Source organism: Gorilla gorilla, chromosome 9 (genome assembly GCF_029281585.2).
Source record: "Gorilla gorilla gorilla isolate KB3781 chromosome 9, NHGRI_mGorGor1-v2.1_pri, whole genome shotgun sequence".
Classification (NCBI taxonomy): domain Eukaryota; kingdom Metazoa; phylum Chordata; class Mammalia; order Primates; family Hominidae; genus Gorilla; species Gorilla gorilla.
Genome location: NC_073233.2, coordinates 102,106,660 through 102,250,838, shown reverse-complemented (window position 1 = coordinate 102,250,838; position 144,179 = coordinate 102,106,660). Strand labels below are relative to the sequence as shown.

General features: G+C 40.2%; 1 protein-coding gene and 2 long non-coding RNA genes across 3 annotated transcripts; 1 reads left to right on the top strand and 2 right to left on the bottom strand.

Annotated features, from left to right (window-relative positions):
* The first annotated feature begins 29,763 nt into the window (after positions 1–29,763).
* LOC134759295 (uncharacterized) lies at positions 29,764–34,952 on the top strand. Its single transcript, XR_010135402.1, has 2 exons — positions 29,764–29,823; positions 34,629–34,952. It is a non-coding gene; the product is annotated as an uncharacterized lncRNA (long non-coding RNA).
* A 4,170-nt stretch (positions 34,953–39,122) lies between these two features.
* Positions 39,123–42,691, bottom strand: IZUMO1R (IZUMO1 receptor, JUNO). Its single transcript, XM_004051981.5, has 5 exons — positions 42,392–42,691; positions 41,497–41,640; positions 40,549–40,758; positions 39,971–40,106; positions 39,123–39,847 (listed from the first exon to the last, which is right to left on the bottom strand). Exons 1-5 carry the CDS (start codon positions 42,473–42,475, stop codon positions 39,579–39,581), a joined length of 843 nt encoding a protein of 280 aa, XP_004052029.5. The 5' UTR covers positions 42,476–42,691; the 3' UTR covers positions 39,123–39,578.
* Positions 42,692–66,366: 23,675 nt separating this feature from the next.
* LOC129525478 (uncharacterized) lies at positions 66,367–142,832 on the bottom strand. The gene is made up of 5 exons (XR_010129176.1): positions 141,610–142,832; positions 139,040–139,191; positions 127,294–127,463; positions 70,235–70,395; positions 66,367–68,583 (listed from the first exon to the last, which is right to left on the bottom strand). It is a non-coding gene; the product is annotated as an uncharacterized lncRNA (long non-coding RNA).
* Between the last annotated feature and the right edge of the window lie 1,347 nt (positions 142,833–144,179).

Genomic DNA, 144,179 nt, shown 5'->3' with positions numbered 1-144,179 from the left:
TGGCGCCGGAGTTTTGGGTCCATGGATAAAATGTGTCTCCTTTGTCTCTATCAGAAAATGAAAGGAATTGAAATTAAGAGAAGGGAGAGATTGAAGTGTGGTGCCAAGATTGAAAGGAGAAAGACGTTGAGGGATAGTGATGGAGGTTGGAGAAGAGAGTAAAAAGAGGTGACTTACCGGATTTGAAATTGGTGAGATGTTTCTTGGGCTGGTCAGTCTGAGGACCTGAGGTCGTAGGTGGATCTTTCTCATGGAGCAAAGAGCAGGAGGACAGGGGATTGATCTCCCAAGGGAGGTCCCCCGATCCGAGTCATGGCACCAAATTTTACTCGCGTCCGTTTGAAGAGACCACCAAGCAGGCTTTGTGTGAGCAATAAAGCTTTTAATCACGTGGGTGCAGGCAGGTTGAGTCCGAAAAGAGTGTCAGCAAAGGGAGATAGGATGGGACCGTTTTATAGGATTTGGGTAGGTAAAGGAAAAAGGGGGGTTCTCTGGCGGGCAGGAATGGGGGTCACAAGGTGCTCAGTAGGGGAGCTTTTGAGCCAGGATGATCCAGGAGAAGGAATTTCACAAGATAATGCCATCAGTTAAGGCAGAAACAGGCCATTTTCATTTCTTTTGTGGTGGAATATCATCAGTTAAGGCAGGAACTGGCCATCTGGATGTGTACATGCAGGTCACAGGGGATTTGATGGCTTAGCTTGGGCTCAGAGGCCTGACAGTATTCTGTTGTATAAATGTACCACAGTTTGTTTATCCATTTACCTTTATTCAGGGACATAGTGATTGTTTCCAGTTTTTGACATTTATAAATAAATTTTCTATAAATATTCACTTGCTATTTTTTGTGTGAATATAAATTTTCAAATCTGTTTGGTAGATACCTAGGGGCATAAGTGCTGAATCATGTGGTAAGACTATGTTCAGCTTTGTAAGAAACTGTCAAACTGTCTTCCAAAATGGGTGTTACATTTTGCATTCCTACCAGCAATGAATAAGTGTTCCTGTTACTCTACATCCTTACCATCAATTGGCATGGTCAATATTTTGAATTCAGCCATCCTAATAGGTATGTAATATATTCCATTGTTATTTTAATTTACATTTTCCTAATAATGGATGGTGCTGAGCATCTTTTCATATGCTTATTTTCCATCTGCATATTTTTTCTTATGAGATGTTCAGATCTTTTGCCCACTTTTTAGTTGGGTTGTTTGTTTTCTTATTGTTGAGTTGTAAGAGTTCTTTGTATACTTTGGACGAAAGTTCTTTATCAGTTGTGTGTTTTGCAAATACTTTTCCCAATTTGTGACTTGTGTTTTTATTCTCTTAGCAGTGACTTTGGCAAAGCAGAAGTTTTTACTTTTAATAAAGTCCAATTTATTAATTTTTCTTTCATTTATCATGTTTTTCATGTTGTAAGGTCTACGACAATTTTTTTTGCTTACTTTTAAATAAATAGACTTTACATCAAAAACTGTTTCAAATTTTTATTTCAAAAATTAAAATGTCAGATACAAGAGTCAGTCCTTCAATCTTTATCTAAAGTGAAATCTTCCTCCACTTCCCTAACATTTGTGGCAGTTTCCTACTCTCGGAATTAGGGATATGACTGGCATCTACTCTGACATCCCTCATCACAACTTTAACTCTTTAGCTCCTGTTTGGATCTTCAATGAGAAGCGAGTCAAAGAGAGGGAAGAGAGTTAAGAGTTCTTAACTTGCTGGGGTGACTTCATCCTTTCTGGCTTGGGCAGATAGATGAAGCTAACTTTGTTTTATGGGTGTTTTCAGTGGCTCTGCAGAGGCTCTCCAAGGACCTCTTGCCATAATCCTCAAAACAAAGGGGATACATTTGATCAGTGTTCCAGGGAACACTCTGCCCTCGGCCTCTTGTTTACTACTGATCCATTCCACTGTGGTTTGCATGCTAGAGTCTATTCTCTCCCCCAGTAACTCCAGTTCCACTCTTTGTCTCCATGTGACTGACATCTTGTTCACAGAGACCACTCAGGCATTCTTTTTTCCTCAGACACACTGAAGCAATTCAGGCAATTCTAGCATGGCAACCTTCTCTTTGCTATGCCACCAAAGCAGTGGTTCAGTCCTTATCCTACCTCCTATGAGCACCTGGACCAGACACATGTCCACAGTGTCCCTGGACTCCAGGGGACAGAGAATCTCAAGGAAACTCCTTTATTACTTGAAATTAAGAAAATAGAAACTCACATATCTCATCTCTCAGGGAGGTGGGAGATAGATAGGCAACAGCTCTCTACAAATTTTTTTTTCAAAAATTTTTCTCCTCCAAATCTGAGCCCTTTTTATATCCTTGATTTAGCTTAGGAATTCAGGAAAAGAAGACATGGTTTGAAGTCTGTCTCATACTTTGATGTTACTCTGATAGCCATAGAATTGGTCCCTCAGTGAGATTGAAACTAGAGTCCAGTTTTCCTCTTAGGTAAGTAACACTCCCAGATCCTAGGGATCAGAGGCTTTCAGGTAGAGAAACAGGTAGTTAACCCAGAATAGCCACTTCAAAGGAAGAGTACCTAGCTCTTAGTAGAAAACAGGTAATAAACCCAGACATAGTCACTTCAAAAGAAGAGCTATCTAGCTCTGTCTCTCAGAAATGCTGTATGCATTTTTAGATCTTACACATGCAAATCAATTTTATTAGCCAGATGTTTGATTTTCTTTCTAGGGGAAGCTGGAATCTGTTCTCTCCCTTTTTATGCAAAGTTTTGCTGAGTCTCCTTTTCTCACTTTAATTACTGTCTGATTAAAGTTCCTTTCCTCTGTCAGTCCCTAAGGGCATTTGCTAGGTTATTGCTTCTGGTACTTCTCATTACTTCTTGTAAATCCAAGATATAGAAAACTTAAAAAAAAAAATACTGGACTCTTATCCGGCAACCATGCTAAATTCAGTAATTCATTTTAGTAGATTTCTTTTGTAGATTCCTTAGGATTTTCTATGTACATCACTATGTCATCTGCAAATAAAAATGGTTTTACTTCTTTCTAACATATATGACTTTTATATCTTTTCCTTGTTTTAATGCACTAATTATGTTTTTGTGTACAATAGTAAAGAAGTAGTGAACATGGATATGCTTGCCTTGTTTAGGATGTTAAGTAGAAAGCATTCAGACTTTCACTATCATGTATGATATCTGTCATAGGTTTTCTCTAGATACGTATTTTCTTCTATTCTTAGAGTGCTTAGAGTATTAATGAATAGGTGGCTGAATTTTATCAAATGATCTTTTCTTATATATTGAGATGATAATGTGGGTTTCCTTTATTCTTTATTCTACAAGTATGGTAAATTACATTAATTAATTTTAAAATGGTGAAACAACCTTGCATCCTTGAGACAAATCTTGTCATTGTGTGTGTGTACACAAAATTCTTATCCTGCAACCATACTAAATTCAGTAATTCACTTTAGAAGAATGCACATAATTCTTGGTTGACAGTCTTTCAGAATTTTAAAAATGTTATCCTAGGCTGGGCATGGTGGCTCATGCCTATAATCCCAGCACTTTGGGAGGCCAAGGCAGGAGGTTTGCTTGAGCCCAAGAGTTGGAGTCTTGCCTGAGCAACATAGGGAGACCTCATCTCTGCAAAAATAAAAAAATTAGCCAGGCATGGTGGCACATGCTTGTGGTCCCAGCTACCTGGTGGGCTGAGGTGGAATGATCACTTGGGCCCAGGAGGTCAAGGCTGCAGTGAGTCATGATTACGCCATTGTACTCCATCCTGGGTGACAGAATGAGACTCTGTTTAAAAAAAATAATAATAAGTTTTTCTGGGCATGGTGGCTCATACCTGTAATCCCAGCATTTTGGGAGCTGATGTGGGAGGATCACTTGAGGCCAGGAGTTTGAGAACAGCCTGGGCAACGTGACAAAACACCATCTGTACAAAAAATTAAAAAATTAGTTGGGTGTGGTGGCACATGGCTGTAATCCCAGCTACTCGGGAGGCTGAGGTGGGAGGATCACTTGTGCTCAGGAGTTCGAGGCTTTGATGAGTCATGATTACACCACTGCCCCACATCTTGGGTGGCATAACAAGACTCTGTCTCTTAAAAAAAAAAAAAAGGTCTGGGCACGGTGGCTCACACCTGTAATCACAGGACTTTGGGAGGCCAAGGTGGGAGGATCACGAGGTCAAAAGATAGAGAGCATCCTGGCCAACATGGTGAAACCCTGTCTCTACTAAAAATACAAAAATTAGCTGGGCATGGTGGCACATCCCTGTAGTCCCAGCTATTTGGGAGGCTGAGGCAGGAGAATTGCTTGAACCTGGGAGGTGGAGGTTGCAGTGAGCAGAGATTGCGCCACTGCACTCCAGCTTGGGCAACAGATTAAGCAAGGCTCTGTCTCAAAAAAAAAAAAAAAAAAAAAAAAAAAAATAGTTATTCTGCTGTGTTCTGACCACCATGATTTCTAAGAGAAATCTTCATTCATTTGAATTGTTGTTTTTCTCTAGCTACTTCAAGATTTTTTTTCCAAATATTTGGTTTTCAGCAATTTCATTATGATATGCCCAGGCTTTTTTTTTTCTTTGAATATATTCTGTCTGAATTTCAGTGAACTTCTTTAACCTGAATGTTGATGCTTTTTACCAAATTTGAGAAGTTTTCAGGTATATTTTTTCTTCAAATATTTTTTCTGTCATGTTCTCTTTCTTCTGTACTTTTTAGACTCCAATGAGATGTATATTAGACCTTTCGATGTTGTCCTGTAAGTTCCTACATCTCTATTTTTTTGTCAAGGTTTTTCTTTTTGTTCTTCTAATTTTTTAAGAAGTCAATTTTTAAGTTTACTAACTTGTACTCCGTCATAAACATTCTATTTAGCCTACCCAATGAATATCCTATTTCACGTTTTATTTTTCATTTTTGAAATTTTCCTTTCTTTTTTCATAGTTTTTATTTGATGAGCACTTCTACTTTTCCATTTACTTCAGGTGAGACCACCTTTATCTCATGAAGCAAAGTGATAATAGCTTACTGAAAGTCTGATAATTTTAATATCTGGGCCCTCCTTGGGTTGGCGTCTCCTGACTGTCATTTTTCCTTGAAAATTTGTCACATTTTCTTGGTTCTTTGTTCGTCGTATAATTTTGGATTGTATCCTAGCCATTTTGAATATTGTGTTGCTTAGACTTGAACCCCCTTGTAATTCTGTAAAGAATGTTGATTTTTCGTTTTAGCAGGAAGTCGATCCACTTCAGTTTAGCCTACAAGTTCTGTCTCTTCTATTTTGACCAGTGGTTTCAACCTCAGTTCAGTTTTCAAATCTTTGCTCTGCTGTTTCAGGTTTATCTCACACATGCGCCATTCAGACTGGCCACTGAGTGGTTTAATTTTTAAGTTAGTTCTCAATGACTTTGCCGTGTTTCTATGAGTCTGTCCCACGCATGTGAAGCTTGGGGTAAGCCCAGGACCTATGCTGATTCAAGATAGGAATAATACAGGGTGGTGGCAGGAGAATAGAAAATTCCAGGCAGCAGTTTCGGATGACTAACAAAAAGGGAACTGTTGAAATAGCTGCCTAAGGTAGGGGCCAATCAAGATCCTGAAAATCAGGGTGTGGGCCAAGCTGGCTAAGACCAACTGGACCCAATATGGTACTGAATTGACCTAGGTTTCTCCTAGGACCTCATTATATGCTCATTAACAAACTAAATCACACAACCACCAGCATCATGACAGTTCCAGGAACACTCACATTTGGTATAAAAATGGGTGACACCACAGTTCAAGAAATCTTCACCTTTGTACAGGAATCTTCATGAATATTCCACTCCTTAAAGAAATCCATAAAGGTAGAAACCTCAAACCCAATTGTGCATCTCTCTCGAGTACACCCACTCTCCCCTGTACTTTTTACTTTGCAGTAAATCTCCACACTTTCATTATTTTCTGACTCATCCTTGAATTCCTTCTTGCCATGCTGTCAAGAGTCTGGACATCAGCTGGGGTTGAGGTCCTACCGGCATTTGGGAACCTTCCCCAGCCCACCAATATCAGGTTCACACACAGAATTAAGAAGTCCCCTTTCGCCGGGTGCGGTGGCTCACGCCTGTAATCCCAGCACTTTGGGAGGCCGAGGCGGGGGGATCATGAGGTCAGGAGATCGAGACCATCCTGGCTAACACTGTGAAACCCCGTCTCTACTAAAAATACAAAAAAAAAAAATTAGTTGGGCATGATGTCGGGCGCCTGTAGTCCCAGCCACTCGGAGGCTGAGGCAGGAGAATGGCCTGAACTCGGGAGGCAGAGGTTGCAGTGAGCCGAGATCGCGCCACTGCACTCCAGCCTGGGCTACAGAGGGAGACTGCGTCTCAAAAAAAAAGAAGTCCCCTTTCCAGACTCTCTCGTCCTCAGGGCACCCCCCCCCAACCACACACACACACACACAAAATACTCCTCCAGCTCACAGAGGCCGCTTATCAGGTTTCTCTGGCCATAATTATGGAGTTTTGATTGAAATTTTAGCTATCTACACTACTGTTCTATCATGCAGCTTGGCAACTGGGGCAAAACCTGGAGAAAAAAGGAAAAAGCACCCCCAAACCTGGGAGTGCTACCCCTTAGAGTATCACTTCTCCAAGTTTTGACTCACCTCCACAATCGGCTTTTTTTTTTTTTTTTCACTTTTGAGAGTCCTTAAATAGTTGCTTTTAGAATTTTGTTTAGAGTTTTTAGTTGTGATCAGTGGGAGAGTTAGGCTGTTGCGGCTTCAGCAGCCTTGGTGGTCAGACCTCTGTGCTCAGTTCTTTTGGCTCCCAGGTTCTGCTTTGTTAAGCCTGGCTCCCTGGAGGCTCCCTTGTATTTGCATATTTGAGTGGTAAGCCAAGGATTTTGGCAAAATTTATATTCAGATTTTAAATCTCAGTCTTTCTGTAGAGTTCTAATGTCCAGAATTTCCCTCTTAAATTTTCAGCTGTTCTACCTCTCTGAAACCTGTGTGGCCCTCCCCGATGGCAAGGCTGCCATAGTTAGCTCCTCAGCAGAGCTTGGCAAAGTTGGGGAGCTCCAAGAAGAAAGAGCCATAAACTTACATTTCTTACCGGATATATTATTGGTCATTCAGGAGTAAACTCTTCACAAGTGCCTGCCAGTCACTGGAACTTTTTGTAGTACCTTCAAATCGTTGTTTTTAATAATTTTGTCCAGTTTTTATAATTGATATCTTTAAGAGGAATTGTATGACCTTCTTATGTCATCATTACAGAAGTCCCATCTATCCCTTGTGTGATTTTTTAAGTAACATCTATTTCTCTGCAGAGATTTTCCATCTGTTCCTCCATTTTGAATATATTTTCTTTTAAAATATTAAAATATTATAGTAGTTGTGCTTTAAATCTTCTTGTCTGCAAATTTCAACATCTAGGTCATCTCCAGACTGGTTTCCATTGCCTGATTTTCCTGTAGAGGGTCATATTTATCTGTTTTTTTTTGTATGTCTAGTGATTTCTCATTGATTGCCTACTGGACATTATAGTGGCATGTTAGAGAGAGATTTTATATTTCCCTGAAGAGTTTTGTTTTTCTTTTTTTGGTCTTGCGGGACGTTAACCTTGATGCCCCTTGTGGTGGGCAGCAGCTGAAATCTCTACCCACTTTCTTCAGCTTTCTCCTGCCGCTTTTTAGCTGGGCTCTCTGAGGCTTCCAACACATGCACACTTTAGTTGTCTGCACAGGGTTTGGACCCAGTGTATATTCATATTTTAGGATTCATCCCTTCTGCACCTCTCTCTCCCCTGCAGTTTCCCCCCTAACTTTCTTACCACTCTACAAGCCCTGAGCTTTTTTTCTCTTCAATTTTTTTTTTTTTTTTTTTTTTTTTTTTTTTTTTTTTTTGAGACGGAGTCTCGCTCTGTTGCCCAGGCTGGAGTGCAGTGGCGCGATCTCGGCTCACTGCAAGCTCCGCCTCCCGGGTTCACGCCATTCTCCTGCCTCAGCCTCTGGAGTAGCTGGGACTACAGGCACCCGCCACCACACCCGGCTAATTTTTGTATTTTTAGTAGAGGTGGGGTTTCACTGTGTTAGCCAGGAAGGTCTCGATCTCCTGACCTTGTGATCCACCCGCCTCGGCCTCCCAAAGTGCTGGGATTACAGGCGTGAGCCACCACGCCGGCCTCTTCAACTTTTATCTTAAGTTCTGAGGCACATGTGCAGGATGTGCAGGTTTGTTACATAGATAAATGTGTGTCTTGGTGGTTTGTTGCACAGATCATCCCATCACCTAGGTATTAAGCCCAGCATCCATTAGCTATTCTTCCTGATGCTCCCCCTCTCCCAATCCCACTCCTGACAGGCCCCAGTGTGTGTTGTTCCCCACCATGTGTCCATGTGTTCTCATCATTCAGCTCCCACTTATAAGTGAGAATATGTGGTGTTTGGTTTTCTGTTCCTGCATTAGTTTGCTGAGAATAACCGCTTCCAGCTCCATCTATACCCCTGCAAAGGACATCATCTTGTTCCTTTTTATGGAAGCCCTGAAATTTGTCCCTTGAGTTTCATGTATATTGGGGAATGTCTCAAATTCCCAAATCACACCAATTGTAATTGCTGTATTTTGAGGGTGGACCCCTATTCAATTTCTACAGGGCCTTCATATAGTTGTTTTAATATTTTTTTCCATATTTTTAGTTGTTAGTACAGAATCTGACCAAGCTATTTGGCCATTACCACTCTTATGAGTTTTAAAGTTGTTTCTCAGCTTAGACTTTCCATACCCTGTGATTATTGTGAATTTGGCCTTACATCCAAACATGGAGCTGTTCTCGATTTCCAGTTTCTTGTGGGTAACTCTATTTTTCCATCCATGGTGCAGGATGAATGAGAAGCTTCTATATCATTGCTCATGCCAGTAGTCCCCCTTCCACCATTCACTCTGATAGCACATATATAGGCTTCTACCTTTAGGCAGGGAGTTCCAGCTTCCCCTTCCCCATCCATGAATGTAGCCTCCATATTCACAAAGGCAATATAAATTCAGCATCTAAAATGTATATTAAATCCTGATATCACCATGATCAGTTATTGCATCAATTCCTACTCCCCATTTAGATGTTAGTTTACTTCTTGTTGATGATGTCTGGACCTTTCCATTTCTTAGTTTTAAAGAACTTTTCTATCTGTTTATAGTAGTCACAGAGCATCTTGCATCTGCCTTATCATGCATCTTTAACAAAAGTCCCATAATTCACTTTGCATAAGTATTCCTTGAAGAAGTTTTTAAAATCCACCTTCTCTTACGTATTAATTATTTAAGACATGGTGTGCAACTTAGTCAACTTAAAAGCTTACTTAGGTGTCACCATAAACAGAAAATCAAGCAGAAAAGATGCACACATTTCAGACATGATGTGTATTCCAAGAGAATTTGCAATTTAAATAAATGAAAGCATATTCAGGCCGGGCATGGTGGCTCACGCGTGTAATCCCAGCACTTTGGGAGGCCGAGGTGGGAGGAGGTCAGGAGATCAAGACCATCCTGGCCAACATGGTGAAACCCTGTCTCTACTAAAAAAATACAAAAAAGTTAGCCGCTTGTGGCGGTGTATGACTGTAGTCCCAGCTACTTGGGAGACTGAGGCAGGAGAATTGCTTGATCCTGGGAGGCAGAGGCTGCAGTGAGCTGAGACTGCACCACTGCACTCCAGCCTGGTGACAGAGCGAGACTCTGTCTCAAAAAAGAAAAAAAAAAGCATATTCAGAAAAAAAAAAATGATGAGAGACCACTACACACCTACTAGAGTGGCCCAAATCCTGAACAATGACAACACCAAGTGCTGATGAGGATGTGGAGCAACAGGAGCTCCCATTCATCGTTGGTGGGGACGCAAAAAGTTGTACAGCCACTTTGGAAGAGAGTTTGATGGTTTCTTCCAAAATTAAACATACTTTAATCATAATATTCAGCAACTGCACATCTTGGTTTTTACCCAAAAACTTTGAAAATTTATGTCCACACAAAATCCTGCACGTAAATGTTTATTTTGGCAAGCTTTATTTATACTTGCCAAAATCTAGAAGCAAACAAAATGTCCTTTAGTAGGTGAATGGATAGACAAACTGTGGTACATCCAAACGAGGTAATATTATTCAGTGCTAAAATGAATGAGCTATCAAGCCATGAAAACACATGATGGAAAACTTAAGTACATATTACTAAATGAAAGAAGCCAGTCTGAAAAGGCTACATACATACTGCAGGATTCCAACCATATGACAGTCTGAGATAGGCAGAACTATAAAGACTTTAAAAAGATCAGTGGTTTCCAGGGGCTGGGGGAAGGGAATAATGAATTAATTAATGAATTAATGAGCATAGAGAATTTTTAGAGCAGCAAAACTACTATGTATAATACTATAATGGTGGATACATGACTTATCCAATGTTCAATGTTTACACAAATGTACAACACCAAGATTGAACTTCAATGTAAACTGTGGACTTGGGATGACAGTGATGTATCTTTAGGTTCATCAGTTGTAACAAATGTATCACTCTGGTGGGGGATGTTGATCATGAGGGAGGCTGTGCGTGTGCACAGGCAGAGGATATATGGGAAATCTATACCTAAAACTGCTGTTTAAAAAATGAAGCCTTTTAAAAACAACAAGCAAAACCCATGAGTAATTACCTCACTTACAATGCTCCACTTCCTCACTTCTCCCAGACTTTGCTTCCAAACCCTCACCAGTTCCTACTTTTGTTGGTTAAATAATCATTTTTAACTATATCCAGTGGTATTGTATTGGTCTGTTAAAGCTGCCATAGCAAAAAAAAAAAAAAAAAACCACACACAGGCTGGAGGGCTTTATTCAAGCTTGTCCAACCCACGGGCTGCAGGCTGCATGCGGCCCAGGATGGCTTAGAATGCAGCCCAACACAAATTCGTAAACTTTCTTAAAACATTATGAGATTTTTAAAAAGCATATCAGCTGTCACTAGTGTTAGTGTATTTTATGAGTGGTCGAAGACAATTCTTTTCCTTTCAGTATGGCCCAGGGAAGCCAAAAGATTGGACACCCCTGGCAATAGAAATTTACTTTTTCACAATTCTAGAGGCTGGAAGTTCAAGATCAAGGTGACATCAGGCTTGATGTCCAGTGAGGGCTCTCTTTTTGGCTTGTAGATATCTGTCTTCTTGCTGTGTCCTCACATGGGTTTTCTTCTGTGTGTATGCAGAGGGAGAGAAAGAAAGAGTGAGAAATCTGGTATTTTTTCCTCTTTTTGTGAGGACACTGGTTCGATTAGGTTAGGGCCCATCCTTATGATTTCATTTAGTCGTAATTACTTCCCCAAAGACCCTACCTCCAAATACAGTCGCACCACAGGCTAAGTCTTGAACACATGATTTTTTTTTGGGGGGGGGGGGGGGTAAAATTCAGTCTATAACAAGTATTATTATGAATAATTTTCTTAAACTTCCATTTCTGTTTTATCACATTTACACCACTTACTTTGATTACTCGCCATGAAAAATGACCAAAGCAGCTTCCTACATTTACTTCTAAGAAGAAGTCATTGTGGTTGGCCAGAGATTCAAACTTCAAGTCACTTTAAAGTGGGGAATGTTAGAAAGGGCTCAGGTGTCTGATGTGAACAGGACCAATCCATACACTTAAAGAGAGAAAAGAGGACTTTATGGTACTTTGAGTGAGTGCCCAGACAGCTGCAATTTGCTTATTAAGAGGAAGCTAAACCTTCAGTGAAAAATGACTACTTAATTATATTGTAAGGTTGTATATAGGAAACATGTCACTTTTGATAAAAATGTAATTTGGAGGGCAATTAGGTTCCAGTATAAACATTTTCACATACGTCATTCTGAGGGATTTGTCAGTCTTGGGAATGCTTCTTGAAAATGTCAAGGATCTGCTGTCTTGTGTCAATGAGACCCTAGCAGTGAGTCTGCTAGGGTCAGACTAACTGGGCCTTAAATCCAGCTAAGTCATTTACAACGGCTTGCTTTTTCTTCTTTTGAAGGTACAATAATGCAAGTTGGGTGTATGTTGTTTGGTGAATATTTGGCATTCCATGTGGTGCTACAAATAGACATATCTGAGGCAGTGCAGGATGTAAAGCCGCCCTCAAACTTCAGCATGAATAAAAAAGCACAACAATCGGAACAAAGCACAAAGAAGAGGTGTCCAGTCATTAGGAAAGCAAGCTAGTTTCTTTTTCATAAATTCTATTCAAGAAAAAATGATTTTTGAGCCTCAGTCCCTTGGCAATGAATAATTTTATTTTGTTACCCCCAAAATACATTTTATTTTTACCAACTGGGGCATGATCTTGAAAGTCAGAAATGAATCACTGTTGTCCATGAGTCCAAAGGATGGAGCTGTTTGTGATGAAGAATGGTGACATAAGTATTTTGAAATAACATTTTAATTTCGTATTATTTCAAGCTTTTCCAGCTCAACTAAATAAGCTGCAATGAGTTGAAATAAAAGCAAGAAACAACTAGGTTTTGACAGCAAAGAGATATTCTCAGAGTAGTCCCAGTGAGAGGCTTCAAGACATGAAATTGTTTCCTCAGGAAGGCTGAAAAATTTCTCCTTGGAGGTGCTTGTCTGGGAAACAGGGCTCAGTGGGAGGTCCTTTGCCAGGTATTTGTCTCATCCTGTGGCTCTGAAGCCAGGAGAGGCAGTAGGATGCAGTGGTTAATGTCATGGCTCTGCTAGGGTCAGACTAACCGGGCCTTAAATCCATCTAAGCCATTTACTACTACGTGCCCTTGGGCAACTAAACTAACTTCTCTGAGCCTCAATTCATTATCTGTAAAATAGGTTATTGTAAGGATTAAATAATGCAGATAAAGTGCTTACACTTTTGTAATTGTTCAACAAATGATAGCTCTTATTATCACCTATCAGATTCCCTAAATAGCTCAAAATGAAATTATGAAATGAACATCAAGGGAACAAAAACTGTGGGCATTGTGCTAACAGGACTTTCCATTCACTTTCTCACTTAATTTTCACAACAGCCCTTGAGGCTTTATTTTTCCCGTTCTTCACCTCCGTTTGTTCTCATCCTCGAGGCTTTCATTATGGTTGGTGATTTGTATGTTTAGAGGACATCCGAGGAAATATGTTTGAAGACCACTGGTGAAGCACGCGAGTGGATATCAAGAAGCTTCAACTCCATTCTTTTCTAAGGCTGCCTTGCACATGGATGAACACTATCCTCCTTCCCATGATCTTGGCTCTTAAAACTGAGCTACCTCCCACACTGAGGAGCCACCGTCTCTCTTGATAAACTTGTTCCCACATCAGAAGAAAAAGCATCTCTGTTTCCTCCATTGTCATTACACTTTCCCAAGCGTCTTATCCTGAGCAGTCAACCCCATCTTGCTCACCACAGGAATGAGCTCTTTTTGTCATACTCATAGGTGTGTTTATGTATGCTGTTGTATGTTGGGTATAGCAGCATTTTACAGGGTCTCATTTTTAGTAATCACCCCTCCAGCTAGAGGGTTTTCATAAACGCGAATACCTCAGCTGACAGGTAAACGATCAGTTATAAATTCAGCAGTTCATATTCTCAGCGAGCTGGAACCGGGGTGAGGCAAGTTAGGTGGAAGGATGCAAATTTTTATTTTATTTTACTTTATTTATTTTTTATTATACTTTAAGTTCTGGGATACATGTGCAGAACGTGCAGGTTTGGCACATAGGTATACACGTACCATGGTGGTTTGCTGCACCCATCAACTCGTCATCTACATCAGGTATTTCTCCTAATGCTATCCCTCCCCTAGCCCCCCACCCCCTGAAAGGACACAAATTTGAGCAGGCACTTGCACAACCCTGAGAATGAGCATCTCTAAATTTTGTACCCACTATGCCTCCCCTTGGAAAACACGATGGTCTCCAAACTGGCCTCCATGTGCCAGCCTTGCCCCTCCAATTCACTCCTCATGCCATGTATTAAAATGACTCAAAGCCAAACTTGTCATGCCTTGCTTAAAACTCTTTCATGGGCCAGGCACGGTGGCTCACGCCTGTAATTCCAGCACTTTGGGAGGCCGAGGCAGGTGGATCACAAGGTCAGGAGATCGAGACCATCCTGGCGAACACGGTGAAACCCCGTCTCTACTAGAAATATAAAACAATTAGCCAGGCGTGGTGGTGTGCACCTGTAGTCTCAGCTACTCAGGAGGCTGAGGCAGGAGGAAGGTGTGAACCTGGGAGGCGGAGCTTGCAGTGAGCCGAGATAGTGCCACTGCACTCCAGCCTGGGCGACAGAGCAAGACTCTGTCTCAAAAAAAAAAACAAAAAACAAAAAAAACCTCTTTCATGGCTCCTGTTGCCTACCTACCTATGGAGCCTCACCTCTCACCTTCTCTCCCTGCCTTGGCTCCTGCAAAGCCCAGACCTGGTAACCTCATTCACAAAATGGGGATGACAGTAATACTAACCTCCCAAGGGCTATGGAGAGGACCGAGAAAGATAATGCGTGTATTCATATTTACTGAAATGGTGGAGGCTGAAGGTTAATCTTTACAGAAGTCTATTTCCAAACATAATAGCTTTGTGCTGCCCTGAAAACCAAAATTTTTAAGAATATGCTTACCCTCTACTCTGTGCTCTGTGTTTTAACAAGTGATTTTGCAGAGCAAGTGAGTCACATTTTCCCTAAGGCCAAACAGCTCTTAATGTTGTTTATGTAATTACCTGCCTTTGCTACATTCTGTATTTCCTTTTATCTGTAGTGGTTTATGGCTCTCCTGATAGAAAATTATTTCTCGTTGAATTTAAAATATTATGGTAGGTGCCAAGAATTCAGAAATGATTAGAGAAGCAGGGAAGTTATTGGAATGTTAAGGAGTTCTAGAAAACTGTGGAAAGGAGAAAAACACCTCAAACAGCCAAATATCAGAAGTCTCCTTGCTTGCCCATTTGTTTTATTATAGGATGTGAGGTGTATTAGTGGTGGGACTGGGGAGGGGTGGCATTGGTAGAATGTTGCAGAAGATATTATCATAATGAAAAGAGCCTGATCTGTACAGTTTTTGTAAAAGTTTCCTTTTCTGAGATAGACTCGAGGCTTTGTATGTCCTGTTTCTCCCAAGTTCTGTTCGGCCACCTGAGAAAATCTTTTAAGATTCTATTAAACCAACACAATGTTCACTTCTTCACTGTCAGGTTTTACAGAAAAAATACAGAAGACTCAGGAAGTGGCAAAAATGTATGGGTCACTCAGCCCACAGTCTGTAAATAATTTATAAGTTATAGCGCTATAGTTTAAATACTGGTGTCTCCCCAAAATTCATATGTTGGAATTTTAAGAGATGAGGCCTTTTCAGAAGTGATTGAGTCATGACGGCAAAGCCCTCACGGGATTGATGCTCTTATAAATGAGATTGATGGAAGCTGCCTTGCACCTTTCACCATGTGAGAATGCAGCAAGAGGCACAATCTGAAGTGGAGGACAAGCCATCACCAGATGCCCAATCTGCTGGTGTTTTGAACCTGAACTCCTCAGCCTCTAGAACTGTGAGAAATAAATTTATATTATTTATAAATTACCCAGTCTAAGGTATTTTATTACAGCAGCCTCGGTGGACTAAGACAGAAATTGGTACTGAGAAGTAGGGTGCTGTTGTAACAAACACCTAAAAATGTGGAAGCAGTTCTGGAACTGGGTAATGGACAGAGACTGGGAGAGTTTGGAGGAGCAGGCTAGAAAAAGTCTCTATTGCCATGAATAAGCCATAAAGGGTGGTTCTGGTGAGAGTTAGAAAAAGAGGAAATCTGTAGAGAGAGCCTCAATCTTCTTAGAGATTGTCTAAGAGATTGTGATCAGAATGTTGGTAGAAATATGGACGGTACAGTTCATTCTGATGAGATCTCAGATGGAAACAAAGAGTATATTATTGGAAACTGAAGCCGAGACTATTCTTGTTATAAAGTGGCAAAGAACTTGACTGAATTACGTTCTTGTCCTAGTGTTTTATGAAAGGAGGAATTTATGAATGAGAAATGAAATTGGATTTGGCAGAAGAAATCTACAAGTAAAGAGTTCAGAGTGCAGCATGGCTTCTCTTGACTGCTCATAGTAAATAAGAGAAGAGAGAAGCAAATTAAAGATGGAATTTATAACCAAAAGGGAAGCAGAACTTAAATATTTGGAAAATTGTCAGCATGGCCATGTTGTAAGGAATAAAATGGCACAATAGAGGCCAGGCACAGTGGCTCATGCCTGTAATCCCAGCACTTTGGGAGGCCGAGACGGGTGGATCAGGAGGTCAGGAGATCGAGACCATCCTGGCTAATACGGTGAAACTCTATCTCTACTAAAAATACAAAAAATTAGCCGGGTGCGGTGGCAGGCGCCTGTAGTCCCAGCTACTTGGGAGGCTGAGGCAGGAGAATGGCGTGAACCCGGGAAGCGGAGCTTGCAGTGAGCCGAGATCATGCAACTGCACTCCAGCCTGGGTGACAGAGCGAGACTCCATCTAAAAAAAAAAAAAAAAGGCACAATAGAGACAGAACATCAAGGGTGTGACCAAGCAACTGCCAAAGAGATTAATATGGGTGGGCGGAAGCCAAATGCTCTTCATTAAGACAATACAAGAATGACCCTGAACACATTTCAGAGATAGTCAGGGTTGCCTCTCCCAGCACAGGCTCAGTGCAATGCCTGGAAGACAGAAATGTGTCAAAAGAGGGGTTTTGGGCATTTGCAGAACCTTGGCATCAGGCCACCTCCAGCCTCTGCTGCCTGCATTCCAGTGCAGCGCTCCTTAGCCACCTAAGGTGTGGCTCAAGCATGCCCAGGTGCAGCAGTGGCTGTTCTTATAGAAGGCACAAGTGGTAAACCATGGCAGTGTCCATGCAGTACCATCTCCACAGGTATGTAGAGTGCACAAATCGTAGGAGCATGACTACCTCCAGCTAGATTTCAAAAAATGCCCTGAAAAGCCTTGGCGCCTAGGCTGAGAAGTGCCACAGGGATGGGGCCACTGCAGAGAATCCCCACTAGAGCAATGCTCAGTGTAGTCATGAAGGCAGGTCCACTTCCTAAACCCCAGGCGGGTAGAGCCACCAACATGTAGCTCCAACCTGGAAGAGGTGCAAGCATGTGACTCCAATGCATGACAGTTGCTGTATGGGATGCGCTTAGCAAAACCCTGGAGCCTTCAGGGACTAACCCTCACCCCAGTGTGTCTGGAAGGTAGGACATTGAATTAAAGATTATTCTGGAGCCTTAAGATTAAATGTTATTTGCCCTGTAGTGTTTCAGGCTTACTTGGAACCCATTATCCTTTTCTTCCTTACTATTTCTCCTTTTTGAAGTGGGAATGTCTATCCTATGCCTATCCCATCATTGTATTTGGAAGTACATAAGTTATTTGAATTTACAGCTTCACAGTTGGAGAGCAATTTACCTCAGGGTGAATCATACCCTGAATCTCATCCACATTGATTTAGGTGATATTTAGATGAGACTCTAGGTTATAGACTTTTGAGTTGGTACTGAACAGGTTGAGGCTTTTGTGGCTACTGGGATGGAATGAATATATTTTATATGTGAGAAGGACATGTCTCTCACTTTAAATCAAAAGCTAGAAATGAATAGCTTAATAAGGAAGGCATGTTGAAAGCTGAGATAGGCTGAAACCTAGGCTTCTTGCACCAGTTAGCCAAATTGTGAATTCAAAGGAAAAGTCCTTGAGGGAAATTAAAAGTGCTGCTCCAGTGAACGCATGAATGATAAGAAAGCCAAACAGCCTTCTTGCTGGTATGGAGAAAGTGTTAATAACTTGGATAAAAAAATCAAACCAGCCACAACATTCCCTTAAGCCAAAGCCTAATCCAAAGAAAAGTATTCAACATTGAGGCAAAACTCTCCACCAGCAAAAAGATCACAACTTGCTGAAGGTTCAGATGATCGTCAGCATTTTTTAGTTATAAAGTATTTTAAAATTAAGGTATGTACACTTTTTTAGACAGAATGCTATCACTCACTTAGTAGACCTCAACATAGTGTAAACTTTAATGTGTTCTGGTAAGCCAACGAATTTGTGTGACTCACTTTATTGTGATATTCACTTTATTGTGGTGATCTGGAACCAAAGCCACAATATCTCCAGGTTATGCCTCTGTTTGACAGAGTTTTGTGATTAGACAACCTTCAAGACAGCCCCCAATGATCCCCATTCCTGGTATTCATTCCCTTCTATAATCCCCGTCCCACCCCCCCACCGCACCCGGAGTTGATCTTTCTGGGATAGACCTAATACTTTGCTTCTAATGAATAGAATATAAGGCAAAAGCGATTCAATGTATTTTGTGAGACTAGGTTCCAAAAGGCTATCATTTCTGTTTTGATTGCAGAGTCTGTTTTGATTCTCTTGCCCTGGCTCTTCTTGGTTTGCTGACTCTTATGAAATGAGCTGCTATATTATGAGCTATTCTGTGGAGAAACACATGTTAAAAGGAATTGAAAGTGGCCTCTGGCCAACAGCCAGTGAGGAACTGAGGCTCTTGGTCCAATAGCCCACAAAAAACTAAATTCTGCCAACAACCATGTGAACAGCAGAGTTGTGAGTGAGCTTGGAAATGGATCCTTCCCCGGTTGAGCTTTAAGATGATTACACAACCAGATGATACTTTGACTGTGTCCTTGTTAGAGATCCTGAGCCAGAGGATCTGCTAAACCATACCTGAATTTCTGGCCCATAGAAATTGTGTGATAATAAATATTTTAAGACACTAACTTTTGGGGTAATTTATTACACAGTGCTTTGGTTCAGATGTGTCCCCCAAAAAGCAGGTGTTAGAAACTTGATTCCCAATTCAACAGTGTTGGGAGGTGGAACCTGATGAAAAGTGATTAGGCCAAGAAGGTGAAGTGAATGGATTAGTGCCATTATTTTGGGAGTGGGTTTGTTATAAAAGGGAGAGCTTGGCCCCCTTTACACACATTCTTTCTTTCATTCTTCCTCCCTTCCTGCCATCATATGACACAGCAAGAAGACTCTTGCAAGATGTCTGCACATTGATATTGGATTTTCTACCCTCCAAAAGTGTGAGCCAATAAATTTCTGTTTGTTATAAATTACCTAGTCTCATGTATTCTGTAATAATAGCACAAAATGTACTAAGACACGTAGCAATGGATAGCTAATACAAAGTTGATGATGGAGTCCTCTATGGGAGGACACAAAGTCAGCCTCCTATTGATCACCCGTGGGTAGCTGCAGAAAGGGCAGACCAAGCATGATGTTGAAGCACAGAGTATACAAATGGACTGAATATATAAGTGGACAATGGCAGACTGTCTATTACAATAGAACTCTGCGGCAACCTGGCCGGGAAGCCAAACCATAACCTTTGTAGCAACTTTCACAGAATGGGGAGGACTTGGTCAATTGCTGCCAGCTTCCTTATTTTTTGCTCTCACTTCCAACTGAGGCCCAAACATAGAATGCTCCCCAAATTAATCATGTAAGGTGCTCCACTTCTAATTATCCTGCCTACAGCTTCCCACACTGACAAATTACAATCAGAGCATACTTAAAGCTGTTCCACCAACTTTTTTTTTTTTTAACTATAAAGTTTTCCCACTCTCTTTTGCCTGCCTTAAGTCTCTGTCATAGGATAAGTGAGGGTGGCTGACCCCCTTGTTATAACCACCTCTGAATAAATAGCCTCTGCTTGTTCTCATGTTAGTGATCTTCATTGCCACAGCACCCTCTTCCCCAACTCCCATGTGTTATGCTGCCTCCTGCTGGCCACCTGAGGAAGACCAACCTTGCTGGGGGCCACACTGCCCTGATGTTCCTACAGAAAGAGGAGCAGCAACCCAGATGGCTAATGACCAGTCATCCTCTCCCTTCTCCACCTCTTATGCTAGCATTCACTGTGAGTTGTCTTTTGACTAGTTGCTTGTTGATTGGAGCCTTTAATTAATCCAAATGGGGATTACTGTTTTCTAATAAATATGCCAAAAGAAGGAATTTGAACTTTGTAATTGCTTGTATTGAGAATAGGAAAGTCTGAAGAAATAAATGAATTTTCATGGTGGTAAAATATGTTTCATTTCAGATACCTTGGGGGGTAAAAATGCAACTCAGAGTGGAAAACTTATCATTCCCCCACATTCTCTCCTTCCAGCATTCCATGTCCCAAGTCTCCCCTCCCCATGCCCTCACTTCCTAGAAGAATCAGGGGATGGTAAGATCAATTCTACTAAGTTAGATTAAAGCCATGGACAGTCATATGCAAACAACCATGGTACACTAATGTCCAACAAAGATGTAAGGGATAGATTCTTCTGAAAGGAGGGTCAGGCAGGGCATTTGAGGTCTTACAGAGAGGGATTATGAGAAGAAAAGAGAAGAAAAAGAGGAAGAGTTGGGAAGTGGCATGTCTTTGAAGCTTCAGTCAATAAGGCTTTATTCTATTATTCAAAGACTGAAAGGCACATCAAGGATGAGTCTATCACTTTTTTTCAACCCTGTGTGGCTTTTGGCAGTAAAGATCAGCTTAAATTTTTATCCAAATCCAACGAAGGGAAGGTAAGAAAACAGGAATGAGGTGATACAAGAGCTCATCCACCAGGCTGAGGGAACAACCTAATTACAGACCACAAAGTGATGAGGATACATCCTTAGAAGGATGGCCCAGTTGGGGAAGTAGTAAGATGGACTACTTACCTCCCCTCTGCCTGTTTCTCCCTTCCTGGTAGGTGATTAGAAACATAATTTGCGAGAGAGAAAAAGGAGGCACCTGCCACATGGGTTACGTCAATGAGTAAATCTGACCTGAATCTTGTGATAGTTTGTTTGTCCTTTCTTATCTCATCTCTTGGACTCTCCTGGCCTGCAAAAGAAACTTGGGGCTTGGGCAAGGGTGCATTGTACTGAATGGTGTTTCCTATAACAGAGGTGGTTATAAGGATGAGAAGGAATGTTATACCTGGAAATTCCCAGCACAGAACTCAGCACATGGGAGATCCTCGGTAAACTGTAGCACACTCAGGATCTAGGAACCAGAATGTGATATGGGATGAAAAGTTGCTCTTGTCTACAATCTTTTCTTCAGTAGTGTAGTGCTCTGGAAATATTAGTACCACCTCAATGAAACACAGAAAATGTTTCTTGCCACTGAGAAGTAGGGGGCAGCTGGAGGAAGAGTGGCTCTCCCTTACAAGAGTCTTCCTCTCTCTTTCCTTGTGGCAGGGGCCTTTGCCTAGGATCTACTTCTATCTACTTCACCACATTCAACTTTTCTTGTGTTCTTTTAGAGCTGTTTTTCTTAGGCAACAATTCATGTTGTGTGTTATGTGTCAGTAAAAGGGTGCTGATTGAAGTTATTAAATTAAAAATAAATATGTTGGGAGGTATGTATGCCTTCCTCTTCAAATTTCTAGGAGAGTTTTTGTAGACTTGGTATAATTTCTTCCTTAAATGTTTGTTGTAATTCACCAGTGAATCCATTTGGACCTTGTATTTTCTTTGTAGGAATAGTTTTAACTACAACTTTAGTTTCTTTAATAGGTATAGGGCTATTCAAATAATCTATTTCTTTAAAAAACTTTTTTGGAAAGAGGGGTTCCTACTATGCTGCTCAGGCTGGTCTCAAACTCCTGGCCTCAAGTGACCTCCCACCTCAGCTTCCCAAAGTGCTGGGATTGCAGGCATGAGCTACAATGCCCAGTGAAATAATAATTTCTTGAGTGAGCTTTGATAATTCATGTCTTTCAAATCATCCATTTCATCTAAATTATGCAATTTATTGACACAAGGTTGTTTTTTATAATCCCTTATGTTCATTTTTATATCTGTAGAATCTAGAGTGATGCTACCTCTCTCATTCCTAATATCAATAATTTGTGTCTTTTTTTCTGATCAGTCTGGCTAGAGAATGATCAATTTTATAATCATCTGAAAGACTCAGTTTTAAAATATATATGTATATATTTGAAGTGTTACTTTAATAAAGATGATACATTTTGTTAAATGAAATGAATGCAAAGCATAATTATGAGTAAATGCACATATATACACATACAGGTTTACACGTACATATTGATAAAAAAAGGATTTGCATTTGCTTTCATAGTGTCAGGGAAGGCTTAACCTTGAAAAAAAGTCTGCATTATTTGCAATGAAAGAATCATTGATTTTCTCTAGTATTTTTTCTTTTTTCTTTTCTTTTCTTCTTTTTTTTTTTTTTGAGATGGAGTTTCACTCTTGTTGCCCAGGCTGGAGTGCAATGGCGCGATCTTGGCTCACCGCAACCTCCGCCTCCTGGGTTCAAGTGATTCTCCTGCCTTAGCCTCCTGAGTAGCTGGAATTACAGGCATGCACCACCATGCCCAGCTAATTTTGTATTTTTGGTAGAGATGCGGGTTTCTCCTTGTTGGTCAGGCTGGTCTCAAACTCCTGACCTCAGGTGATCTGCCCACCTCAGCCTCCCAAAGTGCTGGGATTACAGGTGTGAGCCACCTGGCCCAGCCCGTTTTTCTGTTTTCTATGTCATTGATCTCCGCTCTAATCCTTAGTATTTTCTTTCTTTTCTTACTTTGAGTTTAATTTGCTCTTTTTTGAAAAATATAATTTCTTACAGTAGAAGCTGAAGTCATTGGTGTCATGCCAGACTCATGTCCAAGAGGCTGAAGAAGAGACCCAAAGACAGCAAATGAGTTTATTGAGAACTTACATACAGGGTGTTCTAAAAGTGGTGGGCTGGACAGGAGAATTGCTACTGTTCATGAGAAGCAAGTAGTCAATATAGCAATTTTCACTTAGCACCCTCCACCTAGCAAACCTCATGAACCTCCATTTAATCCAAAACAATAGGTCTCAGTTCCTTGCACATCCTGTGTTCCAAGAACAGGTCAGGGATTCTGATGTCCTTCACAGATGAGGAGTGAATCTGTGGGTTGGCCGTTCCCAGATTCCTTAGCTGAGAACTTTGAACACACATTCTTAAACCATAGGGTCATCCTCAGGGTATGCTTAAGTTAACTCCTCTCAGGGGCATTGGCCATACAATCAATTTGGCTAGAAACTTTTCTTCTTTTCTTTTCTTTTCTTTTCTTTTTTTTTTTTAGATGGAGTTTCGCTCTTGTCGCTCAGGCTAGAGTGCAATGGCATGATCTCAGTTCACCTCAACCTCCGCCTCCCAGGTTCAAGTGATTCTCCTGCCTCAGCCTCCCAAGTAGCTGGGACTACAGGTGTGCGCCACCACGCCTGGCTAATTTTTGTATTTTTAGTAGAGACAGGGTTTCACCATCTTGGCCAGGCTGGTCTTGAACTCCTGACCTCATGATCCACCCACCTCACTCAGCCTCCCAAAGTGCTGGGATTACAGGCGTGCGCCACTGCACCCGGCCTCTTCTTTTCTAATATAGACATTTGGTGTTATGAATTTCCCAGTAAATACTGCTTTTATAGTATCTCTTGAATTTTTGATATGGTGTGTTTTTATTTTCATTCAGTATAAAGTAATATCTAATTTTTCTATTTCTTTTTTGATCAATTATTTAAAAGTACATTGTTTAGTTTCCAAATACTTGGGAATTTTTCAGAGTTTTTTTATTGATTTCTAATTTAATTCTGTTATGGTCTAAAAATAAATCTGGTATGACTTGAATTTTTGTAAATATATCAAGACCTGTCTTGTGACCCAGAATATGGTCTGTATTGGTAAATATTCTGTATGACTTGAATATGTAGTCTTCCTTTCTTAAGTGGAGTATTATAGAAATGTCAATTAGGTTAAGTTGGTCAACCATGTTGTTCATCTTATATATCCTGATTTTCTGTGTACCAACTGTTATACCAATTATGGAGATAGAAGATAAACATCTCTGACTAAAATTATACACTTTTTATTTCTTTCAGTTCTGTCAGGTTTTGCTTCACATATTTTGAAGCTCTGTTATTTGATATATAAGAGGTAAGGATTGTTATGCCCTTCTGATGAAAACCCTTTTTCATTATGAAATGACCTTGTCTTGTAATACTCTTTGCTCTGAAATGTACTTTGTCTGATGTTAATATAGCTGATATAACTATCTTTTGGTTAGTGTTAACACAGTATATCTATTTCCATTCTTTGACTTTTTGTTTTTAATGTGAGACAGGGTTTTGTTCTGTTGCCCCGGCTGGAGTGCAGTGGCACAATCATGTCTCACTGCAGCCTCAACCTCCTGGGCTCAAGAGATCTTCTTACCTCTGTCTCCTGAGTAGCTGAGGCCATAGGTGCACAACCACCATACCCTATTAATGTTTTTTATTTTTTGTAGAGATGAAGTCTCCCTATGTTGAACAAGTTGGTTTCAAACTCCTGGGCTTAAAATTTAAGTAATTTTTAAAAATCTTGGATATCTACCCACATAGTTCTTCTTTCCAATGTTCCTCATTCCTTTGCATAGATCTACATTTCAATCTATTATTTTTATTCTGCCTATTTAACACTTCTTATTGTCTGGGTCTGCTGGTGATGAATGTTTTAGACTTTGTATGTCTAAAAATGTCTTTACTTTGTCTTCATTTAAAAAAGATATTGTATTAGGTTTCTAGGGCTGCCATAACAAAATACCACAGAGTAGACAGTATACACAACAGAAATTAATTTTTTCATAGTTCTGGAGGCCAGAAGTCAAAGATCAGGGTTTGGCAAGTTTGGTTTCCTCTGAGGCCTCTCTCTGTTGTTTGAAGAAGGCCATCATCTCACCATGTTCTCAGAGGGTTGCCCCTCAGTCTGTGTGGTGTTCTAATCTTCTCTTCATATGAGGACACCAATCATATCGGATTAGGGCCCACCTGTATCACTTTATTTTACCTTAATTACTTCCAGAAAGGACTTATGTCAGGATATAGTCACATTCTGAGGAGTTGCTGGTTAGGACTTCAGCATATGAAGTTTGGGGGGTGAGGGAACACAATGCATCCTGTAAACAGATATGTTTTCTGGGCATAGATTTATAAGTGGACAGTTTTCTTCTTTCAGCACTTTAACAATGTTGCTCCACTGTCTTCTTAATTTTGTTCCTCTGAATGTATCAAATGTTTTTCTCTCTTTGCTTAGAGGTTTTCTCTTTATCACATATTTTGAGCAATTTGATTATGATTTATTTTGATGTCACCTTCATGTTTCTTGTGCTGGAGATTCATTCAGCTTCTTGGATCTATGGATTTATCATTCCAGGCTGAAGTAGAAGTGACATTTCCTTAGGATTTTTCATGGAAGTAGAATTGTGAACTAACAAGATTTGACAATTTTATATTTTAATGCATTTGAACAGTTTTCCTTCTATAATGCATCCATCAATTTACATCCCCAGAAATAGACAGTACTATTTTTTGTATTGTTTGAATTTTTCTTTTTTTTTAATTATTATTATACTTTAAGTTTTAGGATACATGTGCACAATGTGCAGGTTAGTTACATATGTATACATGTGCCATGCTGGTGCGCTGCACCCATTAACTCGTCATCTAGCATTAGGTATATCTCCTAATGCTATCCCTCCCCCGTCCCCCCACCCCACAACAGTTCCCAGAGTGTGATGTTCCCCTTCCTGTGTCCATGTGTTCTCATTGTTCAATTCCGATCTATGAGTGAGAACATGCAGTGTTTGGTTTTTTGTCCTTGCGATAGTTTACTGAGAATGATGATTTCCAATTTATTTATTTATTTATTTATTTTTATTATTATACTTTAAGTTTTAGGGTACATGTGCACAATGTGCAGGTTAGTTACATATGTATACATGTGCCATGCTGGTGCGCTGCACCCATTAACTCATCATCTAGCATTAGGTATATCTCCCAGTGCTATCCCTCCCCCCTCCCCCCACCCCACAACAGTCCCCAGAGTGTGATGTTCCCCTTCCTGTGTCCATGTGTTCTCATTGTTCAATTCCCACCTATGAGTGAGAATATGCGGTGTTTGGTTTTTTGTTCTTGTGATAGTTTACTGAGAATGATGATTTCCAATTTCATCCATGTCCCTACAAAGGACATTAACTCATCATTTTGTATGGCTGAATAGTATTCCATGGTGTATATGTGCCACATTTTCTTAATCCAGTCTATCATTGTTGGACATTTGGGTTGGTTCCAAGTCTTTGCTATTGTGAATAGTGCTGCAGTAAACATACGTGTGCATGTGTCTTTATAGCAGCATGATTTATAATCCTTTGGGTATATACCCAGGGATGGGATGGCTGGGTCAAATGGTATTTCTAGTTCTAGATCCCTGAGGAATCGCCACACTGACTTCCACAATGCTTGAACTAGTTTACAGTCCCACCAACAGTGTAAAAGTGTTCCTATTTCCCCACATCCTCTCCAGCACCTGTTGTTTCCTGACGTTTTAATGATCGCCGTTCTAACTGGTGTGAGATGGTATCTCATTGTGGTTTTGATTTGCATTTCTCTGATGGCCAGTGATGATGAGCATTTTTTCATATGTCTTTTGGCTGCATAAATGTCTTCTTTTGAGAAGTGTCTGTTCATATCCTTTGCCCACTTTTTGATGGGGTTGTTTGTTTTTTTCTTGTAAATTTGTTTGAGTTCATTGTAGATTCTGGATATTAGCCCTTTGTCAGATGAGTAGGTTGTGGAAATTTTCTCCCATTTTGTAGGTTGCCTGTTCACTCTGATGGTAGTTTCTTTTGCTGAGCAGAAGCTCTTTAGTTTAATTAGATCCCATTTGTCAATTTTGGCTTTTGTTGCCATTGCTTTTGGTGTTTTAGACATGAAGTCCTTGCCCATGCCTATGTCCTGAATGGTAATGCCTAGGTTTTCTTCTAGGGTTTTTATGGTTTTAGGTCTAACATTTAAGTCTTTAATCTATCTTGAATTAATTTTTGTATAAGGTGTAAGGAAGGGATCCAGTTTCAGCTTTCTCCATATGGCTAGCCAGTTTTCCAAGCACCATTTATTAAGTAGGGAATCTTTTCCCCATTGCTTGTTTTTCTCAGGTTTGTCAAAGATCGGATAGTTGTAGATATGTGGCGTTATTTCTGAGGGCTCTGTTCTGTTCCATTGATCTATATCTCTGTTTTGGTACCAGTACCATGCTGTTTTGGTTACTGTAGCCTTGTAGTATAGTTTGAAGTCAGGTAGCATGATGCCTCCAGCTTTGTTCTTTTGCCTTAGGATTGACTTGGTGATGCGGGCTCTTTTTTGGTTCCATATGAACTTTAAAGTAGCTTTTTCCAATTCTGTGAAGAAAGTCATTGGTAGCTTGATGGGGATGGCATTGAATCTATAAATTACCTTGGGCAGTATGGCCATTTTCACGATATTGATTCTTCCTACCCATGAGCATGGAATGTTCTTCCATTAGTTTTATCCTCTTTTATTTCATTGAGCAGTGGTTTGTAGTTCTCCTTGAAGAGGTCCTTCACATCCCTTGTAAGTTGGATTCGTAAGTATTTTATTCTCTTTGAAGCAAATCATGTTCACTCATGATTTGGCTCTCTGTTTGTCTGTTATTGGTGTATAAGAATGCTTGTGATTTTTGTACATTGATTTTGTATCCTGAGACTTTGCTGAAGTTGCTTATCAGCTTAAGGAGATTTTGGCCTGAGACAATGGGGTTTTCTAGATATATAATCATGTCATCTGCAAATAGGGACAATTTGACTTCCTCTTTTCCTAATTGAATACCCTTTATTTCCTTCTCCTGTCTGATTGCCCTGGCCAGAACTTCCAACACTATGTTGAATAGGAGTGGTGAGAGAGGGCATCCCTGTCTTGTGCCCGTTTTCAAAGGGAATGCTTCCAGTTTTTGCCCATTCAGTATGATATTGGCTGTGGGTTTGCAATAGATAGCTCTTATTATTTTGAGATACGTCCCATCAATACCTAATTTATTGAGAGTTTTTAGCATGAACTGTTGTTGAATTTTGTTAAAGGCCTTTTCTGCATCTATTGAGATAATCATGTGGTTTTTGTCATTGGTTCTGTTTATATGCTGGATTACATTTATTGATTTGTGTATGTTGAACCAGCCTTGCATCCCAGGGATGAAGCCCACTTGATCATGGTGGATAAGCTTTTTGATGTGCTGCTGGATTCAGTTTGCCAGTATTTTATTGAGGATTTTTGCATCAATGTTCATCAAGGATATTGGTCTAAAATTCTCTTTTTTGGTTGAGTCTCTGCCTGGCTTTGGTATCAGGATGATGCTGGCCTCATAAAATGAGTTAGGGAGGATTCCCTCTTTTTCTATTGATTGGAATAGTTTCAGAAGGAATGGTACCAGTTCCTCCTTGTACCTCTGGTAGAATTCGGCTGTGAATCCATCTGGTCCTGGACTCTGGTTGGTAAGCTATTGATTATTGCCACAATTTCAGATCCTGTTATTGGTCTATTCAGAGATTCAACTTCTTCCTGGTTTAGTCTTGGGAGAGTGTATGTATCGAGGAATTTATCCATTTCTTCTAGATTTTCTTGTTTATTTGCATAGAGGTGTTTGTAGTATTATCTGATGGTAGTTTGTATTTCTCTGGGATTGGTGGTGATATCCCCTTTGTCATTTTTTATTGCGTCTATTTGATTCTTCTCTCTTTTTTTCTTTATTAGTCTTGCTAGTGGTCTATCAATTTTGTTGATCCTTGTACTATTTTTTTAATCATTGCCAAGCTAATTAGTTTTAAAAAGGTTCTCATTATTTTAATTTGCATTTATTTAACTACTCATGAAACAAAATTTTTGTTAATGTTTATTGATTATATTTTCTCATTTTTCTTTATTCATTCATTTAATCATTTAACAAATATTTGTTGAGCCACTACTATGTGTCAGGAAATGTTCCATATACTGGGGATACAGCAGTAAATAAGACAGGTGAGGTTCTCCCCTCATGGAGCCTGCTATCTAAGAGTGAGGTGAGGGAGACAGTGCAGATACACATACACACAATTTTCGATGGTGATATAAGCTATAAAAAATAAGACAAGGTGACATGGAGTATGACTTGGAATGGTGACTTGAGTAATTGCAGAAGGCTTCTCTGAAGATGTGATATTTGAACTAAAACCCAAATTATGAGAAAGAGCTAGGTATGCAATGATATGGGCAAAAGCATCAAAGGAATAGAAAACAAGCAAGTTCAAATGTTCTGTGGTGTAAATGAGCCTAGTTTGTTTGAGAATGAGAAGAAATCCCAGGTCACTGGAGGGTGGTAAGTAGGAGCAAAAGTCTTAGGAGCTAAGGTCAGAGTTCTAGTCAGGAGTTTAAAGTTTATTCTAAATGTGAATTACCTATACAAATCCTTTGCTTATATTTTAAAAACTTTTATTGTACTAAAAATATTAACATCTGTATGTATATGTTGCAAATATTTCTTCCTATTTTTATCTGTCTTTAAATTTTATTTAGAGTGTTTTAAAAAAACCCTTTCCTTTTTCTTTCTTGCGTTTTAAAAATATTAGTAAATATATTAATCTTTTACTTTATAGCTACTGCCTTTAGAAAACTCACCTCATCAAAACTATGAAAATATTCACCAAAATTACTATCCTACTCATTATTTTCACACACCATCAATTTTTAAGGTTTTTTTTTGTGTAGTTATTAAGTCATGTGTAAGACAAATATTTTTATCTTACCTCTGAACTTCCTTGGGCTAGGAAATGGGTTAAGAACTGGGTGGTGTCATACCTCTTACTTAATAATAAAACCATAGCAACAACTATTATTTAATGCCTTGCTGTGGCTATTTTGGAGTCCTAGACTAAGGGAGGGGGAAGGGGAACAACCACATTTGACTTGTATCCATAGAGGATAAACTCAACTTAGCTATTGGTGAGAAATGCAACCCTTCTGCTTGCCTTTCTTTGTTCTTGTCTATGATCTGGCTTACTGGGGCTTGTTGTTAAGGCTCCAAATTCCATTCCAGGGAAAATTGCTCTTTCTTCCCAAAGATCTCCTTTGAATTGAAGTAATCAGAGCCTGATAAGTGCTAAGTTCTTCCTTCATGAAGTAGTCAGCAGGACTAACCCCATCAGCTTTACAATCAGGGTTTGTTCTAGGATCTGGAACCATAGCCCCTCTCTCTATAGACAGATGCAGAGCTCAGAAAAGGTGGAAATGAATTTGTTTTTTGCTTTTTCATTGCTGGTGCCAATTTTTAATCTCTAGTCATAAAATGTCCTGACTCTGAATATAATCCTGTCTCAGTTTTTAAAATCTCACTGATAGCAACAGGAGGCAGCCAAATGCCTAGGCAGATAGGGGCAGGTCCCCGGTGAAACCCCACCTCTGAGCCAAAGTCAGTTTAAAGCCTGAAAGGAAAGCTACAAATCAAATCTACGGACTGGATTGAGAACCTGTCTTCCCATTTGGCATACTTTCCTCTGATTGATCCCCACCCTTTGCCTGTTTTACCTTTATCTACCCTGTCCTAATTTGTTTTCTACACTGTTATGCCCACCTTTGAGTGGCGTCTTCACTTTAACCTTTTTTGTACACTGACAAACGAATCAACATCCACTCCCCATTCTGAGTCCATAAAAAGCCCTGGACCCAGCCACGCAAGGAGAGAGACAAACCACCTGACTGCATCCTCTCTCCACTGAGAGCTGTTCCGACGCTCAATAACATTTTCCACCCTCATCATCCTTCAATAGTCAGCATGACCTCGTTCTTCTTGGACACTGGACGAGAGCTCGGGACCCACTGGGTGTGGGTACACAGAAAGGCTGTCACACTGGCACTTTGCCCTTGCCGGTAGAGGGCAGCCAACCCATGTGACAGGGCCAGGGGCCAACTGAGCTGCTAACATGACACCATCCATAGGCTTGTGGACAGCAGGGCTAAAAGAGCTAATTATCACACTGACACCCTCTCTGGGGCTTTGGGGTCATAGATACCCTTGTCTGGGTGATGCCACATTCACCTTGAGGCCACATTCCTGGTCTGGCTGTGGGCCTCACATGGAGCTTGCTCCCGTGTCGGTGCTCAGAGTGGGCAGCCAGATCCTGCACTTGCTCACTCACATGCTCCCTCCTGCAAACGGCTGAGCTCAGCAGGCTGAGTAGATGGGGTACCCCAGCTGTGAGTCCAGCAAAGGGCTGAGAAAAATCCTGCATTATCAACCTTGGGTGGATTTTGATTCTTTGGACATTTTACATTTACCATATGGCTGGGAATAGATGAGCTGCCCAGGCTGTGAATTTGGGAAGCTGGATGTGAGGAGTAGCTGCCCATGTGACACACTGCAGCCAGAATGTTCCCACTGGCCCACAGATATGGGCTTCTAAACTCACAGCAGGTGGCAAGTCTCAATGTTAATTGAGTCAAAGGTTACATTTGAAACATTTTAATTCTGAAATCACTTTTTAACATTTTCTTTCTTCTCCCATTTCAGTGGAAAAAGTATCCCACCTCCAACAATCTTTGTGTTCAATGCTGGGTCTCCTAACTCCTTTGAAATCATGCCCTCAGCTCTTCTGCCCTGTTTTAAACTTCATTTCACTAGCACTTTCCATTTATCCTACAAACATGAGCCCCAATCTTCAAAATGTTTTCTCAAGCTTCCTATTCCTTTAATATATCCACCTTATCTAAGTTATCCACTTCTTCAACTCTCTCTGGGTCCTAGTATGCTTCTTTCCTAAGAATCATCTTATTTGTAGTTCCTTTAATTTTAACCATCTGCTTATATTTTTTAATATATTTCTTATCATAGTATAAGCTCCTTGTGGCCAGGAATGATGTTTGTCTTCTTTGCTATTCTATCTTGTGGAAATAAATGAAGACCACCCATATGAGAACAAGCAAAGGCTACTCATTCAGAGCTTGCAAGAGAGTCAGCCACCATCACTTACATTTTGCCAGAGACTCAAGGCAAGCAGGGGAGTGGGAAAGTTTTAGAGTAAATAAAAGAGGAGGCTTCAGATCTGCTCAGATCAAAGGCTGTGAGCAGGGGCAAGCTGTAGGCAGTTGTATTAGTCTGTTCTTGCATTGCTATAAAGAAATACCTGAGACTGGCTTATATATAAAATATATATGTAATAGGTTTAACTGGGTCACAGTTCTGCAGGCTGTACAGGAAGCATTGCAGCATCTACTTCTGGGGAGGCCTCAGGAAACTTCCAGTCAAGGCAGAAAACAAAGGGGGAACTAGCACATTATGTGGCAAAAATAGCAGGAAGAGAATTGTGGGTGGAGGGGCAGAGGTGCCACACACTTTCAACTGACCAAATCTCATGAGAATTCATTATCACGAAGACAGCACCAAGTCATGAGGGATCTGTCTCCATGCTCTAAACATCTCCCACCAGGCTCCACCTCCAGCATTGGGGATTACAGTTCAACATGAGACTTGCTTGGCTGGAGACAAATGTCCAGACTATATCAGCAGCTAACTAGAAGCAGGGCATTCCATGTGATTGGTGAGGGGGCATATTTAGCTTTCCCCAGTTGGTCCTAAGTTAAAAGCAGGAGCTGAAATAGGAAAGCTGGAATTTATTAATCAATTCCTGATCATTTTGGGTCAATTGTTATAGGGGTTATTCTTTGGCTTCCTGGAATGGATACTGTGGATAGTAAGTTGGCTTCCTGGGCTGGCTGTTACAGGTTGTGGGTCAGAGTCCTGCTTTATACATTGCCTGGTCATTGCTCATTTGTATATTCAATCTTTCAATTCCCAGGACCAGCATTTTCCAGCATAGAGTAAGAACGCAGTAATTATGAGTTAATTAATATGAAGTGGGCAACTTCGAATTTGACATTGCCCCTCAGAGATGCAGCTCCCTTCCATCCTCTTTCTACCTGGCTTCTGCATCCCTGTGTCTTTACTAGCTCCATTCCCTGTCACTTCCTTGACTGTAGGTGAGTCAGAGAGACTCTCCATAAGCTTTTCCTTTTTCTCTCTGTATTTTCCTTAGAGAACTCATCTACTTCCACACTTCTAGGAAAGCGAGTCCAGGATTCTTATCTGCAGCCCACACCTCTCTCCTGCACTGTGGGTCAATTGTCTGATGGACAACTCCTCGCTGACATCCTGCCAGCAACTCGGAGCCCATCATCAGCTCCTCCTCACTGGGAAATCCTCTCTCCTCCTCCAGATGTTTCTTTTTTTTTTTTTTTGAGATGGAGTTTCACTCTTGTTGCCCAGGCTGGAGTGCAATGGTGCAATCTCGGCTCACCACAACCTCTGCCTCCCAGGTTCAAACAATTCTCCTGCCTCAGCCTCCCTAGTAGCTGGGATTACAGGCATGTGCAACAATGCCCAGCTAATTTTGTATTTTTAGTAGAGATGAGATTTCTCCATGTTGGTCAGGCTGGTCTTGAACTCCCAACCTCAGGTGATCCGCCTGCCTTGGCCTCCCAAAGTGCTAGGATTACAGGCATGAGCCACTGTGCCTGGCCCTCCAGATGTTTCTATTTAGTTTTTTGTGGCAAAAGCACTATGGAACATGGTTTCTGATTCTGTGGGAGAGTAAATCTGAGGATGGATATAAGGAAAACCAAGTAGGAGGGAATACAAAAAATGGGCGACTGGTGTTGTTGGCAGGAAAAGTGTCCCCTGGGGATGCAAGAAGGGAGTGGACACTCAAGCTATCTCAAGGGCTGGAGCTGGGGAAAGTGATCTGACCTTTTCTCCTTACCCCCTAGTCTCCAAAGTCCATTGTATCATTCGTATGCCTTTGCATCCTTGTAGCTTAGCTCCCACTTATAGCTTAGCTTCCAACACCAGCCTGGAACACCAAAATAATCTTCATTTCTGGGTCTTCCAACAGCAAAAGCAACAGGACATTGGGAAGCAACTAAGGAAGCAGTACTTTTTGTGGAGGAGGTCAGTGGGGGTGGGGTGGGAGAGGAATGGCAGGGGTGCTCAGCGCTCCTCCGTCAGGCAGCAGAGGCGGTCTAGGAACAAGATCTCTGTGCATGACTGTCAGGCTGCAGCAACTCCTGCGCTTGGTAAGGGATCTCACTGAGGAAAGTTACTCAGAAAGAATCTTAAAGCAAGGGCAGCATAAAAGAGGGCCATTTTGTTTTGTTTTTCATTTGCCTCCCAGGACTTCCCATTGTCCCTGAGGAAGGACTTGAATAGGGTTTGATGTTCCCTCATCATCAAAAGTGACTGGGTTGCCTCCAGGAGAAGGAACACCCTCCAGCAGCTCCCTGCTACCAAGACCTAGTACAATCCAAAGTGGGGAAAGTTCCTCTTATAAATGGAAGCATCAGAGTACAGTTATCCAAGGCTGTTGGTTTCTTTGTGATAGTTCTCTGTCCCTAACGTCTTATACCTATTTTGTAGCACTTTATGCAAAAATATGCTCTAAGCTTCTATTGATTCTATCTTCTAATAGTTCCCGAATCTGCCCCTCTTGTGTCCACTGCCTCTACTGTGGCTTGGCTTCACGCCTTCTAGAAAGTTGCTCACAATTAGGTTTCTAGCACCTGCCTTCTGATTTTCTTTCTTTCATGCACATTCATTCTACATATTGTCCTTATCCTCCTTGTCTTCCATTTGGCTTTCTTTTAATCTACTGTTTAAACAACCGTTGAGTCTTTAATAAATCTACAGCTTCTGGTTACAGAGAGTGGAATGAATACCTGGGATTCCACTAAAATGATTATTTCCATGTTCCTTTATCAAGAGCATGTGAAGGAAACCATCAGTGAACAAGAGATTTCAACAAACATTTAGAAGACAGGAAGCACATGAGGGCACATCAAAGGAAACAAGGAGGCCAGAGAAATTGGAGGTCGCAGCTGTAGTGGACGAAGGAGCTGATTCATCACGCAGAAACTCTGAGAGGATCTGGGCTCAGAGTTGGCAGGTGTTGGGGGCAGAGCAAGAAAGTCTCTACATGCCCCTGGCCCACATGTCCTCTGCCCAAATCTAGTGCTCAGGCAACCCAACTTTAGCCCCTGGGGTAGAAGAACCTTCTCTAAAATATTAAATTCTGGATAGTGCTGAAGTTGGGTTTTGTTTTTGTTTTTTAAGATAGGGTCTCACTCTGTCACCAGGCTGGAGTGCAGTGGTGCAATCTTGGCTCATTGTAGCCCCAACCTCCCAGATTCAAGCAGTCCTCCTGCCTCAGCCCCTCAAGTAGCTGGGACTACAGGTGCATGGCACACGCCCAGCTAATTGGATAGTGCTGAAATTTCACATATGGTTGTTAGCATCCCAGAGAGAACCATCCCTATTCTGGCGTGCAAAGGCTCCACACCCCAATATAGCTATATAGCTCCTGCTAACTTGGTCTCGAGAGACTAAATATACAGATGGACAATGGTCAGACCACATATAACCATAGAACTCTAATCCATTATCTATAGTAACCAACCCAGAAGCCATCCTACTATCTTGCAAGTCAGACTCGTAGGACATCAGTACTCTCTCTCTAGCAATTAGCCCAGAAAGCCAAACAATCAGGTAGCCCCAAACAGCCAGGAGTTGATTAATAACTGTTACGTTCCCTAATTTTTATCCCTGGGATTGAAAGACTGAATCTACAAATGAACAATGGCTAGCTATATACAAAACAGGATTCTGACCCACAAGTAGCCCAAGAAGCCAACCTACTAACTGCACTTGGTAAGGGATCTTACCTTCAGGAAGATCCAGTCCAGGGAGCCAAAGAATAATCCCTATCAAAATTGACCAAACATGGCCAAGAATTTATTAATAGCCAGCTTTCTTATTTTTGGCTCCATTTCCAACTTAGGACCAATCAGAAAAAGCTAAGTATGTTCCCTGAACCAAACACATAGGATGCCCATTTCTAGTTAGCCTGCCTACAGCTTGCCCCTGCCCACAGCCTCTGAGCCTAGCAGACCTAAAGCCTTCCCTTTTTTTTTTTTTTTTTTTGGAGATGGAGTCTCGCACTGTCACCCAAGCTCGAGTGCAATGGTGCGATCTCAGCTCACTGCAACCTCTGCCTCCCGAGTTCAAGCGATTCTCCTGCCTCAGCCTCCCAAGTAGCTGGGATAATAGGCACCCGCCACCATGCCCAGCTAATTTTTTTGTATTTTTAGTAGAGACAGGGTTTCACTATGTTGGCCAGGATGGACTCAATCTCCTGACCTTGTGATCTGCTCACCTCAGCCTCCCAAAGTGCTGGGATTACAGGCGTGAGCCACCACGCCCAGCCGAAGCCTTCCCTTTTATCCACTCTAAAACTTTCCCACTCTCCTCCCTGCCTTGAGTCTCTGGCAAAATGCAAGTGATGGTGGCTGACTCCCTTGTAAGCTCTGAACAAATAGCCTTTGCTTGTTCTTATTTGAGTGCTCTTCATTAATTTTCACACTCTGAAGCAAGGTCTTTCTCTCAACAAGCTCTTCTCACATACCAGTAAACCTTTACAAATTGTTACAAATAGCAGCGGTACTGCTATTCAGGGGAAATGAAGATCCTTATATAAAACCATGGAGGAAACCTATACTAGCTTGCTATAAAATCAACTCAGCTCCTCATTCTTAAATGTGACAGCCAAAGATAGACAGCCAAAGCCACCAGACTCAGAGAGAACGAGCAGCACGTAGGAGACGATCAAGAAAACAGAACAGATTGACCTTGGAGGAAACAGGTCATTCAGAGACTCAAAACAAGCTTAAAAACATTCTAATTAGATCTTCAGTGACATTTGAGAAGATATTACATCCATGAAACAAAAAACAGCAGGCTGTGGAAAAAAAAAAGTCTCTTGGAAATTAAAAGTGAACTGCCAGAATTAAAAAGATTGGAGGATTAAGTTGAGAAACTCAAACAGAACAGAGAGCAAAAAGATAGTCTGAATGTGTGGCAGAAAATGTAAGTCACATTTTGTCACTTTTTCATAGCTAAACCCAAAAATGGTTAGAAGGGGTGCTCCCAGGGTAGGAACCTGATGGATGAGTGAGCTGGCAGCTGCTCTCTTGCTTTGCATTAGAAATCCCTTGGCCGACGTTTGTGAGCCATGTGCATGGATCACTCTGATTAAAACACACAATCTAACTGCAAATCTGACAGTTCTACTCCTTTGCTTAAAACCCATCACTCCTCCTGTTGATCAAAATTAAGGCTATTTGTAACAATTTGTAAAGGTTTATTGGAAGCAGAAATAATTTGTAAAGGTTTATTGGAAGCCAAATGTGAATAATGACCCAGGAAGACACACTAACAAAGTTGGGAGTCTTCTGAACTCTGTCTCAAAAAAAAAAAAAAAAAAAAAAAAAAAAATCACCCTTTTCAATGTCGGTAGGCTACACATTAATCAGTATGTCAACAATTTGGGAACTCATAATAAGATTCTTTCTCAAGGAAAGGATGTCACCATGAATCACAAGACCTACCCCAGGTGAGTTAACTTCGAAGCCTTTTTACTTTTAAACTGTCATTGTGACCTGTGGGTTATGACTCCTAATCACATGAAGGGGTAGAACTCAGTCTCTTTCCTGACTGTGACTTGCCACCAGCTATCCCTCCCTCTCTCCCACCACTCCCAAATCCACATCAGTTCAACTCAACTACAGATCAGGCTGTTCAGTGTAAGCCTGTGAGCTGGAACCGTGGGTTCAGACTTAGCTGGTTTCTACTTGTATTTATGTCCCAATCTGAAAAATGAGAATAGTAAAAAATGAGGATAATATTATAATACAACAAGGATAATAAGGCTTTTGTGAGGATCAAATGAGCTAACATATATTGTGTACTTCCCAGAGATCCTGGGTGCATGGTAAGTGATCAATAAGTATCAAATTATTAGGGCTTCCAGACTACTCTTGTTTTGTCCACTCCAATTTTAACCTTCTTTTGGCAATTCGTTATATTTAAAAACACTTTAAAAAGGACATTAACCTCTCAGCTTTATTATCAACCACACACCCACAGACACCTCAGTTTTCAAGAGATTTTAAATTTCTTAAGCTCTTTAAGAGATTTTTGATACATTTATATGTACTTTTAAAGCCACAATTTATTAATTTAAGAGCAATTGAAGGTCCTACTTTGTCTGGCTCATACTTTGGGGCCTCCACTGGGTTTTGACTAGCACTTCCCTTCTGTTCTCAGCTGCTCTTTTTTGGGGTTCCAGCCTCACCCCTTTGTGAGGCCTTCTCAGAGACCCCCCACCCAGCCCCTTTCTTTCAGACTTCCTATGAACAGCTTTGTCCCCACTGCAGCTGTCATCTGTCTACTACTATAGACACCGAGGGCCACACTTGGAAGGACGCTCTTTGTAGGTTTTGTGACTCCAGTGCCTCCCCTGAGACAAGATCTTCTCTGTGGATGGGCCTGTGAGGCCAGTGCAGAAGGAATGGAGGCCGAGTTTAAGCAATGAGCAGGGCTGGCTGGTGTCTGGCAAGAATGAACAGTTGTTAGAAAAGCCAGTCAAATCAAGTGCAGCCATGCTAGAACCTTCTCTTTGTCAAAGAAAAGGTTGTGGGGAAAGCATCATCTACTGCTGGGAAGCTGCCCGGCTCCAGGCTCTGGAAAGTGCTGGGTGGGCAGGTCAGCTGCTTGTCTACTTACAGCTGGGGTGCGAGGTCAGGGCCCCACCCCCAGTTCAGTTCTAATACTTCATTCTTGAGGTCGTAGCATACTATCTGAGAAGCACACGCTATCTCCTGGCAAACAAGGTTGCTAGCTTTTTCCTTTTTCTTTTTCATAAGTTAAATCCAACTAACTCATTCCTTTCAGCAGAGAGAGAAATTAAGGCAGTCTTAATGAAGATCACAGGAGTTGCCAAAAGTCATATAGAAAGCAAAAAGGCCAGATTAGAACTTGGGTTTCCAAAATGTTAGACCAGTGTGCTGTGATTCTGGGGGTAAAATGAATGGGTTAAAAGGAAGAGGGAACCCTGAAGGCAGTCGAGGTAGCTGCTTCAATTTTGGCAGCCAAAATAGAGCTGATGTGCTGGGTGGCCCCATCCCTCTCACCCTGGCTTTGGGTCCTTTGTGTGGTGTCACTTATTGAAAAAAAAGTGGCATTGAAAGTACTCCCATCAGAGAGGTATTGTGAGGATGTGTGGCAGATATTAAGAAGTTAATAATTGTTAGGTAAGTAACAACCTAACTTTGAGGCTTCAGTGCAGTGGGCAAACTGGCTCCCTCCGTGTGCATGTTGGGTCCCTGCACATAAAGCTAAGACACAGGAAGTCAAGCAGGGGAGAGGTTGAGTGCCGATTTATTGGAGACACCATCGGAGGATGGGAGGCCAGGTCTGCCACCATCAGCTCTGTCACAGAAAGGGGTAGGCGTGCACTGGATGGGAAAGTCCTTGAGCCCCTTGAAAGCTCCCATCCCTCAAGGCAGGAGGTGGCCAGTCACCTTGGCACTCCCAGCCCCCAGCTGCCTCCTAGGCCAGCTAAGGTAGAGCAGAGCAGTGGAGGGGGCCTCGGACCAAATGTGCAGGTCTCAGGCACCAGCCGCTGAAGCCTCAGGGGCACTTCCTTCCTCAGGCCCTCCCCTAAAAGCAGTGGCATGGGCTAGGGACTGGGTGGGACTGCAGTCCCTAGCTCATGCCACTGCTTTTAGGGGAGGGCCTGAGGAAGGAGGTAGGCCATGGCCTGGCCTGACCCACAGTTGGTGGACATGCAGGAATGTGAGTGGGAGAAGAAGGGCTCTCAGGAAAGGAACGGCAGGAACAGGGAGCAGACCATGACGGTGTAGGACAGTTCCCAGGATGGGGCAGAGCTGGCGAAGAGGCGGGCCACGGCCACATTGGGGTTGCCCTGAGCAGGCTCAAACCACTTCTGGAGACACCGCCCACTGTTCCGTCGCTCAGGGCTGGCTTTGAAGGAATTGCTCCAAGTCTTCTCACACAGGTCAGCTGGGGTGGGGAAGTAATGGGAGAAAGGGAGGCACTGGGCCCCTTTGGGGCAGCGGTTCTTCCCTGCAGGGGATGGAGGAGGGACAGCTTACCTCCTACTCCCTCATTGCTAGCCTTTGCACCTGCACCCTTGTGGGGACCACCAAGGGGCCTCTTCCCGACCAAGGCCTTGTCAGCACCACTCACCCTGACTCCAGTCCCAGCCACCACGCCAGTTGGATTTGCATGTGTAAGACATGCGACAGTCTTCCCACCACTCCTCACAGTCCTCCTGGCACAGCGGCACATTCACAACTCGCTCTCCCTGCCCACTCGGGGCCACCTGGGTGCAGTCATAGCCAGAGATAAGAACATTAATAGCAGAGATGTGAAGACTACTAATAGCTACAGTGGTATTTGTACCAGGTACCATATGTCCATCATCTTCCATAAAGTCTCTAAGTGTTATTTTACAAATAATACCAATGAGGCTAAGAGATTTAATAGTTTGTCCTGGGCTATACAGCTGGTAGGGACAGAACATGAGACTGAAGCTCAGGTCCGTCAACTCCACCAAGCCTCCTGTGGTGACAGCCCCTCATCCCACTGTTGTCAGAACAGTCTCCCCCATGTGGTTCTCCAGCAGGGGCCTCTGGCTCTGCTCTTGTCCATAGGGAGATAACACCTCCTGTTCCTACTAGCATCCTGGCGGCATCAGCATAAGATCGGGTGAAAGCTCTGGCTGTTAATATAGTAACAGGGCATGGCAGAGATCTGCTTCCTACCTCCCACCCCAGGCTTCCCACTGGCTGGATCCAGGGCCCCAGGTTTGGGGAGCACTCATAGAAGCAGATAGCCTGGATGAAGTGCTTCCGACAGCCAGGCATCAGCAGTCCACAGTGAAACAGGCTGAAGTTGTAGAGTGGGGATACGTCCAGATGGGCTTCCCAGCTTGTCGTGAGGGTGCAGCAGGCATTGTCCTTCCAGGGGATGCACTGAAGGCAGAGGAAGAAACAAAAGGCCCAGGCATAAGGGGCAAGGATCGGCAAGTGTCTAGGGAAGAAAGGTGGTGAAATGAAAATGTCCCTTAGGAGGCCTGAGCAAGTGGGATGCCTTTAGCTAGTAAGCCCCTACATAAGAGGAACCCTGATAATCTCTCAATATTTACCCAAAGGGCAGAGGCACCTGCACAATGACCCCCTGCCGCAGGCTGCTACAGTCCTCTAGGAACACAACTTCTGGGCTCTCAGCTCCTGAGAGGCAGCAGAAGCCTTTTAGGGCAAAGCAGGTAGAAGAGACCCAGAGAGACCCAGGGGAATCTGGGGTTGCTTTGGGTGGGAGGGTCTCATAGGCCAAATGCCAGCTGTGTTCTTCCTCCCATATCCCTGGCAATTGCCTTTAGGAGCTTGGGGAGGGGTCACATAAGTCATATGTTTCCCCAGGACCTGTTGGCAGGAAGGCTTGTTTTCATCTATGCCGAGTCAACAATGGATCTCTGGGATCACCATCGGTCCCTGCTTTCCCAGTGGCTAGAGCAGCTCAGAAATGGGAACTTTGAATCGCTTGGCTCTTATGGTCTCAAAAAGGTATAGTCTCTTTCCATCTAGTTGCCTTTGCTTAACTCCTAACCCCAGGAACCAAATGATCAGGGTTGATGAGGTTCAGAGACCATCTTGGCATTTGTGTCCCTTCCCTGATCTTCCCCATCCCATACCCAGGTCTGGCCTCTGTACCTCCTCATAGAGCTTGTCTTCTGGGCTGGGCACTCTCTTGTGGTGTTTGGCATTCATGCAGATGTTGAGCAGCTCGTCCCCAGCCCAGGTGGGCATGACTGTCCACAGCTCTAGCAGGAGTGGCCACCACCATGCCATGGCCTGCTACAGAGAGACCCATGCTGCACACTCGATGGAAAGGACACCCCACTCCACCCCCTTCATCATAGCAGGCACTGAGAAAGGGGGATGGGCTTCAATCTCCCTCAAATAATCGCAACACTCTGGCTGCTCCTAGGACCTTCTGTTGGAGGCAGCATCACAGAATGTCAGGGCAGGTAGAATAAACCTTGGAGGCCTGACACAGTGCTGGAGGCCTTTCCGGCCCTGCAGAGCCAGGGGCATGCTGAGGCATGAGTCAGATAGGAGGAGCCTTCTACATCCAAAGCCTGATCCCCATCACAGGAATGAAGAGGAGGGTCCTTCCTATTTCCAACTCTGTTCTGGGTAGTAGTGGTAATGAGAGGTAGTGGAAAGAGAGACAAAACAAAGCAAAAGGCAGAGGGGCCCCGGGCCTCAAGCACCCAACCTCTTAGGACACAGGGCCCCTCACCTTCATAGCCCAGGAGCCCATGGCTCCCCCAGCCCCCCAGGTCTGGCAGGAGCCTGACCTGGACCCATCATGGTGAAACTGGAAACTTCTAGCCTACCCTGGGCTAAGAGCCTCAAACATCCTGGGGAAGAAGAGCCCAGCCCCCCTCTTCAGAGCCCATCCTCAAGTCCAAATCTAAGGCTGTTCTGTCTCCAGATGACCAGTTTCAAGCTCAGCCATGGCCTTGAATATTTTTAAAGAATCAGATCTGTTAGGTAAAAGGAGGAAAGATGCTCCCCCTTCCAGCACTCTCTTCATACTCACTTTCAAGGCAGGAGCCTCCAGGTGCTCCTGCTCCCTCCTCCCCCCGAGACTATGAGGCTGAGGGGAGTTCCATGTCCCGCCCATTTATTACCCAGTCTGATTTCTACTAGGTCCAGGTGCAGGAGGAGAACTCCACGTGGCTCCCATTAAACAGCATCTGTCTCACCCAGCTCTGCAGGCCTGTGGGTTCCGAGGAAGTTTGCTTCGTCAGAGAAACAGACCCCATTGTAGGCAAGATCCGGGGCTCTACAATAAGTTACCGAGTTCGGCTCTCAGCTCTGCTACTTACTAGCTGGCTGCCCTGGGGAAAATGACTCAAATTCTCTGTCAGTTTCTCTCTCTGTAAAGGAAGTTTTTATTATGGGATTGGAAAAATAAAGAGAAAGTTCATGAACAAAAACCTTGGCATTGTGCCTGGGATAGAGGAAGTCTTAATGGTTTTAAATTTTATTCTTTTATCCTCTCTCCATATGCCCCTCCTATATTCTGTTCCGTAGCTCTACCTGCCCCTTCACTGTTAGCCAAGCATCAGCTCAGTCACCTGGTGGCTTTTCTGACAGTGTCCTCGCACAGCCCACAGGAGCTATGGTCTCTGCTGGAGCACAGACCCAGGACACAGGATGCAGAGATGAAGTGTGGCCTTGGGGACCCAAGAATTTAAACATACAAACAAAGCCAAAGCAAACAAAACAAAGAAAGTCCCTCCATAACCCGCCAAGCAGCCTCCCTTAGCATACAGGAATCGTTGTCCTGTGAAATATTCTACAAGTGTTCTCAGCAGTGATCATATTTGCAAGACTATCCTTTTCAGCTAAGGAGAGACTGGAAACTTGGATAGGATTCTTGGGAGAGTCCCAAAGATGATAAAAATGCTGGAAAAGGAGCATATTTCTTTGTTTTTATAATATGTCCTCTCTCCTGTCTCTGAAAGAGAAGTAGCTGAAATCACTGAAGTTTTATTGATACAAAGGAAATGAAAACAGAACACTAAAAGCGTTTTTTTAATGGAATAAAATACATTCTGTGGTGTTCAGCTACACAATTGATGTGTAAAGCATATACTAATGTTGGAAAATGACATTCTCCACACCTGGGTAATCACAGCCACTGAATGCTGAGCACAAACAAGGACCCAGGCACTGGCCTGGTACTGTCTACAGGATCTGAGGTCTCAAAAAGACCTCCAATATGAACACCCTCCTTGTTTTAGCTGTGGGGAAACTGAGGCTCAGCGGTGAGTAGCAGAGCTGGGATATAATTTCAGGTATTCTCGACTCTCTATCTAATGCTTAAGGACCAGGTGAGGGAGAAACCTCCAGGACTAAAAGAGTAGATACTGCCTGGGTGCCTGGGTCTCAAGTGAGGTCTGCATTTTTTTTTTTTTAAAGTTAAATGCCATAATGAGGTTGTGCATGTATTGGGAGGTGTGTGTTGGCTTTATTCTAGAACAGTGACAGTTATCACCCCAGTCTCCCATGTCCCCACGTTAAGCAGAGCCTGGAGTCTCCTCCTTAGGGTCAGATACCAAATGGTAATAGCATCTCTATAGCCTGACAGAGGGAGAAGCAGGCTTTCATGTTCTGTTCAGTTCCTCATGAATATTCAGGAAGCTCCAAGCATTGGTAAGGTAAGAGATTTGGGGTTTAAGGTTCAGTTTAAAATGGCTGTGGAGGTGCCAGAGCCGAGAATCCAGACATGAATCACAAGAGTAATTATTGAAATGGAAATAGGTCCTCTGACAACCGTCCTTCATAGGGTGGGAAGAAGGACGATGGGCGGCTTGCTAACAGTCTCCAGCACAAAGCTGTAGGAAATGAGCTAAAATTGCAGCCAGCGCATATGCAGGTGGAGGGAGGGAGGGAGGGAGGGAGGGAGGAAGGAATTACCCAGTGAGTGAGGCTGCCTTTCAGAGAACCATCAGGCCGGCCAGCATCTGCTCTCGGGAGAGGCAGCTTGAGACCCTTGAGCAAAGCTCATTTTTGCCTTATTGTGACTGAGCCTTCCATAGCAATCTGTTTTCTGACTGAAAGCAGACAAATCAAAGCTGACTGTAGATGAAGCAATTTGAAGTGGCTGATTCAAAACAACTTTTATTCTAAAACACACACACACACACACACACACACACACACACACACACACACACCCCAAAACAAAACACAACACTTCCGTTTCCAAAAGAAGAGGTACAGCAGCCTTCAGCGGGCTCTGAGGGAGGACAAGGAGGGCAGGGCAGTAGGTGAAGCAACCCAGCCTTGGCTCTGGTTTGGGGCCACTGGAGATGCTGGGCAGTGATGACTTCCTTCCCCTCTCCCATCCTGAGGTCACTCCCCCACTGAGTTTGAGAACAGACTACGAAAGTGAAGAGCTAGAGCCAGGAGTCTCCTGGTGAGAATCTGATGTCAGAGGCCAGCCGAAGGGGACTTCAGTGATTCAGAGTTCTTACTGGGTCTCATGAATTCTTCTCACTCCAAACCTGATTGACCATCCTCATCTAAACTCTTAATTGGTTTCTGTCTAGGGCAGGTAAATAGGGATATTAACTTATTCTTCGCTCTATGTCTATCCAATCGCCGAAGCTGTTGATTTAACTTGCTAAATATCTCTTGAATTCACATCCCTTACTTACTGTCTGGACCATGATCGGCTCTTGCCTCAGTTACTGCAACAACCTCCTAACTAGCTCTCCCACCCTTTTCCAGAGCTTTAATCATGTAGCAGCCATAATGATCTAATTTCTCAGAATTTTTTTTAATTTGTATAAATTTAAGGGTATAAGTGCAGTTTGGTTACATGGATATATTGCATAGTGGTGAAGTCTGTGCTTTGTACATTGTACTCATTATGTAATTTCTTATACCTCACCCCCTCCCGCCCTTCCGAGTCTCCAACATCTATTATTCCATGCTCTATGTCCATGTATACACATTATTTAGCTTCCACTGTTAAGTGAGAAAGTGCAGTATTTGACTTTTTGTTTGAGTTGTTTTACTTAAGATAGTGGCTTCAATTCCATCCATGTTACTGCAAAAGATACGATTTCATTCTTTTATATGGATGAATAGTGTATCATTGTATATATTTTACCACATTTACTTTATCCATTCATCTGTTAATGAACACTTAGGTTGATTCCAAATCTTTACTATCGTGAATAGTGCTGTAATAAACGTAAGAATGCAGGTATATTTTTCATATAATTATTTCATTTCTTTTATCAGTATTTTAATTATGAAAGTTTTCAAACATAAAGTTGAGATAATTTTATAGTGAACTCTCTCTCATATGCCTACCACTTAGATTTCACCATTACCATTTTATCATAATTTCTTTATTATATATTTAGCCAACCATCCTTCTCTCTATTCAGGTATCAGTCTTATTATTTTTTATATATTTCAAAGTAAATTGCAGATATCAGTAAACTGATGTCTTCCTAAGTAATTCAAACATGCATATCATCAACTAGGGTTCAACATTTGTTTGCAGTCTTTGTTTTTCAGAATGATCTTTTAAAAATGTAAAGACAATTATGATACTCCCAAGTTTAAAACCTTTCTAGACCTTAAGGTAAGTCCCAGGTCCTTAACATGGCACACCAGCCCTTTTAAATGTGGTTTTTATTTACTTTTAGATCTTAATCTGTTGTACTTGCTCTCATTGATGCTCTGGGCACTCCTGAGGCCTGACGGCCTGTCATTGTCCTGCCGCTTGCAGGGGCCCCACTTCCAGGGCTGTTCTGTCATAGCCCAGCCTCTGTGTCTAGGGATACATACCCCTCAGCTCTCAGAACTGAAGGCTTCCTGTCAGGGAAGCTTGTATGGCCGTCATGGGCTGGTGAGATGTCTCTTGGAGCTTATGCTGCTGCAGTCATTGCACATACCTCCTGCCCTTGGAAATGAATGCCTGCAGACAGGCTCGACATTGCCTCTTCTGTAAGCAGCTCCAGGAAGACAGTAATGGTCACAGGGTCAAACACAGTCCCTGGTCCAGAGTGCATACTCTGCAATTTGTTGAGTAAATGAGGAGAAATACCTGAGTAGAATAAAACTGCATTTCTTTTCTTTTTTTTCTTTTTTTTTTTTTGAGATAGACTCTCACTCTGTCACCTAGGCTGGAATGCAGTAACACAATCTCAGCTCACTGCAACCTCTGCCTCCCGGGTTCCAACGATTCTCCCACCTCAGCCTCCCTCCTGAGTAGCTGGGATTACAGGTGCACACCACCATGCCCAGCTAACTTTTTGTATTTTTGGTAGAGATGGGGTTTCACCATGTTGGCCAGGCTAGTCTCAAACTCCTGATCTCCAGTGATCCACCTGCCTCGGCTTCCCAAAGTGCTGGGATTACAGGTGTGAGCCACCGTGCCTGGCCCAAACTGCATTTCTTAAAAACATAGTTTTAACTCAGACCCTTCTCTAGTTTAACCGACGTATCCCATCTCTCTTTTCTGCCTCTCTTCTTTCCTGCTGCTGAGTGTAATAGCTCGTAACTGAGGTTTGTATGCAGTTTTACAATATGCAATTGTTCTTGATACATTTTCAATCCACCCAGCATCTCTTCCTGGAATACTAATTCAGACACCTCCCTAGTTTAACCTGACCTATCCCATCTCTCCCTTTCTCCTGCCTTCCTTCCTTTCCTCTCTCTCTTTCTTCTCCTTTATCATGTGCTCACCCATCCTTTTCTCTCCAACTTAAGGTGACCTCTCCTTTCTCCCTCTCCTCATCCTTCTTCCCATCTCTTCCCTTCTCTCTCTCCTCTCCCTCCCTCCCCCTCCTCTCTTCCTTCCTATCCCCTCTTTCTTTTCCTTCCCTCCTCTATTCTTCCTCCTTCTAGTTTATAGTGACCTCTCCTCTCAGCCTTTTCTCCCACCCCTCCCCTCCCTGCCTTTCCTCTCTCAGTTTTCTTCCTCACTCCCAGATTTTCCAACCAGAGCCTCTTCATTTTCTGATAATTTCCGTGATATTTCAGAGCGTTAATGCTGGGGCCTCTCATTGCCACTTGAAGAAGGCCACTTTTTAGGTCTAATCACCACAAGGGAAATGAATGTGAAGCTCATCAACTGTTGAAGAGAGTCCAAGTAAGGGGAGAACAGAGAGCAAAACACCAGTGTTCTATGGACAAGGAATTAACTGAAAATCACAGACAGGGGAGAAAGAACAAATGTGTTTACTCTCCATATTTTCCTTCTCGGGCCAATGGCTCCCTTGCTCACCATCACACTTATGTCACATTGTCACATTCAAACTAGGCTGCTGCTGGGTATATCAGAGAGCATTATTAACTAGTAACAAAGGTTTGCATGCAGTTTTACAATTTGCACTGTTCTCCATACATTTTCTTTTTTCTTTTCTTTTTTTTTTTTGAGATGGAGTCTTGCTTTGTCACCCAGACTAGAGTGCAATGGCGCAATCTCAGCTCACTGCAACCTCCACCTCCCGGGTTCAAGCAATTCTCCTGCCTCAGCCTCCCCAGTAGCCACCAAGCCTGGCTAATTTTTGTATTTTTAGTAGAGATGGGGTTTCACCATGTTGGCCAGGCTGGTTTCGGACTCCCGACCTCAAGTGATCCACCTGCCTTGGCCTCCCAAAGTGCTGGGATTACAGGTGTGAGCCACCACGCCCGGCCTCTTCATATATTTTCAATCCACCCAACGTCCCTTCCTGGAACTGTCCTTTGACCCTAAGTTCCACCTCAGCTACCAAACTGTCTTTTCTTCCTAGCCATGTTTTGTATAAAACCTGTGTATGTTCATGGTGGCTCCTGTGTGTCTCCTTATGTTCATTATCCCTCCCTGCTGCCTGGCTCCACCACCGTTCCCTGGAATCCACTCTGGCCATATTCAGCAGCAACTTCTAAATTATCCAATCCAGTGGGTAAGGTCCATCTGTATCCTACCTGACCCTTCAGCTGCCTTTGACCAAAGTACTCAATCCCCCTGGCCTTCTTGAAACTCACGTCTTCTTGATTCTCAGGACTTTCCTCCTACGTCTCAACTAGTTCCTTGTTGGTCCCTTTGATATGTTCCATTTCCGCCTTCTGCCCTTTAAGTGCTTTCTGGGGCTCTGTTCTTGGTTGGACCTCTTCTCTTCTTACGGTACACACTCTCTCTCTGGGCAATCTCACCCCCAACATGGCTTTAGTGATCATCTATATGTGGGTACTCTTAAATCTCTATACAGTCCCGACCTGTAGAATTACATATCTACATACTTCCAATGGTATTGCACTTGAATTTCTCACAGGCACCTTACACTTACCTGTTTTAGCTCCTCATTCAATCTGCTTTTCTATGCTGGCTAATGGCACCCCTTCCCTCCAATCACCCTGCCTGGAGCTATCCTGGACCCCTCTTCCTCTGCCACCTCATGCAAATACTTCAACATGGTCATTAGAGGCTCTTCGTCATCTGACATGGGTTACAACAGAAACTTCTCACCCCCCATCCCATCCTCACCCTTCAGGCCAGCCACACTGAGCTACTCCCTGCTCTCTGAATGAGCCACCACTGCTCTGTTCCTTTTCATCTGCAGCTCCATCTGCTGGGGATGACCTTTCCCTGCTTCTCCGCCAGGCTGCTCATCATCTCAGGCTCTGCTCAGGCACCTTCATCACAAGACAGCCTGCTTTTGCCCCTTCCTCTGTGGACTCTCATGGCATTCAATGCTTCTTTTCAGCATCGTATTTAATACAGGGTGATGCAATCTTCTGCATATTTGCTTGCCCCTCCCTCCTTAGACTCTTGAGTTCCTTAAGGGTGAGGACTTTGCTTTATCCTTCTGTATTAGTCTGTTCTCACACTGCTATGAAGAAATACCTGAGACTGGGTAACTTATAACGGAAAGAGGTTTAATTGACTCACAATTCCGCATGGCTGGGGAAGCCTCAGGAAACTTACAATCATGGTGGAAAGCAAAGGAGAAGCAGGCATCTTCTTCATAGGGTTTCAGGACCAAGTGAGTGCAAGCAAGGGAAATGCCAGACGCATATAAAACCATCAGGTCTTGTGAGACTCACTACCATGAGAACAGCATGGGTGAAACCACTCCCATGATCTAATTACCTCCACCTGGCCCTGCCTTTGACACATGGGGATTATGGGGATTATAATTCAAGATGAGATTTTGGGTGGGGACACAGCTGAACCATATCACCTTCCGTCACCTGCTCCTGCCAGTTTATGGTACATAGAAGGGCCTCTCAATATTTGAACACATGAATGAGTGAGTGAGTGAATGGGATGTGTCAGGTGTGACAACCCACAGGGCCTGAACCTGGGGTAGAACTCAGTGTTTCTGACTCCACAGGCCATGCTCTTTCCTCACAGTCCAATTTTCAGTGGATGCCCCTCCTGCCAACCTAGTATGCTTAAAAAGATAAGTATTTGAATAGGCGCAAACTTATCAGTAGCTCCTCTCAAAGGACCTTGAAACACCACCCCTACATATGTTCTTTTAGACTGGGACAATTTTACGTGGGTACAATACGTATGGTTCAGTGGCCCCCTGCAGGCAAGGCTGCCCAAAGCATGACTCTCAGTGTGGCTGTGTCCTTCCCCCATCTCTCCCCTTCACTTTCCAAGGATGTAAGCCAGTGTTGGTGGCAGCATTAGAATTGTATCCACAATCCTATCCTTCCTAGTGTGGGAAAGTCCAGCTAAACGGAACTGTCTTCAATACTTTGAACTCTCTATGATCACTGTTGCTCCAGGCTTTTGTACATGCTGTTCCATTTCACATGGGACCTCCCCCGTCATCCTCAAAACATGTAGTGTCTTCCTTTAGCTAACTCGTTATTTTCTAGATCTCAATTTGAAGATATCTATATCCAAGGAAGCCCAAATCTGGGTTAGGTGTCCTTCCAGGTACTCTCTCATAGCTCTTGGGTTACTTCCATCATGTCACTTGCCACACTATTCCAGAGATGCCTGCTGACTCATGTGTTCCCCACTGGGCGGCTGTAAGCTCCTAGACCAGTAGAGACTGTGTCTGTCAGTCTCACACCTATAACCACAGTTCTGGGTACATTATAGGCACTCAGTAGGTATTTGTTAAATGAACAAGGGATTGTTTTTTGGTTAAAAAAAAAGAGATTTCTCCTATGATTCATTTTTGCCAAGAAGCATACCAGGAAAAATTCTTGGAAATCTGAGTTTCTGTGTATAGTCATATTTAGATGGTCATGTACATATGTGATTTGCAGGCATTTCAATTTCTACTTTGTAGAAAATGATTGTTTTTCTTCTCTTTATTCACCTCTCCTATCACTAGATGTCCTGTGTCTTGCTGGGCTCATCTTCCTGACTCCCCACAGCTCTATAAACCATGAGGCTTGGCAAATGCAGTTGGTGAATTGTTTTTTGTTTTTTTCTTAGTCAAGTACACAATTTCAAGTTTGAAGAACGGAATCAGTTGGGTTATACTTCATAGCCTAGAGAAAACAAATATGCATCTTTTTGGATTTGTTTTAGTCTTTGTCTTACATTGAAAATATCTGAGAAATCTCGCAGAAGAGTTGGAAGGTCCGCAATGTATTTTATAGTTTTTATAGACAGAAAATAATGGAAAGTATATAGTTTCAAGGTGGCAAATATTTGGCTCTTTATGCCCTTGTGCTTACAAATGAAAAGACAGAGAGAGGAAAATCAATTTTCCAGGAGGCTGTGGGTAAATTGCCTTGCAATACAATCATTAAGCAGTTGCCATTTCTAGAAAAGTAAATTTTGTGATTCTTCAGAGACCTTTATTATAGACCAGTGAGATGTACCATTATGTGAAGCTCTTGAATTGCTTTAAGTTTATTTAAGGCTTAAATCTCTGAAAAATGTTAATAGTTGGGAATATTCAAAGACTCCAATTTATGAAACTATAATAGATTTTAAGTTGCTAAGTGTCTTTTCATATTTGAGTTGATGCTTCGGTTTTATGATCAAAGTGTGTGGAATGTCTGGTTGCCATGCAAACTGGGGCTTAAGAGGAAACATTTAGGCCTCTTGCTGTATTTTCCTTAAAGACAAAGCATTGCACTCATTCATAGAAATGTGGAAAGCCTTTATCTCCTCCTTTATCTGCCAAATCCCTTGGCATGATGTTTTCTTTGAATCTGGAGGAAGTGTTCTGGGATTACTTCTACTGAAGGATAAATGGTCTCTTTGGGTGAAGTGAAGAAACCTAGGATATGAGGATGGTTGTTCTCAGAGCTGCGCCTTACCCATTCCATGAATAAGGGGAAGGAAACTAAGATTTCTCAAGCATTGGCTCTGTTCCAGGTCCCGTATCAAATTCTTGAGACATCTCATCTCACTGTCTGTCTGCTAATCAAGGGCAAAGATTGTATCACATATGAATGTCTTTGTGTATACAACACAGTTGACATTGATTGGTATGAATGACTGCTGAATGAAGGAATGAGCAAACAATCCTGTGTAGGTGTTTTAAACCCATTTTAAAGATCACCTCAGAGAAGTTAAATAAGTTGTTCAGTCTTACCTCTTTCATAGAACAGAAGATATATTAGTAATAGTTAACTTTATTTATTTATTTTGAGACAGAGTCTCACTTTGTTGCCCAAGCTGGAGTGCAGTGGCATGATCATGGCTCACTGCAGCCTCAAACTCCTGGGCTTAAGTGATCCTCCCACCTCAGCCTTCCAAGTGGCTACGACTACAGGCATGCACCACCACACTTGGCTAATATTTTTTTTTTGCAGAGATGAGTCTCACTATTTTGCCCGGACTGGTTTCAAACTGCCAGGCTTAAGTGATCCTCCCACCTCAGCCTTCCGAAGTGCTGGGATTACAGGTGTGAGCCACCATGCCTGGCCAATAGTTAACTTTATATCACAGTACAGTCATGTGTTGCTTTATAACAGGAATATATTCTGAGAAATGTGTTGTTAGACAACTTTGACATCATGCAAACATCATAGAGTGTACTTACACAAACCTAGAGGGTATAGCCTACCATACACCTAGGCTAAATATAGTAGTATAGCCTATTGTTTTCAGGCTACAAACCTATACAGCATGTTACTGTACTGAATACTGTAGGCAATTGTAACACAATGATAAGCATTTTTGAATCTAAACATATCTAAACATACAAAAGGTATAGTAAAAATACAGTATTATGATCTTATGGGGCCACTGTCATCACTGTCATATGTGGTCTACTCTTTGTATTTAAGCTACAAGATATGAAAGGAAAAGAGTGAATATCACCCAAGAATCTGCATTCTGTTCTGGGGAAAGGATTAGCATGTTTCTGTTTGCACACAGGATAGCTGTGTCATGTTAGGGGGAAGTATCACTTTGTTGTCTTTGTTTGGATATTAAATATGGCTTAAGAAGATGTGTATAGGTGCCAGGTTGTCAAAGGGTGGATTCATGTGGTCGTTATGTATGAAATTATCTAGGCTATTGCCCCCTATTCTCAACAAAATGGTAATCTAGGTGTTGCTAGGAAGGTATTTTGTATCTCTTGCTAAAGTCTGTAATCGGTGGCGAGCAATGAAACAAGAATTTGAGGCCCAATCTATCTGGCTTCAAGTCTGTGTTCCCCCTATTCTATATTAAACAGAAAATAAAAGTCTATTGAGTGTTTCATAGGCAATTAAGTCTAATAAACTCTGCAAAGTTTAAACACCTGCCATGTGGCAGCCACTGGGCCAAGTGTGTCACTCAGGTTATCACACAGCAACCCTAAATGCCACCACCCCAACTATGGTCATGAAGAAACGGGGGTTTAGAATACCTCTATTTTTTTGCTTAACTTTGCTATGCACCATTCTCTAAAGAATGCTCCCTGAAGTTCCAGTCTCAAAAATAACAGATTCTTTCCACGACGAAAATGTTTGGGAAACATTCATGTTATCACTACCTCCTGAGGACTCAAAGTGTACATGCACAATGTGTTACAGATTCCAATAAGTACTGCAGTAAAGACTTTTAAAAAAAATTTTTTTTTAAGACAGAGTCTTGCTCTGTCAGCCAGGCTGGAGTACAGCGGCATGATCTCGGCTCAATGCAATCTCCGCCTCCTGGGTTCAAGTGCTTCTCCTGCCTCAGCCTCCTGAGTGAGTATCTGGGACTACAGGCACATGCCACCATGCCTGGCTAATTTTTGTATTTTTAGTAGAGACAGGGTTTTACTATGTTGGCCAGGCTGGTCTGGAACTCCTGACCTCAGGTGATCCACCCGCCTCGGCCTCCCAAAGTTCTGGTATTACAGACGTGAGTCACCGCATCCAGCCAAGACCTTTCTTAAACTCCATTTAACCCTGCATTTCAAACATATTTGGCTACAGCAGCCCTTTTGTGTGTTATACCCATTAACGTCATGGCATGAGACTTCTGCCAAGCAGACTTAGAAAAATTTTGGCTTGCTATGTAGCACCAGGCCTCAATTTCACAGGAGTAACTGTAGGCAGGTTCTCAGACCATGTTGAACTTCTGGGTCATGCTTATTACCTAGATAATGCTTCATGTTTATTTATATTATATTTTTGCTAAAAATCTTATGTGGGCTGAATTTCTGTTCAGAGGAGTCTCATTTTGCCCACAGGCCATGTGTCATATTCCACTGAAAGCCAATTCTTGCACCTGTTGGCAAAATGAGCCAGAGGACCCCTAGATTATTTTCTTGTTTTTTTCTTGTGTGCTGCCATTTTGATTCCCACCTCATTTCCTTTTCTGTATGTTTCTTAGTTATTTTCTTAGTGGTTACCCTGGAGATTATAATTAACATCCTAAATTTCTTTGAATTGATAGCAACTAACTTCAACAGCATAGAAATCTCTGCTCCTGTACAGCTGCCCTCCCTCTTTACATTGCTGTTGTTAACAGTTTCGTCTTTATACATTGTGTGCCAATTAGCAGAAATTTATAATGAGTGCTTTTTGCACTTATATTTTAAATAATATAGGAAAAGAAAGATGAGTTACAAACCAAAAATACAATAACCCTGGTTTTTATATTAATATTCACTTATGTTGTTACCTTTACTGGTGTTATTTCTTCATATCATTTTGAATTACTGTGTAATGTCTGTTCATTTCATCCTGAAAGACTGCTTTTAGCATTTCTTGTAGGGCAGGACTGCTAGCAATAAACTTTCTCAGTTTTTATCTGAGAATGTCTTAATTTCATTTCATTTTAGTTTTTTTTGTTGTTGTTTTGTTTTTTTTTTGAGATGGAGTCTTGCTCTGTTGCCCAGGCTGGAGTGCAATGGCACAATCTCGGGTCACTGCAACCTCCACCTCCTGGGTTCAAGCTATTCTCATGTCTCAGCCTCTTGTGTAGCTGGGATTACAGGTGCCCACCACCGCACCCGGCTAATTTTTGTATTTTTAGTAGAGACGGGTTTTTGCCATGTTGGTCAGGTTGGTCTTGAACTCCTGACCTCAGGTGATCCACCCGCCTCAGCCTCCCAAAGTGCTGGGATTACAGGCATGAGCCACCACACCTGGTCTTTTTTTTTTTTTCTTTTTGGATTTCATTTTGATTTTTAAAGAATATTTTTATAAACATATAATTCTTAATTTACAGGCTTTAAACTATGTCACCCCATTGCCTTTTGGCTTTCATGGTTTCTGATGAGAAATGAGCTGTTAAACTTACTGATGATTGCTTGTATATGACGAGATGTTTCTCTCCTGCCACTTTCAAAATTGTCTTAGTCTTTTTTTTCTTGACAGTTTAATTATCATTGTGCCTCAGTGTAGATGTCTTTGAGTTTATTCTACTTAGAGTTTGTTGAATTTCTTGGATATATAGATACATGTATTTCATCAAATTCAAGCCATTTTAGCCATGATTTCTTCAAATAGCTTTTTTGCCTCTTTTTCTCTCTTCTCTCCTCCTGGGATGCTTCTTGGTATGCTCGACGGTGTCCCACAGTTCCCTTAGACTCTGTTCCTTTTTGTTTAAAAAAATATAGTTTATTTTTTAATTTTATTTCAGTAGTTTTTGGGTAACAAGTGGTTTTTGATTGCATGGATAAGTTCTTTAGTGATGATTTCTGAGATTTTGGTGTACCCATCACCCAAGCAGTGTACACTGTACCCAATGTATAGTCTTTTATCCCTCACCGCCCTCCCATCCTCCCCCGCTGAGTCCCCAAAGTGCTTTATATCATTCTTATGCCTTTGCATCCTCACAGCTTAGCTCCCATTTATAAGTGAGAATATACAATATTTGCTTTTCCATTCCTGAGTTGCTTCACTTAGAATAATGGTCTCCAATTCCATCCAGGTTGCTGTGAATGCCATTATTTCATTTCTTTTTTATGACTGAGTAGTATTCCATGGTATCTATATGATATATATGACATTTTATTTATCCACTCATCACTCATTGGTTGATGGGCATTTAGGCTGGTTCCATATATTTGCAATTGTGAATTGTGCTATTATAAACATGCATGTGCAAGTGTCTTTTTCATGTAATGACTTCTTTTCCTCTGGGTAGATACCCAGTAGTGGGATTGCGGATCAAATGGTAGCTCTATTTTTTGTTCTTTAAGGAATCTCCATACTGTTTTCCATAGTGGTTGTACTAGTTTACATTCTCACCAGCAGTGTAAAAGTGTTCTCTTTTCACCACATCCATGCCAACATATGTTATTTTTTGATATTTTAATTATGGCCATTCTTGCAGGAGTAACGTCATTGTGGTTTTGACTTGCATTTCCCTGATAATTAGTGATGCTGAACATTTTTTCATATTTTTATTGGCCATTCATATGTCTTCTTTTGAGAATTGTTTATTCATGTCTTTGCCCACTTTTTGATGGGATTTTTTTTTCTTGCTGATTTGAGTTCCTTGTAGATTCTAGATATTAGTCCTTTGTTTGATGCATAGTTTGTGGAGATTTTTCTCCCACTCCATGGGTTGCCTGTTTACTCTGCTGATTATTTCTTTTGCTGTGCAAAAGCTTTTTAGCTTAATTAGGTCCCATTTATTTATCTGTGTTTTTGTTGCATTTGCTTTTGAGTTCTTGGCCATGAACTCTTTGCCTAAGCTAATGTCTAGAAGAGTTTTTCTGATGTTGTGTTCTAGAATTTATATGGTTTTATGTCTTAGATTTAAGTCTTTGATCCATCTTGAGTTGATTTTTGTGTAAGGTGAGAGATGAGGATCCAGTTTCATTCTTCTACATGTGGCTTGTCAATTATCTCAGCACCATTTATTGAATAAAGTGTCTTTCCCCCACTTTATGTTTTTGTTTGCTTTGTCAAAGATCAGTTGGCTGTAAGTATTTGGCTTTATTTCTGGGTTCTCTATTCTGTCCCACCAGTCTATGTCCTGATTTTTATACCAGTATTATGCTGTTTGGGTAACTATAACCTTGTAGTATAATTTGAAGCTGGGTAATGTGATGTCTCCAGATTTTTTCTTTTTCTTAGTCTTGCTTTGGCTATGCAGGCTGTTTTTTGGTTCCATATGAACTTTAGGATTGTTTTTTCTAGTTCTGCAAAGAATGATAATGATACTTTGATGGGAATTGCATTGAATTTGCAGATTGCTTTTGGCAGTATGGCCATTTTCACAATATTGATTCTACTCACTCATGAGCATGGGATGTGTTTCCATTTGTTTGTGTCATCGATAATTTCTTTAAGCAGTGTTTTGGAGTTTTCCTTGTAGAGATCTTTTTCTTCCTTGGTTACGTATATTCCTAGGTGTTTTTCCTTTCTTTCTTTTCTTATTTATTTATTTATTTTTGGTAGCTGTTTTAAAAGGGATCGAGTTCTTGATTTAATTCTCAGCTTGGTCATTGTTGGTGTACAGCAGTGCTACTCTTTTGTGTACATTGATTTTGTAACCTCACACGTTACTGAATTCATTTATCAGAACTAGGAGCTTTACGGATGAGTCTTTAGGGTTTTCTAGGTATACAATCATGTCATTGGTGAACAGCGACAGTTTGACTTCTTCTTACTGATTTGGATGCCCTTTATTGTCTGATTGCTTTGGCTAGGACTACTTTTCTTTATTATTTTTTCTTTTCTCTACTCAGACTGGATAATTTTTTTGTCTTCGAATTATTTTATTTTTCACCCTTCCCTAATTTGTAGGCTTATTACGGTGTTATCATCTATCTCTACTTAGCATTCTTTTCCCACTTACTTTCTGATGCAATGGAAAACGTGGCCATCTTCCCGTATAAAGCCAATTGACCCATCCAGCTAAACTTAATCATGATTCTCTCTCCTCTTTGAACTTTCCTTCTTGCTCAGACTGGATAATTTTAATGAACCATTCCTCAAGTTACTGAGTGTTTGTTCTGCATGCTTAAATTTTCTGTTGAACTCCTCTAGTGAATTTGACAAAAGTAGCTATTATACTTTTCACCTCCAGAATTTCTATTTGGTTTCTTCTTATACTTTCTGTCTATTGATATTCTCTGTTGAGACATCATTTTCCTGGTTTTCTTTAGTTCTTTTTCATAGTTTCCCCCAGTTATTTGAGCATCTTTAAGACAGTTGACTTAAAGTGTTTACCTGCTAAGTTCAATGTCTGAGCTTCCTCAGGGAAAGCTTCTGTCAATGTCTCTTTCTTGTTCTTCCCGTGAATGGGTCATACTTTTCTGTTTCTTTGCATGTTCATGATTTTTTGCATGTTTGTAACTCTGGAAGTCAGATTATCTCCCTTTCCAATAATTGACTACTGTTGTTTGTTTTGGGCTGCAGCTATCCATTTGTTTAGTAACTTTTCCAAAGAATTTGGCAAAGATTGTATTTCTTCTTATGTATGGTCACTGTTATGTCTCAGCAGTTAGCCAGTCACCTGAGAGATACTTACTTAAATGCTTGGAACCAAAAATAAAATGAAAAATACTTAGTGGCATCTGCAGTCTTTGCAGATTATTTTTGAGCTGGAGCATTCAATGCTTAGCCAAACCACCTACAACTCTGTCTTAACCCTTATCCTCCTGCTTCTGTAGGGCCCAAAGATCAGCCAGAGATGCAAGCACCGAATCATCCCAGATCTTTCTGAACATTTATTCGGAGCATGCACATGGCTGTCTGGATTCCCTGATATATTCAGGAGTCCTTCAAAGTCCTTATTTCCCCATTTATCTTGATCCTCAGGCTCCTCATTCCCAGGATTTTTGGTCTGTCTGCTGCTTGTTCCATTCTCCACCTCTTTCTCCAGGTGGCTGTCCATTGTATAATGTCCTTATGTGCTTTTGACAAATGCTGTCCAGGAGGCCTCCAGTCATGAGAGAATTCAAAGTGGGGCAAAACAAAGGCAGTTCTCTAAGCCAGCCTCTCGAGGAACTGCCAAAAAGGTTAAAATGCATGTACAACCACAATTTATTGATAACAAGGTCTGTACTGATCTTTCTGGCACTAGCAACTAAACCACCAGGAACATGGCCACCATTCCTATGGCCACCACCAAGCTAGGGTATAGGGGGTGATAGATGGATAAGCAAAAATGCCACACAATTTCTTACTGAAATTTAGAAGTCTCCTCTTTATTAAGCACTCTCCTGGTTGTTGTAAGTTTTTTCTTATTAGATTCTCACATTCCAAAATAGTTTAACAGCTTTCACTAGCTTAACATTTGCTTCAGTGGAGGAACAGGTCCTTAGGGTTCCCTATTCCACCATTTTTGGTGACATCTATCCTCCAGTGTTTTTGAACCTGGATTCTATAATTTCATGAATCACCTTGGGGGTCCATGGAAAGGTCCTTAGAGTCCATAAGAAGAGTTAATGAATCATCTTGGGGGTCATTGTCCTTACTCCACCATTTTTAGTGATGTCTCTTCACTAAATTCTTTTTGAACCTAGATTCTATGGTTTCCTGAATTACCTTGGGGTATATTGTAAGAAGCTCTTAATTTTAGGCCATGTTCATATTTTCATCCTGTTTTGATTGTGTGTATTTTTAATGTTATTTTTAATGTTACATATAAATATACCATAATGTATTCAATCATTTACCTAGAGTTGACCATTTAGTTCTTTCCAGTTTTTTATTGTAAGTAAAACCATGATAACCATTCTTGTATGCAAATATTTGCTTACAAGATAGATTTGTCTGGATTTTGAGGATTTCTAGAAGTGATATTGTCAAGTCAACTTTTTAAAAATTCTTTACGTGTTAGGAAATAATTTATATTCCTATCAGCATTGTTTAAGAATGACAATATCAAAACTCCCCAGGCAGTGAGCACTGGTATTTTAAAATCTTTGCTGATACAATATTGAAAACGTAGAGAATTTAAATAATTTTTTATGCTTGAATTAGTAGTTCCTTCTTGGACCTACCTCATAATATGGCTTTGAGATGAAAAGTCAGCTCATAAACAGTGCCCAGAATAGCACCTGACATATCATAAGCATTATATTAGCTCTTGTTGTTTTGTTTTTGTTTTGTCATTTTGAGATGGGGCCTGGGTGACAGAGTGAGATCTTGTTATTTTTGTTGTTGTTACTTTGTAAATTGTTCACTTCTGTGACTTATTTTTAAAAATTAGACTTTCATAGGTTTTATTTTACCTATTTATTTATTTATCTGTATGTCTTATCTATCATCTAGTGTTCTTTCTATCTTTTGATTCTTTATTTTGTTTAAATGCACCTTGGTCACAAAGATATCAATGTATCAAGTTCTGGCACTGAATAGAGAAACCCAGCCAACTCTCAGGAGAGGAGAGATTTCTTTCTGGAGTAGTTTCTCTAGAGTTTATTTAAAGAACTCCTGCAGCAGAATCACCTGAGACATTTGTTAAAATAAAGATTTATGTGCTCTATCTCTCAGATTCTGATTCAATAGACCTGGGGCAGACCCCAGTAATATTCTTTCTTTCAGCACTTTAAATGTGTCATCCCATTGCCTCCTGGCCTCCATGGTTTCTGATGAGAAATCGGCCCAAGAATCTTCATCTTTTAACATGCTCCCCCAGGTGATTCTCAGGTTCATGAACATTTAGAGGACCACTTTTTTGAAGGAACTTCACTTCATCTTGCCATTCAGATAACAGAAGATAAGAAAGCGCTTACTTTTTCCCCTATCCTCTCTTAATGCATGCTATTATTATTGGTTTGTGTTTGAATGAAATTCTTAATACTCTGGTATGATTCATTTATATATATCCTCCCTTGGTGCAAATCCGGAAGTCCCCTCTTTTAATAATCTGTCTTCACGGGCATTGGTTTCTCAGTCTGTGAAGCAGGAGCATGGACTAGCAGTGGGCCTTCTTTTTTTTCACTCTCAGTCTCTATCCTCACCCTGTGATTAATGCCTGTTGCTTTACCTGTCCACATGTTCCCCTGCTTTGGGAGTTGGTAATCCCCTTATTCAGGGGTCTGATTCTCTCTCAACTTCCTTTATATGGAGGGGCTGCTGTATCCTTTCAAGACCCTCCTACTGGCATAATTTTTTGGTTTATAGGGATAATGCCTGACCCAGGCTGGGCCAGTGAGATCTTTCCCTGGATTTTTCAACATGAGATTAAATATATCAGGTTAGTCTCTGCTATGGAATGAACCTTCGTGTTCCCCCAAATTCATATGTTGAAGCCTAAATCCCCAGTGTGATGGTATTTGGATGTGGTGCCTTTAGAAAGTATTTAGGTCATGAGGGTGGAGCCCTCATGAATAGGAGTAGTGCCCTTATTAAAAAAAAAAAAAAAAAAGACATGGCAGAGGCAGGAGAATCACTTGAACCTGGGAGGCAGAGGTTGCAGTGAGCCAAGATTGTGCCACTGCACTCCAGCCTGGGTGATGGAGTGAGACTCCATCAAAAAAAAAAAAAAAAAAAAAAAAAAAAAAGAAAAAAAGACATGAGAGCTTGCTCTCTCTGTTCTGTTCTTCTTTGAAATGTCATCACAAGAGGAGATGGCCATCTGCAAATCAGGCTCTCATCAGGACCTGATCATGCTGGCACCCTGATGTTAGCCTTCTCAGCCTCTAGAACTGTGAGGAATAAATTTCTGCTGTTGGATCCCCCTCTTCTATAGTATTCTTTTATAGCAGCCCAAACTGACTGAGACAGTCTGTCTGCCATAGCTAAAACTATGCTCATATTTTCTGTCATGTAGATAAATTCAATTTCTAATGAGAGAGAATGAAATGAGAAAGAGTAGAGCTGATGTGCAGAAAAAAAGGCACTGATATGAGACGGGAAGGAGAGGTTCTGACCGAATTTTATTTTATTCCCTGGTTTTAGTCTTCCAAAACTAGAAGTACGTTGATTTTCCCCACTCTTTCATGGGATACTCAATACGGTCAAATACATTGTCTTTTCTACCCACTCTATTTCGAGTTGGATTTCTGCCATTTGCATGCAAGGATCCTTAATATACAAACTTTCTCTGCTTTAAAAAAAAATTTCTAGTAGTATCATCGCCTCCTTTCATGAAATTTGGAGTACAAGCTATCATTGGCAAAAATGAAATAAGAAATTGCTTTAAGTTGTATCATAAGCGGCCCAGCTGGAAGGTCACTTGGATCTCTAAGTAGCAAGACTGCCGTTGGCCAAAACATTTTGTCTCTAGAACTAAGACATCAAGAAACTTCAAATGAAGAGAAAGAGATGGAGATCATCTGTGCTCAAAATATAATAATTTCCAGCTAGAATAAGATTTCATTTAACAACAGTGTATTAAGAATACTATCATGGGGCCGGGCGCGGTGGCTCAAGCCTGTAATCCCAGCACTTTGGGAGGCCGAGGCGGACGGATCACCAGGTCAGGAGATCGAGACCACGGTGAAACCCCGTTTCTACTAAAAATACAAAAAATTAGCCGGGTGCGGTGGCGGGCGCCTGTAGTCCCAGGTACTCAGGAGGCTGAGGCAGGAGAATGGTGTGAAGCCGGGAGGCAGAGCTTGCAGTGAGCCGAGATTGCGCCACTGCACTCCAGCCTGGGCAACAGAGCAAGACTCCGTCTCAAAAAAAAAAAAAAAAAAGAATAGTATCAAGAACTCTGTCCTGGAGAAAATCCCAGGCAATCCTTCTTACTCTGCAGCATTTTTTTTTTTTTTTTTTTTTTTTTTTTTTTGGTATCTCAACTGCTTCCTTTTGACTTGGGGTCACACTTAAGGAAACAGGAGTCTGTAATCCCAAAATGAATTAAAATAGTTTAAACTTTATGCAATGTCTTGATGAAACAAATGTTTAGAAAACAAGTTATAAACTTGCCTTTTCTCTCTAACCTGTATGGCATCTTCTCTTTTACTTTCTCTCCTTCCTCATTCTGAAGTCTCCCAAACTCATAAACACAACCTGTACAGGGTTTTTATTTATTTATTTATTTATTTATTTTATATTATTTTTTTTGGTTGTTGTTGTTTCTTTATCCCTTTTCCTATAACTCTCTGCAAGCTTAGAGGTAAATACATTATGTCCATCCAGTTTCTCTTGTCATTCTCACTATTCATCATCCTAATCTGAATAATAATGTCCCAGGGTCAACCAGCAAAACAGAACTTTACCCAGTGGGTGGAGGTGTGGGAGAGGTGGCAAATATTCCATCACTGAAGCTCTTTCTGCATCACTTGCCACATAAGCTAGCCCAGGCAAGCTGATAAGCTGAATTCAGGTCTACTGGGAATGGGCCTCCCTGCTATATAGATAAGGGCATGACTCTTTTTTTAAACAAACCTCGTTCATCAGCTTTATAAACTGGACTCCCTATGCTGAATCAGGCAAAATTGCTTGAAAAGGGCAGCTTGTCAGAACCCCACAGACCTTGGGGCCTCTTCTCCTGCCCAGCCAGGTCTTTTTGGAATAAAAGAATGATGTAGGGTTGATTCTCTCTGACCTAAAGAATTGCCTGCTAAATTTTTTAGGCAAAATCGCTTGAAAAGGGTAGCTTTTCAGAGCCCCACAGACCTTGGGGCCTCCTCTCCTGCCCAGCCAGGTCTTTTTGGAATAAGAATGATGTAGGGTTGTTTCTCTCTGACCTAAAGAATTGCCTGCTAAATAACAAGCATGTTGTTTTCTTCTTATTACTGAAGAGCTATTACAGAAAAGTCAAGTGCTGCAGGGCCACTGTGCTGTGTCTTTCTTTGAGTAGCTGCCAAAACTAACAGAGATTTTTGAGGCAAACACCCAGCATTTGCCAAGTTTTTCTTCTCTCCCTCTGTCTAACTAGCCTCTCATGAATCCTCACCTAACATTCCCTCTCTATCCAGAAGGGGGTAAAAGTTGGGGAAATGCCAATTTCAATTTTATTATGCATTTATTCATTCATTTTAAAATTGTATAAATTTTATCCATGAGCCAGGTATTGTTGTAGGCACTGAGAGTAAAAGAGGGGATTAACAGGCAAAGTACCTGCTCCCATTGCATGTATATTCTAGTGGGAAGAGCCAGAAAATAAACAAGCAAATAAGTAAAAAGAAAAAAGATTATGATATGCTATGAGCATATAAAAGTATTGATGCCATAATTTTGGGGGTCGCAGTTACTTCCATTTGGGTGGTCAAGAAAGGACTCTCTGGGGAGGTGATATTTGAGCTTAATCATGAGAAGAACCCTGTTCTGTGATGATCTGAGAGAAGACTGTTCCAGAATCTATTATGTACAAAACCCTGTGCTGGGAACATTAAGAGGCAGAGTTAGATAAGAAGAAACTCGACGCCCACAGATAACAACGTAAGAATTGCTTGAGTTAGTAGAAGCTGTGAGATATCATTGTAAGCCAGTAGATTATGAGAAACCCTAAACTAAAAACCTTAAACCATAACTAAAACAGAAAGGCATAAATACAGCACCTGGGTTAGGGGAGGGAATGTGGCATGTACGCTACTTATCTTCCTTAAGGAATGACGTGTCCCATTCTCGGAAGTAGCATAGAACCACAAAAGCCTATGGAATCAGATATGTGAGTTTTGAAAAATCATTGTTCCATTTGCTTAAGATGGTCTAAAAATTGCAAATGTATTGTCTTTCTAGAAAATAGCAGCAGAGAAAAGTGAATAGCACTTTGATAGGCTTCATTTGATGACATTGCTGTCATGCCATCTCTGCCTGGTGGTGTTTATGGGGGAGAGCTTTCTCTCCCTTGGCTTCTTGTAAGAGGCATCCATCACACTTCCCCACCCTCACATTCAAACTCCTTAGGGGGAGGAGGAGTGATCTAAATTGTGATTATGGGATGAGGGGCTGTCAAAGTGTGGTCAGTACTGGCCTCTTCTTTTGGGGGGTCTACTCATCATTCCGGTTTGCTCCTTCATACTGTAAGTTTTTCAGGGGCAGGCTGCAATCAGGAGGCCTGAAGTTGCTTAGCACTGCCTGTGGCTGGGCAGGTAAGCTCTGTTTGAGGTTTAGGATTAGGAAGCCATATTTTTCATTATTAACTTTATCAGTAATAAAGCCAGTATTTGAATGCCCATCTGCTTTTTCTTCTCTATTTCTCAGTGGTTCCAAACTCAGATGGGAAAAAAGTAATGCTATTTATTTGGCCTGTCTCAAATTCCTACACAATTTTCCTCATTTGCCAGCAGATCTTGCTTGTCCATATTGGACTGAAGTCTTCCTGGTTTTCTATTAATTAATATCCCATTTATTAACAACTTTATTTTAATATTTTAGCCACGGATGATTATGAATTATTTATTAGAAATGGCAATTATTTGAAAATGATTTTAAAAGAGAAGTTTTCCTCCTCATTAGCAATATCTCACTGTCTAAGATTATGAGAAACAGTTATACCTTAGGGCAGTGTTTCCCAAACCATAAGTCAAAACTCATTCAGCCATAATAACAGTTTAATGGGTCATGACAGCACTTTAAAACAATAAAATAGAATAGAAACTATGAGACTATATCACACACGGAGGATTACTTAATGAATTTTTTGCTCTAGTTGTATTTGTGTTGAGTGTGTGTGTGTGTGTCTCGGTGGGGCGGTATTGGGTAACAACATAAAAAATATTTTGAGGCAAAAACAAGCTAGTGATTTTCTAATGAACTCACAAATAAGCAACATCCCACGGCCTCTTTTATTCTTAGGAATGGTTGTATGCTCGAGTTTTAATTAACAGCATACCAGTGACAGTGATGAATGTCCCTTCTAGATCTGGTTCATAAAAATCTGCCACACAGTTCTCTACTCTCCTTCTCTCCTCTGATATACCACCTGGAGTCTAAATACTGAGCCCAGAACAACTCTGGAAACTATATGTTGAAGATGGCCGTCTTCATCAATATGAATCTCTGAATGGTTGTGTGGAACAAACCCCTTTACCACCTCCCCTCCTCACCCCCAGCACCAATGGAACCCTATGAGAACAGGAAAAGACTTCTAATATGGTAAGCTACTCAGATTTGGGGGTAGAGAGGGTTACCTACTACAGCAGATAGTGTTACCTTAACAAATAAATAATTCTTAGTATTCTTGTAAAAGCCACTGTGCGCTCTTTAATTATTCAGGACCCCGGACAGTGACACAATAGTACCCCATCACCCACTCCCATGGACTAGGACTGTCAGGGTAAGCCTGCAAATTCTTGTAATGTATGGCAAGCCAGACTGATATCTCTCTTCACATGTCGCCTTACTGACACCAAGGCCATCATATTTATTGAGTGGGAGGAATATAAGTACCTTTGGTTGGAGTTTTCACAGTCAGATGAAAAGTGAGAAGACCACATTAAGTTGGGAGCCAGCATAAACAAAAACGTGAGATCAAGGGAACTAAGTGCACTTGGCTACAGTGAGCCCATTCATATTACTGGAGCACAAAGTTTCCATGCTGTATAAGGTAGCTATCACATTTCACAGATGAGGAAGCTAAAGCATGGAGAGGTCGAATCATTTACCTGAGATTTCACCGGGTCATGGCAGAGCCACAGTTGAACCTAGACAGCTTGAAGTTGTAGTCCCGGCTGCTAGCCATAATGCCCTAGATGGCTCATCTATTGTTAATGGCCTCAGCAGCATGCAGGATATTAGAAACAGTTGGCTTTCGATTACCAAGATATGGGGGCTGCTACTGGAATTCAGACGCTGGTATAAATTCCAACTTTACATTAATATATGTCTTTATTAAACTTAACTAGTTCATAATGCATACTTAGGAGGGAACACGGCATGGGGCAGGAGTAATAAACACTTTCTAGAAGAAGGCCCTCTTCTTCAAATGAAACCTCAGGCAAAAGCCCAATGTTTAACACAAACAGAAGCAGAGATGCCCTGGTTGGAGTAGAGATAGAGAGCCTGGGGCCCCATGCTGCTAGACAGCCACTCATACTAACCCTCCTCATGTTACCCAAGGCCTTTGTGGCACACAATTTAAAAACCACCAGTACAGAGGATAGAACATGAACACTTGGGTTAGACAAGCCTACCTGCTTGCTTGCTTGCTTCATCTTATTTACTCATTCATGTATTCATTGCTCAATAAATATTTATTGAAGACCATGTGCTGGGTGCACTGGTTTGAATCCTGGACCCACAGCTAATTAGCTGTATGATTTTAGCATCTTTCTTAGTCACATTGGGTTTTATTTGCTTTCTTTGAAAATATACCATACATAGTGATAACTGCCTCACAAACCTTCAGGATCACAAGAGAGAGCGGTGGCATATGTGGTATTCAGGGAGCTCCTGGCCCTTAGTGAATGCTCGCAGTGAATATTTGTTCCTTCTTCACTTCCTATGCTGATCTTCAAAGTATGATGTAATTCCGAGAAAAGTCATTTAAAAAATATATCTAGTACACGCACTCACACAAACACAGAAACATTTTTAAAACAGCTCTACATGTTCCCATTCCTTGTGGTATACTTTGTTTCAAACCTGTATGCAACTTTCAAAGTCTTCTTTGTTCCCCTCTCACCTTCAGCTTAATACCATTTCTCAATTCCTGTTCTTGGACACAGCAAGAAACCGCCCTTCCTACCAATCTTCTTCTCATTTTCTCAGTGTGAGCTTCCCCAGCTCATTCTCTCAGAATCTTCTCCAGATTAGCTGATCCCAGCTTCTCTGTTAGCATCTACTGAGCCACCCTTACTTAAAACAAAAAAAGCAATTTCCAGAGATTGAAAAAAAAATTACTTTTCTTTCCAGAACATCCAGCATCTTCCAGTTATCAGAGGATTTTGCCCTCATTTCTTCTGGGTAAAATGTGTTTCTTCAGTGCTGGTAGGAGACTAAACTTGGCCTGGCTTTGCAAATGGCCATTAATGTGGGGGGTTAGTACTAAACAGACTTTCAGCAGTTTCCCAAGGAATAGGAATTTTCAACTAGCAACCACTATTGGATTTTTAAACTTATATCATTCAAGTCAGCAAAGAAAACTATGCATTTCAAGTTTTCTCTAAGGCCAAACATTTCATTCATTAGACAGACCATATAATGGCCATGAATGGAGGCTCTGCAGCTAGACTGCCTGTATCCAAATCCCAGCTCTCTCTCATATTAGCTGTGTGAAAAACTAGCATTTTAATAGTGCCTGTTTCATCATACTCTTATAAAGTATAGTTACAATCATTTTAAATGGTTATTACATTGCTTCACATACAAAAAACACTGAATATATGTTATCTATTATTGTCGTTGTCATTATTTTAAAATAGTGCTCTGAAGAGTGTTTTCAGAGCTCTGGTAGTGGATGAGTAAACCTCAGGCAAATTATAAGAAATAAAACATTTGCCAGGGTCTATGTAGGAGAGAGAAAAATGAAAAAGACAAAGTCTTTACAGATTCCTTTAGCTCTCATCATGAAGCAGGAAGATTGTATTCACATCCTTGGATCTTTTCCTGCCCTCTCTCTAGCGATATGGTAGGCATACAATCATGATTGTAGAATAAGTGAAAGAGAATGGATGGAGGAATGAATGAATAAATGAATGGATGGGTAAGCAAATGAACAAACAAGCAGATCACTGGTAATGGAATAAACTAAGCAGTCATGTTCCTTTCCATAATCTTTGATGTTCATAATCTTTGAAGTATGATGATGTTTATCATACTTCACCTAAATACACAGGTCTGATGTACTCCATTCTCTTTCAAATGAAGAATCCTGTTGGTCACTATATATTGTCCCTCACCTTCCACCCACACAAACCAAAAATAGGGTTCTTGGCTTCCAGCTGTGCTTTCTGGGCTTCTTTGTGACTTTTCCTGGCATCCTCTTGGTCTGCTCCATCCTTGGCCTCTGCTTTCCAGGAAGACACAGCAGGAGCCCACGTGTCTGATATAGAAAAAAGCAGTCCTAGCACTGTCCTGGGAAGAAACAAAGACAGTGCTGTGAGAAACACATATTCACCCATCCAAACCCAAAGAATGGACTCGGAGACATGAAGAGTAGCCGAAGTGAGACTTTTGATGGGGGTCTTGCAAGATCGGGTGTCTGGTAGACAGGTACACCCTGGGCAGTTACAGCAGGTAATTTACCTCCTAGCATGCAAATCCCTCCCCCAGTTCCTCATTGGTCAAGTACTATGGGGTTACAATCTTCCTGGACGTCACCTAAGTTTAATCATCCCCCTTATAAGGTTATACCCTGGTCCCCTTCCTGCTTAAGCTTTGATTTCCCAATAACGAAACTTTCTTCCCTTTTATGGGCTGACCCCTCCTCTACATTCTGTTTACATATCGTGACCTTCTAGATGCATGCATGCTGTTTGTTACATCTGCAGGCTGGCTGCCAGTACTTAGATTTATCATGCCTTGAAAATGGACCATTTAAAATGTTTTCTCACAGGGCCTTGTGGCTCTGCTTTTCAGAAAGACTGGAGGACACTCATAGTCACAGGAAGACTAGGATATTCATGGGTAGCAGGCCTGAATTTTCTGGCAAGAACCCTTGGACTAAGGTTTCAAAAGGGAGAGAATTTCCATGCGAGGCTGTAGAGTGTTAGCATATCTGCTGGATATTTCTCTTGTGTATTGACTCAGGTAAGCCCCATTTTTCTAACATGGCAGTGACATGATGCACAATTTTCTAGTGGGATGAGACAGTGTACAGGATATAATTTCAGAATCTATCAGAGTGACCTGATACAGGGGTTTCCTTTAAGTTTTCCTAATGCACTGGAAGTGGAAAGGGGCAATGCTTGCAATTTGGTCAGATCCAGGTAGACAGTAACAATGCAGTTGAGCATAGAACACAGTGAATTCAAATTGTAGCAATTGTAACAACCTATGGCTATACTTAAGTATCTTATTTCTTTCAGTTGCCAAAGAGGAAGTGATAACTTAGCACAAGGTGTGAAAAAAGAGGAGTTGTCAATAACTGTATATCAAAGTGCTGTGTCAACTGTTGAGTGCTTCACTGTTGTGTTAATTTAATGGCATTTATTTTTATTTATACAATTTTTCAATGATGAAAATCTAGTATGTAGAGTTACCTACGTGACTGACAAGCCCAGTCAAAGTTACTTTGACACACTGACTCCCAGCATAAGAGGGATCAATGTAAAGTCCTATTCTTAGATCCAAAGATCAATTGCACAAATGAGGCAATAAATTACAGCTATTTGGAGAGCTGTCTTAGGCTGAATCTGGATTTGAATCTCACTTCTACCACTTATAGTATTGAGCAAACTATTAGACCTCTATGAGCCTCAGTTTCTTCATCTGTAATATTTGGTCAATTATACTAGCCTTGAAGAATTACTTAAGGATTCTGTAAATTAACTCTTATTAAGTGCCTGGAACTTTAGTAAATGGTCAATTATTTATCATCCCTCCCTCTACCCTACACTGGGCAGAGGATCCTCTAGGACATCCCAAGCAGAGGGCCTCCGGAGCTCCGAGAGAGGTCACACTCTTGTTTTTCAATCTCTATATCAAAGACAAGGTGAAGGGAAGCAGGAGCCTGTCTCATCTCCATTTCAGGATGTGTTTTGTTTCACTTCCCCCTAATAATTACCTGACTTAGGATTTTGATGCTTGGCCATTGTTCGGCCTATTTTCTGTTTCCATCCTGATTCTTTACCTCTCTCTCCACAATATTCTTCCTGATGTGACTTGGTATTTAGGTATTTACTGGGGACAATATTCTTCCTGATATCTCCTTGGTATTTGTCTCTCCTTGGGGAGAAAGTTGAGATAAGGTAATCAGCCCTTAGGACTAATGCTAATATTGCTTTAGTGATTCCTTGCAATAAGGTCGTTAAGCTTGTTTTAATGTTACCTTTAATAACTTCCTCTCCTGTAGCAAAAAGAAGCAAAAAATGATGATGGTGGCAGTGGAGAGGGTGTGAGTTGTCAGGAAGAAAGAAAAAAAAGAAAATAGAATTGTAGCATAGGTATAGTAGATATGGAATTTTGTAACTTCTATAAGTGCAATGATAGAAAATATAGGCAATTTAAATCCACAAACAACTATAGCTTGAATTACATTTTTCTCTATAAAACTTTTACTCAGACCACATAAAAGGGTTCATCATAGATACGTATTCCAAAGAATGCATGTAGTGAGGCATTGTATGGCACAGGGGGAAGTATGGGGGATTGAAAATTGAAGGCTTGGGTTCCAGCTGTGGCTTTGCCATTGACTATCTGTGTGACCTCAGGTAATTTACTCTCTCTGGGCCTCAGACTTCTCATCTGTAAATTAGCAATAGTATTACCTAACTGTCAGTGTGTGAAGATTAAATGAGAGAATGTGTACAAATTTCCTGGCACTGTGAACAGACCCCTTTACGGGTCCTAGCACCTTTATTAATAAATTCAGGAAAATGCAACCTGCCTTGAGGACCACAGTGCTTCTAAAAATGAGGACAGGCTTTGAAATAGCCCTACAAATGTAAAGTGTTCTTGGGTTCAACACAGGAAGGTCAGCTGACTCATAGCCCGTAATCAGCAAATGTCTAATGAGAGTAATGATGAGATGGCAGAATCTGGAGAGCTTTTGAATTGGTATCCCTGAGAAGTGTGAGCTTTGTAAAGAGTTCCCTAGTACCTTTGCTGATGTCTGCTTCATTTGAATTTACATTCAGGTGATCGCAAAACCTCAAAGTGAAGTTGTGAGCTTGACAATAGTTTATCGTGCTATGCTTAACCAAGTTAAAAACCATCCTTTTGGTTTCTGATTTTGTGGAAAAACAGGAAGCACCATGGATCTGCAGGGGCTTGGGCCTGAGGCTCCAGCATGAGAAACATGGGCATAAATGGCATAGAAATTAAATTTTGAGGCCTGGGGATCCCATAGTGTCAGGGAGAAGGCTAGACTTGTACCTGTGCTTATACCTGGCACAAAGTTGGTACTGAATGAATATTTGTGCCACGAAAGAAAAAAAGAAAGCAAAATCTGAGCTAACGAGGATGCAGTGCACTCTCTGAGAAATCAGTAGAGCTGAGTTTCATGAATTTTATAATTTTATAAATACTGTATTTAAAAATAACTAGATCTAGAGCATGGCCAACCAATTTGGCAATTTTATTTATAATAATGGCCACAGTTTATTAAACACTATGTAAAAGTCCAGCACTATACTAAGAACTTTACAAATATTATTAAATTTAATACTACAACCCTGTGTCAAACCAAACCCCTATTGGTTACCCACAATTTAGCCATAACCTACCTCTTACTTGGTAACAAAAGCCTGATTTTTTTTTTTCTGAGCTGCAACGTTCCCAACCCAGGATATGAATTCTGGTTGGTCTAAACCAATAATGATAACAATTCCCCAATCTCCCAGCTCTTTTCTAAAGAGTTGTCATATGCCCTGTTTCTGGCTAACAGGAAGTCTAGTACAGAGACCACAGAGAATCCTTCTATTTTCTTGATAAAAGGAAAGATATGGTTTCTTTGAATATAAATATGATATCTGGAGCTACATCAGCCATTCTGCAAACATGAGGCAATAAGAATGAGGCAAAGGTCAAAAGAACTGGGAGATAGCATTGAGGTACTAATTCAACACAGCTAGCCACCATTTGCAGAGCTCTCGTTAAGTAAGAGAAACCATGCTTCTTTCTGTTTAAGCCACTGAAGTCATATTGCTTTACTTGGAACCAAATGATGCAAACTCTGTGTTATAGAATACTATCATTCTCATTTTTTAGATAGAAAAATAGATTTAAGTAAGTAGCCAACATTACACAAGTGGTAAATTGTAGTATTAAATTCAAGTCTAGCTTTATTCAAATTTAAAGCCTATCTTCTCAACCACTATGCTGTGTTTAAACTATCAGTATTGTTAATCTAATGTATGTTTTTGATCTCCTGTGAATTCTAAAAGATAGAAAAATGTAGGGCAGCAGAAAAAGAGGAAAAAGCAAGTTCCCACAGACTTTGCTGTGGAGTTTGGGCCTTTTCGAATCTGGAATGCTGATCTCCAGGAAGAGGCTGGAATGGTCCTGCAGACTTCCTTGGTATCACATCTGGAAGTTTCTCCAGCAGCAGAAGGAGACAGGGGGTGCCCACATGGTATCATATTTGGAAGTTCCTCCAGCAGCAGAAGGAGAGAGGGGGTGCTCACATGGGGTGAGGTCAGAGAGTCAGCAACTAGGATTGAGGTTTTGGGGTGCAGGCTTTGCTGGCTTGGTGAGGAAATATTAAGCAATGCTGGAGAGCTAGCCACGGAGCTAGATAGAGACTCAGCCTTAATACTGACTTAATGGGCATTGGCCGTGTGCCTATGTCTCCTGCACATAGTTAGGAAGCATGGCAACTCAGAAAAGATGCAACAGGAGCCAGGGAATGCCACTCGCTTGTAGCATGCTTATCACGTAAGCAGAAAGAAGGGAGGATCTGCCTGAAAAACATACTCAAAGATGCATATCTAGGGGCAAGACACTTTGGGTCTGCCTAACGGTTATGGAAAACAACTGAATCTTGCACTCCCAGGATTTTCCAAAGAAGGGTAATGATACATTCACTCAACCCTAAGTCTACTGCACTGGAAAACAAAAATGAATAGGTTTCTGTACAATGTGCCAAATGTTGAATTGGACACTTTATGTATCTTATTTAATTTTTACTACAACCCAGGAAGGTAATTGTGTTAATATTCTTAAGTTGTCAATTTTTAAAAAATTGAACCACAGGGACATTAAGTAACTTTTGCAGGATGCACAGCTAGAAAATGATGCAGTTGGAATTCCAGCCTAAGTCTGTTTTGAAAGCCCAGGCTGCACCACACCAACTCCAAGGAAGCTCAGGGTAGAAGGAAACAGATGACATATGTTTCTTCTATACTACAGAGAGAAGGCAATTAATATGTAATCCCAACAGTTTGGGAGGCTGAGGCAGGAGGATCACTTAAGGCCAGGAGTTCGAGACCAGCCTAAGCAACATAGCAAGATCCCATCTCTACAAAAAATAAAAAAAATTAACTGGGCATGGTTATGTGAGCCTGTAGTCCCAGCTCCTAGGAAAGCTGAGATGAGATGATTGCTTGAGCCCAGGAGTTTGAGGCTGCAGTGAGCCATGATCGTGCCATTGCCCTCCAGCTTGGGTGATAGAATGAGACCCTTTTCAAAAAAAAGAAAAAAGAAAAGAATTCAGGAGCTCAGTTTGCAAATGTTGAGTGAGTGGTATCAGCAAGATATTCAGATAAAGGTATCCAAGAAACTCCTCTTTTTATAAGAATTTGGGTATTGGCCAGGAACCACAGGCTGAAATCCTAACATGGTTGTCATCAGTATAGAGAATTATTGATTCTAATAGCGTAACAGAGGTTTAAGGGTGAGAATATCTATTGAGAGGAGAAGTGGGCTGTATTAATGAGTTTACTAATGTGGATGCTATTATATCTCAGTGAACCACACTTCCCAGTATTCATGCTCTTGTGAAGTTTTTCCCTTTGCACCTGGCCTGGCCCTGTGACCTGCTTTAAGCAATAAAATGCTGAGACTGTGATACTCTGAAAGTCTAGGACTAACCCTTAACAAAGGCCAGCAGCTCTACTTCGGTGCTCAGGCTCTGAGGGAAGCCAGATGTTATTCAGGAAATCTGAACATCCTGTGAAAAGTACAACCCAGTCATGTGAAAAGGCCATACAGACAACTAAGGCTGTCCTTAGAGAGCCTAACATTAAGATAGACTAACATTCTATCTTTCAGTTCCTATCATTCTTAGCTCTGCTGGTCAACAGACGCAGCTGTGTTCCTCGTCAACAAACAGCAACAACTGCCTGCCATGTGAGTGAGAACATCTTGGGATTTGATCTTCCAGCCCCCATTGAGCCATGCCAGTCGATGCAATCAATGTAGGGCAGAGATGAGTTCACTCCACTAAGCTCTGCTCAAATTTCAGAATCACGAGCAGATAACTAGAATGGTGGTATTTTTTAAGCCATTAAGTTTCGGAGTTCAAGATACAGAATAAATACCCAAAACAAGTATGTACCTTGACTGATATGTATATGAGCCTGTTTATCTCCATAGATACATGCTTGCCTGAGGCTATTATTTTTTCCTTTTGAAGACTCTTAGAAACAGAACCAGAAGATAATTGGAGATTCAGGAAGATGAAACCTCTCAAAAGCTGTGATCAGTTTGTTTTATATTTTAAAATATAGCCTGTTATTTATAGGTCATGGTTTAGCATCCTGATGTTCCCTTTCAAAGTGCTAACATCTAAAAATATGTATTTTGTAGGAAATGAAATTATATATATCAGTTTCATTAATGTTCACATCCTTTAGTTTCCAGGGGAATTATGAAGAATTTTTAAAAGAAGCAAAGAAATGAAAACAAAACAAGACTTTCAAAGGAGCAAAGGGCTTAACCTGCCTCCATTTACAAGATGTTTCACTGAACTTCTATGTGTGTGACTCACATTTTGTTGTATTTGACTAACATTCTATCTTTCAGTTCCTATAATTCTTTCAGTTCACCTGGCAACCTGAAATATTTATTATGTCTCATCGTATCAGTCATGTTTAATTATATAGCAGTATGGCCTCAGTGAAAAAAGACACACATGATACAGCCTGACTTCCAATTCTGGTTTGACCTAATCTCCTTACCATGAAACTAAGAAAATGTTCTCTGAACCGCATTGCTGTTAGATGGGGGAAAAAATATTGTCAGGCTGCACGTGGTTGCCCGTGCCTGTAAGCTATGATTGCACTACTGCACTTCAGCCTGAAAGACACAGCAAGACCCAGTTTCTTAAAAAACAAGAAAGTATTGCCTAGAGATACATTTTCAAAACCATAGCCACTATCTGTAGGCAGCTACTAAGAATGTGAAATGTGACTCCTCTGAATTGAGATGCTCTGTAAGTGTAAAATACACACTTGATTTCAAAGATTTAGTATGAAAAAGATATAAAATACTTAATTAATAATTTTATATTAATTATATGTTGATATAATTTGGATATATTAGATTAAATGAAATATATTAGAATTAATTTCAGTGGGGCATGGTGGCTCCTGCCTGTAATCTCAGTGAGTGGGGAGGCTGAGACAGGAGGATCACTTGAGCCCAGGAGTTTGAGGCTGCAGTGAACTATGATCACACCACTGCACTCCAGCTTGGGCAAAAGAGCAAGGCCCTATCTCTAAAACAAATAAATAAATAAAATTAATTTTATCTGTTTCTTCTTTTACTTTTTTAATGTGGCTATTAGAAAATTTAAAATTACATATGTGGTTCACCTTTGTGGCTCACATTATATTTGTACTGGGTAATACTAGTCTAGAGCACTAGGCTAAAGGTACAAATAGAGATGCAGAATTATACATTCAGGCTGATACTACTACAAAAATATCAGGAGATTTCACATTAACTGACCCCCTTATCGTGGCCTGACAATCTTCGTGGCTTCAGTGGCTATACCACACAGTTCCATTCTGATTAAACTATTAACCCCACCAGTGGCTCCATCACCTTCCCAAAAGCACTTCTATTCCTACTATGAGGAAATCGAAAGCCATCAGAGAGGGACTTTATCAACTTCCACAAAAAACCTACAAATGTATTTTTAAAACATTGTTAAAAGATCATTAACTGTCTATGCAAAAATAATGCACTGGGGAGTTTGTAACATATGATGAAGTAAAATATGACAATAATAACACAGGGCTGGGAAGGGGAAAATGGAAGTATTCTCTTGGAAGGTTCTTATACCATAATAATATCACTTGAAGACAGACATTGATGAGTTAAAGATGTATACTACAATGGAGAAAGGATAGTCTTATCAACAAATGGTGTTGAAACGACTGGATATACATATTGAAAAAAAACCTTTGAACTTTATCTCACAACATACACAAAAATGACCTTGAAATGAATCAAACCAGACTATAAAAGCTCATGTTATAAAACTGTCAGGAAAATATAGGAGAAAATCTTTGCAACCTTGTGGTATGCAAAAATATCCTAGGTAGGCAGATCATAAAAGAAAAGGTTGATAAATTAACCTTTATCAAAATAAAAATTTTGACTCTTTGAAAGGTACCATTTAGAAAATATATAAAGTAAGCCTATAGGCTAAGAAAAAGTATTTACAATACATATATCTCTGACAATGAACTTGTATACTAATTAAGTAATTTTTTATTTTTTTATTTCAATAGTTTTGGGGGGAACAGGTGGTGTCTGGTTGCATGGAAAAATTCTTTAGTGGTGATTTCCGAGATTTTGATGCATCTGTCACCTAAGCAGTGTACACAGTATCCAATGTGTAGTGTTTTATCCCTCACCCCCTCCCATCCTTCCCTCCAAGTCCTCAAAGTCTCCATTATATCATTCTTATGCCTTTGCATCCTCATAACTTAGCACCTACTTATAAACAAAAACAGACGATATTTGCTTTTCCATTCCTGAGTTACTTCACTTAGAATGGTCTCCAACTCCATCCAGGTTGCTGTGAATTCCATTATTTCATTACTTTTTACGACTGAGTAGTATTCCATGGTATGTATGTGTGGGTATATACATACCACATTTTCATTATCCACTTGTTAATTGATGGGCATTTAGGTTGGTTCCATATTTTTGCAGTTGTGAATTGCAGTTATGAATTTTGCAGTTGTGAAACATGCATGGGCAAGGGTCTTCTTCATATAATGACTTCTTTTCCTCGGGGTAGATACCCAGTAGTGGGACTGCTGGATCAAATGGTAGTTCTACTTTTAGTCCTTTAAAGAATCTCCATACTGTTTTCCATAGTGGTTGTACTAGTTTACACTCCCACCAGCAGTGTAAGTATTCCCTTTTTCACCACATCCATGCCAACATCTGTTTTTTTTTTGTTGTTTGTTTGTTTTTGTTTTTTTAATGATACATGTGCAGAACGTGCAGGTTTGTTACACAGTTATACACATGCCATGGTGGTTTGCTGCACCCATCAACCCATCACCTACATTAGGTATTTCTCCTAATGCTATCCCTCCCCAGCCCCTCACCCCCTGACAGACCATGGTGTGTGATGTTCCACTCACACATGTCCATGTGTTCTTATTGTTCAACTCCTACTATGAATGAGAACGTGTGGTGTTTGGTTTTCTGTTCCTGTGTTAGTTTGCTGAGAATGATGGTTTCCAGCTTCTTCCATGTCCCTGCAAAGGACATGAACTCATCCTTTTTTATGGCTACATAATATTCTATGGTATATATGTGCCACGTTTTCTTTATCTAGTCTATCATTGATGGGCATTTGGGTTGGTTCCAAGTCTTTGCTATTGTGAATAGTACTGCAATAAACATATGTGTGCATGTGTCTTTATAGTAGAATGATTTATAATCCTTAGAGTATCTACCCAGGAATGGGGTTGCTGGGTCAAATGGTATTTCTGGTTCTAGATCCTTCAGAAATTGCCACACTGTCTTCCACAATGGTTGAACTAATTTACACTCCCACCAACAGTGTAAAGCATTCCTATTTCTCCACATCCTCTCCAGCATCTGTTGTTTCCTGACTTTTGAATGATCGCCATTCTAACTGGCGTGAGATGGTATCTCATCGTGGTTTTGATTTGCATGTCTCTAATGACCAGTAATGATGAGCTTTTTTTCATATGTTTGCTGGCTGCATAAATGTCTTCTTCTGAGAAGTGTCTGTTCATATCCTTCATGTACTTTTTGATGGGGTTGTTTGTTTTTTTCTCATACATTTGTTTAAGTTCCTTGTAGATTCTGGATATTAGCCCTTTGTAAGATGGATAGATTGCAAAATTTTTCTCCCATTCTGTAGGCTGCCTGTTCACTCTGATGATAGTTTCTTTTGCTGTGCAGAAGCTCTTTAGTTTAATTAGATCTCATTTGTCAATTTTGGCTTTTGTTGCCATTGCTTTTGGTGTTTTAGTCATGAAGCCTTTAACCATGCCTATGTCCTGAATGGTATTGGCTAGGTTTTCTTCTAGGATTTTTATGGTTTTGGGTCTTATGTTTAAGTCTTTAATCCATCTTGAGTTAATTTTTGCATAAAGTGTAAGGAAGGGGTCCAGTTTCAGATTTCTGCATATGGCTAGCCAGTTTTCCCAACACCATTTATTAAATGGGGAATTCTTTCCCTGTTGCTTGTTTTTGTCAGGTTTGTGAAAGATCAGATGGTTGTAGATGTGTGGCATTATTTCTGAGGGCTCTGTTCTGTTCCATTGGTCTATATATCTGTTTTGGTACCAGTACCATGCTGTTTTGGTTACTGTGGCCTTGTAGCATAGTTTGAAGTCAGGTAGCATGATGCCTCCAGATTTGTTCTTTTTGCTTAGGATTGTCTTGGCTATGTGGGCTGTTTTTTGGTTCCATATGAAATTTAAAATAGTTTTTTCTAATTCTGTGAAGAAAGTCGGTGGTAGCTTGATGGGGATAGCACTGAATTTATAAATTACTTTGGGCAGTATGGCCATTTTCACAATATTGATTCTTCCTATCCATGAACATGGAATGTTTTTCAATTTGTTTGTGTCCTCTCTTGTTTCCTTGAGCAGTGGTTTGTAGTTCTTGAAGTGGTCCTTCACATCCCTTGTAAGTTGTATTCCTAGGTATTTTATTATTTTTGTAGCAGTTGTGAATAGGAGTTCACTCATGATTTGGCTGTTTGTCTATTATTGGTGTATAGGAATGCTTGTGATTTTGCACATTGATTTTGTATCCTGAGAGTTTATTTTTTATTTTTAAATTATGGCCATTCTTGCAGGAGTAAGTTGGTATCTCATTGTGGTTTTGATTTGCATTTGCCTGATAATTAGTGATGTTGAGCAGTTTTTCATATGTTTATTGGCCATTTGTATATCTCCTTTTGAGAACTGTCTATTTACGTCTTTTGCCCATTTTTTGATAGGATTATGTTTATGTTTTTTTCTTGCTGATTTGTTTGTGTTCTTTGTAGAGTCTGGGTATTAGTCCTTTGTTGGATGCATAGTTTGTGAAAATTTTCTCCTGCTCTATGGATTGTCTGTTTACTCTGCTGATTGTTTCCTTTACTGTGCAGAAAAGCCTTTTAGTTTAATTATGTCCCATCTATTTATTTATTTATTATTATTATTTTTTGCATTTGCTTTTGGGTTCTTTTCTTTGCCTAAGCCAGTGTCTAGAAGAGTTTTTCCAATTCTGTCTTCTAGAATGTTTTTAGTTTTAGGTCTTAGATTTAAGTCTTTGATCCATCTTGAGTTGATTTTTGTATAGGGTGAGAGATAAATATCTTGCTTCATTCTCCAACATGTGGCTTGCCAATTATCCCAGTACCATTTGTTGAAGAGGGTTTTCTTTCCCCAATTGATGTTTTTGTTTGCTTTGTTGAAGATCAATTGGTTGTAAGCATTTGCCTTCATTTTTGGATTCTCTATTCTGTTCCACTGGGCTACATGTCTATTTTTATACCAGTACCATGCTGTTTTATACCACTACCATGCCTTGTGGCATAGTTTGAGGTCAGGTAATGTGATGCCTCCAGATTTGTTCTTTTTGCTTAGTCTTGTTTCTGTTATGTGGGCTCTTTTTTGGTTCCATATACATTTTAGGATTGTTTTTTCTAGTTCTGTGAAGAATGATGATGGTACTTTGATGGGAATTGCATTGAATTTGTAGATTGCTTTTGGCAGTATGCCCATTTTCACAATATTGATTGTACCCATCCATCAGCATGGGACGTGTTTCCATTTGTTTGTGTCATCTATGTTTTCTTTAAGCAGTGTTTAGCAGTTTTCCTTGTAGAGATCTTTCACCTCCTTGGTTAGGTATATTCCTAAAGTGGTGTGTGTGTGTGTGTGTGTATGGAGCTGTTGTAAAATGGGTTGAGATTTTGATTTGATTCTCAGCTTGGTCATTGTTGGTGTATAGCACTGCTACTGATTTGTGTACATTGGTTTTGTATCTTGAAACTTTACCAAAATTCACTTATCAGATGTGAGCTTTTTGGATGAATCTTTAGTGTTTTCTAGGTATATGATCATGTCATTGGTAAACAGTGAGAGTTTGACTTCTTCTTTACTGATCTGGGTGTGCTTTATTTCTTTCTCTTGTCTCATTGTTATGGCTAGGACTTCCAGTATAATGCGGAATAGCAGTGGTGAAAGTGAGCATCCTTGTCTTGTTCCAGTTCTCAGAAGGAATGCTTTCAACGTTTTTTCCATTCAGTGAAATGTTGGCTGTGGGTTTGTCATAGATGGGTTTTATTACCTTGAGGTATGTCCCTTCTATGCCAATTTTGCGGAAGGTTTTGATCATAAAAGGATGCTGGATTTTGTCAAATGCTTTTTCTGCATCTATTGAGATCATATGATTTTTGTTTTTAATTCTGTTTACGTGCTGTGTCATATTTATTCACTTGGGTATGTTAAACCATCCCTTCATCCCTGGTATGAAATTACTCGATCATGGTGTGTTCTTTTTTTGATATGCTGTTGGATTTCATTAGCTAGAGTTTTGTTGAGGATTTTGTTCTCAAAAAATATTGAGCATCTGTGTTCCTCACTGATATTGGTCTGTAATTTTCTATTTTTATTATGTCTTTTTCTGGTTTTCAAATTAGGACGATACTGGCTTCATAGAATGATTTAAGGAGGATTTCCTCTTTTTCTGTCTTTTGAAATAGTTTCAGTAAGATTGGTACCAGTTCTTCTTTCAATGCCTGATAGAATTCAGTTATGAATCCATCTGGTCCTGGACTTTTTTTATTGGCAATTATTTTATTACTGTTTCAATATCTCTACTTGCTATTGGTCTGTCCAGAGTTTCTATTTCTTCTTGATTTAATCTAGGAGGGTTGTATATTTCCAGGAATTTATCCATTTCCTCTAGATTTTCTAGTTTGTGTGTGTGTAATGGTGTTCATAGTAGCCTTGAATGATCTTTTGTATTTCCGACATATCAGCTGTAATATTTCCCATTTCATTTCTAATTGAGCTTATTTAGGTGTTCTTCTCTCTTCTTTTCTTGGTTAATCTCACTAATAGTTTATCAATTTTGTTTATATTTTCAAAGAACTAGCTTTCTGTTTCATTTGTCTTTTGTATTTTTTTAAATTTCAATTTCATATAATTCTGTTCTGATCTTTGTAATTTCTTTTATTCTGGTGGGTTAGGGTTTGGTTTGTTCTTGTTTCTCTGCTTCCTTGATGTGTGACATTAGATTGTCTATTTGTGCTCTTTCAGACTTTCTGATATAGGCATTGAATGCTATGAGCTTTCTTCTTAGCACTGCTTTTGCTTTATTCCAGAGGTTTTGATAGGTTGTGTCACTATTATCATTTAGTTCAAAGAAATTTTAAATTTCCATTTGATTTCATTGTTGACCCAAAGACTATTGAGGAGCAGATTATTTAATTTCCATATATTTGTATAGTTTGGGGGGTTTCTTTTGGAGTTAATTTCCAGTTTCATTCCACTGTGGTCTGAGAGGGTACTTGATATAATTTAGATTTTCTTCAATTTATTGAGACTTGTTTTGTGGCCTATCATATGGTTTATCTTGGAGAATGTTCCATGTGCTGATGAAAAGAACGTATATTCTGCAGTTATTGGGTAGAATGCACTGTAAATATCTGTTAAGTCCATTTGTTCTAGGGTATGATTTAAGTCCATGGTTTCCTTGTTTACTTTCTGTCTTGATGACCTAGCTGGTGCTGTCAGTGGAGTATTGAAGTCCCCACTATTATTATGTTGCTGTCTATCTCATCTCTTCGGTCTAGCAGTAATTGTTTTATAAATTTGGGACCTCCAGTGTTAGGTGCATATATATTTAGAATTATGATATTTTCCCGTTGGACTGATTTTTTCATCATTATATAATGTCCCTCTTTGTCTTTTAAAATTGTTGTTGCTTTAAAGTCTGTTTTGTCTGATATAAGAATAGCTACTCCTGCTCACTTTTGGTTTCCATTTGCATGAAATATCTTTTCTCATCCATTCACCTTAAGTTTACTTGAGTTCTTATGTGTTAGGTGAGTTTCTTGATTATTTAATAAGTAACACCATTTAGCTAAAGATAATATCAATCTCTATCTCATACCCACAAAATAAACACTAGATAGACAAAAAACCTAAATATGAAAATCAAAACGTTAAAGATTTTAAAAGAGCACATAATAGCCAAAACCAGACAAAGACACAGCAAGAAAAAAGAAAAACCCTACAGGCCAGTATTCCTGATGAATATTAAAGCAATAATACTAAACCTAACATTAGCAAACTGAATTCAACAGCTCATTGAAAGGATCATACACCATGACTAAGTGGATTTATACCTGGAATGCAAGGACTGTTTAGTATACAAAAATCAATACATGTACTATACCTCATTAACAAAATAAAAGACAAAAACTACATGGTCATCTCAATCAATACAGAGAAAGCATTTAACAAAACTCAAACCCCTTTCATGATAAAAAACAACAACAACAACAACACTCAACCAACAAGGAATAGAAAAAAATCTACCTCTGGACCAGTCATGGAGTCTCATGCATGTAATTCTAGCACTTTGGGAGGCTAAGGTGGGGAGAACACTTGAGGCCAAGAGTTCAAGACCATTCTAAGCAAGACAGTGAGATACTGTCTCTCCAAAAAAATTTTTTAAGTAGCCAGACACAGGGTGCATGCCTGTAGTCCCAGCTACTAAGGAGGCTAAGGCAAGAGGACAACTTGAGCCCAGGAGTTCAAGGCTGCAGTGAGCTATTATTATGTCACTGCACTCCAGCCTGGATAACAAAGTGGGACCCTATCTCTTTAGGAAAAAAGAAGACCTTAACATAATAAAAGTCATATATAAAAATTCCACAGCAAACATGATACTCAACAGAGAAAGCTTTCCTCCTAGTCAAGGAACAAGACAAATAAGTCCACTCTTGCCACTACTATTCAATATGGTACTGGATGTTCTGGTAGAGTAACTCAACAAGAAAAAAAAAAAAGGAATACAAATTGTAAAAGAAGACATAATCTTATATATAAAAAACCCTAAAGAGTACACACACACACACACACACACACACACACACACACACAGTAGAACTAATAAATTTAATAAAGTTGCAGAATACAAAATCAGCACTCAAAAATTAGTTGCATTTTTATGCACAAATAATGATCAATCTGAAAAGGAAATCAAGAAAACAATCCTATTTACTATAAATCAAAAATAAAGAAATACTTAGGAATAAACTTAACTGAGGGGATGGAGAAAGACTTGTTCACTGAAAACTACAAAATGCTGCTGAAGGAAATTAAAGAAGACATAAGTAAATGGGAAAGCATCCTATGTTCATGAACTGGAAGACTTAATATTGTTAAAATAGCCATACTACCCAAAACAATCTATAGAGTCAATGCAATCCCTTTCAAAATCCCAGTGGCATTTTCAGAAATAGAAAAAAAATATCCTACTGTTCATACATAATTTCAAGGAATACTGAATAGCCAAAACAAACTTGAAAAAAGTAGGACAAAGTTGAAAATTTCAAACTTCCTTATTTCAAAACATATCTCAAAGCCAATAGTAATTAAGACAATGTGGTATTGGGATAAAGATAGATATATAAATAAATGGAGCAGAATAGGTAGCTCATAAATAAACCACTGCTATATGACGAAATGATTTTTGACCAGTGTGCCAAGACTACATAATAGATAAATAACAGTCTCTTCAACAAATATTGTTGGAAAAACTGAATATTCACAAGCAAAAGAATGAAGTCAAATCCTTACCTTACATCATATACAAAATGTAACTAAGAATGGATTAAGTATTTAAATTTAATACTTAAAATTATTAAACTCCTAGGAGAAAAAAGGTAAAAACTTTCAGGACGTTGGATATGGCAATAATTTATTGGATGTAACATCAAAAGCATAGACAACAAATTTTTAAAAAGAGATTATGCAAAACTTTAAACTTCTCAATGGGAAAGGAAACAATCAGCAGAGTGAAATGCCAGTGGGAAAAGGAGAGAATGGAAGAAAATAATTGCAAATCACATAGCCGACTAGGTGTTAATATTCAAAATATTTAAGGAACATCTACAACTTAATAATGATAACAAAATGCCAAATAACCCAATTAAAATATGGCAAAGGACTTGGATAGACATTTCTCTAAAGAAGATATACAAATGACCAATAAGCACATAAAAATGCTCAGTATCACTAATAATTAGGAAAATGCAAATAAAAGACACAGTGAGATATCACTTCAAACCCATCAAGATGGCTGCTATCAAAAGAATGGAAAATAACAACTTTTGGTGAAGACGTGGAGAGATTGGAAACCATGTGAACTGTTGGTGGAAATGCAAAATGGTGCAGCTATTATGAAAAACAGGAAGGGGGTTCCTTAAAAATTGAAAATAGAATTATCACATGATCCAGCAATCCCATTTTTTTAGTATATATCCATAATAATTCAAAGCAGGATCTCAAAGAGATACCTGCACACCCATGTTCATTGTAGCATTATTTGCAATAGCCAAGAGGTGCAAGGAACCCAAATATCCACTACTGAATGCATAGATGAAGAAAATGTGGTATATATATACAATGGAATATTATCCAGCCTAAAAAATGAAGGAAATTCTATCACATACTACAACATGAGTGAATATCTAGGGCATGCTAGGAGAAAGAAGCCAGTCACAAAATAACAAACACTATATGATTTCACTTATATGAAATATAGTAGACAAAATCAGACGAGAGAGTGGCACCAGCAAGATGGCAGAGTAGAAGTTCCTTCAGCATCATTCTCCTACCAAAGTACAACTAAAAACTACTCAAAGAGAAGAATACTACCCTAAATTCACCATATATTGGGGAGGGGAGTGGAAAAGCCACCTGGACCCACAGAATCAAGAAATGCTTCAACTACTAAGGGGAACACTCATTTTAGACTGGACTAACCCCTACCTCAAGCTGGCACAACGCCACTCACGAAAAATTTTCCTAAACCCAAGGTTTCTGAGGTGGTAGGAGAAAATTGGAGGTGGACGTTAATATCCCCACCAGTCTGGGAATCTTCTTGGGAAGCCAACTCCAGTTCCATCTCACAGAAAACACTGAGAGTACCAAGAAGGCTGAACCACCTGGGGTGAATTGGGGACAAAAAGTAGGGGCACTGATCACAGCAACTGGCATGCAAATCTTGGTGGCTTCTCTGAGCTTAAATCAAAGGGGACACCATGCTGAGGAGACTGACTGCTGCCAGAGCACTATAAGGGAAACAATCCACAGGAAGATCGAAATCCCTGGCCAGATTCTCCACAAAGCCCAGGTGCTTTCATGAAGCCTTCTTCTGACCTGGAAACAATTAAGTTCTGGTGCTTATTTAAGTCTTCTTAAGACTAGAAAACAATGGTAGGGCAGTGATATAGTTCTGGTGCTTAAGTTCTGGTGCTCACTGGTAGTCTTCCCGAGACCAGGCAAGCAATGAGTTAGTTCCAATGCAGTGTTTTAGTTCCAGTGCTTATTGTAAGTCCTTCCTAAAATGAGGAGCAATAGCAGGTCAGCAATTAAGTTCCAATATTAAGTAGTAAAGGTCTAACACCACCAGAGAACACCTGCAAAAGCTGGAAGTGGTGGCTGTCTCCTCAAGTGCATGGGCATCAGTGTAAAGATGCAAGAATTGTGAAAACTCAAATAAATCTGACACCACCAAAAGAAACCAACAAAGCTCTTGTAATAGACAAAAAAGAACTGAAGAGCTATGAAGTGTCTAACAAAGAATTCAGAACATTGCTCTTAAAGAAGTTCAAGGACTCACAAGATAATATGAATAAAAAGCTAAATGAAATATGGAAAACAATCCAGGAAGAAAATTGACAAAAATTTTGTTTTTTATAAACAGAAATCCTATAAATAAATAATTCAATAACTGAATTTTAAAACACATTAAAAAGTTTTAACAGCAAACTGGTTCATACTGAGGAAAGAATCAGTGAGCCTGAAGACAGAACATGAAATTGCCAATCAGAGAGGCGAAGAGAAAATGAACAAAAAAGAGTGAAGAAGGCCCATAAGAATTATGGGACACCACCAAGTGAACCAACTTTTGCTTTGTTCCTGAAAGAGACAATAGAGAAAAAGGCCTAGACAGCATATTTATAGAAATAATGGCTGAAAATTTCCCAAATTTGAAGAAAGACATTATCCAAGTACAGGAATCTCAGAGGTCACCAATCAAATTCAATCCAAAAAGAAATTCTTTAAGGCACATCATAATCAAATTATCAAAAATCTGGGACAAAAAAGAAAATTGAAAGCAGCAGGAGAAAAGAAACATATCATATTAAATGAAGCCCCAATATGGCTTGCAGCTGAAAGGAAATAATGCTAATGTGCAAAAAGAAAACATTTGAAGGTATAAAAAACTCAGTGGTAAAAGTAAGAATATAGAAAAATTCAGAATAATACTTTAACTGTGATATGTAACCTACTTATATCTTAAGTATAAAGACTACAAGACAAAACTATTAAAGAAAATAATAATAATCATGACAATTGGTAAAGAGATAGGCAATACAAAAAGATGTAAATCAAAATATCAAAAAGTCAAAATTTGTGCGTGGGGGGAATGGTGTTAAAGCATAGTTTATTTTTGTTAATTTTTTGTGTTCAAAGCTAGGTTATCAGTTTAAAATAATCTGTTATAACTATAAGATGTTTTAAAATAAGCCTCATGGTACTCATAAATCAAAACCCTGTAATAGATAGAGTAAAAATAAATAGCATGAAATCAAAACATAATACTAAAGAAAAATCACTTAACCACAAAAGAAGATAATAAGAGAGGAGAAAAGAAAAAAAGGATCTACAAAACAACCAGAAAACAAGTAACAAAATGGCAGTAGTAAACCCTTACCTTTCAGTAATAACCTTGAATGTAAATGGATTAAATTCTCCAATTAAACATACACAACATACCAAAACCTAAGGGACACAGCAAAAGCAATGCTAAGAGGGAGGTTTATAGCAATAAACACCTAAATCAAAAAAACAGAAATGTCTCAAATAATCTAATGTTACACTTCAAGGAATTAGAAAAACATGAATAAATGAAATCAACAATCAGTAGAAAGAAAGAAATAACAAAGATCAGAGCAGAAATAAAATAAGAGATTTAAAGAACAATACAAAAGGTTAACAAGACAAAGAGTGGGTTTTTGAAAAGATTAAAAAATCAACAAACCTTTAGGAAGACTAAGAAAAAAAGAGAGAAGACTCAAAATCAGAGGTGAAAGAGTAGGCATTACAACAGAAACTACAGAAATGCAAAGGATCATAAGACTATGATGAACAACTATACACAAACAAATTGAAAAAATCTAGAAGATATGGATATATTCCTGGACACATACAACCTCTAAGTTTGAACCATGAAGAAATACAAAACCTGAGTGGACCAATAATGAGTAACAAGATTAGAGCAGTAATAAAGACTCCTTCATCAAAGAAAAGCCCAAGACCTGATGACTTCATGGCTGAATTCTACCAAACTTTTAAAAGAAGAACTGGCTGGGTGCGGTGGCTCACACCTGTAATCCCAGCACTTTGGGAGGCTGAGGCGGGTGGATCACAAGGTCAGGAAATCGAGACCATCCTGGCTAACATGGTGAAACCCCATCTCTACTAAAAATACAAAACCAAAATTAGCCAGGCGTAGTGGTAGGCGCCTGTAGTCCCAGCTACTTGGGAGGCTGAGGCAGGAGAATGGCGTGAACCTGGGAGGCGGAGCTTGCAGCAAGCCGAGATCGCGCCACTGCATCTAGCCTGGGTGACAGAGCGAGACTCCGTCTCAAAAAAAAAAAAAAAAAAAAAAAAAAAGAAGAACTAATACCTATTCTTCTCAAACTCTTCTAAAAAATTGAAGAGGAAGAAATACTTTCAAACTCATTATACAGCGCCAGCACTGTCCTGAAATCAAAACCAGACAAGGACACCACAAAAAGGAAAACAACAGGCCAATATTCCTGATGAACATAGATGTAAATATTCTCAACAAAATACTAGCAAACAAAATCCAACAACACATTAAAAAGATCATCATAATCAAGTGGGATTCATTCCAGGAATGCAAGAATAGTTCAACATATGCAAATCTATAAACATGGTACATCATATCAACAGAATGAAGGACACAAATTATATTGCCATTTCAATAGATGCAGAGTTCAACATTGCTTCATGATAAAAACTCTAACAAATTAGGTATAGAAATAACATATCTCAACACAATAAAGGTCATATATGACAAACCCACAGCTAACATCATACTGAATGGTGAAAAATTGAAAGCTTTTTCTCTAAGATCTGGAATAAGAATGTCCTGTTTTACCACTGTTATTCAACATAGTACCAGAAGTCTTTGCAAGAGCAATTAGAAAAGAGAAAGAAATAAAGGGCATCCAAATTGGGAAGGAGGAAATCAAATTGTTTCTTTTTGCAGAGAAAATGATCATATATACAGAAAATCCCAAAGACTTCACCAAAGACTATTAGAACTAATAAATGAATTCAGTAAAGCTACAGGATACAAAATCAACATATAATAATTAGTCTATCGGCCAATAACAAACTTGAGGAAAAATAAATCAAGAAAGCAATCCTATTTACAATAGCTACAAAAAATAAAATACCTAGAAATAAGTTTAACGAAAGAGGTGAAATACATCTTCAATGGAAACTACAAAATACTGATGAAAGAAATTGAAGGAGACACACAAAAATGGAAATACATCCCATGTTCATGAATTGGAATAATTAATATCACTAAAATGTCCATACTATCCAAAGCAATCTACAGACTCAATGCAATCCCTATCAAAATTCCAATGACATTCTTCACAGAAGTAGAAAAAAAAATTCTAAAATTTATATGGAACCACAAAAGACCCAGAATAGCTAAAGCTATCCTGAGCAAAAGAACAAAGTTGACAGAAGCAGATTATATTACAAAGCTATAGTAACTAAAATGGCAGGGTATGGGCATAACACAGACACATAGACCAATGGAATATAAGAGAAAATCCAGAAATAAATCCACACATCTACAGGGAACTCATTTTTGACAAAGGTGCCAGGAACATACACTGGGGGAAAGGACAGTATCTTCAATAAACGGTGATGGGAAAACTGGATATCCATATGCAGAAGAATGAAACTAGAACCCCATCTCATATACAAAAATAAAAATGAATAAAAGATTTAAATCTTAGACCCCAAATTATGAAACTACCATAAGAAAACATTTGGGAAACTCTCTAGGACATTGGTCTGAGCAAAGGTTTCTTGAATAATACCCTAAAAGCACAGGCAACCAAGGCTAAAATGGATGGATGGGATCACATAACTTCTGCACAGCAAAGGAAACAATCAACAGAGTGAAGAGACACCTAGAAAATGGGAGAAAATATTTGCAAACTATGCACCAGACAATAAATTAATATCCACAATATATAAGGAACTCAACTCAATAGCAAAAACAAAAACAAAAAACAAAAACACATAATCTAATTTTTTAAATGGGCAAAAGACCTGAATAAACATTTATCAAAAAAATACATGCAGGTATATAATAAGATGCTCAATATCACTAATTATCAGAGAAATGCAAACTAAAACCACAATGAGATCTGACCTCTTACCCCAGTTAGAATGGCTATAATCAAAAAGACAAAAATTAACAAATGCTGGTAAGGATGCAAAGAAAGGGAACTCATACACTGTTGGTGGTAGTGTAGATTAGTTCAGCCATTATGAAAAACAGTATGTTCTTGCCTGGTGGTACTAGTTTATCTACTAAAAAGGAAAAGAAAAAAACAGTATGAAGATTCCTCAAAAAACTAGAAATAGAACTACCAAAAGATCCACCAATTCAACTACTGGGTATATAGCCAAAGGAACTAAGTAAGTATATTAAAAAGATATCTGCATTCCTATGTTTATTTAAACACTATTCATAGTAGCCAAGATATGAAGTCAACCTGTGTGTACATCAACAGATAAACAAATAAAGAAAATGTAGTATAAGTACACAATGGAATACTATTCAGCTATAAAAAGGAATGCAATCCCGTCATTTGTAGCAAAATCAATGAACCTGGAGGACACAATGTTAAGTAAAATAAGCCAGGTGCAGAAAGACAAATACTGCATTCTCTCACTTATATGTGGAATCTAGGAAAGTTGAGCTCATAGAAGTATTGAGCAGAATGGTAGTTATCAGAGACTGAGGAGGTGAGGGATAAGGGGAAGAGAGGAAACTCAGCCAATGAGTACAAAATTATAGTCAGATGGGAAGAATAATTTTGGTGTTCCATTACATAGTAGGATGACTATAGTTAAGAACAATGTATTGTATATTTTAAGATAGCTAGGAAAAAGGATCTTGAAAGTTATCACCACAAAGAAATGATAATGGTATGAGGTGAAGGACATGCTAACTATCCTAATTTGACCATTATATAATGTATACATATATTGAAACATCACACTGTACACCATAAACCTGTACAATTATTGTATGTCAATTATAAACAAAATTTTTAAAAAATAGAGTAGTCGAAATCATAGAACCAGAAAGTAGAAAGGTGGTTACCAAGGGATGGAGAGAGGAGGAATCAGAGTTTAGTGGGTATGCAGTTTTAGTGTTGCAAGATGAAGAGCTTCCATAGATTTGTTGCCCAACAATAGAACTATACTTAACACTAGTGAGTTGTGCATTTAAAAATGGTTAATAATAAGTTTAATGTTACCTGGTTTTTTAACCATATTTTAAAAAGTGAGGTACAGGAAGGCAATGTTAAATGTTCGATTAGATAGAAGAAATGGTGTTTTAGAAGAACAGTGGATGGAGGAAGAGACTATGGTATAATTGTAAGACAATATTATGGAACCGTGTAGTCTGTGTTCAGGTTTAAGAGGTTACCAGTCATCATGACTGGGTTTTTCTTCAGCATTGGTCAACTCTGCATGTGAAGATACCATGGAAGCAAAAATTTTTATTTAACCAGATTTTGATTTAGCTAAGGGAGTAAGAGACAGTGAGAAGTAAGAGGTTTAAGGATTTGTGCAAGGGACAGTGAATAGCAGTAGAATTGACAACATTTTCCACCTTATAGCTAGGCAAATAATGTTTTGCTATACTTAATAAAAATGGAATTTCAGAAGCAGTAATAAAAAAACATATAGGAGAACATCTTTATCACACCGGAGTATGGATAGAGTTTTGATAAGCCACAGAAGGTATACACCATAAAATAAAGAATTGCTAAATCTGATGACATTAAAATTGAAACACCTGGGCTGGGCACGGTGGCTCACACCTGTAATCCCAGCACTTTGGGAGGCTGAGGCGGGTGGATCACGAGGTCAGGAGATCGAGACCACCCCGGCTAACATGGTGAAACCCGTCTCTACTAAAAGTACAAAAAATTAGCTGGGCATGGTGGAGCATGCCTGTGGTCCTAGCTACTTGGGAGGCTGAGGCAGGAGAATCGCTTGAACCCAGGAGGTGGAGGTTGCAGTGAATCGAGATCATGCCACTGCACTCCAGCCTGGGCTACAGAGCAAGACTCTGTCTCAGAAAAAAAAAAAAAAAAATTGAAACACCTCTGTGGCAAAGAGCACTATAAAGAAAAGGAAATTGAAAAACCGACCTAGTAATTGTTTTCAGTACATTTACTAACAAACTCTTTCAAATAAATAATAATTTTAAAAAATTCAATAGAATAGAAAATTGGGGAATTCACAAAGGAAAACCAAATGGCCATGTAAACATGAAAAGATGTTGACCTTCACTAGTTTATAATCAGAGAAATATACTTTAAAATAACCACATGATATTTTCACCACTCCAATTGGTAAAAAATTTTCAGTTTGATGATTGCAGGGGACTGATCCTCACTCTTGAGGTCTCAAGTCAGGGAATTTTAATGCTACAAACATTTCCCAAACTCCTTTGTCTCCCTGTACTTCCCAGAGCAGAATTATTTCTTTGCTTTGTCCTTACTGTTAATACGTATTTTTTCACCATTATTTTGGTGTATCTATCTCTTTAAGTCATAGGCACATAGAAAGCACATGGGACAAAGCACATGGGAGGTGTTTTGAATTAATTAAGACAAGGTCCTATGTGGCAGAGGAAATTAAAATCATAACTTTGCTAATCTGTCTTTTTTCTGCCCCTGCCCCTGGTACTGTTCATGGCTTACAGTGGGCTCACAATGAAAGCTAGCTGCATTAAATGTAAGCCACCTTTTTTCTTCCAGAAAAGTACACAGGCCAGTCACCAACAAACTATTCTGAGTTTACGTAGTTTGGGCTTATGACTTATAAAATATGGATGAGCCCAATCCAGAAATTTTTATGTCAAGGAATGCTGGGGAAGAAGCTGATGGTTAGGCATGGATGAGTGGAATGTTTCTGTCACTTATCTGGATTCTTCAACATTTATTCTCAAAAGTATTTTCTCCTGGTGGGAGAGGCTAACAAGAAAAGTGATATGAGAGGCTGCTTAGGCATCAGGGGACCTTTCTATCAGGCATTAATAATTTGAATCTCATTTGGAAATTCTTTTATCATTTTAGCCGATGGGACCTGAGGCACTGACAATCAATTTTTAAAAATACAAGATGCCAATAAGGACTGGATTGTTTTGAATTAACTAAGAAAAGGTTCTATGTGGCAGAGGAAATTAAAATCATGGCTTTGTTAATCTGTCTTCCTTGTGAAATTGTTCTGTATATCTGATTTCATTTTTAATGCAGAAGTTTTAGTGGGCCTTTGAGGAGATGGAGAGACAGGAGAGTGGGGAGCTGGACATAATGTTTCTGATCAATTGTACCCTTCAGTGGAGAAGGTAGTAGGGGAGGGACTTCTGGACTTTGTGTGTTGGGGGGAGTGGGGGGAATATAGATAGGGCAGTAGGGTACTGCTAGGGTAATTCACGGTAATTAAATTACAGTAATTTAATTATATATTTAGCTCTGCCACTTATTAACAATGTGGTCTTGGGCAAACATCTTGAATTCTCTCTGCCTCAGTTTCCTCATCCATAAAATATGTATATTAACAATGAGAATTTAGAAATGTAACATATGTAAACATTTTATGTCCCTGACACACTATAAGTACAGTATGCATTAGTTTTTGTTGTTATATAAGGGTTAGCTATTCCTGTTGTAGTACAGTCATGATGTCACACAGGATGTTTAGGTCAATAATGGACTGCATATATGACAGTAGTCCCATAAGATTATAATGAGGCTGAAAAATTCCTGATGCCTAGTGACATCATAGTCATCTTAATGTTGTAGTGTAACCCATTACTTGCATGTTTGTGGTGATGCTGGTGTAAACAAATCTGTGCTGTCACTCATATAAAAGTATAGCACATACAATTATGTACAGCACATAATACTTGATAATGATAAATGACTATGTTTCTGCTTTATGTATTTACTATATGTTACTGGTTTCTTTTTTTTAAATTATACTTTAAGTTCTAGGGTACATGTGCACAATGTGCAGGTTTGTTACATATGTATACATGTGCCATGTTGGTGTGCTGCACCTGTTAACTCGTCATTTACATTAGGTGTGTCTCCTAATGCTATCCCTCCCCCCTTCCCCCACCCTATGACAGGCCCTGGTGTGTGATGATCCCCACCCTGTGTCCAAGTGTTTTCACTGTTCAATTCCCACCTATGAGTGAGAACATGCAGTGTTTGGTTTTCTGTCCTTGCTATAGTTTGCTCAGAATGATGGTTTTCAGCTTCATCCATGTCCCTACAAAGGACATGAACTCATCCTTTTTTTATGGCCACAGTATTCCATGGTGTATATGTGCCACATTTTCTTAATCCAGTCTATCATTAATGGACATTTCGGTTGGTTTCAAGTCTTTGCTATTGTGAATAGTGCCACAATAAACATACGTGTGCATGTCTTTATAGCAGCATGATTTTAATCCTTTGGGTATATGCCCACTAATGGGATTGCTGGGTCAAATGGTATTTCTAGTTCTAGATTCCCTGAGGAATCGCCACACTGACTTCCACAATGGTTGAACTAGTTTACAGTCCCACCAACAGTGTAAAAGCGTTCCTCTTTCTCCACATCCTCTCCAGCACCTGTTGTTTCCTGACTTTTTAATAATCATCATTCTAACTGGCATGAGACAGTATCTCATTGTGGTTTTGATTTGCATTTCTCTGATGACCACTGATCATGAGCATTTTCTCATGTGTCTGTTGGCTGCATAAATGTCTTCTTTTGAGAAGTGTCTGTTCATATCCTTTGCCCACTTGTTGATGGGGCTGTTTGATTTTTTCTTGCAAATTTGTTTAAGTTCTTTGTAGACTCTGGATATTAGCCCTTTGTCAGATGGGTAGATTGTAAAAATTTTCTCCCATTCTGTAGATTGCCTGTTCACTCCGATGGTAGTTTCTTTTGCTGTGCAGAAGCTCTTGAGTTTAATTAGATCCCATTTGTCAATTTTGGCTTTTGTTGCCATTGCTTTTGGTGTTTTAGTCATGAAGTCCCTGCCCATGCCTATGGCCTGAATGGTATTGCCTAGGTTTTCTTCTAGGGTTTTTATGGTTTTAGGTCTAACATTTAAGTCTTTAATCCATCTCAAATTAATTTTTGTATAAGGTGTAAGGAAGGGATCCAGTTTCAGCTTTCTCCATATGGCTAGCCAGTTTTCCCAGCACCATTTATTAAATAGAGAATCCTTTCCCCATTTCTTGTTTTTGTCAGGTTTGTCAAAGATCAGATGGTTGTAGATGTGTGGTATTATTTCCTAGGGCTCTATTCTGTTCCATTGGTTTATGGAACAGTACCATGCTGTTTTGGTTACTGTACCAAAACAGCTGTTTTGGTACTGTTTTGGTTACCAGTACCATGCTGTTTTGGTTACTGTAGCCTTGTAGTGTAGTTTGAAGTCAGGTAGTGTGATGCCTCCAGCTTTGTTCTTTTCGCTTAGGATTGTCTTGGCAATATGCGCTCTTTTTTGGTTCCATATGAACTTTAAAGTAGTTTTTTCCAATTCTGTGAAGAAAGTCATTGGTAGGTTGATGGGGATGGCATTGAATCGATAAATTACCTTGGGCAGTATGGCCATTTTCATGATATTGATTCTTCCTATCCATAAGCATGGAATATTCTTCCATTTGTTTGTGTCCTCTTTTATTTCATTGAAGAGGTCCTTCACATCCCTTGTAAGCTGGATTCCTAGGTATTTTATTCTCTTTGAAGCAATTGTGAATGGGGGTTCACTCATGATTTGGCTCTCTGTTTGTCTGTTATTGGTGTATAGGAATGCTTATGATGTTTGCACATTGATTTTGTATTGTGAGACTTTCCTGAAGTTGCTTATCAGCTTAAGGAGATTTGGGGCTGAGACGATGGGGTGTTCTAGATATACAATCATGTGATCTGCAAACAGGGACCATTTGACTTCCTCTTTTCCTAATTGGATACCCTTTATTTCCTCCTGCCTGAGTGCCCTGGCCAGAACTTCCAACACTATGTTGAGTAGAAGTGGAGAGAGAGGGCATCCCTGTCTTGTGCCAGTTTTCAAAGGGAATGCTTCCAGTTTTTGCCCATTCAGTATGATATTGGCTGTGGGTTTGTCATAGATAGCTCTTATTATTTTGAGATACGTCTTATCAATACATAGTTTATTGAGAGTTTTAGCATGAAGGGATGTTGAATTTTGTCAAAGGCCTTTTCTGCATCTATTGAGATAATCATGTGGTTTTTGTCTTTGGTTCTGTTTATATGATGGATTACGTTTATTGATTTGCGTATGTTGAACCAGCCTTGCATCCCAGGGATGAAGCCAACTTAATTGTGGTGGATAAGCATTTTGATGTGCTGCTGGATTCGGTTTGCTAGTATTTTATTGAGGATTTTTGCATTGATGTTCATCAGGGATATGGGTCTAAAATTCTCTTTTTTTGTTGTGTCTCTGCCAGGCTTTGGTGTCAGGATAATGTTGGCCTCATAAAATGAATTAGGGAGGATTCCCTCTTTTTCCATTGATTGGAATAGTTTCAGAAGGAATGGTAACAGCTCCTCTTTGTACCTCCGGTAGAATTTGGCGGTGAATCCATCTCGTCCTGGACTTTTTTTGGTTGGTAGGCTATTAATTCCTGCCTCAATTTCAGAACCTGTTATTGGTCTATTCAGGGATTCAATTTCTTCCTGGTTTAGTCTGGGGAGGGTGTATGTGTTGAGGAATTTATCCATTTCTTCTAGATTTTCTAGTTTATTTGTGTAGAGGTGTTTATAGTATTTGATGGTAGTTTGTATTTCTGTGGGACTGGTGGTGATATACCCTTTATCATTTTTTATTGTGTCTATTTGATTCTTCTCTCTTTTCTTCTTTATTAGTCTTGCTAACGGTCTGTCAATTTTGTTGATCTTTTCAAAAAACCAGCTCCTGGATTCATTGCTTTTTTGAAGGGTTTTTATGTCTCTATCTCCATCAGTTCTGCTCTGATCTTAGTTATTTCTTGCCTTCTGCTAGCTTTTGAATGTGTTTGCTCTTGCTTCTCTAGTTCTTTAAATTGTGATGTTAGGGTGTCAATTTTAGATCTTTCTTGCTTTCCCTTGTGGGCATTTAGTGCTATAAATTTCCCTCTACACACTGCTTTAAATGTGTCCCAGAGATTCTGGTATGTTGTGTCTTCATTCTCATTGGTTTCAAAGAACATCTTTATTTCTGCCTTCATTTCGTCATGTACCCAGTAGTCATTCAGGAGCAGGTTGTTCAGTTTCCATGTAGTTGAGTGGTTTTGAGTGAGTTTCCTAATCCTGAGTTCTAGTTTGATTGCACTGTGGTCTGAGAGACAGTTTGTTATAATTTCTATTCTTTTACATTTTCTGAGGAGTGCTTTACTTCCAACTATGTGGTCAGTTTTGGAATAAGTGTGATGTGGTGCTGAGAAGAATGTATATTCTGTTGATTTGGGGTGGAGAGTTCTGTAGATGTCTATTAGGTCTGCTTGGTGCAGAGCTGAGTTCAATTCCTGGATATCCTTGTTAACTTTCTGTCTTGTTGATCTGTCTAATGTTGACAGTGTGGTGTTAAAGTCTCCCATTATTATTGTGTGGGAGTCTAAGTCTCTTTGTAGGTCTCTAAGGACTTAATGAATCTGGGTGCTCCTGTATTGGGTGCATATATATTTAGGACAGTTAGCTCTTCTTGTTGAATTGATGCCTTTACCATTATGTAATGGCCTTCTTTGTCTCTTTTGATCTTTGTTGGTTTAAAGTCTGTTTTATCAGAGACTAGGATTGTAACTCTTGCCTTTTTTTGTTTTCCATTTGCTTGGTAGATCTTCCTCCATCCCTTTATTTTGAGCCTATGTGTGTCTCTGCATGTGAGATGGGTCTCCTGAATACAGCACACTGATGGGTCTTGACTCTTTATCCAATTTGCCAGTCTGTGTCTTTTAATTGGAGCATTTAGTCCATTTACATTTAAGGTTAATATTGTTATGTGTGAATTTGATGCAGTCATTATTATGTTAGCCAGTTATTTTGCTCATTAGTTGATGTAGTTTCTTCCTAGCCTCGATGGTCTTTACAATTTGGCATGTTTTTGCATTGGCTGGTACTGGTTGTTCCTTTCCATGTTTAGTGCTTCCTTCAGGAGCTCTTGTAGGGCAGGCCTGGTGGTGACAAAATCTCTCAGCATTTGCTTGTCTGTAAAGGATTTTATTTCTCTTTCACTTATGAAGCTTAGTTTGGCTGGATATTAATTTCTGGGTTGAAAATTCTTTCCTTTAAGAATGTTGAATATTGGCCCCCACTCTCTTCTGACTTGTAGAGTTTCTGCCGAGAAATCAGCTGTTAGTCTGATGTGCTTCCCTTTGTGGGTAATCCGACCTTTCTCTCTGGCTGCCCTTAACATTTTTTCCTTCATTTCAACTTTGGTGAATCTGACAATGATGTGTCTTGGAGTTGCTCTTCTCGAGGAGTGTCTTTGTGGCGTTCTCTGTGTTTCCTGAATTTGAATGTTGGCCTGCCTCGCTAGGTTGGGGAAGTTCTCCTGGATAATATCCTGAAGAGTGTTTTCTAGCTTGGTTCCATTCTCCCTGTCACTTTCAGGTACACCAATCAGACGTAGGTTTGGTCTTTTCACATAGTCCCATATTTCTTGGAGGCTTTATTTGCTTCTTTTTTCTCTAAACTTCTCTTCTCCCTTCACTTCATTCATTTGATCTTCAATCACTGATACCCTTCCTTCCAGTTGATCAAATTGGCTACTGAAGCTTGTGCATGCATCACATAGTTCTCCTGCCATGGTTTTCAGCTCCATCAGGTCATTTAAGGACTTCTCTACACTGTTTATTCTAGTTAGCCATTCGTCTAATCTTTTTTCAAGGTTTTTAGCTTCTTTGCGATGGGTTTGAACATCCTCCTTTAGCTCAGAGAAGTTTGTTATTATTGATTGTCTCAAGGCTTGTTCTCTCAACTCGTCAAAGTCATTCTCCGTCCAGCTTTGTTCCATTGCTGGCGAGGAGTTGCGTTCCTTTGGAGGAGGAGAGGCGCTCTGATTTTTAGAATTTTCAGCTTTTCTGCTCCGGTTTCTCCCCATCTTTGTGGTTTTATCTATCTTTGGTCTTTGATGATGGTGATGTACAGATGGGGTTTTGGTGTGGATGTCCTTTCTGTTTGTTAGTTTTCTTTCTAACAAACAGTCAGGACCCTCAGCTGCAGGTCTCCTGGAGTTTGCTGGAGGTCCACTCCAGACCCTGTTTGCCTGCATATCACTAGCAGAGGCCGCAGAACAGCAAATATTGCAGAACGGCAAATGTTGCTGCCTGAGCCTTCCTCTGAAAGCTTCGTCTCAGAGGGGCACCCGGCTGTATGAGGTGTCAGTCAGCCCCTACTGGGAGGTGTCTCCCAGTTAGGCTACTCGGGGGTCAGGCACCCACTTGAGGAGGCAGTCTGTCCATTCTCAGATCTCAAACTCTGTGCTGGGAGAACCACTACTCTCTTCAGAGCTGTAGACAGGGATGTTTAAGTCTGCAGAAGTTTCTGCTGCCTTTTGTTCAGCTATGCCCTGCCCCCAGAGGTGGAGTCTACAGAGGCAGGCAGGCCTCCTCTGCTGCAGTGGGCTCCACCCAGTTCAAGCTTCCTGGCCACTTTGTTTGCCTACTCAAGCCTCAGCAATGGTGGATGCCCCTCCCCCAGCCTTGCTGCTGCCTTGCAGTTTGATTTCAGACTGCTGTGCTAGCAGTGAGCAAGGCTCCGTGGGTGTGGGACACTCCGAGCCAAGCGTGGGATATAATCTCCTGGTGTGCCGTTTGCTAAGACCACTGGAAAAGCACAGTATTAGGGTGGGAGTGTCCCAGTTTTCCAGGTACTGTCTGTCACGGCTTCTCTTTGCTAGGAAAGGGAATTCCCTGACCCCTTGTGCTTCCCGGGTGAGGTGATGCCCCACCCTGCTACGTGGGCTGCACCCACTCTCTGACAAGCCCCAGTGAGATGAATCCAGTACCTCAGTTGGAAATGCAGAAATCACCCGTCTTCTGCGTCAGTCATGCTGGGAGCTGCAGACTGGAGCTATTCCTATTTGGCCATCTTGGAACCTCCTCTTGGTGGTTTCTGTATTAACTTTTAATTGTGATTTTAGAGTATACTCCTTCTACTTATATATATTTAAAAAGTTAACTGTAAAACAACCTCAGGCAGGTCCTTCAGGGAACATTCCAGAAGAAGGCATTGTTATCATAAGAGATGACAGCCCCATGCATGTTACTGCCTCTGAAGAACTTCCAGTGGGACAAGATGTGGAGGTGGATGACAGTGACGTGTAGGCCTAAGCTAATGTGTGTGTTTGTGGGCTAGTTTTTTTTTTTTTTTGATGGAGTCTTGCTCTTTTGCCCAGGCTGGAGTGCAGTGGCATGATCTCAGCTCACTGCAACCTCTGCCTCCCGGGTTCATGCCATTCTCCTGCCTCAGCCTCCTGAGTAGCTGAGATTGCAGGCACCCACCACCACGCCTGGCTAATGTTTTGTATTTTTAGTACAGATGGGGTTTCGCCGTGTTAGCCAGGATGGTCTCGATCTCTTGACCTCGTGATCCACCCGCCTCGGCCTCCCACAGTGTTGAGATTACAGGCGTGAGCCACTGTGCCCAGCCTGTGGGCTAGTTTTTAACAAAGAAGTTTAAAAAATAAAAACAAACAAGCAAAAAACTTGAAATAGAAAACAGCTTATAGAATAAGGAAATAAAGAAAGAAAAAAAATTTTTTGAGACAGTCTTGCTCTGTTGCCCAGGCTGGAGTGCAGTGGCTCAATCTTGGTTCGCTGCAACCTCCACCTCCCAGGATCAAGCAATTCTTGAACCTCAGCCTCTCAAGTAGCTGGGATTACACATGTGTGCCACCACACGTGGCTAGTTTTCTGTATTTTTAATAGAGATGGGGTTTTACCATGTTAGCCAGGCTGGTCTTGAACTCCTGCCTCAAATTGATCCACACACCTCAGCCTCCCAAATTGTTGGGATTACAGGCATGAGCCACTGTGCTCGACCAGAAAGAAAATATTTTTGTACAGCTATACTATGTGTTTTATTTTAAGCTAAGTGTTATTATAAAAAAGCCAAAATGTTTAAAACTTAAATTTAGAAGTTTGTAATGAAGTTACAGTAAGTTAATATGTTATTAAAGAAAGAAATTTTTAAAAATAAATTTAGTGTAGCCTAAGTGTACCATGTTTATAAAGTCTACAGTAGTGTACAGTAATGTCTTGGCCTTCACATTCACTCACCACTCACTCACTGACCCACTCAGAGCAACACCTAGTCATGCAAGCTTCATTCATGGTAAGCGTTTTATAGACACAGCTATGCCATTTTTAATCTTTTATACTGTATTTTTTATGTTTAGATGCGTTTAGATACACAAATATTTACCATTGTGTTATGCTTGCCTACAGTATTCAGTACAGTGACATGCTGTACAGATTTGTAGCCTAGGAGCAATAGGCTATCCCATATATCCTAGGAATACGTTACTTTTAATGGCAAAAACCGAAATTACTTTTGCACCAACCTAATAGTAGGCTATACAATCTAGGTTTGGTAAGTGCACACTATGATGTTCACATAATGACAAAGCCACCCAACAATGCATTTCTCAGAACACGTTCCCATCATTAAGTATGACTGTAGTTGGTATAGAGGCTGAGCCCTGAGCTAGGTTCAGTTAATACAATAATGAATTCTGTACACCCTATTCTTAATAAGGAATCTGGTGGTGGAGACAAGTAAGCAGGCTGTTACTATAAAGTGGTCTGTGTTACCATGGAGACAAGTGCAGGGCACCCTTACGACTGCAAAGGAGGGGTGCCATCCCAATTACGGGTGTCAGAAACTACTTCCTGACACCCGTAATTGGATGCACATTCTTCCCTGCCATTTTTTCTTTTCTCCTACTGTGCTTTCACTGTATACTACTCATACAAGCCTCCGTGGGTTTCCTTAGCAGTCCTCAGGCCTAAAGAAGTTGGGACATCTAGGCTACTCACCCATGCCCAGGCTGAGATGCCTTTGCCAGTGCTGGATGACACAAGGCTTTGTCCAAGCTTTGAAAACTCCTAAGCCTTTCATCAGACCAACCTTAGAATTTAGCCTTACCCAGTCCTTCCTTGCCCTGGTTTCATTTTCTTTTGTCCAAACTGCCTTTGTGGTTTCCATAGAAATGAAAGCTTCTGGCTGGGCCCATCCCCATGGAAATTTTAAGGTGATTAATAGGCACCATTGCCATATTCTATTTATTTCTCATTTGCTTGCTTGATTAAAAACTCACAATTCCACCTCCTTACCTCCCTGGTGCAAGGGAGAGGGGAATACATAACTTTGTTTTGTTACAAATATACATACAAACTTTATTAGGTTACATATGACATTCACATTTGATTCCCAGGCCACTGCTCTGCAGTTGTGCAAACATCATATTTGCTGGCTTGGAGTAAAAAAATACGTATTTTCATAGATGCTGATGGCTGATGAAAATGACTGACTCTTAAGGTTCCCTTGTTAACTGATGGGATCTTGAAGAATAGACAGAACATTACTTTTGTTTCAATAGGTATGGATGGTCATGGTGGCTCTGAGCTGCCTGGATGCTATACTTGGTCATACCTAGCCTGGCCCCCGGGGCTGAGTCTGTTTACCCTAAAGCAACAAGTCCCCCCAGGCAGGGAGGAGTTGGCAGACAGTCTTAGAGGCTGAGGAGGGAGGGTTATGGGAAAGACAATCTTGGCTTATAAGGCCCTCACTAACTCAGGGAGCTCAGAGTGTGACTAAGACCTTGACTACCTCAGCAAGCTCAGAGCTGTGACTAAGCCTGTACAGCTGTCTTGGTGAGCCAGACTGAGAGAGTTCTTGAGTCTGCACCTTTTACATCCTTCCATTAATTTTAAAAGCAGGTTTACTGAGGTATAATTTACATACTGCAAAATTCAACCTTTTTAGTGTATAGTTCTGTGATTTTTGGACAAATACATACATTTCTGTAGCCATCACTGTAATCAGATACAGAACAGTTCCATTGCCCTAAAAATTATTTTGTGGCCATTGTAGTCCACCCCTCTTCCCACCTCTCACCTCCACTGATCTGTTTTCTCTTAACTATAGTTTCGCCTTTTCCGGAATGTCATCTAATGTAGCCTTTTGAATCTGCCTTCTTTCCCTTAGTATAATGCATATTAGATTCATCCATGTTGGTGCATGTCTCTAATTCTTACTATAACTCCTCAAGGTGAGAGTTCTCTTAATTTCATAGATGAGGTCCCCAAGAGCCTCAGAGAGGATTCATGATCCACTAAAGGTCACCCAGCTCATAAAAGTGAACCTGAGATTTGAACTCAGGTCCATGTGGTTCCACAGTTCACACTCTGTGCATTGTCCTTCCAGCAAAGGTGATGCTGGCCAGGGAGGCTGCATCTCTCTCTACCTTCACCAGCCGAGGGAGGTGGAGACATGAGGGAGGACTTGTGGGCAAAGACCAACCATCTGAGTGAGACCATCCATCCGTCCAACAGAGCTTCCTCCCACCTCTCTCCATGCCAGGTGTCAGGATGTTTGAATTCCATTAGCAGCTCAGAGCTAGGAGTGCTCCCATAAGAGAATGTGGAGAATCTCTCTTCCCATGCCTTGGACAAGGTCTATGAGTATATCCTAGTCATTGTAATACTGTAAAACTGCTATTCTGTAAGAAGGCTTTCCAGGGAAAGAATTGGGTGGGGCAACTGAGTTCCACTCATGTTGTTGCAAATGGTCAGAGAAGATCCTCTGGGCAAGGAAAAGAACAGAAGCATATGCTACTAGGCACTGTGCTTCACTTCCTTTTTAATGAGCATTGCAAATTTTAAATACAGACCAGATTTCATTGGTGCATTAGTTATGTATTGCCTTAGAATAAATTACTCTAAAATGCAGTGGCTTAAAGCAACAGCTATTTATTATCTCATAGTCTCTGTGGGTTGAGAATCCAGGCATAGCCTAACTGGATGTCTCTGGCTCAGGGTCTCATTCAAGGCTACAATCAAAATACCAGGAGGGACTGTGGTTTCCTCTCAAGGCTCAGCTGGGGGAAGAGCTGCTTTCAAACTCACTCATGTAGCTGCTGTCAGGTCTCAAGTTCTTGCTGGCTGTTGGTCAGAGTCATCAGTTCCTTGCCATGCGGGCCTCTACATACAGCAGTTCACAATAGGGAGCAAGCAAGGCAAGAAGGGCAAGAGAGCACCTGAAAGCCACAGCCTTTTTGTAACCTCATCTCGGAAGTGACAATGCCTCACTTTTGCTGTATCTATTTGTTGAAAGGGAGTTGCTAGGTTCAGCACACAATCCAGGAAAGGGAATTCCACAAGAGTGTAAGTACCAGGAATCAGGGATCATCGTAGAGGCTGCCTGCCACAAGGTGTAATTTACGTATCATAAAATGCACAGATCTTAAGTATTCAGATCAATGAGTTTTGACAACTGTATGTGTCATGTACCCATCACTAAATAAGATCTAGAACATTTCTGACCTTCTGGAAAGCTTCCTGATGATCTTTTCCAGTCAATTCAACACATTGCTTTCTCACTCCCGACCACCCCTCCCCTCCATCACAGAGCCAACTACTTTCTTATTTCCACCAGCATAGACCTGTTGTGCCTGTTTGTGGACTTTATATAAATGGAATCCTCCAATCTGATTTTTTTTGTGTGTGGGTACATACATTTTGTGTGGGTATATATATTTATAGAATACATGGCATATTTTGATACAGGCATACAATGGGTAATAATTATATCAGGGTAAATGGGATATCCATCACCTCAAGCATTTATCCTTTCTTTTATGTGACAAACAAACAATCAGGCTCCTACTGGGCCTGAAAATCCCACCAGCAGTAGCAGTCTTATTACCAGCTTGGATTTCCATGGTCCACAGCTTGCACAGCCATTCTGATCATTGAGGATAAGTCCCCAAGGATGACTTGAGAAGGGAAAATAGGAGACTGGGCCTCCCATTTGTTTTCAGGAAAGTCAAAGAAATGAAGACCTGGAGAGAACAGGCTGCCCTGAAGGGATCCCAAAGTGAAGGTGGCAGTTCAACAGAAGGAATGTCAAATGTGCCTTTTCAAGATTCTAAGGCAGGTGTGGTATGGTGAGGAGAAGGACCTCTGGTTCTACTTCTCATTCTGCTGAGTGTAAATGCCACAGAAACTTGAAAAATTCTGACAATGTACAAGAGGACATTCTGCCTCTGTGCTATCATCCTCGGGCAGCACAGAAGGAATGAACTTCCATCTTTCTAGGCTGATTCATCTAAATCTTTGTTTTCTCAGTCTGCCAGAACTTTGCTCAGGCCTGCCTTTAGGGTTGTTTTGTTTTGTTTTTCTTTTTCTCTCCCAAAATCTGCTTGGAATTTCAATTATATTTTCAATCTCTTTCATTGGTCCTCCCAAAAAGAATTTGTCTCATAAACTCACCACTTAAAATATAGAGATGCTACTATTTTCTCAAGCAATAGATTGCTTTAGAAGCCTAATTTTTTTTCCTGAAGCAGTTTCTTTTTTTTTACACAAGCAGATTTTGGGAGAGAAAAAGAAAAACAAAATGTTTTATCATGCCTCCTCCCTTAAAGGGAAGCAGGATTTCATCTGGCAGACAGGATGTGGGGGCTCCAGCTCTTTGGCTCTACTGCTTTACAGTCCTCCTGTCCTAAGAGAAACTTTAGTCCTTCAAAGGCTCCCTGAAGTCTCACCTTTTCCAGAGAGCCTGCCCTTCTAAACTCCAGGGTTCTTTGACAGTTTCCTTCTCAGAAACACACCTATAAGAGTTACCAACAACTAGTGAGTGGAGAAGCACATTTGAGATGACTCAGGAATGATAGGTAAGTGTCTGGTGGTGCCTTTAAGGCAGTGGTGCTCAGTCTTGAATTCATTTTGGAATCTTCTGGGCAGCTCTGAAAAATCCCAATGCCAAGACCCAACCCCATTAAATCAGGCACACTAAATCAGAATCTTGGGGAATGAGGCTCAGGCATTCATATTTTTTTAAAAAAGCAGGAAAGATCTAAAATTGACACCCTAACATCACAATTAAAAGAACTAGAGAAGCAAGAGCAAACACATTCAAAAGCTAGCAGAAGGCAAGAAATAACTAAGATCAGAGCAGAACTGAAGGAAATAGAGACACAAAAAACCCTTCAAAAAATCAATGAATCCAGGAGCTGGTTTTTTGAAAAGATCAACAAAACTGATTGATAGACTGCTAGCAAGACTAACAAAGAAGAAAAGAGAGAAGAATCAAATAGATGCAATAAAAAATGATAAAGGGGATATCACTACTGATCCCACAGAAATACAAACTACCATCAGAGAATACTATAAACACCTCTATGCAAATAAACTAGAAAGTTTAGAAGAAATGGATAAATTCCTGGACACATACACCCTCCCAAGACTAAACCAGGAAGAAGTTGAATCTCTGAATAGACCAATAATAGGCTCTGAAATTGAGGCAATAATTAATAGCTTACCAACCAAAAACAGTCCAGGACCAGATGGATTCACAGCCGAATTCTACCAGAGGTACAAGGAGGAGCTGGTACCATTCCTTCTGAAACTATTCCAATCAATAGAAAAAGAGGGAATCCTCCCTAACTCGTTTTATGAGGCCAGCATCATCCTGATACCAAAGCCTGGCAGAGACACAACAAAAAAAGAGAATTTTAGACCAATATCCCTGATGAACATCAATGCAAAAATCCTCAATAAAATACTGGCAAACTGAACGCAGCAGCACATCAAAAAGCTTATCCACCATGATCAAGTGGGCTTCATCCCTGGGATGCAAGGCTGGTTCAACATACACAAATCAATAAACATAATCCAGCATATAAACAGAACCAACGACAAAAACCACATGATTATCTTAATAGATGTAGAAAAGGCCTTTGACAAAATTCAACAACCCTTCATGCTAAAAACTCTCAATAAATTAGGTATTGATGGCACGTATCTCAAAACAATAAGAGCTATCTATGACAAACCCACAGCCAATATCATACTGAATGGGCAAAAACTGGAAGCATTCCCTTTGAAAACGGGCACAAGACAGGGATGCCCTCTCTCACCACTCCTATTCAACATAGTGTTGGAAGTTCTGGCCAGGGCAATCAGGCAGGAGAAGGAAATAAAGGTATTCAATTAGGAAAAGAGAAAGTCAAATTGTCCCTGTTCGCAGATGACATGATTGTATATCTAGAAAACCCCATTGTCTCAGCCCAAAATCTCCTTAAGCTGATAAGCAACTTCAGGAAAGTCTCACAATACAAAATCAATGTGCAAAAATCACAAGCATTCTTATACACCAATAACAGACAGAGAGCCAAATCATGAGTGAACTCCCATTCACAATTGCTTCAAAGACAATAAAATACCTAGGAATCCAACTTACAAGGGATGTGAAAGACCTCTTCAAGGAGAACTACAAACCACTGCTCAATGAAATTAAAGAGGACACAAACAAATGGAAGAACATTCCATGCTCATGGGTAGGAAGAATCAATATCGTGAAAATGGCCATACTGCCCAAGGTAATTTATCGATTCAATGCCATCCCCATCAGGCTATCAATGACTTTCTTCACAGAATTGGAAAAAACTACTTTAAAGTTCATATGGGACCAAAAAAGAGCCTGCATTACCAAGTCAATCCTAAGCCAAAAGAACAAAGCTGGAGGCATCACACTACCTGACTTCAAACTACACTACAAGGCTACAGTAACCAAAACAGCATGGTACTGGTACCGAAACAGAGATATAGATCAATGGAACAGAACAGAGCCCTCAGAAATAATACCACATATCTACAACTATCTGATCTTTGACAAACCTGACAAAAACAAGAAATGGGGAAAGGATTCCCTATTTAATAAATGGTGCTGGGAAAACTGGATAGCCATATGTAGAAAGCTGAAACTGGATCCCTTCCTTACACCTTATACAAAAATTAATTCAAGATGGATTAAAGACTTAAATGTTAGACGTAAAACCATAAAAACCCTAGAAGAAAACCTAGGCAATACCATTCAGGACATAGGCATGGGCAAGGACTTCATGACAAAAACACCAAAAGCAATGGCAACAAAAGCCAAAATTGACAAATGGGATCTAATTAAACTCAAGAGCTTCTGCACAGCAAAAGAAACTACCATCAGAGTGAACAGCCAACCTACAGAATGGGAGAAAATTTTTGCAATCTACTGATCTGACAAAGGGCTAATATCCAGAATCTACAATGAACTCAAACAAATTTACAAGAAAAAGACAAACAACCCCATCAACAAGTGGGCAAAGGATATGAACAGACACTTCTCAAAAGAAGACATTTATGCAGCCAAAAAACACATGAAAAAATGCTAATCATCACTGGCCATCAGAGAAATGCAAATCAAAATCACAATGAGATACCATCTTACATCAGTTAGAATGGCAATCATTAAAAAGTCAGGAAACAACAGGTGCTAGAGAGGATGTGGAGAAACAGGAACACTTTTACACTGTTGGTGGGACTGTAAACTAGTTCAACCATTGTGGAAGTCAGTGTGGTGATTCCTCAGGGATCTAGAACTAGAAATACCATTTGACCCAGCAATCCCATTACTGGGTATATACCCAAAGGATTATAAATCATGCTGCTATAAAGACGCATGCACACGTATGTTTATTGTGGCACTATTCACAATAGCAAAGACTCGGAACCAACCCAAATGTCCAACAACGGTAGACTGGATTAAGAAAATGTGGCACATATACACCATGGAATACTATGTAGCCATAAAAAATGATGAGTTCATATCCTTTGTAGGGACATGGATGAAGCTGGAAACCATCATTCTGAGCAAACTATTGCAAGGACAAAAAAACCAAACACTGCATGTTCTCACTCATAGGTGGGAATTGAACAATGAGAACACATGGACACAGAAAGGGGAACATCACACACTGGGGCCTGTTGTGGTGTGGGGGGTTAGGGGAGGGATAGCATTAGGAGATATACCTAAAGTTAAATGATGAGTTAATGGGTGCAGTATACCAACATGGCACATGTATACATATGTAACAAACCTGCACGTTGTGCCCATGTACCGTAAAACTTAAAGTATAATTAAAAAACTTAAAGTATAATTAAAAAAAAAAATCCTTAGCATCTTTTATGTCTTGCCAAGGTTAAGAATTACTGCTCTAAGGACAGTCCTGGTCCAGCTGCCAAACAGAATAAAAACAGGCCATCCTGAGCTTACTCCAAATACCCTGTCTCCCGTCTCCCAGACTGGTTTCAACTATGCCTCCCCATATACACCTCAAGGCTGGCTGTACTCCCACTTAGCTCCTGGTGTCTGTCCATCCCGACCCCTGGTACCTGGCAATCCAGGCCTCTCAGGCTGGGTGTGACTCTCACTCCCACTCTCTCCAGCCGGGACACTCCATCTCCATCTAACTTTGTATGCTATTGGGTGTGATTCCCAGATTGCTTCAGGAAAGTCTCACTTCCTTAAGGAGATTTTAAACTCATCCAAGTCAGAGTCCTAATCTATTTCCGGGAGGGACTAGCATACTATTGAGCATATAGCAGACAGAGCCTCAATGTCTTTATCTGTAAAATGGAGATATCTGTAAAATTGCCTGTAAAATAGAGATATATATAAAATTTATAGGCACAGAAATTTATATCTTATTCCAAAAGAGATACTTCACATGATGTATAAAAAGTGCCCAGGAAGATCTAAAACACAGCAAGGACCCCATAAGTGGTAGCTATTATTGGATCCATTGAAACCCAGGCATTATGACTTCTGGACCAGTGTTTCTTCTAGATCTCAAGTCAACATGACCTACCAGAAAATAACAGTATCTGAGTCATTCAGAGTACTAATGATGTGCCATCAGGAGCCCATCAGCCATGTCAGCCTGCCTGTGTACCTTATGCCAGGCCAATGCTTAACTTATTCTATGAAAGATGCAACTGGCTGGCATTGGCCTTCCTTTTTCTCTTCATTCGGCCTGGATTTTCTGAGAAGACTGTGAGGACCTGCTGTTCTGGACAGTGTGTAGGATGGGCAGCTTGTTTTGCCACTCAGCAGGAGGAAGGACACATGCTTTCTGTTTTGTCGTCAAAGGAAATAACAACTCTCAGATGTTGCAGTGTTGCCAATAGAGAGAGAATGCAGAACTGCCCCAATCCTGCCTCAGTTTGTCTCTTCTCTTAAGAATCAATAGTTGTCAGACTAGAAAAAGCAGGGTCATACTAGCTAGACCCTATAGAGATCCAAGAGCAAAAAAGACCATAAGAGAGTTCAGAATTCATCTAAGTGACCTTGAGGCTCCCCTGATAGAATAATTCTCACTGTGCTGGGAGAAGTTGCAGGTGAAATTGCGGATCTTTTGTTAGTACTTTGGGGGAAGTAGTGGAAGAGAAGATCAAGACAAGGGAGACCACTGTTACCCTGTTTTAGTTAAAGTGACTCTAGCTGCTGTATGCTAAACCTTGCAGTCTCTGTGACTTAGCACAATATGGGTACGTCTCCCTAGGACACAGTCCGGTGTGGTGGCATGGCCCAGCAGCCTTCAACATCAACATTCAGGTGCCCAGTCTCTTTCCAACTGTGGCTCGGCCTTCCTTATGGTGGTCCCATTCAACTGGTAAATGAGGAGAGAGACAAAGAAAAAGGTACACCCACCTGCTTCTGTCCAGAAATGATACCTACTACTTCTGGCCATGTTTCATTGGCCAGAGCTCAGTCATATGGCCACAGCTGATTGCAAGAGACATGGAAAATGTGGCCTAGTTGTGTGCCCAGGAGGAAAGGGAAATGGGCTGGATATGACAAAGCAGCAAGCCAAAACATAAAGCTAACTGAAATACAAATGCATTAGTATAAATTAAGTATTCAGAATTTTAATGTTGATGTCCCAATTTATTTCAAGCTGGTAAAGACAACCCTTGAGTATTTTGTTCCATTCAAGATGCTACACGAACAGAGACATTGAAATACTGGAGTGCATCAAAAAATGAGTGCAATAATCTGAACACTTGTGTCCCCCCAAAATTCAAATATTGAAATCTAAATCCCAATGGCATGATATTGGAGGTGAAGCCCTTGGGAGGTAATTAGATCATGAGAGTAGAGCTTTTATCAATGGGATTAGTGTCCTTATTAAAGAGACCCCAGAAAACTAGCTAACCCCTTCCACCATGTGAAGACACAGAAATAAGGCACCATCTATGAACCAGTTAACAGTTCCTCACCAGTCCCTAAATCTGCCAGTGCCTTGATGTTGGACTTCCCAATCTCCAGAACTGTAAGAAATAAATTTCTATGGTTTATAAATTAGCCAGTATATTAGTCTGTTCTCACACTGCCAATAAAGACATACCCAAGACTGGGTAATTTATAAAGGAAAGAGGTTTGACTGACAGTTCAGCATAACTGGGGAGGTCTCAGGAAACTTACAATCATGGTGGAAGGGGAAGCAAACACATCCTTCTTCACATGGCAGCAGCAAGAGGTGCAGAGGGAATTGGGGGGAAAGTCCCTGATAAAACCATCAGATCTCTTGCGAACTCACTCACTATCACAGTAACAGCATGGAGGTAACCACCCCCATGATTCAATTACCTCCCACTGGGTCCCTCCCATGACATGTGAGGATTATGGGAACTACAGATGAACTACATTTAGAACTACAGATTGCAAATGTCCCCTCCTTTGTGAGCCTTCTCTGTGGCCCCCAGGTAGTCAGAAAATCCCATTCTCTGTATTGTTGTGTCACCTTGTTTGTACATATAAGGATCCAACTCCATTGCTCTTCTCTTGACTTGAGCCATGATGGCTCGTGACCTGGGACCATACTTTATTCTCCTGGAATCTCCAGCAGCTAGAACAGAGTAGGCTCTTAATCACTGATTATTGAATAAAAGATTTCTGGCAGGGAATCATCTGAATTAATGACACAGCCCTGGCTTCCCTGCTATGGAGATGTACCACAGTTTCTACATTCCAACCTGGTGAGAAGCTGATCAAATATACATTTTAAGCATAATTAATATAGAAAAAGAAAGAAAATGCCAAGTGTTGATGAGTATGTGAAGGAACTGCAACTTTCATCGACTGCTGGTGGCTGTATAAATTGGTACAATCTCTTTGGAAAACAGCTCAGCCATATCTCCTAAAGCTGAACATGTGTATACCCTATGACCCAGCATTTCACTCCTAGGTGCGTAGCCAATAAAAATGCGTAAATCTACTCACCAAATGACATGTTCTGGAATGTTGAAAGCAGTACTATTTATAATAGTCACAGACTAGTCACTGCCCAAAAGCCCATCAAGAGTAGAACGAACAAATAAATTATAGTATAGGCTACAACAATAAAAATGAACTATGACTACACACAACAATGTGGATGGACCTCACAACTATACTGTTGAGTGAAGTTAGACAGGAAAGTGTCTATATTGTTTTGTTCTATCTATATAAACTACAAAACAGTCAAGTTGGAGTCAGAATAGTGACTTCCCTTGGAGGTGAATAATGACAAAATAGGACAAAAGAGTTTTCCTGAGTGCAGATAATGTTTCTTCATCTGACAGTTGGCTACAAGAATGCATTTGTTTGTGAAAATATATTGTCGGAATTTTGACTTATGTTCCTTTTGCTGTGTGTATATTTTGATAAGAAATTGTTTTTAATATTAGTATCCTCAAACCACAAAAGTCTCAAAGACCTTGAGACTTCACTGTGCCTAGATAGGCCTTGCATATGGTAAGTTCCAGAAAAAAATAATTTGGAAAATGTTTATTTAGCCATTGTTATGTTTAAGACCCAAGCAATCCAAAGATGAATAGGACAAAATCCCTGACCTCAAGCAACTGATAATATTGTTTAGAATAAAGCAAGATCTCCGATTATAACATGGCTAGAATGCTGCCAGTGGGATATGGGAAAGGATGATAACAGCTAGCACAAAGTACACAGGTACTATGTGCTTTATGCATATTAATATTTCATTTTCATAGCCCTAAGTATAGATATTATTATTCCCATTATATAGATGAAGATATTGGGGCATGGAGAGATTGAGTGCTTTGCATCATCTTCTCTGTTCCTCTCCAACTTACTATCCTTTAATATTCAAGCTCCTCTTTGCTCTGTTTTCATCACAGTAGTCTCAGTTTCTCTAGGTGGGTCCCCTACCTCCTGCCCAGGACTTTGCAGACAATGTTTCCTCTGCTGGAACCATTCTCCCTCCTCTAAGCCCTATTATCGTCCACTCATTTATTAGCTCTCTACAAAAACATCACTTCCCCAGGGACTTCCAGATAGGTACAATCTGACTGTTATAGGTTCTCAAACACCATATGCTTACTACCTTCACAGCATGTCTCAGCTGAAAATTTACATATTTTTAGTGAGATGATTTTATTAAGACTTTCTTTGTCCCTAGACTATAAGCCTCATGAGAGCAGGAACCATGCATGCTTACCACTGTTATCTCAGTAGCTAGCGTAGTAGATACATAATAAATATGTACTGAGTAAACGAGTTAAGTATCCACCATGGCCAATCACTATATTTTTAAGTGATATAAAATTTAGAGCAAAAATTAAATATAAGTGACATGATATCATCTGATACAATTTTCATTAATTAAGTGTAATCACTGCTTATTCTTCAAAGCCAAGCAGAACATGTTCTTCTAACTTACTCTGAGCCTTTTTATTAGAATAATACATTTTTAGAAATATTTAGAAACACATTCAGAGGTCTGTCTACAGCCTGTTTTCCACTTTCCTGTGGTTTTCTTTCTTGCTCTAGTAGGAAAGAGAGTCTTTGAGTTGCCTGCTTAAATGTTCTCAAGGGAAAGGCCTTAGTTGTCCTGCCAACCCCTTTGATCTTTCCTCAAGGCAGAAGCAGAGAGATAAGACTGTGGGGAAAAAGATTGAAAGCATAGCATATGCCTATATATCAGCAGTGTGCATCCCAATAATTGTGTTTTTCCAGTTATTGGTTTTCCCAACAGTAGACCAGACTACCATTCTAGAAACTTTTTCTCCCATAAGATGGCTTAAAATTCCCAGAGAAATAGTATCTTCAGTAAACTCTTGGGTTTCCAGAGGTTATAACTGAGTCTCTGACTCTGCTTCTTGATTTTAAATGTAAGTTTTTTGCTGCAATCAAACAGAATATAATAACATTCTCAAAGAGAGACAAAAAAGCAGTTGTCCACTGTAACTATGCTATGTTAGGAATTTTATCTAAGAGTCAAAGGCTATTCCTGGTGTCAACCAAAGTGCCTTCTGCTACATCATCAAAGCTTTTTATGATGGGTTTCAAGTTTGTAGGGTACTGATGCTACAAGTTCATCACCTTTTCCACATGTGAATACACCTTCCTGTAATCACCCAATCTTCCAGGGAAGCAAAAAATAAAAATAAATAAATAAATAAAAAATTCCATTAGAACCTTCCTTCCCCCTGTGCAGTACCTGAAATGTGAATTTCCAACTAGAAGCAAAAAGTTAAGATCTATAGTTTTATCCCAGCATCCTTCCAAAGGGCTCAATATTTGGAAACCAACACCAAAAACAGTGCAAAGGTGCCACCAGTCCAAGTGAGCATAAATGCTTCCCTAAGGGATTCTTGGAAGATCCTTCCAGTCATCAAGGCTGTGCAGATAAGATGCCCACCTCAGCCCCAGTGATCACTCAAATATCTGCCTGGTAGGGGCTTAATACAAAATCTGTCCTCCAATTCCAAGTGCCTGCTTCATAGGCAGGGGCCTAGGAGATTCAGCAGCTTTTGTAGGGGGGAACTTGAGGCCAGATAATAATCGATATCCAGTCACCTTATAGGGAGCCAATACATTTTTGAGAGAGAAAAATGTAATAGTATCTTACTAGGGAACTTCCTAAGGCCCTCCTTCTTAGCAATCATACTAGAACAGTAAAACAAGAACAAACAAAAATTCATAAGATTAAAACAAATCTCCCCAACTACTCCCAGAGAACAAACACTGACATTTATCCCAAGTAGGCCTTTTTTTGCCCTATTCTTTGAGAACATAATGGGATCTTTGAGTTGTGGTTTCTTTCTTTGAGGAGAGTCCTCACTCACATAAATTGCTGTTAAGTTAAGCGCTCTGCCAATCTCTGAATCTGTGGCTCAGCATTAGGACAGATGAAGAGAATCTAACTCTTTAAGAATACTTGCTATCTGTCCAGTGTTCACATCTGCAGTTTTACTTGTACCTCACAACTACCTGAATTAGAATGGAAGCCATGAGGCACATATTTCTGTCTAGTTTTTCCACTGCCATATCCCTGGCACCTACAATAGTATCTGGCATGTAGAAGATGCTCAATAGAAACATGAATAAATGCAAGCATATTATTATGGATACTATTATTCCTGATTTTCAGTTAAAAAACTGAATCTCAAAGAAATTATGAAACATATTCAAAGTCACAGATTTTGTGAGTAGCAGAGGCCTTTCTGATGCCAACTTTTATGCTCTTTCAACTCTGCCTTTCAAGGCTCATTCTTCAATTTCCCTATCCAAGAAAGCTTCTTTTCTCGATGTTTGTCTTCCTTATCTTTCTCCTCTTTTTTCCCCTTCTTACAAGCTACACCACACTTATAGCCAGTTTATTCATTTCTTTCTCCTGTGCTTGTTCATCTGCGCAAAGAGGGGAATAACCTCCACTCTTATGGAGAAAGAAACCTCCTTATGACAATAAGGAAGAGAGAGGTCTGAGCTGTAAAGGTGCTGTACCTCCTGCTGAAAACATGGACTGCTCCTAAATGTGTGATTTTTTGTGTGTGTAGTCACCCATCCAGAGAAACGCTTGTTAGACCTCAATGCCAGACCAAGGTTTCTCCTCTTGAACTACTGGTTTGGTTTCCTTTTGAAGATAGTCTGATTCTTCTTGCTGATTCTTTTTCTGTCGTCATTTGCTCACTACAAACCTCAACGGTGGGAACTTTACAATGTGTGCTTCTCCTCACCAAAATTGATAGCCTTTCCTCCAAAATTCACATCCACTTGGATTCTCAGAATGCGACCTTACTAAGAAATAGGGTCTTTGCAAAATGTAATTAAACTAAGAAGAGGTCATACATGATTAGAGTGGGCTCTAAATCAAGGGCTGGTGTCCTTACAAGAAGAAAAACAGAAACAGACAGAAATACAGGAAAGAAGGCTGTATGACGATAGAGGCGGAGACTGGGATGATGCAGCTGCAAGCCAAGGAATGCCTGGGATTGCCAGTGACCACCAGAAGTTAGGAAGAAGCATAGCAGGATTCTTCCCTAGAGCCCTCAGAGGAAGCATGGCCTGCCTGGTACCTTGATTTTGGACTTCTAGCCTCCAGAACTGTGAAAGAATAAATTTAAGCCACTCCATTTGTGGTACTTTGATATGGCAGTGCTATAAAATTAATACAGGGAGTCTGAAACATCTTGTTATGCCAGAAAGCAAGGAATCTATCAAAAACCAGTAGGACCTTTTCAAAAAAACTCAGGAACTAAGTTGAGGAGCCTCCCACTGGCCAAAGATGAAACAGCTTGAACAACAATAAGGATAAAAACTAAAATGAATTTAAACATGTTAAGTATGTTTAAATTCATGATTTATAATAATACAGAATTGGTCATTGATCATCTTTGGAGGGTGCTCTAAACCCTGCATATTATTTGAAAACTGGCAAATAAAAGGAAATAAGCATATTTCCTTTTTTCTTCTGGGTAACAAATAGTTAATGAAATGAAGCTTCTCTATATAAAAACAAAGAAGGAATGATAGAATAAGAGCATCAACGTTTGTAACCCCTAAGGAATTAACAGATCTAAGTCATGATCAGCAACAGCTGCTGGCATCACAGAAAGAGAAACGGTCGGAACTTATGTGCTTCCTGACGGAAATACTCACCACCACTTATGAAATGGTCTGCACACACACACACACACACACACACACACACGCAAATGTGAATCTGATTAAGTCTCTAGATTTACCTACCTATTTGCAAAAAACATAGAGAACAGTGAAACATGTTCACCATGACAAATGAAAAATGGCATCATGAAGATGAGTCAGCAACATCAAGGCTGTGGGAAATCCTATAGGAATAACAACTTGTTTTCTTCAACAAATAATTGCAAGGAGAGGAAAACAGATGAAGGGTGTATTACTAGATAAAAAAGACATATTATTCATAGAAATGAAAAACAATGAATGGCTCTTAATTGAACCTGATTCAAACTAGCTCTGTCTATCTATCTATCTATCTATCTATCTATCTATCTATCTATCTATCTATCTATCTATCATCTATCTATCTATCTTCTATCTATCATTTATCTATCATCTATCTATCTAAAGAAAAAATTCATGGACAGAATATTTTAAATTTAAAAATTATGATTAACATTTAGGTAAAATAAATTCATTATAGCTTTTTTATATTTCTTTTAGAAAGACATACTGAAATACCTATGGATGAAATTACGTCTGAAATTTTCTTCACAATAATCCATGGGGTGGGAGGCAGTATAAATGAAACAAGACTGGCCATGAGATGCGAATTGTTGAATCTGGGGTGTGGTTACATAGGGGTTCATCATACCATTCTATTTCTCTACATGTTTTAAATTTTTGTCATAAACAGTTAAAACTTATATTTGTACCACAGTCAGGATTGGCTTAGGGAAATAGGGTACACCAGAGGCTGCAGGAGGGTAGGCATTGGTGAGGTCAACTATGAGAAGTCGTGAGCCTGGAGAAAGAGCCAGGCTGACATGGGAGTTGGGACTCAAGTATAGAACTTGCATCCTGGGGTCACTTGCCTAATCTTTTCCTCCTATGCTCACACATTTTTTTCCTGCACATCCACTTGCCAAACCACCCTTACTCCCAAGCTTTATCTTCCCAAGCTATGTACCCAATAACCTTCTAGTGGCACTCACCAATCCCCAATTCACTAACTCTGTTTCCTTCTCTTTCTCAATGTTTGAGTACAGAGACATGAGGCAGTGGGTAGGCCTATATCTGCTCAAGAATGAACAAGTGGTCTTTGTTGTGTTTAAATACTGTTGAGTTTCTAGAAGTCAGTAAACCTCTTACTGGCAAGTAGAGACTTCTAAATTCCCTCACATTTCCTATCCCAGCTATAAACATTCAGTTAATATTTCATCTATAATATTTTCAAATCTGACTTTCATAGTATGAAATAAATGTCTGGTACATTTGGAGAACTGATGTTTTCCAACTTGACGGCAAAACATTTCTGGTTGCTTCACTTTTTCCATCGAGTAAGGAGTAGCCCTTGTTCTTCTCTGCTTCATATGGACTATTTCCATAAATCCTCAAACAGAAGGTACTATGGAATTCCAAGGCAATCTAATGTTGGTTTAATGCAAACCTGGAGACAAGAGTGAGTGAACTAAACTAATTGTGTTGTAATCCCATAGCTTGGCTCCTTTAAGTCACATACACAGTCTAAACCATTATTTACAATAAATTTGCCTTAAGATAGCTTATTCAGAAATATTATAGAGGCAAAGGAAAGGAAAAGTCAGAATTAGCTCTTACTAAGCACCTTCAATGTGCCAGGCATGATGGTGTTTATCATTACTCACATGCATTATGTCATTTAGTACTACAAGGGTTTAAAGAAGAGTAAATGAGTTGTAAAGCAATAAGCACAGAAGCTGGTTCATAGAAAATATCAAAAAAGTAGTGCTCTAAAACAAAATAAGAATAGTTTTTATTATTAACTCTGGAATGGGTATTCTTACCCTAATTTTATAGATAAGAAAGCAGGGGCTCAGAGCCACTCACTAGCTTTCCTAAGATCACACAGCTAATAAGTAGTAGAGCCAGGGCTTGAACCAAGTATAAAGCATATACTTGAATCAAAGTATAAAGCTTGTGTGAGTCAGAGCTCAACCAAAGGGAGATATATAGAGAGATGTTAATGAAAGCAATTGGGTTATGCAATTATGGGGACTGGTAAGACAAGCTGGAAATCTGTAGGTCAGGAATGAACTCTTGGGCACAGGCCGATGCTGCTATCCACAGGCAGAATGTCCTCTTCTTCAAGGAATCCTCAGCTCTGCTCTTAAGAATATTTAGCTGAATCAGGCTCACCCAGGTTATCTAGGATAATCAATTGATTATGGATCTTAATCACATCTATACAATACGTTCACAGCAACACCTAGATTAGTGTTTGATGGAATAACTGGGGCTGTAGACTAGCCAAGTTAACATATCAGAAAACCATCACAAAGCTCTTCCCACTTTGCTTTCTAAATATAAATTTAGAGCAGGAAGTTACCCTTAGGCCTTATCAACTCTAACTTCCAGTTTAGAGGAGAGAGAAATGAGGCTCAGAGTGGTGGAATGGCTTGGCCAAGCTGGTACCAATGACAGAGCTGGTACCAATGCCCAGGCCTCCTGGCCCTCAGCACAGTGCTCTTCCCATAATAGCAAATGCATGAGCTCACTCAACAAGGATTTGCAGTGTCCATGCTGCACCTTGTGGGGCACAAGAGATATGATGTAGTGTATGATCAATGCTGTAATAGGTGTGTGTAGTGCACAGTAGAGGCACAAAGCAGGTCAATTCTACCTTGCAGAGGAGTAGGGTCAGAAAGGGCCTCAGGATAGAAGAAAAGCTGAGATTTGGAAAATGTGCTGATATTGGCCAAGCAGTCAGCGAGCAGACAGCCATCACTGAAAGAGGAAACAATGGAAGCAGAGGCCTTAAACAGGATTTGTTTGAGGTAAGAAGAGAAAGGTCTGGCCACAAGGAAAGCACAGACCTTTTCACATTACAGTATAAGCAATAAACTAGCTGAGGCTCACCCAGGCATGCTCTTCTGGGCCCTGCTGGGCCCTGACTTTATCTTGACAACCATTGCTGCGCACTAACGTATAAAAAAAGAGGTAAACAGGTATCTCAGTTGTTAAATAGAGAGGACAATTGGGAACTCTGGCAACTCAGCTAGACTCATCCAGCTCTGAAGCAAAATCTCACCATTCTCCAGTGTTCATGATTAGGAAGAGCCAAACCTTCACCATAACAGGACGTGTCAGCACTGTGTCTCTGGGGATTTTTCTCTGCCTCAGGCATTGTCTGGGCCTCTAGCTGGAGTGGTCTAAGGATTGAAGGATCACTGTTCTGTTCGATGGAATCCTTTTATCTGGTGGATAAGACTTCCTCTGTGATGTGTTGGAGTGACATTTACTACCCTCTGACAAAGGAGGACAGTGAGGGCAGTCCTGCTGCAGCCAAAATGTGCAGGGAACAGTTCTCTGAAGCAACTAAACATCTTGAATAAATTTAAGCTGGCTCTAATACTGCTTCTACATAAAAGCCTGGAGGGCAACAGGACCTTTGAGAGTTTGGAGAGGTATACTCCCAGGAGTAGGACAAAGGGCATATGGGGCTCCTGCATGGGAAAGAACTCAGCATTTAAGTCCATCATATACTAGCAGTGGGACCTCTCTGAGCCTGCAAGGAAAATGAAACAATATAAAACCCTGACTCCAGGGTTGCTGCAAGGGCATTGGGAGGTAATGCAAGGACAAATGTCCAAATGGTATGTGGAAAATGTTTGTGGAATTTCAAAATCATGAAAAATCTATACTACATGTCAGACCCTAACTGTTGCAGGAAGTCAGGGACCTTGAACAGAAGGACTGGCTGAAGCCATGGCAGAAGAACATAAATTGTGAAGATTTCATGGACATTTATTAGTTCCCCAAATTAATATTTTTATAATTTCTTATGCCTGTCTTTACTGCAATCTCTGAACATAAATTGTGAAGATTTCATGGACATTTATCACTTCTCCAATCAATACTCTTATAATTTCCTATTCCTGTCTTTACTTTAATCTCTTAATCCCGTCATCTTTGTAAGCTGAGGATGTATGTCGCCTCAGGATCCTGTGATGATTGCGTTATCTGCACAAATTGTTTGTAAAGCATGTGTGTTTGAACAATAAGAAATCTGGGCACCTTGAAAAGAACAGGATAACAGTGATTTTCAGGGAACAAGGGAGATAACCATAAGGTCTGACTGCCTGTGGGGCCGGGCAGAACAGAGTCACATTTCTCTTCTTACAGAGAGCGAATAGGAGAAATATCGCTGAATTCTTTTTATCAGCAAGCAATAGCCTTGGGAAAAGAATGCATTCCCACGGGGAGGTCTCTAAATGGCCACTCTGGGAGTGTCTGTCTTATGCAGTTGAAGATAAGGGATGAAATATGCTCTGGTCTCCTGCAGCACCCTCAGGCTTGCTAGGATTAGGAAATTCCAGCCTGGCGAATTCTAGTCAGACTGGTTGTATGCTCTCCAACCCCGTTTCCTGTTAAGATGTTTATCAATGACAATGTGTGCCCAGAGAGACATGGACCTTCATCAGTAATTCTAGTTTCACCCTGGCCTTGTGATCTCACTCTGCCTCTCTGCCCTTGTGACCTTTTATTGCCCTCTGAAGCATATGATCTCTGTGACCCACTCCCTATTCGTACCCCCCTCCCCTTTTAAAATCCCTAATAAAAACTTGCTGGTTTTGCAGTTTAGGGGGCATCATGGAACCTGCTGACATGTGATGTCACCCCCGGAGACCCAGCTGTAAAATTTCTCTCTTTTGTACTCTTTCTCTTTATTTCTCAGACCAGCCAACACTTAGGGAAAATAGAAAAGAACCTATGTTGAAATATTGGGGGCTGGTTCCCCGATACCTAACTCCCCACAGTTAAACTTAGTTAGACATACAGTAAGAGAATGTTCAAAAGGGGAATAAAGCTACCAAAAGTCTTCTCTGAACTCATCCCCCATTTCCCATACCAAATAAATTAGTTTCTCCAGCTAGGTAATCCCATAGCATCCCAGTACATCATCAACATAACACTGACCAGACTTTTTAATACTTGCTGGCTAATTGTTGGGCTTCCTTGATGGACTGTCAGTTCCATGAGTGCAGGGTCCATATTTGTCTTGTTCCCTACTGCATTCCCAGGGGCTAGGATAGGTTTAGCCCATGGTAAGTGCTCAATATTTGTCAAATGACAGATGGTAGGAGGGAGTGGGCACCCCCAGGTGCTTTGCCTTCATCTTCTGCACCCTTGGCCTGGCTTCCAGCATAAGACTTGGGAAGAGCATCCAAGGGAGCCAAAATCAAGTTATGTAAGACCTAGACCCAGCTTTGCCTCCAAGTCACCCAATAAGACGTATGATCTGACTTCTATATGATCTGGTCATTTATGGTCTGACTGGGGCAGAGGGTAAGGAAGAGATGACTGGAACACAGCTTCTCATGAGCAAGTTATAAATGTGTGGTATATTGATTACCTAAGCCCATCAGGCAGAGCCTAGGATAGCTGGAGCTCACAGGTTTGTCACCTCCAGCCAGAAGTGGCTTCAAGTATTTATCCCAGGAGGCCAGGTAAATATTCTCATGCATAACATAATATAGAGAGAAATAAGTTGGGAAGCACTGTACTCGATGAATACAGATATGGTCCCTGGCCTACAGCACTACTAGTCCTCACTTAGGAGTAACTGGGCATTTGGAGGCTGAAAAGGACTCTTTAACAGCAAAGCTAACCTGAGAAAATTGAGCTGCCCAGAAAAAAAACATTAGAGGAGAGGGCCCATGGGATCTGTCTGTGGTGCTGAATCAGCTCCCAGCAAATTGAGCCCATCTCCTCTCTTACTTGGCCCTGACTTCTGCTATTTTGATCTTTTCTATTTTTACTGGTCTTGGAACAATGATGTTGATGTCATCTCATTAGGCCACTACAAGCAATCACGGCAAATTCATTTGTGACCCAGCCCAAATATCCACTGTGCCGATAACATTCATCACATCTGAGGTTCTCTCTACCCTCAGCCAGTCAGGAATCTGCCCCTTCCCAGCTCTCCTCCTCTGGACTGTATGTCCTGCAGATTAACAGTTTAAAATTTGGTTACTAAAGATTCAAGGGAAAAACAGCCAAGGAGATTGCTGAATTGTGTGAGGGAAGATAAGTTGTGCATGACAAAATATGCCTCTCTGAACACTAGCCTGAGCTCTAAGGGAGAGAGACCCAGTCATGTATGGAGTCTGCCAGTATTATTTAGGGTAGGCTAGGTTATGCTGTGGCAACAAACAATCCCAAAATCTTCTTGGCTGACCACAATGAAAGTTAAGTTCTTGCTCAAGCAAAGTCTTCTGCAGGACCAGATAGTTTCCTAGAGAAAATTTCCTCCATATGTTGACTCATCATTCTAGGCTATTTTTGTCTTACTGCATCTCCATATCAAAAAGTGCTTCTGGAAGTTCTAGCCAGAGCAATCTGGCAAGAGAAAGAAATAAAAGGCATTCAAATAGCAAAAGAAGATGTGAAACTATCTCTCTTCACTGATGATATGATTATATGCCTAGAAAACCCTAAAGACTCTGCTAAAAGGCTTTTGGAACTCATAAAGGACTTCAGTAAAGTTTCAGGATACAAAACCAATGTTCAAAACTCAGGAACATTTCTATACACCAATAACATTTACGCTGAGAGCCAAATCAAGAACACAATCCCATTTACAATAGCCACACAAAAAATAAAATACCCAGGAATACCTCTAACCAAGGAAGTGAAAGATCTCTACAAGAAAAAACTATAAAACAATGCTAAAAGAAATCACAGATGACACAAACAAATGGAAAAACATTCCATGCTCATAGATTGGAAGAATTAATGTGGCCATACCACTCAAAGCAATCTACAGATTTAATGTTATTCCTATCAAACTACAAATGTCATTTTCTCACAAAACTAGAAAAAACTATTCTAAAATTCATAAGGACCCAAAATAGTGCCCAAATAACCAAAGCAATCCTAAGCAAAGAGAACAAAGCCCTAGGCATCACATTATCCAACTTCAAACTAACTATAAAGCTACTGGTACAAAAACAGACACATAAACAACTGGAACAAAATAGAGAACCCAGAAATAAAGCTGTGTACTTACAGCCATCTTATCTTCGACAAAGTTGACAAAAATAGGCAGTGGGGAAATGACTCCCTATTTAATAAATGGTTCTGTGATAGCTGTCTAGCCATATGCAGAAGAATGAAATTGGATCCCTACCTTTCACTTATACAAAAATTAACTCAGGATGAATTAAAGATTTAAGTGTTAGACTGTAAACTGTAAGAATCCTAAAAGAAAACCCACGAAACACCAATCTAGACTTTGGCCTTGAGAAATAATTTATGACTAAGTCCTCAAAAGCAATTGCAACAACAAAACATTGACAGGTGAGACCCAATTAAACAAAAGAGCTTCTGCACAGCAAAAGAAACTATTAACAGAGTAATCTGTGACCTATGGAATGGGAGAAAACATTTGCAAAATATGCATCCAACAAAGGTCTAATATCCAGAATGTATAAGGAACTTAAACAATTGAACAAGCAAAAAAACAAATTACCCCATTAAAAAATGGGCAAAACACATGACCAGACACTTCTCAAACAAGATATACAAGTGGCCAACAAACCTATGCAAAAAAGTTCATCATCACTAATCATCAGAGAAATGCAAATCAAGACCGCAATGAGATACCATCTCACACCATTCAGAATGATTATCATTTTAAAAATAAAAAATAGCAGATTCTGTCAAGGCTGCAGAGAAAAGGGAATGCCTATACATTGTTGGTGGGAATGTAAATTAGTTCAGCCACTGTGGATAGCAGGTTGGAGATTTCTCAAAGAACTTAAAACAGAACTACCATTTGACCCTGCAATCCCATACTGGGTATATACTCAAAGGAAAACAAAACATTCTACCAAAAAGATACATGCAAATGTATACGCATTGCAGCACTATTCCCAATAGCAAAGACATGGAATAAATCCTGGTGCCCATCAGTGGTGGATTGGATACAAAAAACATGCTACATATACACCAAGGAATACTACACAGCCATAAAAGAGAATGAAATAATGTATTTTGCAACATGGATGCAGATGGAGGCCATTATCCTAAGTGAATTAACGCAGGAACAGAAAACCAAATACCACATGTTCTCACTTATAAGTGGGAGCTAAATATTAGGTACTCATAGACAAAAAGATGAAAACAACAGACACTGGGGACAATTAGAGGGGGGAAGGAAAGGGGAGGGAACTATTGAAAAACTAACTATTGGGTACTATGCTCAGTACTTGGGTGATGGGATTAATTGTACTCTAAACCTCAGCATCACACAATGCAAACTTGCACAGGTACCACCAAATCTAAAATAAAAGTTGAATTTTTTTAAAGTGCTTCCATGTGTTAAAAGCTGTAGCAAGGGAAGAGGGAAAACTGGTGAGTTGACCACTAAGACTTAAGCACTTGGTCCAAAAGCAACACACATCCCTTTTGTTCTCATTTTATTGGCTATATCTGGTAACACAAACATAGCCAACTTTAAGAGGGCAAGGAAGCACAGTCTTACTTATCTGGACATAGAGAAGAACCACACATTGGCACCCATTGGCAGGGTCTACCACATTGGCATTGGGCCGTGGCGTGATGTATTTAAGTCAGATATACCCTGTTCGAGTCCCCGCTCTGCCACTTGCAGGGACAAATAACTCAATCTTGCTGAGTTATTTTTTCTTTTTGTGTAAAATGGAGACGACACCTGTTCCTGTTGAGACTCAAATGAGCTAATGTAATTGCAAGTGTTTTGAGAACTGTAAGCACTAGCTATTAATTGTTAAGATTATGAGAAGCCCTTGCAAAATTTAATAGAAGAGGGAGCTGAGGTTTCTAAATAGAGAAATGACAAAGTACAAAAATACCCTCAGGGGAAACATTTCTAGCAGTTAGGACTAGAGAAGGAATTCATTTTTCATCTGTTCTTAGTCCTCACTGTCTTATATAGCTATTTTTTGTTCTTCTTTTATTTATGAATTGTTGATTGACTCATCATGTACATGTTTAAGGTTTCAGGGACAATGAATTGCATCTCTCTTTTCTATCTAAGTTTGGAATCAATTGAAAAATAGAAGTCAAGCAGAGGGAAAATAAAATGTAAATTTTGTTAGTAATAAAGCTGATATTGGAAAACATAGCATTAGTGTATGCACGGTGGGTTTCTTAATACTAAGTACTAGAATTAAACAGATCCTCTCAAATCATTTCAATATAATGCAAGTGTGTTTAAAGAAATGTGTGCAAAGAGCTATGGAAACAGGGCAAATTACTCCTCAGCTCTGTGGTGCCAACCACAAAATAAGGATGGATTAGAATGTCAGCCCACCATCCATGGCTGTGCAATTGTGTACTGCACAACTCTAGAGGACATTATAGCCTATGTGCTATTCCCCCTTCCCTCCAACAACAAGTTGAGTAAAACACAGCTTGAATGACTGCACATAGAATAACTGCATGAGAAGAATAGACAACCTTTAGGGCGTGTAAACCACTTTGAAGATCTAATGAAATACAGGGATAACACTATCTGTAGAAAGATTCACATACTCAGTGTAGAATTTCACAAATAATTTCAGGGGTGACACAAACTGTCAAAAGCTCATCTTTGAAGAGCCAATTAAGAATTGCTTCAGAAAATGATCTCCAAAACCCTTTATAGCTCTGATAGTCCATAATTCTGGATTGCATGGTTTACCTGGCAACAATCTGGGGAAAACGTAGGAATGATAAGGTTAAAAAAAAAGATAAACTTCAAAACACAATGCACGCATCAGCACAGAGCACAAATGGCCCAAGCCTAAAAAGCTCAGGCAAAAATCTACAGTAGTTACTAGGATAGGCTTTTGAAATTATGGATAGCTTCATTTCTCTCTCTTTTGACATTTAGAAATTGCTGTGTTATTTTTATAACGTTTAAAAAGAAAAAAGAAAGAGATAAACAACCCCTGTGGTTTCTGTGCCATTGGCATTTCTTTGAGAGTAGATGTTGTTACTGCAGGGGAGGTAAGATTTCCATGACTTCCTGGCTTACCATTTCAGTTGACTCTCCAGAGGTCACGGTCAGTGAGACTCACCTGAGTCCCAGCCCCTGGCCTGGTTTTACTTCTGAAATCACATTCAGAAGAAAGTTAGACCAGCAGGGCTATGTGAGGGGCTGACTTTAAATGAGCTTTGAAGTTTCCTTCCAAGATGCGGCAGACCCTGCAAAGACACAGTTCGGTGTATATTAAGCTTTTCAATTACTTTACTCTGAACGAAGGTGCCTCTTCCCTCTCCATTCCCTTCAGTTAACATATTATGGGATGATAACACAATATCTCAAATGAGGCTTTTAAAAGACTTCACTTTTACTTTGAAGAACATTCTCATCTTTTCGTGGGAAGCAACTACTTTTTATTTCCCAGGGATGTAGGAACACCGAGGAGGTAGAACAGAGGGCACACAATCAGAGGCATGGGAAAATGGGAGGGATGAGAACATGGACAAGGAGACCGATATTCTCTCCTCTGAAGGACCTCCCTGTTCTGAGAGCTTCCAAAAAGTGAGAAGGCAGGATAAAAGCCACAGTAACCTGCTGGGAGACCTCCCAAGGAAATTAAAGTCTTCCAATCCTTGTTAGTTTAGACTAGGCTAAGCAGACATTTTATATGTGTTTAATTGGTGCCTTCCATCATGTGAAATGGTTTAAATTTGTTGTTCTTGGTGCAGTGTGGTGGCTCATGCCTATAATTCCAGCACTTTGGGAAGCTAAGGCAGGAGGATTGCTTGAGTCCAGGAGTTCGAGACCAGACTGGGCAAAATAGTGAGACTCTGCCTTCACAAGAAAAGTTAGCAAGGCATGGTGGTGCATGCCTGTAGGTCTAGCTACTTGGGAGGATCGCTTAAGCCCAGGAGTTGAGGCTGCAGTGAGTTGTGATCACACCAGTGGATGCCAGCCTGGGAGACAGAGCAAGCCCCTTCCCCCATCACACATAAAAATTAATTGTTCTCAAGCTTCAGGATCATCTGGATGATTAAAATAGTTGGTTAAGATAGTGGCCTCACCCCCAGAGTTTCTAATTCAGTAGATGTGGGATAAAGACCAAGGGTTTGCACTTCTCACAAGCACCCAGGGAATGCTGTGGCTACTGGTCCACAGACTACACTTTGAGAACTACTGGTTTGACTGCATTTCCTATTTTCTATTTTCAGAATGAGAAAAACAGAATATGAACAGTGTGTTCAGGGCAATAGAGGATGCCGGAGAGATAAGGAGAATCCAGTTTTCCTGGAATGTCAAGCAAAAAAGTCTATATTTATTCTAAAGTAATAAGAAGTTACTGAATGATCTTAAAAGAGTGAGTCAGACGGCCTAAATTAAAATTTAAGAGATTATTCAGGAGGCATTCATCTCCCCTCTTCCCTTAGAAAGACACCAGAAAGATGTTAAGGGTTAGGCTTACGCCAGGAACTCCAGGTGAAAAATGGATTGAAGATAATATACAGTCAAGAAAGGTGATGCCCATTAAGACATGGGTAGAGGGCTGACGTGGAGGAGGTAGTCAAAGGAGCAGCATGTTTCTAATACCGGTTTAAAGGGTGTAAGGAGGATCCATTGTCTGGGCTCTGGGAACAGGCTATTGATTATATTCTGCAGGCAGCATCACCAAACTTTCAAATTTAAATCTCTGGCTTTTTCTCCATATAATATTCATTATACTTACATCACGTAGAAGAAAATATAGATGTAAAAGAAAACACATAGTGCATCACACAGATCATGGACATTGTTAAATTATACCACAATGCTTATCATGAGAAAATTTTCTGGGCAAAAGGAGAAGGAATTACAAGGAGTGAAAGAGGAAGCTGTCCCATATGGGATGGGAGCTGGGGTTATGACATTTCAAGATGGAAGGCATGTAGTGGCAATATATATTTGCTGAGATGTGAATGGATACATGAATGCATAATTTAACAGTGTCAAATTAAAATCTATTGAAAAGATTTAGAATGGAGCAAACCTAGTGGCTTTAAATGCTATGCACTCAATGGTTTTCAGATCATGAGAATTAACCCCACTGGATCTCTGCCCTTTCATACTACAAATGGGGACTGTGCTCAATTCGTAACAGGACAATTTTGAGAGGGCAGTCACATGTTTTTGTGAACTGAGAGAAAAGATAATGGCTCTAGGAAAATGGCTCTATGTGAGAAGTTGCCTGTGTCATCTTGTGTGGATGCTTGATTCTGATTGCCCTTGGAGAGCTTGGGTCCTCCTCATTATCTTATACATGTCTCATGCAGATTCTCAGCTTTCCTTCAACTTTCAAATGATAGTCACTTCTGGGTTGAGGTTGGCACTAGAGTACACAGAGTTCCCCTCTACCATCAGTCTCCACCTGCCCCGCTCCTGCCGTGATGAAGCCTGGGACCTGCCCTAGGGCAACACAGTGATTTTGAGAACCAGGAGATTTCAAATGTCTTTGCTTGTTCAAACAATGCCCAGTTATTTTCCTTTGCCAATAATTCACAACTTCTGGCAAGATTGTTTCTGGATGTTATGTTCATTTTATGGCTACATATGTCTTCAAAGCTGAGACACAGCTTCCGACACAAGTCTCCTCTGGCTCTGGTTCAGAACTGCCTGAATTTTCTCTTCATCACATCCTTTTGATGGATCACATTTGGGTCACAAAAAGTGATTCCTATGGTCAGTTTGGGCTTTAGAGTCCTATAAAATTCTGGATGAAGCACAGAGGACCTTTGTACTAGATTTTAATGTTTCACTGTTTGAGTGGGCTCTGTTAACTGTGCACATGGGGTGCCTGACTGCAATACATGTCTCTTTCTGAAGCCAAGCAGTTCATCCAAATTAAACTGCTAGAATCTGCAATGAGCTTCGAGGCAAATACTCTGTCTTCCTAGTGGTTTCAACTGTGTAGATAGAAAAAATTGTACATAGAGCTAACCACACACACAAAAATCTGGTTTTGGCCACTGGTTTGGGCACACTCAAATCCAAAGTTGGTTTCTTGCTTTCCTCAGCTTTACTGAGGTGTAGCTAACAAAAAAGTATACATTTATTATGTAACAACGTATTTTGAAATATGTACATTGTGAAATGGCTACATTGAGCTAATTAACATATGCATTACCTCACCTACTTATAATTTTTGTGGTGAGAAAGAACATTAAAAATCTACTCTTAGTGATTTTCTGGTTTTCTTCCTTCAACTTTTATTTTAAGGTCTGGGGTACATGTGCAGGATGTGCAGTTTTGTTACATAGGTAAACACGTGCCATGGTGGTTTACTGCACAGATCATCATATCACATAGGTAGTAAGCCCAGCATCCCTTAGCTATTCTTCCTGACGCTCTCCCTCCCCCCGACCCCTACCCCCCACAGGCCCCAATGTGTGTTGTTCCCCTGCCATGTGTCCATGTGTTCTCACCATTCAGCTCCCACTTATAAGTAAGAACATGCAGTGTTTGGTTTTCTGTTCCTGCATTAGTTTGCTGAGGATAATGGCTTCCAGCTCCACCCATGTTCCTGCAAAGGACATGATCTCATTCCTTTTTATGGCTGCATAGTATTCCATGGTGTATATGTACCACATTTTCTTTATCCAGTCTATCATTGATGGACATTTGGGTTGATTCCATGTTTTTGCTATTGTGAATAGTGCTGCAATGAACATACACGTGCATGTATTTTTATAACAGAATGATTTATATTCCTTTGGGTATATACCCAGTAATGAGATTGCTGGGTCAAATAGTATTTCTGCCTCTACATCTCTAAGGAATTGCCACACTGTCTTCCACAATGGTTGAACTAATTTACACTCCCACCAACAGTGTAAAAACATTCCTTTTCCTCTGCAGCCTCACCAGCATCTGTTGTTTCTGGACTTTTTAATTATCACCATTCTGACTGGCATGAGATGGTATCTCATTATGGTTTTGATTTGCATTTCTCTAATGATCAGTGATGTTGAGCTCCTTTTCATATGTTTGTTGGCTGCATGAATGTCTTCTTTTGAGAAGTGTCTGTTTATGTCTTTGCCCACTTTTTAATGGGGTTTTTTTTTCTTATAAATTTATTTAAGTTCCTTATAGACTCTGGATAGTAGATCTTCAACAGATGGGTAGATCACAAAAATGTTCTCCCATTCTGTAGGTTGTCTGTTCACTCCGATGATAGTTTCTTTTGCTGTGCAGAACCTCTTCAGTTTAAAATGATCCCATTTGTCAATTTTAGCTTTTGTTCTAGTTGCCTTTGGCATTTCATCATATAATCTTTACCCATGCCTATGTCCTGAATGGTATTGCCTACATTTTCTTCTAGGGCTTTTATTGTTTGGGATTTTACATTTAAGTCTTTAATCCATCTTGAGTTAATTTTTGTATAAGATATAAGGAAGGGGTCCAGTTTCAATTTTCTGCATATGGCTAGCCAGTTCTCCCAGCACCATTTATTAAATAGAGAATCTTTTCCCCATTGCTTGTTTTTGTCAGCTTTGTCAAAGATCAGATGGTTGTAGGTGTGCAGTCTTATTTCTGAGTTCTCTATTCTATTCCACTGGTCTATGTGTCTGTTTTTGTACCATTACATAATGTTTTGGTTACTGTAGCCTGTAGTATAATTTGAAGTTGGGCACCATGATGCCTCCTGTTTTGTTCTTTTTGCTTAGGATTTTCTTGGCTATATGGACTCTTTCTTGATTCCGTATGAATTTTAAAATAGTTTATTCTAGTTCTGTGAAGAATGTCAATGGCAGTTTAATGGGAATAGCATTGAATCTATAAATTACTTTTGATAGTATGGCCATTTTCACGATATTGATTCTTCCTATCCATGAGCATGGAACATTTTTCCATTTGTTTGTGTCCTCTCTGATTTCCTTGAGCAATTTTCAAGAATATAATACACTGTTATTAATTGTAGTCACCATATTTTACAATAGATTTCTGGAACTTATTCCTCCTATCTAACTGAAATTTTTCATCCTTTGATCAACATCTCCCCAACTCTCACCTGCTCTTAGCCCCACCATTCTACTTTCTGCCTAAGTATGTCTTTTAAAAATTACACATATAAGTGGGATCATATGGTATTTATATTTCTGTACCTAGCTTATTTCACTTAGCGTAATGTCTTCCAGATTCATCCATATTGTAACCAATGTTAGGATTTCCTTATTTTTGTAAGGCTCAGTAGTATTCCGTTGTGTGTGTGTGTATGTGTGTGTATGTGTGTGTGTGTGTGTATATATATATATATATATATAATTTTCTTTATTGATCCATTAAGGGACAATGAATTCCATATTTGTTAATTCCATACCTTGGCTATTGTGAATAATGTTGCAATTAACATGGAGTACAAATATCTCTTGGACAAACTGATTTTTTTAATATATACCCAGTAGTAGGATTGCTGGATCATAGAGTAGTTCTATTTTTATTTTTTTCAGAAACTTCCAGACTGTTTTCCATAATGGCAGTATTAATTTACATTACCACCAACAGTGTGCAAGTGTTCCCTTTTCTTCACATCCTCACCAACACTTATCTTTTGTCCTTTTGATAAAAAGTAGCCGTTCTAAGTGGTGTGAGGTAATATCTCATTGTGGTTTTAATTTGCATTTCCCTGATGATTAGTGATGCCCATTTTTCATATACCTGTCAGCCGTTTGCATGTCTTCTTTCATGAATGTCCATTCAGGTTGTTGGCTCATTTTAAAAATCAGGTTATTGGTTTTCTTGCTCTTGAGTTGAGTTCCTTATATATTTTGGATATTAGCCCCTTGTCAGATATATGGTTTGCAAATATTTTTTCCCATTCTGTATGTTGTCTCTTCACTCTGTTGATTTTTTTCCTTTGCTGTTCAGAAGCTTTTTAGTTTGATACCATCCTATTTTCACTTTTGTGCCTATGCTTTCGGAGTTATATCCGAAAAATAAGACAAATGTCATGCAAGTTTCCTTTATGTTTTTCTCTAGCAGTTTTATAGTTACAAGTCTTATGTTTAAGTCTTTAATCCATTCTTACTGACTTTTTATGTGGTGTGAGATGAGGGTCTACTTTTCTTCTGCAGCATATGGATATCCAGTTTTACCAACACCATTTATTTGAAGAGACTGTCTTTTCCCCATTGTGTGTTCTTGCACTTTTAGCAAAAATTAGCTGACCATAAATGCATAGGTTTATTTCTGGGCTTTCTACTCTGTTCCACTGGTCTGTGTGTCTGTCTTCACACCAGTACCATGCTGTGCTAATCACCATAACTTTGTGATATATTTTGAAGTCAGATAGTGTAATGCCTCCAGCTTTGTTCTTTTTACCTTGGCTATGCAGGGTCTTTTGTATTTCCATATGAATTTTAGGGTTATATTTTCTACTTCTGTGAAAAATGCCATTGGAATTTTTGATAAGGATTATATTGAATCTATAAATTACTTTGGGTAGTAAGGACACTTGACAATATTCTTCTAATTCATGAACATAGGGTATCTTTCCATTTATTTGAGTCATCTTCAATTTCTTTAATCAATGTTTTATAGTTTATAGGTCTTTCACTTCCTTGGTTAAATATATTCCTAAGTATTTCATTCTTTTTGATGCTTTTTAAAATAGGATTGTTTTCTTAATTTCTTTTTTGAGTAGTTTTAGTATATAGAAACATAATTTTTGTATATTGATCTTATAACCTGCAACTATACTGAATATGCTTATTAATTCTAACTGAGATTTTATGGAATCTTTAATGTTTCTATTTATGATCATGTCATCTGCAGAGACAATTTTACTTCTTACTTTAGGATTTGGATGCCTTTTATTTCTTTGTCTTGCCTAATTGCTCCGGCTAGGACTTTCAGTGCTAGGTTAAATAGAAATGGCAAGATTGGGCATGCTTGTTTTGTTACAGATCTTGGATGAAAAGCTTTCAGCTTTTCACCATTGAGTATGATGTTAACTGTGGAACTGTCATCTATGGCCTTTATTGTGTTGAAGTGCATTTCTTCCGTATCTAATTTGTTGAGGTTTTTTTTTTTTTTTTTTTAAATCATAAAAGGACATTAAGGGCCAGGTGCAGTGGCTCATGCCTATAATCCCAGCACTTTGGGAGGCTGAGGCGGGTGGATCACCTGACATCAGGAGTTCGAGACCAGCCTGGCCAACATGGCAAAACCCCATCTCTACTAAAAATACAAAAATAAGCTGGGCATCATGGTGGGTGTCTGTAATCCCAGCTACTCTGGAAGCTGAGGCAGGAAAATCGCTTGAACCTGGGAGGCAGAGGTTGGAATGAGCGAAGTTTATGCCATTGCACTCCAGCCTGGGTGACAAGAGGGAAACTCCGCCTCAAAAAAATAAAAATAAAAGGACATTAAAAAAGGAAATTGAATTTTGCCAAAGGCCTTTTCTGCATCTATTGAGATGATTATATGGTTTAAATCCCTTATTCTGTTAATGTGATATATCACATTTATTGATTTGCATATGTTAAATCATCCTTGCACCCTTGGGATGAATTCCACTTAATCATGGTGTGCAGTCCTTTTAATGTGTGGTTGAATTTGGTTTGCTAGTATTTGGTTGAGAACTTTTGAATCTATGTTCATCGGAGATTTTGGCCTATAATTCAGTTTTCTTGTCTGGTTTTGGTATTAGGGTAATGTTGCCCTTGCAAAATGAGTTTCAAAGTGTTCCCTCCTATTGAATTTTTTGGAAGAGTTTGAGAATGATTTGTATTAGTTCCTTAAATATTTGGTAGAATTCTGTAGTGAAGTCATCAGGTGCTGAACTTTTCTTTGATGGGAGGCTTTTTATTACTTGTTCAATATCCGTACTCATTATTGGTCTGTTCAGATTTTCTCTTTCTTTGTGATTCAGTCTGGTAGACTATATGTTTCAGGAACTTACTTATTTCTTCTAGGTTATCTAATTTGTTGGTACATAATTGTTAATAATAGTCTCTTATGCTCCTTTGTATTTCTGTGGTATCAGTTGTAATGTCTCCTTTTTTCTGATTTTGAGTCCTCTCTCTTTTCTTCTTAGTCCAGCTAAAAGGTTATCAATTTTGTTTATCATTTCAAAAATCCAAGTCTTAGTTTCATTCATCTTTTGTTTCTCTCATCTCTTTTTTATTTATTTCTGCTCTGATTTTCATTATTTTCTTTTTTCTATTAACTTTAGGATGTTAGTTTTTATTTTTCTAGTTCCTTGATGTGTAAAGTTAGGTTGTTTATGTGAGACTTATTTTAACTTCCTGTTGACATTTTACCACTATAAACTTCTCCCATAGAACTGCTTTTGTTGCATCCTATACAAATTATTATAGCTATTGCTATTTTTAATACTTTCATCTTTTAACCTTTATACTATACTTATAAGTGATTTACAAAGAACCACTACAGTATTATTCTATTTGACTTAGCTTTACCAGTGAGTTTCAGACTTTCAAATGTTTTCATGTTACTGATTATCATCTTTTCATTTCAGCTTAAAGAACACCCTTTATCATTTCTTGTAAGATAGGTCTAGTGGGAATGGACTCCATCAGCTTTTCTTTGTCTAGGAAAGCTTTTCTTTCTTCTTCATTGCTGAAGGACAGCTTTGATGGGTGAAGTATTGTTGGTTGAAAATTTTTTTCTTTCAGCATTTTGAATGTATCATCCCACTCTCTCCTGGCCTGTAAGGTTTCTGCCAAAAGCCTGCGGATAATGTTACAGAGATTACTTTGTATGTGACAAGACTCTTTTCTGTTGCTGCTATCAAAATTCTCTTTAATTTTTGATAGTTCAGTTATAATGTGTCTGTGAAGTCTTCCTTGAGTTGAACCTATTTGGGATCCTTTGAGTCTCGTGTACTGGATATTCACATGTCTCCCTAGGTTGAGAAAATTTTCAGCCACTATTTCTTCATATAAGTTTTCTGCAACCTTTTCTCTCTCTTTTCCTTCTGATACTTTCATAACATGAATGTTAGCTCTTTCTTGATGGTATCCCATAAATCTTCTAGGCTTTTGTCTTCTTTTTTTAATTCTTTTTTCCCTTTTCCTCCTCTGACTCAACATTTTCAAGTAACCTGTCTTTGATTTCATAGTTTCTTTCTTCTGTTTGACCAAGTCTGCTGTTAACTCTCTCTATTGCATTTTTAAATTTTATTCCTTATATTCTATATCTCTGGAATTTTGTCTGGTTCTTTTTAAGTGACTCCTATCTCTTTATTGAACTTTTATTTAGTTCATGTATTGTTTTCTTGATATCATTTAGTTTTTTATTTGTGTTCTCTTGTAGCTTTCTGAGCTACAATGGTTAAAACAATTACTTTGAATTCTTTGTCAGGCAATCTGTAGGTGACCGTTTTTTGGCATCAGTTACTGAAATATTATTGTGTTATTTTCGTATTGTCATGTTTCCTTAATTTTTCCTGTTCCTTGAGGTCTTGTATTGCTGTCTGTACACTTGAAAAAACAATCACTTTTTTCAGTCTTTACTGACTGGCTTCAGGAAAGAAATGCCTATACCAGTTATCCTGCCTATGGATTCTGAGGCTCACTCAAAACTTTTTTATGAATGTGCCTGTTTCATACTTCTTGTTCCCTTTTGGCAGGGAATTCTTGAGATTGTATTGCCTCTCTCAATCCCACAAAGCCAGATCAGATGTTGAAAGCCTCTCATTTGTTTTCCACAGGGTAGTGCCCTGAAACGCTCAACTTTGTATGCCTTCTCCTAATCCTGTAGAGTCAAGTCAGCTATCTGCATGGGATGAACTTACCATCCATGGGGACAGGCTTGAGGAGGAGCTGGCCTGGGGAGGGAAGATGAGGTGCACAGAGCATTTGGGATGCTGGTGGATCAGGTGTGGAGGGGGTCCATAGATGAGGTGTCCCAAACAGCTCATGGGCAATCTTCCTGATGGAATCTATGGAGCAGTTAGTAGGGTACACAACATCTCTTCCTTGCTCCCAGACTCTCCCAGCCTGTCAGCTTTGCTGATCACCTCACTAATACGGGTGAGGTAAGAAAGAGGTGGGCCTCGTTGGCAGCACCTTGCATGACTGGGAGAGCTGGATGGTCACTCACTATGCTCTTACTTTCCCCTATGGGAGAAATTGGACTGGGTGGGGGTGTCTCTTGACACCAAGCTATGCCACCTTAGAGGAGAGGTGATGTGCGTAATGTGAAACTCCTTTTGTATATTTTATGTTTTAAGAGACAGGGTCTTGCTCTATCTCCCAGGCCGGAGTATAGTGGTGTGATCATAGCTCACTGTAACCTGGAACTCTTGGGCTCGAGTGATCCTCCTGCTCTAGCCTCCTGAGTAGCTGGGACTATAGGCACATGCCACCATTCCTGGCTAAGTTTTGTTTTGTTTTTAACATTTTTTGTAGAGACAGAGTTTCACTGTGTTTCCCAGGCTGGTCTTAAGCTCCTGAGACCTCAAGTGCTCCTCCCACCTTGACCTTCCAAAGTGCTGGGATTATAGGCATGAGCCACTGCACCTGGCCAAAACTGTTCTTCTTACTCTTTTCATGCATCTATTCTCAGATTTTTTTCTCCAACAGTGTGCTGGAACTTCTCCACTGGAATCGTGCCACCACACTCCAGCCTGGGTGACAGAGCAAGACTCCATCTCAAAAACAACAAAACAAAAACTTCTCCACTGGACTCCCAGACTCCCACTATTCATGAGTACTTGTCAAAACTGATGCCTCTGCAAAAGAATAACAGTAGAAAGCTTCTATTCTGTCAACTTGCTGACATCCCAAAGCTGGTTTATTAAGAATGTCATGCTTTGTATATAATATTGATAATAAAAATAAGAAATAATTTGTTTTGAGCACCCTCTGGCCTGATAACTTTGTATATGTTATCTTATTTAACGATGACATTGGGAACAATAACATTTGCCATATAGTGTGGATTTTCATAGGCTAGCCTCTGTGCTTTATGTAAATTAATTATTCAATGGCGCTTATCAACAAACTTACATTGTTATCTGCATTTAACAGATGGGGAAATTCAGTACGCTCATATTTAAGTGGCTGACTCAGCATTTGAACCCAAATCTGTCCAGGACAAGGGCCATACTCCTCTATCCACTAGGACACTCTGGCTTCCTCACAGGGAACAAGGTCATGGCCTATGCAGCTTAACCAAGCCCTAAAAACCTCTCCCACCCCAACACACATAGGTGCAGCTGGTACATCCACATGCATTCTGGCCCTGTGACAGTCAGGGCTCCTATTAGCTGATACACAAACAGAGAGAACACAACCCCCCGGGAGTGTTTCATTAGACCTGCATGTGGTCTGTTAATAGATGTTGCTCTAGCATATTCAGTGGTACCAATTTGGCCCCTGACTTTTAATTTCCACAAAAAACTCTCAGTGGTGTATCACGGAAGCGGATCTGGAAAGCCAGACTGACAAACTTAGGCTGAGAGCTAGTCCTAACTGCTTGTCTTTCTTGGGTTAGGTCAGACCCTCATGATTCTCAAGCACCCTAAGCCACCTAGCAGAGTTCTAAGCAAAAGGTTGCTTCCCTGGCCCAGCAAATCCTCAGTTTCTTTGTCTGAAAAACAAGATGATTAGACTAGGGAAGTATTTTTCAAACTTGAAAGGTTTTGTTCATAAAAACAACTTAGACTTAGCAGTGACAACCATTTTTTGTTATATAATGCATTTTTCACATCTGTTTGCTTGTCTTTTTTTCCCTTTAGTCTGTTCATGTTGCCATAATGAAAATACCAGAGACTGGGTGGTTTAAGCAACAAACTTACTTTCTCACAGGTCTGAAAAAGGCTGGGAAGTCCAAAATCAAGGCAACAGGAGGTCCAGAGCTTGGTATCTGTTGGGGGGCCACTTCTTGGCTTGTAGAAAGCACTCTGCTTTCTACCTTACTTGTATCATTTCATTCATTTCTCCTAGCAACCTAAAGGCACAGATATTATTCCAATTTTACAATTGAGGACATAGAAAGTAAAAGGCTTAACTAAAGTTAAGCCTAATAAGTGAAATAACTGAGATTTGAACCCAGGTCTAGATTGAGCCTAAAGTACCAATACCCATAATCACTGTGTAGGCTGCTTCTAATGGAATTTTCCACATCACAGGTGCCCTCATCTCCCGTCTCCATGGCTTTTTTTCATCCAGATTTACCACCATTTCCACCTTTGTTTTGGAGCTTCTTGCTGTCCCTTCACAGGGAAGGGAAGATGGAGAGGAGAGAGAGATAAATACGTTTTATGCATATCCATATTCCCAGCCTATTGCACAGTCCCTGGCACACAGTGGACATTCAGACAATATTTCGTGAATAAATGAACATATGTATAAATGAGTAAAGGAATGGATGGAAGACTGGATGGATGGATGGATGAATGGATGTCTGAAACAATCAGGAGAGTTGCTGAAGATGTGGGAATAACCCATGATGTCGTGGTAGATGACCTCTTATACCAAAGGACGAGAAGTGATAAAGAAATGGAATATGAGGACCTTATTCCAAAAAAGCATACATGTGGCAATGGCATGAAGCCATCAATGAATGTAGTGATATCTCAAACAGACCGCACTTAAAGTTTACTTGTCTAGCCAACACATATTAATAAGCATCCATTATGTATATACGAGTGCATGTTGGCACTGTGCTGGGAGCTCCAGAATCAGAAATGAGTAAGACACAGCTTGCACCCTTAAAAAATTCTTGGTTATGAGGACAGACAAACATATAAACAGAATTTTTACAATACAGTCAGTCTAAAACAGAATGTATCAATCAGTATAGGTCAGTGAATACTACAGTAACAATCGACAACTTTCAGTGTTTTTAATCAACAAACCTTGTCCTAAATGTTCATGGCCTCCACTCATATAATTCTCACTCTAGGGCCCAGGCTGACATAGCAGCTGTTGCTGGTTGCTGTGGCAGAGGGAAAGGAACCCTAGTACACTGTGCATTAGCTCGTAAGGAGCATGTCACTTTCACTCATGTTTGCTTCGTCAAATTCATGCAGCCACATTTAACTCCAAAAGGGCTGGGAAGAATTTAACTCCAAGGGGGCGAAGGGAACACTGGAAGCATCCGGTAATTATTAAACAGATGTATAAATAAACTGCACTGGGAGTACACAAAAGGGCATTACTATGAGTGAGCAGCCAGGGTCCCATTCAAAGAGGAGCTGCCGTTTGAACTGAGTCATGAAATGCATGCACTAGTCACACTGATGCACAGGGTCTAGGAGGTTAGTCTACAGGGAGGTCAGTCACCTTCATGCTGTCTGGAGGTGCCCCAGGGGTCCCTATCATTGTGCAGTGTACAGTGACAAAACTCCATCTGCTTTATGTGTGGTGGTTTCAGCTTCACTGGAGACCTTATGATGATGCTGAAAATTACTAATTTTTTTTTCTTTTTTTTTTTCTTTTTTCTTTTTCTTTTAGACAGAGTTTCATTCTTGTTGCCCAGGCTGGAGTGCAATGGCTTGATGTTGGCTCGCTGCAACTTCTGCCTCCCAGGTTCAAGTGATTCTCCTACCTCAGCCTGCTGAGTAGCTGGGATTACAGGTGCCCGCCACCACACCCAGCTAATTTTTTTTGTATTTTTAGTAAAGACAGGGTTTCACCATGTTAGCCAGGCTGGTCTCGAACTCCTGATGTCAGGTGATGCACTCACTTTAGCCTCCCAAAGTGCTGGGATTACAGGTGTGGCCATCACTAAATGAACACTTACTCTGTCCAGGGAGGTTTATTGAGGCAGAATGCTGGGCAGCTCAGTCACAAAGGACCACAAGTTTCGACTATGACATCATGTTCAAACAATTTATAAATAAAATCACAAAGATTTCCTGAGAAGAAGATATTTATCATTCAGACTTTGTGTCTAATTTCTAGACACAGAGTCACGAGGAACCTTGAATTAATATTTTCTAGAATTCCTATAATCTTGCATTGTATTTTTGTACTAAAAAAGTGATAATTCAAAAAAATGTATATATAAAGCTCTTCCTCAATTTATGTAATATTGTTGCTATTCACTTTCTATCCAAGAGCCTCAAAAAACGGGAGGTCTGCATCCCTCTTGGCCTGGGCAAGGCTCCCGTAGGTACCAGGCACTCTGCTTTCTAACTTCCCTGTATCATTTCGTAATTTCTCCAGGCAACCTAAAGGCACAGTATTATCTCAATTAAAACAAATGAGAAAATGAAGGCTGAAAGGCTTAATTAACCTTAAGCCTAATAAGTGGAGGAAGTGAGATTTGAACCCAGGTATAGCTTGATCTTAAAGCCCTGACACTTATAATCACTGTGTAGGCTGCTTCTGATGGAAATTTCCACATTGCAGGGCCACTTACCCTCCTTGTTGCTTTTTTTCACCTGGGTTTACCAACATTCCCACCTTTCTCTTGGAGCTTCTGCTTCCAATTGCTCCTCCTGACCCAGATGGAGGTGGCAAGCTGGGAGAAGCAAGCACAGAGAGTCAGCATTTTGTCAAGCATAAAGTCAGGAAGGAATCCCACTGTTGCACTAGAATCTGATGGTTTCCATAGCAACAGAATCAATCAATCAGTTAATCAACAATAAATTGTTGAGCATCATCCGTAAACTCAGTTCAGTGTTGCAGCTTGAAGGGAAAGGAAGAGGGAAGAGGGTGGGAGCAGAATTATGAAGATGAAGGAGGCACGGGGCGAGCTGTGGGTGTGGGCGTGGGTATGGCTAGTTTCCTGCACCAAATCTGTGCAGAGAGGCCAGAAGTTGGCTGTGATTCAGAAAGGCAGATGGATATCACTCTGAGCTGCTGCTCAAAACTCTAAACCCCAGAGCCACTGTTGGTTGATCCACTGTGTTCAGGTACTTTTACAGAAACCCTGGCAGCTCCTGAATGTCAATAGAGGAGGAATTAGGGGCAGCCATATAGTTGCTTGAGTGTGGGCTAAAGGTTTTGTTGTGAAACTGCATTTATTTAGAAAGCATACTGACTTTTACTTAAATTTAAATTTCAGATGTCTGGGAGGTGGGCGGGTCTAATTAGAAGGAATTAAACTACCCCCTCCCTGTTCTTGACCAAAGTATTTATTAAAGACCTCTTAAGCACATGTTACTTTGCCTTTTCAATGTGGATTTTAAAAGCAGAACAAAGACTAAGGATAATTAAACATACTCTAAGGAATGGTGAATACATTCATAACAAATATAAATTGTAAAAATTGAAATCTACCAGCATAACTGCGATGCAGCTCTGATGGCATCTCCAGTTCCTTCTCACTAGGCAATGGGTAAAGTTCTCAGCAGGGAAGGCTAGGACCTGGTCTTCTGTTGCTCTCACTGGCCCACAGCAGTTCTTGGTGGCCCTGTCACTTCCTTTGTTCACAGATGTCATGCCAGTCATGGAGTTAGCTCTCTCCCTGTTAGTTTTAAGGGAGAGAGCTTTTGCCAACTGTATTTCCAGAGCGCTACCTACTTCTGCTGCCTGCTGCTGTGCAGATCCCTGTTTAAAGACTGGAAATGAGGAGGCAGGAGAGCCAATTCTCAAGCCCCAACACACATAAGAATCACCTTCAGAGCTTGTGAAGAATTCATGTTTTGGGGCCTCACTGTCAAGATTTACTGAGTCAGAGACTCAGAGGAGGGGTCAGGAATCACTCTCCAAACACCCCACAAGATTCTGAAGCCTGCGGGACCACCTCTGGGAAACACTAGTGTGCATGGTGGTTGGGAGAATGAATTCTAGTCAGGGAAGTCTGTATTTTCACCTCTCATATCTTGTCCTCTCAATTGTAAAATGGGGAAAAGAGCACCTTCCCTTGGGAGGCCAAGTGCCACCCCAGGCCCTGCAGCTAGTAAGTGGCAGAATAAGGCTTGTACTTGCTGGCCCTAAAGTTGCATTTAACCTCGATGTCAGAGTGGGTCTAAAAGCTGTGATATGACTCCTCCCCAGGTCTCCAGCCACCGCAGGCCAAGTGGGGTGTCATGTCCATGAGGATGATAAAGAACATATGAGTAGTGCTCACCACAGAGGATGTACTCAGAAAATGTGTGATGAATAGATGATCAGACAATAATTACAGCGGCATCATTTGTGGAGTCCCTTCTCTGGACTGGACCCTCCACTAGTGCTTCTGAGTCCTGCCCTGGAAGTGGGCCCCACTATTTGTCTATATAGTGACCACTCACGTGACAGCTACCAGCTCTCCCCCTCCCTACCTCAGGACAAATTAGGGGATATGACGCCCTTCATCTAGCTTCTTTCCCCCTCTACTCTACCTCCCTACCCTGTCTCAGAACTCATCTTCCTCATCTATAAAGTGGGGATAATTGACCCTCTTTTTCCTGCTATTGGACTACAAAATGAGATGACGTCAGTGCTATGGACCAAATGTATGTGTCTCACCAAAATTTACATTTTGAAGCTGTAATCCCCAATGTGATAGTGTCTAGAGGTGGGACCTTTGCGGGGTAATTAGATCATGAGGGTAGAGCCCTCATGAATGGGATGAGTGTCTTTTAAGAAGCAGCCAGGGAGTGAGCTAGCTTTCCCTCAGTCATGTGAGGATACTGTGAGAAGGCATCCCTCCACAAACCAGAAAGTGAGCTCTCACCAACAACCAAATCAACCAGCACTTCGATCTTAGACTTCCCAGCCTTCATACTGTGAGGAATACATTTCTGTTAAGTCACCCAGTCTGTGGTGTTCATGTTCTAGCAGCCCAAACTCACTTAGACAACCAACATAAAGTGCTCCCTCCACCATAAAGGATGTTTCTGACCCCTCTGGCTCCCTTCCAACTAAGGATGGTGTATTAGTCCGTTTTCATGCTGCTGATACATACCCAAGACTGGGAAGAAAAGGAGGTTTAATTTTACTTACAGTCCATCATAGCTGGGAGGTCTCACAATCATGGCAGAGGGCAAAAGGCACTTCTTA

Coding starts and splice junctions, on each gene's coding strand:
- IZUMO1R (XM_004051981.5), bottom strand. CDS start 42,475: ATGGGCGGGACATGGAACTCCCCTCAGCCTCATAGTCTCGGGGGGAGG. Junction 40,759..41,496: donor AAGACAAGCTCTATGAGGAG/GTACAGAGGCCA, acceptor CTCTGCCTTCAG/TGCATCCCCTGGAAGGACAA. Junction 40,107..40,548: donor TGGGAAGCCTGGGGTGGGAG/GTAGGAAGCAGA, acceptor GACTGCACCCAG/GTGGCCCCGAGTGGGCAGGG.